We start from the raw sequence: 121,896 nt of genomic DNA, 5'->3' as shown, positions 1-121,896 counted from the left end.
CTGTCGGCAGGGACAATGGGATGGTCTTTGGCAAGGGAGTGTCTTGGGAATCTTGGTGTTCCCCACCTCCCCATCCCCACCAAGGCCCTGATTCCTTTGTCAGCGGGGAAGCTTGAGGGTCTTGCGACCCAACTTCCCGCTTTGTCCCGTCACTATGGGATAAGACAGCAGGGGGCGCTGCAGGATAGGCCGGATGCGCAGACTGGCCTGGTAGCCAGGGGGCGGGCCTTTAAAGCAGATTTCCAGGCAGATCTAAGTTATTGCCAAGAAACTGTGCCTGCCCAGCCCCACCCCCACCCCCACCCCTCCACTCCCCTCCACGCCCCCACCCACCCTCACCCCCACCCCCATCCCCATCACGTCCGCAGCCAGCAGGGAGCAGCTGGGCAGAAGGGCTCAACCGGTCCCCTAGTCGCTCTTCTCCACCCTGAGGCCACGGAGTCACGACCTTCCTCCAAGCCGGGAGGTGGCGGAGACGGGCGGGTGGCGGCGGTTTCCCCAGGTCCTCCTGGCGACTGGGAAGGCTGGCTGCGCGGGGCAGTGTGTGAAGGGCCCTGTCCTCGTCCATTCCGCCTGGTCCGGGCAGCCCCTCCCGCTGATCCCACATTGGCTGCCTGCCCTCCCCGCGGTGGGCACCGGCCTACCCGGACTCCGCAGCCGCAGGGCCTCGGTCAGTGCCTCTAGGGTCCCAGGCTCCCCCAGAAGCTCCTGCCCAGGGTACACTCCCCACTCAGGGAGTGTGAGCCTCGACTTCAGCCCCACACAGCCAGGATGGAGGGAGGGGGCGGGAAGGGGAGGGAGATGGGGCGGGGAGAAGCGGGCAGGGGAGAAGCCGACCCCACAGTGAGTCACCCTCCGAGCTGGGACCCGGGTAGGGTGCCGGGGCGGGGCTCCCGGGATGCTGCAGCCCTTCAGCCAGGGCCCCCGGGGGCTCCCCAGGCACCGAGGGGGCAGGAAGGCAGGCCTGGCTGAGGGGCGCCCTGCAGGGGAGGGAAGAAGGGAAGGGGGGTGTGGAGGCTCGTCCAGAGCCTCCTCCTGTCTGATCACACCTCCCCTCAAGGAACCGGGAAAGAGGACGCCCCTGGGGGAGCCGGTCTGCCACCTGGCCCTCCCTCACCTTCTCCTGGAAAGGAGAGCTCAGGCCACCGTCTAGGTGCCCCTGGAGAAAGTGGGTACGGGCCTGACTCTGCCTCGTGGCCAAAAGGGGTTTCCCACCCAGGGCCCCCACCTACCCTCCTTCTCGGGGTCCTCTAGGCAGGAGCGGGGATGGGGTGATGAGGACATGGTTGGTCCACTTCCCACAGTCACCCCTGACCTCTGACCTCAGGTCCCATGCCCCTGGCCATGGCTGGGGCCTCCCACCCCTCCAGCTGAGCCTGGGCAAGGGCTCCTCCAGTCTTGGGCACCCCTTCCACCCACTTGCCGGCCTGGCTTCGCCCCGCCACCCCAACTCTCCACGGCTGCTGGAAGTGAAACAGTTAACAAGGTCTGTGGCGTTTCCCTCCTAGACTCCTCCTAGATGTATATTTAGCAGACAGGGCAAAGCCAGGGAGAGGAATGCCCAGCTGCCCTGGCACTGGAGCCCCTGATGGCCACACTACTCCCGGGAGAGTGGGGGCGGCTCTAAATGGAAGGCTGTGGTCTCAGGCGGGACTTGGAGGCCTCTGTGGAGAAGGGCAGGGTGTTGCTCCTTTTCCAGAGAGAAGGACCGAATGACTGGGTCTCCCAGGGCCGCGGGAGGCAGGATTGTGGGAAGGGGGCTGGCATCAGAGGGCTCACTGCCAAGGGGCATTGGGGCACAGCTGGCTGGGAGGGTTCCTTCCACCTGCCAAACCCGGTGCTGGCCTGGGCGAGGGACCGTGAGAACTGAGGGTCTCAGGCCGGGTGCCCCAACCGGTTCAGGTGCCCGCCTGGCTGGCTGGACGTGGCCGGAGGGGAGATGGCTGGGGAGCCGTGTGCCAGCAGTCACCTGTTCACTTTGGGACAGCGGGCATTGCCAGCAGACGTCACGTGGGGTGGGCTAGAGCAGGAGTTTTTCTAAATTCTCCATCGAGAGTGCTTCCAGGGGCCCGACTTTTGAGAAGTGACTGACAGGTGGGATGATGGCACAGTATTTGGCTTTAATGGTGGGGAACCCACTGAGCTGGCACCAGGGCACCTGGGTTCTGGACCTTTCTCTGATACCAACACACTGCATGACCTTGGAAAAGTCATTTCTGGCCCCAGGGGTCTCACTTAGCTCGTCCGTAAAATGTGGAGGTTGGACAACACGGGACCCACGGTCAAGTCGATTGGCAAACTCCAGAGTCCTGGATGAACCTCAGTTCAGAGTAGAAGGGTGAGACACAGCCTGCTGGTTGGGAGGCATCTCACAGAATAAGCAGCAGCTTCTGAGACTCTCCCATGGACCTGTGTGTTTGTGGGGTGTGTGTGTGTGTGTGTGTGTGCGCGCGCACACATGCAAGCGCCTCCTGGCCTTCTGAGACCTCTGATCTCCCTCTTAGACCTGCTGCCTCACCTCCAGGGAGCTCCTCTGTGATGAAATAGAAGTGGGCTCCCATAGAGTGAAAGTGTTAGTTGCTCAGTCATGTCCAACCCTTTGCAACCCCATGGACTGTAGCCTGCCAGGCTCCTCTGTCCATGGAATTTTCCAGGCAAGAGTACTAGAGTGGGTTGTCATTTCCTCCTCCAGGGGACCTTCCTGACCCAGGGATCAAACCCGCATCTGCATTTCCTGCATTGGCAGGCAGATTCTTTACCGCTGAGCCACCTGGGGAGCCACAGGACCAGACACTAGGCTTAATATTTTGTTTGCACCATCTAATAGACTCTTCATAATAACCCTCAGGAGGTAAGAATTATTACCTTCGTTTTTCTAGATGGACATGAAAAAAGGGCAACAGTTAGTTGCTCAGTCATGTCTGACTCTATGCGACTCCATGGACCTTCACGACCTTCACCCAGAGAACCAGGGTCTCGATGAACGTTAGTCTCGATGAACCATGCATTGCTGGCAGATTCTTTACTGTCTGAGCCACCAGGGAAGCCCATAGATGGACATATACTGAGGGTCAAAGAGTTAAAGCAATTGGCCTGCAAAACATGCCTAGTTCGTGGTGAGGCAGGACTCAGATGCAGGCCTGTTTGTTCATCCCTGGGTTCGGTGCATCTCACAGTTGGGCAAGGTGCTTGAGTTAGCTGGGAGCACAGACCCAGGAGGGAGGCATAGAGCACGCATCGTTTTGCTTTCTTCTCACTCTTGGAGTCAGGTAAAAACAGAGAGGACTTTGCCAAAACCTGGTGGGTGGGTGACGGGCCATCCCCAGTGGGAAATGAATGAAGGTGGAAAAGTGAGTGGTGCCGGCTTGGAGGCCTCTCTTGGAGGCTGAGTTTCTTCCGATGGTTCTTAAGATCACATTCCAGTAGGATCCCTCCAACTGCATTATAGACGAGGGATTGATGAGGCTGGAGAGCCCTTAGGAGACCACTGGGAGGGTCCAGGCATCATAGAAAAGGTGAGTCCAGGATGGAGGGCCCAGATGCCCCTCAGGGTATGCTGAGTTTGGAGAAGACCCGGGGACACAGAGAGGGAATGCTCACCCCCTCTGTGGCCCCTGGAGCCCTTCTGGAGGGAAGGGAGATTGTGGAAGAGGCTGCACATGGAGACAGAGGAGGATGTTTGCCTGTGTTGTGACATAATTCCAGATAGGAGCGTCCCAGGAGTTCGCTGGTGGTCCGGTGGCTAAGACTCTGTGCTCCTGACTCAGGGGGCCCAGGTTCAATCCCTGGTCTGGAAACTAAGATCCTGTAAACCCCACGGTGTGGCAAAAAATTAATACTATCTATTAATATTGTTTAAATCAGTGTATGTTAATAAATATTAATATATTTAACAATATTAATATTAATAAAACGAAACGATTAATATTTAAATCGGTGTATATTAATAATTATTACTATATTTAACCATATTAATAATTGATATTAATAAATGAAAACAATAATAGAAGTAGAGCGTAGACTTCCCTGGTGGCCCAATGGGTTAAGACTGAACTTCCAAGGCAGGGGGCACAGGTTCGATCCCTGGTTGGAGAACTAAGATCCCACATGTCACATGACATGGCCAAGAATAAATAAATGTTTTTTAAAAAGTAGGGTGTCCTATGTGAGAGGTTAGAAGTGCATACCTGGTTTTCTCTGATTGGTCCTAAGCTGGAAGCCCAGATAAGAGTTAGGGCAGCTGTCAATCATTAATTAAGCCCTGCCGACGTGGGATGATTGCTGCCGGGGTAACTGTTTGACTTTCTGGACCACTTGTCCGGGATAGCGGTCTGATTTCCTACAAGTCTGACTTACGGCTAGCAGGCTGGCTTCCTGGCATGGTTGCCGCTGATTGCAGGTCAGAGATCTATTTTTATAGAAGCTCTGGCCATGATCCATCTGTATATTTAGTGTCTCAACAACAACCCATGAGTATCACCCGTTTTTCAGGCAAACAAACGAGGAAGTCATAGGGCCGAAGTCGTAGGGCCAGTACGTTTCAGAACCTGGACAGGAAGCCACTGGTTTTGAGCTTGTATTTCTTTGCCTTTCAGTCTTCTGGAGGCAAGGGTCCTGACCCCTAGCCTCCAACCCCTATGCCAGTACACTGAGCTTGCTCTCAATAAATATTTATTAAAGTTAAGGCGTAGTAAAGTTTGAGGGAACCAGGTAGAAATGCAAAATGAAAGTGTGTGTGTCCAGTGGGGGTGGGTAGTTCCCTGGTGGCCCAGTGGTTACGATTCTGGGCTTTCACTGCAGTGGCCCAGGTTCAGTACCTTGTCAGTAAACTGAGATCCCACAAGCCACCTGACATGGCCAAATAAAAGAATAGAGCAGAATGGGGTGCCGGGGGATCCTGGCTGGAAGGGCACCACCGTTAGAACTGTCAAGCGTTCGAACATCTTCCCTCTTGGCGTCCCACGGGCATCTCTGCACTCGAGGCTTGGACACCGAAACCACAGGCTGAGACACGCGGATCTGGGCCAGCTGGGTGGGAGGGAACTCGCTTCTGGGAGACAAAAGCCGTCCACCCACCGGCCTGTCCACCACCCTGTTCTAATCGATGTATTGGGAGGTCTGGTCCAACCTCGCTGAGTAATTAGGGGCAGTCAAGAGCTGAGAAGGACACTTCCTCCCAGGAGCTGGCCTGGGGGTCTGGCCAGGTGAGGGGGACGGGAGCCTCCAGCCCTGTTGGAGGCAGAATTCTCAGGTGGCCGCGTGATCTCTGCTCCTGTCCTCAGGAGTTACTCCGTGATTATATTATGTTACGCAGTAGAGAACCACACTGCAGGGGAGGGTGGTGACCTGAGGTCAGGTGATGGGGTGGTCAGACAACCCCCACCCTGGGGCGGGGGGAGGTCAGGTGATCTGGCTGCCAGCGTGTTCTGTATTCGCCCTGAGATTCCACAAGCCCTAGTTTGTGTATCTCTGAAGGGATCAGTTGGCCTGAGCAATCTAACCCCGCCAACTGTGATCTGGATTCCTCTGAGGCCAGGAGAGGCCAGGAGAGGCCAGGACGAAGGCCAGCTCCCCTGGGTGATGCTGGTCCGGTGGATGTCGGTGGCTGTTCGGTCCCGTGGACAGAAATAAGCAGAAGAATTCACTTCTGGATGTGGGTGTGGTGACCCTGGACCCGTGGGATTCCCGCCCCGCCCTCTGCAGCCTCAGTTCCTCTACGACCTCAGGTTGGAAGGGCTGCACCTGGAAGAACCACAAGCGTGGCTATTGATCTTTCCCAGGGCTTGGTTCTGCTTTCTCCCCGGGGCCTTACAGGAGGGTGTGGTCACAACTGATAGAGACCTAAGCAGCCAGCCAGCCCACTCAGTACACACAAAGGCTGGGCATCAGGAGCCTGAGCCAGGGCTGGGGAGGTGACTGGCCCCTCGCTACCGCCACTCACGGCCTTTCTGACACCGTGTGGACGAAACTCACTGCAAGAGAAAGGAAGTGGGCAGGGCCTGCACAGCGCCGGTAGACCTTTCAGTGGCTCTGCCTCCGTCAGCCTCTCTCTTTCTTCTTTTCCCCAGAAAGGCATCCACCAGAGGGCTTGGTTCCCTGAAAAACTAAGGGAAGAGAAAAGCAACTAGAGATGATCACACTAAGGGAAGTCAGTCAGAAAGACAAACACCACATGATATCACTTATATGTGGAATCTGAAATATGACACAAACGAGCTTATCTTCAAAACAGACTCATAGACGTAGGGAGCAGACTTGTGGTTGCCAAGGTGGGGCAGGTAGGGGAGGGATGAGGAGGGAGGCTGGGATTGGTAGATGCAAATTATTACATATAGAGTGGTTAAACAACAGGGTCCTCCTGTATATTCAATATCCTGGGATAAGCATGCTAAGTTGCTTCAGTCGTGCCTGACTCTTTGACGCTATGGACTGTAGCCCACCAGGCTCCTCTGTCCACGGGATTCTCCAGGCAAGAACGCTGGAGTGAATTGCCATGCCCTTCTCCAGGGGATCTTCCAGACCCAGGGATGGAACCCATGTCTCTTATATCTCCTGCACTGGCAGGCGGGCTCTTTACCACTAGTGCCATCTGGGAAGCCCATACAAAGCCCTCTGTTGGCTTCCTGTTGCCTGGGGTAAGATGCTGCCCTTTGAGGTACTAGCTGCCAGGCTCTCGGCCTGTCTCTCCCCATGTCCCCCTCCCAACCATGCTCCAGCCAAGCTGGCAGATTCCCGGCACCTGTTCAGTGCCTGACAAATGGATGTTATTCTCCATTAAATTGGTACCAAGTGCATGAGTGATAACAGGCAGTCTGGCCAATCGGAGACTTTCCTTTCGGCTTTGAGGTTCTGAGCAGAGCAGACAGCACCTACATGCACACCAGTCTTAGCGCCCTCGCTATGCAGTGCTGTGCAGCGGCTCTACGGAGACAGTCTGGGTCCCCTTGAACTGGGGTGACGACCTGGCCTTTATTGTCCCCCACCCCTTGCTGCCTGCCTGCCACTGGCTGCCCTCCGTGGGGCTCCCGGGGAAAGGAAGGGCTGCAGGCGGGGCAGAGGGCCCCTGGTGGGAGCTCTGGATCAGGTGGTTTTCTCAGCAGCACAGGGGCCCCTTCCAGTCCTCCAGGCCCTGAAACTCACCCACAGGAGCGGAGAGCAAGGTCGAAGCTGAGGTGGAGCTGAGATGCCAGCTCCTGGGCGAGAAGGAGGAGGAATCTGCACAAAGGGTCCTTCTGCATCGAGGGGCCCCAGTGGGTAGGCCTGCAGCTAAGAAAACATCTTTAGTGGTTTTTACTGCAGGCACCTACATTCCTGAATAGCTGAAGGGGAGAAGGCCCCAGAAGGGGGTGGAGGGAGGCTCCCCACCTGGCCTTGCTACAAGGAACAAGCATTGAAAGGAGCTAGAAATATGGTACAGAAAGTTCTGGGAGCTTATTAAGGGCAGATCCTCAAGGAAGCCAGGAGCCAACCAACAGACAGAGCCTGGCTTTCTTTCTCTCCAGGACAGGGCGCTCAGAGCAGTGTTGAGCTTCTTCTTAGGGGAGTCCTGTGTCCATGAGGCTTTCAGAGAAAGGAGTTTTCTCCGAGGGAGAGGAGTGCCTTTTCTTCTCTATTTGTAGATCTCCAGAGTGTATCTGGTAAGAGTTGGGGCCAGGCCTGTTGGTCACCCACCCACACGGGGTGGAACCAAGTGGTACAACTCTTCGGCCAGAAGACAAAAGAGTCTCTTTAGCTCCAAAGGACACCACTCTGGTTCTCAGACTCAATGTCCCAGGCATTGTGAAAGGCAGAATTCTAAGATGTGCCCTGAGAGTTGCCCCTGTGATTGCGTGCTCTGTTGCTCAGTCGTGTCTGACTCTTTGAGACCTCATGGACTGTAGCCCTCCTGTCTCCTCTGTCCATGGGATTCTCCAGGCAAGAATACTGGAGTGCCTTGCTGCTTCCTTTTCCAGGGGATCTTCCCAATCCAGGGATCAAGACATCCCGACTCAGGGATGTCTCCTGTGTCTCCTGCACTGGCAAGTGGATTCTTTACCACTGCACCACCTGAGACACCCCTAAGATTATTCTTTCATTAATGGCAAAAGGGATTCACAGTGGAATAAATTTACTAATCCACAGACCTTCAAATAGAGTGGTTACCTGGATGGGCCTGACCTAAACTAAAAGAGCCCTTTAAAAGCAGAGAGTTTCTCTGATGGCAAAAGGAGAATCAGAGATTCCAAGCACAAGAAGGATTTGATGCACCGTCAGTGGCTTTGAAGGAGGGGGCGGGGTCGCCAGGGGGTGGCAGCTGCAGGGAAAGGACTTGAGGGCTGCCTCCAGGAACGGAGACCAGCAAGCAGCCAGCAAGAGCACAGGGGCCTCTGTCCTACAGCCGCAGGGAACTGGTTCTGCCAACAACCTAAATAAACTTGGGAGTGAATTCTTCCCCAGAACCTTCAGTAAGCGCTCAGCCTGGCCACCTCCTTGATTTTGGCCTTCAGTTTTTAAGCAGGGACCCAGTCAAGTCCACCCCAGACCTCTGACCTACAAAGCAGGGAGCTAATAATAGATCAGGCCTCTAAGCTTGTGGTGACTTGTTACTTGGCAGTCGGGAACCATTGTGCCTACACATGAAGGGTTCAGGTCATCATGCATGTTGACCCAAGTGAGAAGGAAAACGAACGATTCTGACTCACCCATGAGCTGGAGGTGGCAGGCTCCTCCTACACTCTGTTTATGTCCTTACTCCACACCAAGGCATCCAAATCTTTGTCCATTAGCCTCTGCCAGAGGCCCCAGGCTTCCCAGCTGATGCAGTGGGTAAAGAATCCACTGGCAGTGCAGGAGACACAGGAGACCTGGGTTTGATCCCTGGGTCAGGAAGATCCCCTGGAGAAGGGAACGGCAACCCACTCCAGTAATTCTGTCTGGAGAACCCCATGGACAAAGGAGCCTGGCAGGCTACAGTCCATGGAGTCGAAAAGAGTCCGACACTGAGCTCAAGTACTCAGAGGCTCCAAGCTCCAATCACTGGACTAGGAAGTTTGGGCACAAACCACTTATCAATAGGCTAATTGCAGGTGAACAGGATGGCTTCTTGGGCCTAATTATCCGTGTTTCTTATCTGTTTTCTTCTCTGTTAACTTTTCCTGTATTTCTGCCGAAACTGTTGGATCACTCAGTTCAGTTCAGTTCAGTTCAGTCGCTCAGTCGTGTCCGACTCTTTGCAGCCCCATGGACTGCAGCACCCCAGGCCTCCCTGTCCATCACCAACTCCCGGAGTTTGCTCAAACTCCCGTCCATTGAGTTGGTGATGCCATCCAGCCATCTCATCCTCTGTCGTCCCCTTTTCCTCCTGCCCCCAATCCCTCCCAGCATCAGAGTCTTTTCCAGAGTCTTTACAGCATCGGACCTTGCTTCTATCACCAGTCACATCCACATCTGGGTATTGCTTTTGCTTTGGCTCCATCCCTTCATTCTTTCACTCAGTCCTTGACAAAAGCTAAATCCCTTCCAGCAAGTTATCTAAAACTCCCTGATCCAGGACCCAGACTGTTCTTCCAGAGAGTTCCTTAAAGCTCATAATGGATTGCTTTCTCTGTTGGTCCCACGATCTACCTGACTCGATTCATCCTTTGGCAGAGATGGTGAGCTGTCCATCAAAATCCTTGCTCCTCTTTCATAGTATAGAGCTGGTGCTAAGGCACTGAGACTACATTTCCCAGCTACCCTTGCAACCAGGTGTGGTCATGTGACTAGTTCCCACCAATAGTATGTGAGCCAAAGAGATGCGTGCCAACACCTTAGGAGGCAGGGAAAGAAGCAGGTGTGCCTCCCCCATCCACCTTCTCTTTGGCCAGCTGGATGGAGGTGACAGTGAGAACAGCAGAGCCTTGAGATGGAGAGAGCCTGGGTCCCTGGATCACCATATGGAGAAAAGCCACTGGCCAATCAAGAATCCCTGCCTTGGTGTGTTAAAAGAGTAAGAAATAAATTTCTATGATATTTAGACCATTATGCTTTTGGGGTCTATTTGTTACTGCTTTTTAGCCCACTTTTGATGATGTGTATCCCTCTACTTGGCCCCCGACCTGAATCGGATTGCACAAGGTGCTGACTAAACTCCTGGTATGAAAACCTCCAAATATTCCCTGCGTTTCACGGCCCTTAGCTGGCTGCGATCCTCGTCCTGGTTCACGCTGTCTGCTTGCTCCAGAGTCTGGCTGACTCAGCTGGCCTGGGCCACCGTCCACCCGCTGTCGATGAGTGCCTGGCTCACAGAAAAACGCACGTTTATTCGCCCAAAACATAGGGTTCTTTTTTTTCAGCAAAGGTGGTGCAGCAATATATTTGGAGAAGCAAGCACCCAGGCCTCTGGTTCCTTGGGACACAGCCAGGAAACACACGTCTTCAGGCTCAGCTCTCTGAGCCAAAGCTGCCAGCGCTGGGAGCAGAGGGGGCCCAGGCTGATGGGGGAAGAGAGGAGACCAGAGGTGACAACTCTCTCAGAAAGCAATTAAGCGCTTGTTGGTGGCCTCAGGGACAGCCTCCACCTTTTTGGACTTTCCCCCCAGGGAGGCTGAGGCATGGGGGAGGAGAGCCTCTGTAACTGCAGCTCTTGAAGGCTCTGCTTAGTGATGTGGCGTGCAGAAGACTCCAAGCAGTCTTGGCAGAAAGGCAGCCCCGCCCTGCCCGCTGCTGGGGGTGCCCTCTCCTGCGCCCGCGGCGGTCTTCGGTGTAAAGAACCCATCCTCTTGTCTGAAGCAGCCGTGTGGGGAGCCCGGGAAGGGACTGGAGTGAGGACCAAGATCAAGAGCGATCAAGAGCCCCACCTGGCTTGTCCACACCTGGAGTACAGCTCCGGGTTTCCAGCCTCAGCAGAGAGAGGACAGGCTTGACTGTGGATGGTCAGGCCGCCTGGAACAGGCCCAACAGGCCCCAGGCAGGCCCCGGTGGTGGCTCACGAATACCACAGCCCAGCTCCGACTGGAATCAGGATGCCCTGGAGGGCCTAGACTTACACGACAGCCCCATGTTCAGACGGCTCCATGAAGATGCCTCTGCCTCAGCAATTTCCAGGGCAAATTTGCTTTTGATTGAAGCCTGGAAGAAATAGTGGCAGACTCCCCAGGGCCCAGCAATCTAGCCACTGGCTCCTGCTGGCTTTTCCAGTCTGTGAGCAAAAATCCAACCAAATGCCTAGGCTGTCTTGGAGGTTGTGTGCTCAGTTGCTTGGTCGCTCAGTTGTGTCCGACTCTTTGTGACCTCATGGACTGCAGCCCGCCAGGCTCCTCTGTCCGTGGGGATTCTCCAGGCCAGAATACTGGAGTGGGTAGCCTGTCCCTTCTCCAGGGGATCTTCCGAACCCAGGATTCTCCTGCATTGCAGGAGGATTCTTTACCAGCTGAGCTAATGACAATAAGCTGACCTGGGCTGTCCCACAGATGCCCAGAACCCACTCAGAGAGGGTCAGTGAGGGTCCCTAGGCCTCCCCATACGTCTAGGTGGCCACACAAGAGCCTGAATCCTTCATGTGTAGCCAAGGGGGCACCCCTGCTTCCCATCTGGGCAGATCTCAGCACTAACCCTGCAGTGATGATGAGCGAGGAACCAGTGGTAAGCGCATCTCATTCAGGATGTATCTGTAGAGATTTTGTTTCTTTCTTCTTTTTTTTATTATTGGCCACACAGCATGCAAAATCTTAGTTTCTCGACCAGGGATCGAACCTGCACTCCCTGACACAGAAGCCTGGAGTCTTAACCACTGGACCACCAGGGAGGTCCCCATTTAGAGATTAAAGTGAGAATCTTTTCCCAACATCCCCAATTCCTTCACCGTGGCTCACCACCCTTTCTGCCCCAAATCCTTTCCAACAGTTTAAATCCTTTCTTCTCCACACCCAGCGTGGTTCCTCTCATTCTGTCACTTGTAACTTAAGACTTTGCTCACATTAGTTCCTTCCAAACGTCCCCTTTCTGAATCTAGCTGGGTCCTCTGCATGCCCAGTTGGCACGCACATCTGACCAGATCCCCATCTACAAACCCCATCTCTCCCAGGGGATCCAGGGGTCCGCAGTTTGACAGGTGTGATAATCCAGTGCACAGTGCTGGGCGCCCACAGGGGATACCAGAGCCCAAGGTCCTCCCAGGACTGGTAGCTCAGATGGCTCCCAGAGCAGAATAACCTGAGCCGGCTGCCCTTTCCTTCTCGTGAGTGACTCAGCAGGAAGCTGGCCAACAGAAAACAAACCAAGTCCTGGATCTTGCAGAAGGGTTAGCGAGCAAGGCCAGGGCCTTAGGCTGCGCGGGGAGAGGTACTGAGGCTGGCAGCACAGCTGGACGCCGAAAAGATGCTCAACCTCACTTAGAACAAGAGTCAAATGAAACTGTACCCAGGTGCCATTTTCCACCAAGCCGACTGGCAAACGTCAAAGGTTTGATCGCACTCTGAGTTGGCAAGGGTGGAGAAAGGCTTCCTCATGCTTTGCTAGCAGAACTGTAAACCCATACAATGTCCCTGGAGAGCAATTTGGCACTCTCTACTGAATGCACAAATTCCTTGACCCAGCAATTCCACTTCTGGACAAACAGCTTCTAGTTAGGCCTGCACGTTGGTGAAGCGACAGGTGGCGTTGTGTAAAGACAGAAATATAGATCAATGGAACAAAATAGAAAGCCCAGAGATAAATTCACGCACCTATGGACACCTTATCTTTGACAAAGGAGGCAAGAATATACAATGGATTAAAGACAATTTCTTTAACAAGTGGTGCTGGGAAAACTGGTCAACCACTTGTAAAAGAATGAAACTAGAACACTTTCTAACACCATACACAAAAATAAACTCAAAATGGATTAAAGATCTAAACGTAAGACCAGAAACTATAAAACTCCTAGAGGAGAACATAGGCAAAACACTCTCTGACATATATCACAGCAGGATCCTCTATGACCCACCTCCCAGAATATTGGAAATAAAAGCAAAAATAAACAAATGGAACCTAATGAAACTTAAAAGCTTCTGCACATCAAAGGAAACTATAAGCAAGGTGAAAAGACAGCCTTCAGAATGGGAGAAAATAATAGCAAATGAAGCAACTGACAAACAACTAATCTCAAAAATATACAAGCAACTCCTACAGCTCAATTCCAGAAAAATAAATGACCCAATCAAAAAATGTGCCAAAGAACTAAATAGACATTTCTCCAAAGAAGACATACAGATGGCTAACAAACACATGAAAAGATGCTCAGCATCACTCATTATCAGAGAAATGCAAATCAAAACCATGATGAGGCACCATTTCATGCCAGTCAGAATGGCTGCAATCCAAAAGTCTACAAGCAATAAATGCTGGAGAGGGTGTGGAGAAAAAGAGAACCTTCTTATACCGTTGATGGGAATGCAAACTAGTACAGCCACTATGGAGAACAGTGTGGAGATTCCTTAAAAAACTGGGAATAGAACTGCCTTATGACTCAGCAATCCCACTGCTGGGCATGCACACTGAGGAAACCAGAATTGAAAGAGACACATGTACCCCAATGTTCATCGCAGCACTGTTTATAATAGCCAGGACATGGAAGCAACCTAGATATCCATCAGCAGATGAATGGATAAGAAAGCTGTGGTACATATACACAATGGAGTATTACTCAGCCATTAAAAAGAATACATTTGAATCAGTTCTAATGAGGTGGATGAAACTGGAGCCTATTATACAGAGTGAAGTAAGCCAGAAAGAAAAACACCAATACAATATACTAACGCATATATATGGAATTTAGAAAGATGGTAACAATAACCCTGTATATGAGACAGCAAAAAAGACATTGATGTATAGAACAGTCTTTTGGACTCTGTGGGAGAGGGAGCAGGGGGATGATTTGGGAGAAAGGCATTGAAACATGTATAATATCATATATGAAACGAGTCGCCAGTCCAGGTTTGATGCCCGATACTGGATGCTTGGGGCTGGTGCACTGGGACGACCCAGAGAGATGGTACAGGGAGGGAGGAGGGTTCAGGATGGGGAACACGTGTATACCTGTGGCAGATTCATGTTGATATATGGCAAAACCAGTACGATATTGTAAAGTTAAAAAAAAAAAAAATGACAAGACTCTGAGGTGTTCTCCGTAGGTCCACCTTCACGGTATGCCCAGGTGATGGAATACAGCGCTCAGACAAAGAATCAGAACCATGGATGGTGGATGTGGAAACACAGCTCAGACGCATTGTCATGCGGGAAGACACAAGAAAAGCAAAGCAGAAGAACCAGTTACGGGGCTCACTGGTTTCCCGACTCGATGAATGAATCAAACAGCATGCTACCATTCAGGTGAAAAAGGCTGAGAAAAAACCATATATCTGCTTGTCTGGTTGAATGTGCCGAAGAATCTCTCTGGATGGATACCCAAGAAACTGGTTTCATTGGTATTTTTAGGAACAAGCATTTTCATTAGACACTGTTTTATAACTTTTACCTTGTGAACTGTGTGAATATATTACATATTGAGAAAGAAAATACAGTTTTTAGAATATGTGCTCCCCGCCTCCACAATGGAAAGGAATAACCCCCAGTGCTTGAGAGGCAAGTACTAGCTCCTGGATAACATGAAGTGATGGAGGTCTTACGTTCACATGGTATGTTACATTCTAGTTTTTAAAAAATCCTTTGTCCATGCTGCAGGGCCTGTGGAATCTTAGTTCCCTGGCTAGGGAACGAACCCACACCCCCTGCAGGGACAGCACAGCATCTCACCCACTGGGGCACCCAGGAAGCCCTGTATTCACTCTCTGACAGCAAAGTGATCACAGCACTTCTGACTTACCCTGCATAGTATTACCCCTTGCAAACATGTTTTTCATCAAGGTCAAATAAGCTTTGATGAAAGGTCATATCTTTTCTTCTATAGGTGGAGAGGGGATCTGTGTGGTCTTGTTCTGTGATTGTCAAGTCTGCACACACTGCCCTCCAATTCCCTGGTTTCTAGAACAGACAAAGCTGTGACTCAAACGGAAGCTAAGAGCAGAGTTGAAGTGGAAGTGGATTCTGCCGGCTCCCGCTGGTCCGTCCAGAGCCAGAAGTGGGGACCATCCTCTCCCCACGGCCTACCTGGACTGGAGACCGTCCTGGAACTGGAGACCTTGCTGTCCTTCAGCCAATCCACTCCCAGGCCCTCCGCTCTTGATGCTAGACCTGGGCCCCCACATTGCTCCCCGGTGAACTGGCAACTTCGCTCTCAGACCTGCCCATCTCATGGAATTGTGGCAAGGCTCCAATGAGCAAGCACAGAAAATATCTGGACAGATACAGCCCAGACTGGCTTCTGTGGGGTGTGGCATGGGGACAGTGGAGAAGAGGGCTCAGAGGACATGTCTTATCTTCAGCCAACTCTGATCTTATTTCGAATGTTTTAACAAGTATGAATTCCTTTTTGTGATGGAAAAAAGAAAGTTTGTAAAGGTTCACAGTAACTAAATATGGTAATACAATAATGTATTTTGGGGTCTTCAAAACATTTCCAGCCCTGTTAAGCTCTCCTATGCCTGTGTGTGGGTCACTTGTGGGCCCAGCTATGGATGCTTTTAGTCCGAGGATGCCAATGAAATTGGCTGGGATGGGGACCTGGGTTCCAGGGGAGGTGGGAGACAGGCATGGCGTGACTCCAGGTGGTTGCCTGGCTCCTCCCTTCCCCCGCCAAGCCCCCACGTATGAGACATATGCTTCTCCCTCGCTCTCTGGCCAGACCAGCTTGCAGGAAGGAGCCGTGGTGCCAGAGAGAAGGATGCTACAGAACAGAGCGGAGTCAGCACAGAGCACATTTTAAAAAAATCAATCCCCAGGGCAGCAGCCCACCGGAGTAAGAGGGCTGGGCGCCGGGGCCATCATCCCAAGAAGCCAGCTTGCAGCTGGGGGTTCTGGGCATTCTGATAGCTCAGCAGACACTGGGGCCAGCCTTGGCCAACTGTATTCAGTGCCCAAGGGCACAGCGTGGGCTGGCACACCTTTACCAGGCGGCGAGGAGGAATGGGGCTGTGTGCATTTGCACTTGTTCATTTGCTGTCTAGAGCTCCTTGCACATGGGTGGGGGTGCAGACTTCCCCACGGGGTTGGAGTCTGCCCAGGACAAGCCCTCCCTTGCTCACAGCCCCTCCCAGGTCTGGGAAAGCGGCTGGGGGCACAGTCCTTGGAGGAGAACCCAGGAGACGTCAGGAGCAAGAAAAAGGACCAAATAAGGAGACCGCTGTTGTTCCTAACAGGGGGTGTCCACACCCACTGTCGTTTTCCCATGGTGGGAGGGCGGGTCCCCAGGATGACTCTCAAGGAGGGGGAGGTGGGATGGCGGAGATCCGGTGCCCCTGAGTACAGCAGGTCACAGCTGAGCTCACGTTACAGCGGCTCTCACCCTTCTGGAATTTACCTCCTGCCCCCAGGCTCCGGCCACAGTTATTTTGGGGCAAGGGGCCGGAAATTCTTCATGTGCTGGGAACAAGTTCTGTCTTTTCCTCCTGAGCTGCCCAGGACTTGGTGGACCAAGGGAACCGGTGGTTCTCTGCCGGGGGCTGCAGTTGCCCAGTGGCCAATGACAGCCCGAGGGCAGGAGTGAAAAATGACCCGGGTCCTGAGTCAGCACCGCTGAGGCCTCGACCCACTCTCACCCTGAACAAGTCCAGCCCATCCGATTGGAGAGACACCCACACACCCCCTCCATCAGACAGTCTCCTGCTCAAAACATGAATCTCCTCTAGCAGCCCAAACAGAGATCATCATGCACAGGGCAGGGTGAGGCCTTCCCTAATTCAGAGGCCAATGGGTTTTTTTTTTTTTGTAAAGGGCCAAAGAGCACAGATTTTTGACTTAAAAAAAAATGATTAATTTCAATTGGCTGTGCCGTGTCTTAGTTTCAGCCCTCAGGACCTTTCTTGGCTGCAGCATGTGGGATCTAGTTCCTGACCAGGGATCGAACCCAGGCTCAGACTCTTAGCGTCTGGACCACCAGGGAAGTTCCAAAGGTTTTTGACTTTTTGGCTATATGGTCTCCATCACTGCCAATGCAGCATGAACATAGACAGACGATACACCAACACATGGCCGTGGCTGTGTTCCAATAAAACTTTATTTATAAAAACAGGCAGAGGACCAGCCTTTGGCCTGTATGGTTTACTGACCCCTGTTGTAATTCACCAGACTCCTGCCCAGGCAGGTCAGAGCAGCCTTTAGGACTAGCCATCCTCCCTAAACCCTGGACCTGCAGTAGCTATCCTGAATTCCCCAAAGGCCTGACTGTCCGTTATTGCAGACAGGACAGTTTGGGGTTTTTTTTAAACTTATTTACTCGACTGTGCCCAGTCTTAGTCGCAGCATGCAGGACCTTTAGTCATCCACAAACCCTTGGTTGCAGCGTGTGGGATCTGGTTCCCTGACTAGAGATCTAACCCAGGCCCCCTGCACTGCGTGCTGAGTCCTAGCCCCTGGACTACAAGGGACATCCCCAGGAAAGTGTGTGTGGGGGGAGAGGAAGCAGATTTTTGCTGAACTGAGCCCCCCACGCTGACCCTGGGAGATCACTTCCCCTTTGCTCAGTTTAATTCAACCTGATCAGATGCCTCCCCTGTGAACCCCTGTTTGTGGCTCCATAAATCTCCAAGGTAGGCCACTTAAAAAGATGAACATGGAGTGACCCATCTGCAGGGGGATGTGAGTCTAGAGAAAAAGCAGGAAGCCTGGGGAGAGGCCATAGGGCTTAGGATCAGTCTGCTCTGGGAAAAAAATGGGTTCAAGTCTCCAAGCTGCTGTCACTTACTAACCGAATGACCTTGGGCAAGTTACTTAATCTCTCTAAGCTTTATAGTTTCTTTGCTTTATAAAATAGAGATAAAAATAGTCCTTGGTTCCTGGAGCCCTGAGGTTTGGATCAAATTACCCATGTAAAGCACTTAACACCTAATATGTTTGGCGGGCAGGGCTGCGACTGTGGCTCTGACTGTTAGCTTCCTTCTTCCATGTATCAGACCTGTGCTAGGGACTGCCAGGTTAAATCTTTTCTTTTTTATTCTGGCTGCTCTAGGTCTTTGTTGCAGCACGCAGGCTTCCCTTGTTACGGAGCACAGGCCACAGAGCACAAGGGCTTATCTACCCCGCTGCGTGAGGGATGCCGGTTCCCCAACCAGGGATCGAACCCACGTCTCCTGCATTGGAGGGTGGATTCCTGACCTACTGGACCACCAGGGAAGCCCCTCTATGAGGTAGCTCTGATTATTTCCACGTTACAGGTGAGGAAACTGAGGTTCAGAAAAGCAATGTCTCCCCAGGGCATACAGAGTTAGTTACAGTCAAAAGAGAAAGGTGAAAAAAAAAATCTGAAAAAATAAAAGGTGTATATGTAGAATAACTGAGTCACTGGGCTGAACGCCTGAAGATAACACAACATTGTGAACGAACTCTCCTTTTCTGTGCGTGCTCAGTCGCTCAGTTGTGTCTGACTCTTTGCAACCCCATGGTCCATAGCCCGCCAGGCTCCTCTGTCCATGGGATTTCCCAGGCAAGAATACTGGAGTGGGTTGCCATTTCCTTCTCCAGGGGATCTTCCCGACCCAGGAATCGAACCTGTGTCTGCTACATTGGCAGGCAGATTCTTTACCACTGAGCCACCAGGGAAGCCCAAAGACCTTCATTACTTTGAGCCTCATCATTTACTCTAAGACCATGAGGCCCAGGCTATATAGTCTCTTGGTTCCCCTAGGAGTGCAGGGCACAGTTCTTGAGGCTGTTTTCTACCCTCTCCTGGCAGAGGATTAAAGCCATCTTCCTGTTTCTTCCAAACTCTGTCTCCGTATTTTTTATTTGCTGGGCAGAGAAAGCAGAGATTTTGGTGGCAACCAAAGGACGCAGGATGGGAGAAATCCATTGGTGGACGAACGTGGGTTTGGACAGCCAGGGGATGTCATAGAGTTTAACAGGAGCCACTGCAAGGACCAGGAATAGGGGTGGAGTCAGGAAATAAACGGGAGGACAGGCTGGCTGAGCAAGGCTCCATTGCCTGAGAAGTGCAAATACACGGGGCCTGGTGACAAGCTCTTTATTGAAGAGAGATCGGCCGCTCGATGACACATTGTTGGTCGGCCTCTCCCTTCCACTTCAAGCTGCCCTCCCCGCCCCCACACAGGGGCTTTGCCTGCACAGCTGTCCAGCGGACAATCAGAAGCCACCCCAGGAAGCCATTCGACTGCCAGGTCAGGGCTGTGGTCAGACGAGGGCGTGCGGCCAGGCTGGATGGTGGCCACATACAGGCCTCTGAACTGTGGCTCTGACCTTGGTGCCCCAGGGTCAAGCTCTACAGGATTCCCGTGGCCCAGGGCAAGCCAACAGCACCCGGGGAACAGGTGTAGGGGCCTAAGGCTCCCCAGTAGGTTCTTCATTGAGGGGTTTCTCCCTGTCCCCCCACACTCCTCCAAAGGAGGAGTCGTCATAGCAACAGCCGGTTGAAGCCAGGCAGCTCAGGAGTCTGAGTTGTGAGGACTGCCCCTTATTCTGGGTGGTAGCTTGTGTCAGAGACGCAGAGACGATGGCTCTCAATTCCCGCCCTCGTTGTACGTGCACACTGCTCCTCTCTCGAGAGCTAGAGTCCATTTCTCCACCCGCTTGTAGCCACGCTGCCCTGTGGCTGCTTTGACCTCATGAGAGGATATGGCGCAAGCGATGCTGAGCCAACTCTCGAGAGGACTGGCCACTTTTCTTTCTTTTTTTTAAATTTATTTATTTGGCCACACCTGGTCTTAGTTTCAAGGTCTTCAATCTTTGTTGCGGCATGCTGGATCTTTAGATGTGGGCATGTGGGATCTACTTCTCAGATCAAGGATGGGACCTGGGGCCCTGTGTTGGGAGCATAGAGTGGAACACTGGAACAGCACGAAGTTCCAAGACTGGGCATTTCCACCTGCTTTTGGAGTTGTAAAAGTGAAGTGAAAAGTGTAGTCGCTCAGTCGTGTCTGATTCTTTGCAACCCCATGGCCTATAGCCCCCCAGGCTCCTTTATCCATCTGATTCTCCAGGCAAGATACTTAAGTGGGTTGCTATGCCCTTCTCCAGGAGATCTTCCCACTCCAGGGATCGAACCTGGGTCTCCTGCTTTGCGGGCTGAGTCTTTACCATCTGAGCCACCAGGGAAGCTGCTTGGAGCTGTGAGCTGCCACTTAAGAAGCTGGGCTGTCGCCCTGGCCAGAGAGGCTACGTGGGGGTTGGCCCTGACCACCTTGGATATTCCGTCCAGTGGGGCCTTCAGATGACCGTGGCCCTGGCTGCTCCCTGATTACAGCTGCACAGAGGCCCCTAACCCGTGGCTGAGTGAGAATGGGCCAGCTGAACCCTGTCAAGCCACACAACATTGAGAGATCAAAAGACTGCTTTAAAGCTACTACATTTGGGGGTAGCTTGTTTACAAAGCTCTCAGTGGTAGGAATACCCTGAAAGAGTCACCCAGTCTTATTCACTGGCTACTTTGGGGCAAAAGAAAGCCCCTTTACAACACCCAGACTCCAAGTCCATGGTCCCTCACTGACGATTCGACCCAATGGGCTCCCTTGGTAACCATCCCTGAGGACGGGGCTGAGTTGCTGGGAGGCTCTGCTCTTTCTAGGGTTGGTAGGAAATCTTTACATTAAAATCAACAAATATTTGTCAAGCAGCTAGGAGGCTCATGGCACTCTGAGGAGCTCAGAGAGATGACATACGACACTTCTTGTTTGAAGAGCATTAAACAGCTTAGCAAGCATGCTACCTTATTGAACCTCGTTTCACCCGTGACGACCGTGAAAGGAGTGGGGCTGGCATGATTCATTTTGTTATTGAACAGGAAAGTACACACAAGACCACACAGATAGGAGCGGCAGAGCCAGGGCTGGGAGCCAGGGCACCTGACCATCCGTCCCCAGGCCTTCTTTACACAGCACGTTATTGTCCTTAAACCATCCAAATAGCAGTCGGGGGTGGGTCAGGCCCTTCCCAGGTCAAAAGAACAAAATACTGGAGAAGAGAAGGTGACCACAGGTTCTACGTTCATGTTATGATACAGGCCCTGAAGTCACTTTCCTGGGTTCTGCCCTTGGACTTCCCAGGCGGTGCTAGTGGTAAAGAACCCACCTCCCAAATGCAGGAGACATAAGAGATGTGGGTTCCATCCCTGGGTCAGGTAGGTCCCCTGGAGAAGGGAATGGCAACCCACGCCAGTATTCTTGCCTGGAGAATCCCATGGACAGAGGAGCCTGGAGGGCTACAGTCCACGGGGTTGCAAAGAGTCCGACACGACTGAAGCGACTGAGCAAGATCGCACGCCCTTGGTTGTAACAATGAAGCAGTTGCTCACTTTGCTCAGCCTGTCTCTCTGTTGGGGGATGCTCTCTCTGGTCTGCAAAGAGCTGCTGTGAACCCGGGGAGGGGGCGAGCTTTTGTGAATGGCAGAGCATGCGGAAGTGGCCCCCAGTAATACTGGAAACTAAGTCACAAACCGAAAGCTCTCTGCCTCACTCAGCGTGAATGGGCTGACCTCCCCTGGCGGCCATGCTGTGAGGAAGCCCAAACCGGCCCACAGAGGGGGAACTGCCCAGACAAGCCGTTCCTGAATTCCTAGCCCAGGAGAAACACGAGAGGTAAGGAGATGGTTGTTGCTTGAAGTCACTACATCTAGGGGTCATTTGCTGCATAGCAACAGATAACCAAAACCGGTGAGGTTGGGGCTGGGGGAGTTGGTGGGTTGAATGGCATCTATCTCTCCCCTTCTCCTCTACTGGGGAAAAAAGAAAAAAATGCGTTCACTTGGAATTTTTGGAGTAAGGGTCTTTGCAGATATAATTAAGATAAACATCTTGAGGGTGTCCCCTAGAGGTCCAGTGGCCCCGACTTGGTGCTTCACCCTGCCGTGACCAGAGTTCAATCCGTGGTTGGGGAACTGAGACCTCGGAAGCCCTGCCGAATGGGCAGGAAAAAAAGATAAAGATCTTGAAATGAGATCATCCTGAATTGGGCTGGGCCCTACATCCAGTGACAGTGTCCTTCTAAGAGACAGAAAAGAAGACACAGAGGCTCGGGTCACGTGAAGCCAGAGTCAGAGACTAGAATGAGGCCCTTCTAAGAGACAGAAAAGAAGACACAGAGGCTCGGGTCATGTGAAGCCAGAGTCAGAGACTAGAATGAGGCTGTCGCCAGCCAAGGAACGCCTGGAGACCCCGGAGCTATAAAAGGCAAGGGAAGAAAGAAAAATGAATAAAAATAAGAGGCAAGGAGGGATCCTCTCCCAGGAGCCGTCAGAGGGAGTCCCCTGGCATGAGCCACAAGGGGTTACTTGTTGCTTTCTGAACCCACCAAGACCCCACAGCCTCCAGGTCTCCTCTCATGCCTGGAATTCCTTTCCGTCCTGCCTTTGCATTCCTTTCATGGTTCCCAGTCCAGCTCAGATCTCACCTCTTTTCTTACCCTCTCCCGGATTCCCCCACCCTCTCCCCAGCATCCCTGGAGTCCCCCGTCTTCATCCCCAAGGTCTCGGTGCACTTCTGTGACTATCACCCCGAAACTCAGTGACTGTTGTCATTGATCTCATTGATTAGATTATGCATGTTTGAAGGCAGAGACTGACTCGGTTTCCTTTACACCCTGTCTCTTGCACACACTTATCCAGTGTGTAGCTGAAGACATGTGCCTGAGGAGTCAGGAGGCTAGGGTAGAAAAGGTCCTGAGGGATTTGCTGGAGGAGGACAATCAGAGGCAGAGCTGCGACGGGAAACCCCTTCCCTGCCAGCATTTTTCTTGCACGTTGACCAGCGGTGGGTTTGGCTTCAGAGTCGGTGAGCCCAGGCATGAGGGACTTAGCTGCATTTCTTGAGGGGTGCCGGGAGTCTGCCAGGAGACGATTTTTAGAGACACGGTGGCTTCAGAAACAGAGGGAGGAGACGTGGGCCATGGAGATGTGTGAGGAAGTCAGGAGAGGAGGTTCTGGAGTAGAAGGAGCCTCTGGGAAATGTTAGATACAAAGTCTGTGGCCAGAATCTAGAACCCACTGGAATCCATGAGGAAGTTCCAGTGACAGGACCTGGGAAAATGGCCAAGACATCAAGGACTTTTAAAGTGACCTTGAGACTTCCCTGGTAATACCGTGGTTAAAAATCTGAGCTTCCAATGCAGGAGATGTGAGTTTGATCCCTGCTCAGGGAACTAAGATCCCACATGCCACGTGGTGAAGCCAAAAAAATAAAATAAAAAATAAAGTGCCCTAAAGAATTGTCCCTGTGCTGCCGTCACCATGAGAAGACTGTTGACTAGGCTGACCATTCTACCCATCATCGTTATTCCCACCAGCACTGCTGTGATCTAAAACGACGCCTATTCCTGTGTACAGGGTTTCACACATTACATAGCATGTGTGAGGGTTGAATTAAGCCCCCCAAACACACCCCAAAAGGAGATATATTGAGGTTCTAACACCTGGTAGCTGTCAATGTGACCTTCTTTGGAAACAGAATTTTGCAGATGTTATCATGTTAAGATGAAGTTATATTGGATTAGGTCATCCTTCAATCCAATCTGGGCTGCCCTGATGGCTCAGTCAGTAAAGAATCCTCCTGCAATGCAGGACATCAGGTTCTATCTCTGGGTCAGGAGGATCCCCTGGAGAAGGAAATGGCAACCCACTTGAGTATTCTTGCCTGAGAAACCTCATGGACAGAGGAACCTGGCAAGCTATAGTCCATGGGGTCACAGAGTCAGACACGACTGAAGTAACTAGACCACTGCCATATGTCAATCCAATGTGACGGTGTCCTTATAAGAAAACCATGTGGGGACTTCCCTGGTGGTCTAATAGGTAAGACTCCACGTTCTCAACGCAGGGGCACAGGTCTGATCCCTGGTGGGGGAACTAAGATCCAGCATGCCATGGAGCAGCCAAAAAAAAAAAAAAAAAAAACTTCCGAAGATTGCCAGCAACCACCAGTTGCTGGAAGAGACACGGAAGACTTTGTCCCGGGAGCCATCAGAGAGCCCAGGGCTCACCCAACACCTCGACTTTGGACTTCCAGCCCCCACAACTGAGAGAGCCACTTCCCTGTGTTTGAAGCCACTGTCTCTGTGGTTCAGCAGCCCCGGGAAACTCACTCTGCTCGTTGACATCAGTCTCTTAATTTGATCCTCCCAACCACCCAGTTACTTCCTATATGTTACTGTGACAGCCAGCCTCCAAGATGGCCCCAGTGGTCCCTGCAAGGGGAACTCTTTCCAGGCCCCAAGAGTGGGCTCTTGTCTAACACTTGGAAATGAATTGTCTAAGGAGACACACGAGCTGACAAGCAAGAGCCTTCATTGGGAAGGGGCCCGGGGCAGACAGCAGCAGGGTAAAGGAACCCAGGAGAACTGCTCTGCCTCGTGGCTCACAGTTTCAGGTTTTATGGTGATGGGATTCGTCTCTGGCTTTTCTGTGGCCAATCATTCTGACTTAGAGTTCTTCCTGGTGGTGCACACCTTGCTCCACCAAGATGGATACCATCGAGAAGGATTCTGGGAGGTGGCAGGACATGTGGCAGATAGCACAGACGTAAAGAATCTGCCTGCAATGCAGGAGACCTGGGTTCGATCCCTGAGTCAGGAAGATCCCCTGGAGGAGGGGACGGCGACCCACTCCAGTATTCTTGCCCAGGAAATCCCATGGACAGAGGACCCTGGCGGGCTCCAGTCCATGGGGTTGCAAAGAGTCGGACGGGACTGAGCGACTAACACAGGACATGTGGTATCTCCTTTTGACCTTTCCTTAACTCTTCTGGTTGTTGGTGACTTATTAGTTCTGTGGTCCTTATCAGGACCTCCTGTGGTAAAATAACTCATGCAAATGGTTACTCTGGTGCCTGGCCAGGGTAAGCAGTTTCAGTCAATGTGTTTCCCCTAACACTCCCACCCCCTGACATTCACCTCTCTGTGCCGTTGTTCCCTTCCACACTGAATAAGGCTTACCTGCATACCTGTAAGCAGATAGGGTAAGTGTCCTTGGAGAAAGAGAACCAGGCCCAGCTTTCTTGATGAAAGTCTTTTTTTTTTTTTTTTTTGGCTATGCCGCCTGACGCGGGATGTGGGATCTTAATCCCCTGACCAGGGATCGAACCAAACCTGTGTCCCCTGCAGTGGAAACTCCGAATCTTAACCACTGGACCACCAGGGAAATCCCAAAAAGTCATTTTTGGCCTAACCCATTTTGTGATCTAAGCCTGCTCACAGTCCTTGCCTTTGAACAGGTTTCAGTAATTAATGGTCTTCAGGGAAAAAAAGAAAGCAGAAACAAAGGACTATTTTCAAGCAAGAGAATTAATAATAACAAAGATAATGCATCAGTTGTAAAGACTCCCAGTTCTGTTTCAACGGTAAAGATTAGTCTGAAGTACTCACAGATCAAGGGCACCTAAGGGGTGACAATGACTTTTTTCTGACCCTGGTGACTTAATCAACTAAAGCATGGACTCTGTCCTCTGCTGCCCAAGCCCCTTCATGAATATGCATGTACCCTTAGCTAAAAAAAAAAAAAAAAACCCTGTCACTAAGTCCTGTCTAACTCTTTGTGACCGCATGGACTGTAGCCCACCAGGCTCCTCTGTCCATGGGATTTCCCAGGCAAGAAAACTGGAGTGAGTTGCCATTTCCTTCTCCAGAGCCTTATGTCTCCTGCATTGCAGGCAGATTCTTTACCCACTGAGCCATCAGGGAAGCTCACTTAGCTTAAAACTTCTGCAAATTTGTTGTTCAGAAAGACACTGCTTTGGGAAAGATCCCAGGTATTCTCTTTACCTGTTGCAATCAATTCTTTCTTCTCCCCATCTTTGGCTTGGTTGTGTCTTTTGGCTCAAACACCCACTAAGAGGCGAACTCAGTTTTTGGATAACATAACCAGTAAGACCTTGTGGAAATAACAGTGCATACCTTCTCTGGATCAGTCACTGTGCTCAGTTTCTGCCTCGCCCTCTCTTGGAACCCTTGCACTAGGAAAAACCCAGAGCCCGAGGCCACTCAGTCTGTGGCGACTTCATGTGACAAGGAACTGAGGCCTCCAGCCAACAATCGGCCCCACATGAGGGTGCCATCTTGGAAGCAGATCCTGCAGCCCCAGTCCAGCTGTGATGAAATAGGAAGGAAGGGGGAAGGGCACAACCTTGAGAGAATGATAGAGCCTGAGGACACAACACGGTGCACAGGCTGCATACTGTCACCCTGCTTATTTAACTTGAATGCAGAGTACATCATGCGAAATGCTGGGCTGGATGAAGCACAAGCTGGAATCAAGCTTGCTGGGAGAAATATCAATAACCTCAGATATGCAGAGGACACCACCCTTATGGCAGAAGGCGAAGAGGAACTGAGGAGCCTCTTGATGAAAGTGAAAGAGGAGGGTGAAAAAGCCGGCTTAAAACTCAACATTCAAAAAGCTAAGATCATGGCATCCAGTCCCATCACTTCATGGCAAATAGGGGACACAGTGGAAACACTGACGGACTTTATTTTGTTGGGCTCCAAAGTCACTGAAGATGGTGACTGCAGCCATGAAATGAAAAGACACTTGCTCCTTGGAGGAAAAGCTGAAACTGTTTACCACAGATTGGCACTCGAACCCATGTGCTAGGACTCGAATCCACCCAAAACCCTGCTTGGGACTCGAATCCAGACAAAACCCATGGTACCTGGTTTCAGAACCTAACGAAGCTCAGGTTCTTGATGTCTCATCATAGAAAGAATTTAGTGAGAGACAAAGTGGTAGGTAAGAAATGGGTTTATTCAGATACAGAGAGAAACACACTCCACAGACAGAGTGTGGGCCATCGCAGAGCGGGAATGCAGCCGTGAAATTTGGCGTGGTTAGTTTTTATAGGCTGGGAAAGATTGAAGGCAGGAGAAGGGGACAACAGAGGATGAGATGGTTGGAGGGCATCACTGACTCAATGGGCATGAGTTTGAGTAAACTCCGGGAGTTGGTGATGGACAGGGAGGCCTGGTGTCCTGCAGGGAGACCCCCCTGCAGTCCATGGGGTTGCAAAGAGTCAGACAGGACTGAGCGACTGAACTGAACTGAATTCATATGCTAATGAGTGGGAGGATTATTCCAATTATTCTGGGGAAGGGGCAGAGATCTCCAGGATTTGGGCCACTGCCCATGCCTTGGTCTTGTAACAGTGCCTCGGAACTGTCCTGGCCCCTCTGGGCGTGTCATTCCACTTGCTGATTGAGGATCAAGATCTAGTCTTGTCTGCCATCCTGGTCCCATCTGATTCTAATCCTTTATGTTGTGTCCTGGGGTGATGTCAGTTTTCCAAAAGTTGTGCCCTGCCTCTTTCCCTACTGTTACAAAGCTATGACCAACCCAGACAGCATATTAAAAAGCAGAGACATTACTTTGTCAACAAAGGTCCGTCTAGTCGAAGCTATGGTTTCTTCAGTCGTCATGTATGGATGTGAGAGTTGGGCCATAAAGAAAGCTGAGTCCAGAAGAATTGATGCTTTTGAACTGTGGTGTTGGAGAAGACTCTTGAGAGTCCCTTGGACTGCAAGGAGATCCGACCAGTCCATCCTAAAGGAGATCAGTCCTGGGTGTTCATTGGAAGGACTGATGTTGAAGCTGAAACTCCAATACTTTGGCCACCTGATGAGAAGAGCTGACTCACTGGAAAGGTCGATGATGCTGGGAGGGATCGAAGGCAGGAAAAGGGGATGACAGAGGATGAGATGGTGGGATGGCATCACCAAGCTGATGGACGTGAGTTTGAGCAAACTCCGGGAGTTGGTGATGGACAGGGAAGCTTGGCGTGCTGCAGTCCATGGGGTTGCAAAGAGTCGGACATGACTGAGCGACTGAACTGAACTGAACCAAGGGCACAACAGACACTGATTAGAATCATGTGAGTCCAAGAAGGCAGACAGGTCAACTTCAACTAGACCTTGATCCTCAATATACGCTCATCATAACACATCAGCAAGCCAATGACACACCCAGGGTCGCCATGATAGTTCCAAGGCCAACCATCAAAGACCAAAAGGGGGGCAGTGGCGCAATTCCTGGAAATCTCCACTTCTTCCCAAAAATAGTTGGAATAATCCTCCCACTCATTAGCTTATAAGAATTACCCAGATCATAAAAGCTAACCACACCACATTTCAAGGCCACGCTAACTCTCTGCAATGGCCCACACTCTGGCTGCTTCTCACTAAATACATCCACTTCTTACCCTATCACGCTGTCTCTTACTGAATTCTTTCTGCAATGAGATATCAAGAATCTGAGCTTCGTTAGGTACCGAAATGTGGTCTGTGATCTCAGTCAGAAGACTGTAGGTTTTGGCTGGGTTCAGGTACCAGCCTCGTGGGTTTGAGCCCCAAACTAGGTTTTGGCTGAAATAGAGACCTGGCGCATGGGTTCAAGCCTTAATCTGACGTGAACGATTTCGACCAGATAAACTTGCCGCCCCAGCCAACATCTTGGCTGCAGTCTCATGAGAAACTCCCAACCAGATCTCCTAGGTAATCCATTCCTTGATCCCTGACTCCTAGAAACAGAGTCATAACAAATACTTGTTGCTTTTATGCCACTAGATTTCACAGGACAGCAAATACATTTTTTTCTATCTCAACTAAGATAGTGTGCACAGTAGTTAAGAACACAAGTTTGGAGTCAACCATCACTTACTAGTTATTGACTTTGAACCCCTCCTTTTGGCCTCTTTGAGTTTCCTCATTTTATAAGCATGTAGAATAATTGTATCAACTTTAGAGACTGTAGGCAGGAACAAAGAAGTTAATATGGAACTTATACCTGCCTGGCACAGAGTAAATATTGTTGTTTAATCACTAAGTCGTATCTGACTCTTTTGCGACCCCATGGACTGTAGCCCGCCAGGCTCCTCTATCCATGGGATTTCCCAGGAAAGAATACCGGAGTGGATTGTCATTTCCTTCTCCAGGAGATCTCCTGAACCCAGGGATCCAACCCACAGCTCCTTCATTGGCAGACAGGTTCTTTACCACGGAGCCCCCAGAGTAAGCACTAACTATATTGGGATTCCCTGGTGGCTTAGACGGTAAAAGCGTCTGCCTACAATGTGGGAGACCTGGGTTCGTTCCCCGGGTTGGGAAGATCCCCTGGAGAAGGAAATGGCAACCCACTCCAGTACTCTTGCCTAGAAAATTCCATGGATGGAGGAGCCTGTTGGGCTATACAGTCCATGGGGTTGCAAAGAGTCGGACACGACTGAGCAACTTCATTTTCTTTTCTTTATTGTTATTATAGAGAGTCTTCATGGCCGTACCACCAGCTACTCAGCAGTCAGGCTGAGTCCTGGACCCAGGTCTCCTGACTCCCTGCCTAGTGCTCATAGTTTAACTGAACGGCTGGGGAAGTCAGATGCTCTGTGAGTCTATAATTTCGATCCCTCTCTCCCCCTGCAGCCAGTTGTTTCAGCTGCAAAGCACCATCAACAGCTGGCTGCACATTGTGCTAGGGGTGGGGAGACAGCCAGTGGGGTTAAAATTGTAGCTCTTGTCCTGGGCCCTGGCAGCAGCAGGCTGGGCACCCTCTGAGTGGGCTGTGGATCACATTTCATTGCCAGAGTGGGTCTAAGAACAGGAACGAGTCTTTGTTTTCAGCCCTGACTAGGAATGGCCCAAGAGCGAGCAGGAATACTGTTTTGAAATGCAATACAGTATTAGGGCGAAAGGGTTGTCGGGAGTAAATCTCTGTGCCCGGCTGCTTTCGTTTAAGCAGATCAAAATGACCTTGGACAAGCAGAGGTCCAGGAGCCACGGGCTCCCTCTAGAAGTACCCACTCCCCTTCTTTCCCCTTAAGTTGGTAGCTCCTACCTCCACCTGATAGCAAACAGCAAATGCTCGTAGTGAAATGAGGCAATGGGGGAAAAAGGGAAATAAGCAAAAGCAGTGGCATTTGAAATTTCCTTTTGAATGAGCAGTATCATCTATGAAAATTGGATGCAAAGAATCTCTAGGTGTGCCTCCTCGTGGCAAGTGGAGCCCTTTGGAAAACATCAAGGGAGGTTACTGGGCGTGGCTTTCCCAAAACTTTCCCTAAAGAGTGGTGAAATATACCACCCCAAAATATGCCTCTTAGGCACAAGGACTATTTTGAGAAACAGCACACGCAGGAGAAACTCTGAAGGCAGAGCCACAATTACCCTTTGGCAAGGGAAATTCCTATTTATGAAAAAAATCTCCATTTGTAGAGGCGTCTCCCTCTCCATGCCAGGAAGAGGATGGCAACTCTAAATCCTGACAATCTTATTGATGGAGGAGGTGTCCACAGAAGTCTGCGTAACCTTCTTCTTGTGGATCATGCCTTTGTTGGTTACGTCCCCCTAAGCAGCGTCCCTCACACCTCTCTTTTGTCTTAAGTGGAAAACAGTAAGTCAGAATTCTGAGCTACCTCTTTGAGTTACTCACTTTCCCCTCTGGTTATCCCCACACGTGTGAGCTTCACCCATGGCTCAGTAGGTAAAGAACTGGCCTGCAAAGCAGGAGATTTAGGAGAAGACGCAGGAGATCAAGGTTTGATTCCTGGGTTGGGACGATCCCCTGGAGAAGGAAATGGAAACCCACTCTAGGATTCTTGCCTGGAGAAATCCTATAGACAGAGGAGCCTGATGGGCAACAGTCCATGGGGGTCCCAAAGAGTGGGACCCCACTGAGCATGCACACGTCCCCCATGTGTACACGAGGCATACATGTGAATAAACGTGTCTTGTGTGTGTGTCTTTCGTTACAGAGTTTCCAGCAGAACTTAGAAGAGTGGAGGGAAACTTACTCTTTCCTCCTGTCTGTCACTTTGACCTAAGATGCCCCATGACAGCATCCAAGGCCTTCACTTCAGCTGACTTGCTTTTTCTCTGAAGCTCTACCAGGTCCAAAAAGAGGAATCCAGGTGAGAATGTTACTGGATCCAAGCTCAGGGCAGGAGATGAGGTGTTGAGGCAAGAAATAGCGACTCCATTCGACTTTTTTCGGAAAGCCAGGCATCTGAGAAGATGGCAGACTCGTGTCCTAGAGTACCATCTTATCGGAGTCTTGATGCCAGTTTCTTTTATAAAACAGAGAGGGGGAGGAGATGAGGAAGTAAAAAGGCTGTAAGTCTTGCAGAATATCTGCTGGCGTGGTCAGCATCAGGGACAGGACGTGTAATTTCTTCTTTTCTGCAGTTACGCACAGGTGGGCAGGGTTCCCCAGGCAGGCCATTGTCGCAAAGGGTCGGACGCGACTGAGCGACCGAACTGAACAGCTATAGACAGCATCCTATCTAACAAAAGCCATCGAGAGCAAAAGTAAAGCGAAAGAAACAGATCCAACATGAAGTCAGATTCTGTTCTCCCCTGTTTACAAGAAGGAGCAAGACCAGACGCCAACAGAAAATAATTCAACGACGACTGCCCCTGATCTCCAGGGAAAGGAAGCCTACGAGGAATCAGCTCCTGAAAAGTATTTCTTTGGGGGCTGGCTCACATTTTCTTGCCTTCTGCTCCCTTCCCACCTCTGGGATCCTCATCTTTCAACAGGCAAGAGTCTGGGGGCTTCAGTTTATGGGTCCGGCCAATGCCTGTCACGGCAACATCATCCCCCCAAGGGCTCCACACCCTAACGCACTCTTCTTACTTCACTCCCCACGAAAACTCAGCTCCCAGGAGTGCGTTCATTTAATCCGCTTTGCAATCATTCACTCTCCAGTCAGCTGCCGCTCCACTCCTGAGCCCCACTTCTGCTCATCGCTATGTTCCTGGGAAGTATTTGCTTGTCTCTAAAACAAATTTGTATTTCAGTGGCTCTAAAATTCTATTAGACACAACAATCACTTGGAGGACTTCCTAAAATACAGAGTCTGAAAAAAAAAAAAACAACAGAAAAATAAAATACAGAGTCTGGGTGGATTCATGACTAACTGTTTTTTTTTTTAATTTTTATATTAGAATATAGTTGATTAATGTTGTGATAGTTTCAACTGCAGAGCAAAGCGATCCTATACATATACAAGTATCCATTCTTTTTCAAATTCTTTTCTCATTGGTTGTTGTCATTCAGTTATTAAGTCCCATCTGACACTCTGCGACCCTATGAACCACGGCACGCCTTCTGCCCTCCGTTATCTCCCAGAGTTTGCTGAAATTCTTGTCCATTGAGCCAGTGATGCTATCTAACCCTTACAGAATGTTAAGCGGAGTTCCCCGTGTTATAGAAAATGTATAGTCTTGATAATACACTTCAGGCTATGATCAACTCTAAGATAACTTTAGGTTATCTTAAACGCAGGAACCATGCCTCTAATTGGAATGACTTCAGACCTGGCTGGAAAATATTCGGGACAGGAGCACGAGACAAAGGGACAGAAACCTAACGGTGGGTTCCAGATCCTCAGTCATGCCTTCAGCACAGGAGAGCCAAAGCGTGGATGTGCCACAGTGGAACAGAAAAGTGCAAGGCTCTCCTTTCCTGGAACGCATCCCTCGTGGGTGCCCTCTGCTTCCCACTCTGGCTCCAGCCTTCTGTTGCAGGAGGGGGACTCCTTCCAGAGGTGGGCTCCTGTGTGACACTTGGAAATGACTTGCCCGGGGAGACCACATGCTGACAAAGCAAGAGGCGTTGTTGGAAAGGGGCGCCTGGGTGGAGAGCTGGCGGGTCAGGGAGCCCCGGGGAACTGCTCTGCCAGCTGGCTCGGAGCCTTGGGTTTTATGGTGATGGGATTAGTTTGGGGGCTGTCTCTGGCCAATCACTCTGACACAGGGGCCTCCCTGGTGGCGTGTGCATCGCTCAGCCAAGACGGACTCCATCCGGAAGGGCTCGGGAGGTTGGTAGGACATACAGACTGGTGTCTCTTCATTCCTTTTGACTTTTCCCGAATTCTTCCCGTGGTAGCTTGTGAGTTCCGCGTTGCTTACCAGGACCTCCTGTTTTAAGATAATTCATGCAAGTGATTCTACCTTGTCTGGCCAGCATGGGTGGTCTTGGTCAGTGGTTCCTCTAACACTTATGCTCATCTTCCAATGACCCTCATCCCCTGAAAGCAGGGAACCTGCCCCCCTGGCTGTAGCAACACAGAAGCCTCCACGGACCATCTGTGCTGTTTGCGTTTGGCCTCTATTCCACTTTCCTCCCCTCATAGCTGACTTGAACAATTCTTGACTTTTTTTTTAAATTCTTGACTTAACCTTGGTTCTCAAAGGCAGTGTGCATCATTAATCATATTTGGGGGTGGGGAGCAGAGATTTTTAAAAACAGGCACTTAGTCTTCTCTTTGGTTAGAGACCAAAATTCCAGAGTTCAGAATGGGGCCCAGAAATCTGCTTTTTAAACAAACACAACAAACTCTGAAGCTGTGCGCTTAAGTTTGGGAAAGCCTAAAGACCTTTGCCTCCATTTTCATGAGCTGTTTTCTCCTTACACAGACAGGCAGTGGAGGGAGATGAGCCTGGGACAGGAAGGTCCCAAATCACCGGGCACTCCAGCCAGGGGTGCTCAAATCTGTGGTTTCCTGTAATCTCTACAGCAATCAGCAGGGGAGTAGGGGCCGGAATTGTGACCTCATTTTACATACAAGCAAGTTCTTGCTCTTTGGACAAGTCTGACGGTAAAAATCTCCCTGCAATCCGGGAGACTCGGGTTCAATCTCTGGGTCAGGAAGATCTGGAGAAGGGAATGACAACCCACTCCAGTATTTTTGCCTGGAGAATCCCATGGCCAGAGGAACCTGGTGGGGTACAGTCCACAGGGTCACAAATAGTCAGACATAACTGAATGATTAACACACACACACTCAAATATACTGCTCCTTGCAGCTCTAAAACTCTATGATCCCACCACAGAAGTCGGAGTGCCAGGTTTAAGCTTTATGTCCATCACTTGTGACCTTAGGGAGGCTCTCTTCCCAGCCTGGCCTCCAGTTCCCACATGGAGGCTGGGCATTGTCTCAGCAGGCTTCTCCGAGGGCTCTCCCAGAACAGGTTAATCACGGGGGCTTAACTTTGTTGTAAATTGGTTTTGATTATGACTCTAATTTCTGTCACCCAAGCTCACTCGTCATACTTGATTGTTTTACGCTGCATAGGCAAGTCTTCCAGGGTCAATTTAAGAAAGAAGGAAGGAAGGGAAGGAGGGAGGAGGAAGGGGGCGGGAGGGAAGGAAGGAGGCTTTCAGAGACCCACCACTGGATTTAAATGAGTCACTGCATCAGAATGCAGTGATGGGTTAATGTCGAGGGGTGGGTATGCGGACGAGCTGTAAAACTAACAGACAATGACCACGGGTAGTGCGGTGCGAGTGACAGCGAGAATGAAGGCCGTCGCCTCAGAGGACTAAAGTATAGATTGTTTACGCCAGACCCCACTTTAGCAAAACCACAACTGCTATTAAGACCCTCAAATGCGCCATCAGTGGTTCTGAACTTGGCATCCTGACCGAACTCTGCCTTATCATCAGAGGGGAAGCGAAGAGCACACAGACCAAAGGGGCTGAAATTTCAGCCGCTGCCAGGCGTCCCGGAACCCCATCACCGTCCCAGAATAGCGCAGCGCGGTTCCCAGAAGCCTCGGTGCACCATGGCTGGGCTTCCGGCGAGGCAGCCGGAGTCAAGCCTCAAGCAGCGCCAGGAACAGCTGGGACCAAGCTCCACCCAGATGCCAGCTGGCGGGCCCTGCCCCAGCAGAGGCGCCGGCTCTGGTGAGTGCAGGCACGGCTGGCTGTCCCCTGGCACCCTGGTCCTCCACCCCCATCCCGTTCCCTCTGGGTCCTGGCTGACTTTAAGACTCAAGGGGCCCTCAAATCCCAGGCAAGGGGGTGCAGGCTGAGGCTGGGTCTTTGCAATGCTGGTAGGTGATCCAGGCTGGTGGCTGGGGAGGCTGGTGAACAAGGGCCCTGAAGGCGGGACAGGCGCAGCGCACGCAGAGAGGACGTGCCCACAGTGGGCTGGCAGCCTCATGAGAACAGGACCGAAGAAGGGAGAAGGGGTGGAGAGAGAAACACAGCGCCCTCCTGCAGGTCGGGCACTTGCCTAGGGCAGCGCCGTTACAGGGCTGGCTTCTCAAGGTGACAGTTTTGTTGGGAGATGGGAGGATGGCTAAGAAGGGAGGCTGCAGGCTAGAGAGCAGGTTGGCTCTGTTTCCAGCATCCTTCTCTCGTGATGGCCTGTGCAGGCGCTTCGCTTCGTCTGTTTATTCCCTCGCAAATACTGACCAAGGCCCTACGAGGGGCAAGGGACACAAGGATGCTTGGGCGCACATCTTTCAGGAGAAGAGCTTACATCCTGGTAGAGGAAGGAAGACATACAAGTCAATGAACGTTCAGAGCTCAGAAAACAAGCTACAGAGAGATACGACGAAATGCTTTGGGGCACAGAACAGTGAAGAGCCAGTTCAGTGGAGTTAAAACCAGTGGCTTCTACTCCAAGGCTAGTCACTTAGCCTGTATGAACCTCAGTTTTAAATCTATAATATGGAGATAACGTCTACCTTTTGAACTCCTAGTGTTGTTAAGATCAAATATATACAAAAGATTCTTGGGAAATTGTACAGGTGGAAGATCCCTTGGAGGAGGAAATGGCAACCCATTCCAGTACTGCCTGGGAAATCCCAAGGACAGAGGAGCGGGGCGGGCTACAGTCCATGGGATCCCAAAAGGGTTAGACACAACTTAGCGACTAAACAACAACACGAAGTAAACTATTATGGGTGTTGGGTTATTAGACCAGCTAGTGCTTCTCTGGACATGACTGAGCGACTTCACTTTCACTTTTCACTCTCATGCACCAGAGAAGGAAATGGCGGTCTCACAGAGCTGGACACGACTGAAGCAACTTAGCAGCAGCAGCAGTGTTTCTCTGAGTATCTTGGCCTGCGATTCTGGGAGCCAGAGGGAACCAGGGATCTGAGTGTGGGGCTCAGGACAGCAGCAAGTCCAAGCCTAGACTGGAGTCTGCCCCTTCCCCCGAGAGAAGGCCCCCAGCAACCCGCAGGTCTTGGCCAATCATTCCACCCAATCAGTGTATGTACAGAGCCTTATTCAGGGCCGCAGGGCAGCTAGGCATGAAATCTGTTCCCCACTGAGCCTATCACAGAATGAGGAAAGCCAGGTATCTATATATAAAACAATTAACTGTGCAAAGCAGGGCAAGATCGTTCAATTCATGCTAGAGAGGAAGCTTTGGGAGAGGGTGGGGTCGCCAGCCAAAGCTTCTGGGAGAAGCAGGGGGCTTTAAAGGGGGATTGGTTCAGAGAGGCCAGGCGCCAGTGTACTGGACTGAGAGTGGGGGACAGCGTGAGTGAAGCCACAGGAAGGTCTGTCCCGTGGCCAGACTCAGAGCTGACCTCAGGCTGGGGTCGCCACTTCCTGTGGGGAACAGGAGGGATGGGACGTTGCAAGGGCCTTGAATGCCTCTGAGCAAAGGAATTTGGTCTTAGTTTAGGGGCAGTGGGAGCCAATGAAGTCTTTTCAGGTGGCCCCAGTGGTAAAGAACCCACCTGCCAATGTAGGAGACATAAGAGACATAGGTTCGATCCTTGGGTCTCCCCTCGAGGAGGGCATGACAACCCACTCCAGTATTCTTGCCTCGAGAATCCCAAGGACAGAGGAGCCTGGTGGGCTACAGTCCACAGGGTTGCAAAAGTCGGACATGACTGAAGCGACTTAGCACGCATGCACGGGAGTCAAGGAGGGTCTTAGGAGCCAAGAACGCCAGGGAGATGTCAGTGACTGTCCCACAGCAGATGGGGGTTTGCAGGTGACTGGAGGTGTCAGGGAGTGGAAGGCAGGCTGCAAGCGGGGTGATCAGGTTGGGTGCGTGTAATCCCAATGGGAGGGTTGCTCCCACCCTGAAATATTCTCACAACAGTGACGGGATGGGGGTGTGGAATGGGGGACAATGGGAGACTCTTTCTGGGAGCAAGGAGAGGTCAAATACAATATCTGTTTACCAGCCAGCTGCGGGGCACCAGTCGCCAAGCACAAGATTCCAGGCACCTACCTGTCAGGGAGCCCGGGGCCCCACACTCAGCTCAGTGGGGGACTAGGGGATGTTGGAGAAGCAGCTTCTGCAAGTTTGACTTAAGCACTGTTGTGCTGTGCTGTGCTTAGGTGCTCAGTCATGTCCAGTTCTTTGCGACCCCATGGACTGCAGCCCACCAGGCTCCTCTGTCCATGGGGATTCTCCAGGCAAGAATACTGGAAAGGATTGCCATGCCCTTCTCCAGGGGATCTTCCCAAGCCAGGGATCTAACCCAGGTCTCCCGCGTTGCAGGCGGATTCTTTACCATCCGAGCCACCAGGAAACCCTAAACCCTGTTAGGCCTCTTTGTTTTTTTGGTCGAAATGCAAGGCTTGTGGGATCTTAATTCCCCGACTAGGGTTGAATCCAGACCCTCGGCAGTGGAAGCACAGAGTCCTAACCAATGGACTGCTGAGGAATTTCCACCGCTAGGCTTCTTTAACCGGTAGGGCTGAGATTGAAAGAGGATGGACCACGAATGGAGAGGCTGACCACTGAGCACCTGTGAGTGCCTGGCTTGTGCGAGGAACATTCTAGACGTGGCTTTATCTGGATGTGACAGTAAGATGGGGGAGGGTGGCAGTATCATGCCCCCTTTACAGTAAAGCGGGGCTCAGAGAGGCGAAGTGATTTGTCCACGTCATATAATTGGCAGGTGGCAAAGCTGTACCCCACCCTGGGCCTTGTCGGTAGCTTAGACTCATATGGCTCGAAAAGGAACTATTCCAGTGAATAAACGTAGTCTCAGTCGGCCAGTGGCCAGCAGGAATTTGTGAACCATACTGAGAGGGAGGGATTACAGACACCATCCAGACAACCCATTCATCCAAGATCTCTTGGAACAGCCAGTGGGTAGTATCCTTATGGGCTGTGGTTGTTCAGTTGCCCAGTCGTGTCCGACTCTTTGTGACCCCATGGACTGCAGCACACCTGGCCTCCCTGTCCCTCACCATCTCCTGGAGTTTGCCCAACTTCATGGTCATTGCATTGGTGATGCCATCCAGCCATCTCATCCTCTGATGCCCTCTGCTCCTTCTGCCCTCAAACTTTCCCAGCATCAGGGACTTTTCCAATGAGCTATCTCTTTGCATCAGATGACCAAAATACTAGATATATGGGACCACTTCTCCGAGTGTTATCTCTTGGTGAAGGCGGGTGTCCATAAAGGCTTACATACCTGAAAGTGAATTCATTAGTCACTCAGTTGTGTTGGGCTCTTTTTTAAAATTTATTTATTTTCTGTCAGACTCTTTGGACTCCATGGATTGTAGCCCACCAGGCTCCTCTGTCCATGGAATTCTCCAGACAAGAATCCTGAAGTGGGTTGCCATTTCCTCCTCCAGGGGCTCTTCCCAACCCAGGGATCAAACCCAGGCCTCCTGCCTTGCAGGCAGATTCTTTACCACTGAGCCACCAGGGAAGCTGCTATGGGTTGTTAAATTGGGTAAAGTGTATTTGGGGGCGCCGATGGGCCTGTGGTCGGGGTCTCTGAGGCCATGGCACCTCCCTTAGCGGAAGGTCTCTTCTGCTCACTGGCTGCGTCCAGCAGTGCCCACGTGGTCTGGCTCCCAGGGCTGGGGTGGAGCTCTCAGGATTTCCACTCCTGAGTTCTGTCCAAGACAGGCCCTCAGGCCCTGGGGAACTAAAGCCAAGGGCATCAGGGACCCAGCAGCCTCAGAAGCCCCAGGACGTCTGCCTCCGGGGCCTTGCTTTGTTCTGAATGCAGATCCCGTTCAAGATGAGACGGGGTAGGAAGAACCGGAACAAACCGTTCTCAGAAAACCGCCCCGAGGCTCCACCACGATGGCAGGACTGGCTGAGGGCGGGGTTCAGCCGCTGGGTGTCCGGCTGGTTTCCAGACTACCATCAGTGGGTGGTCAGGCACCATCTACCCCAACCTGACCCCTCCCTGTGCCCACAGAGAGCGAAGTAGATTTGCTTCATGGGAGAGGTCTCTGGAGGGTGAAGGGGTTCCCCAAATTCGGAAGCAGTTGAGACGAATCTAGAATTCACCTGTGTCTCCCTGAAGTCACTTGTCTCCCAATCTCCCTACTACTCCCCCCACCCCACCCACCCCTTTCCCAGACTCCCTAGACTGGCTTTTTAAAAAAATTTATTTTTTGGCCACCCCTCACAGCATGCAGAATCTTATTCCCCCAATCAGGATCAAACCTGCTCTGCCTGCAGCAGAAACACATGGATTCTTAATCACCCGAAGCCCCAGTAGTATATATATTATTTATATAAGACCCCGATGCTGGGAAAGATTGAAGGCAGGAGAAGGGGATGACAGAGGATGAGATGGTTGGATGGCATCACCGACTCGATGGACATGAGTTTGAGCAAGCTCCGGGAGTTGGTGAAGGACAGGGAAGCCTGGCGTGCAGCAGTCCATGGGGTCACAAAGAGTAGGACATGACTGAGGGACTGAACTATTTATGTATATATACATATATATGGTACGGTATTTTTGGGGGGGGCTCCAAAATCACTGCAGATGGTGACTGCAGCCATGAAATTTAAAGATGCTTACTCCTTGGAAGAAAAGTTATGACCAACCTAGACAGCATATTCAAAAGCAGAGACATTACTTTGCCAACAAAGGTCCATCTAGTCAAGGCTATGGTTTTTCCAGTGGTCATGTATGGATGTGAGAGTTGGACTGTGAAGAAGGCTGAGCGCCGAAGAATTGATGCTTTTGAACTGTGGTGTTGGAGAAGACTCTTGAGAGTCCCTTGGACTGCAAGGAGATCCAACCAGTCCATTCTGAAGGAGCTCAGCCCTGGGATTTCTTTGGAAGGAATGATGCTAAAGCTGAAACTCCAGTACTTTGTCCACCTCATGCGAAGAGTTGACTCATTGGAAAAGACTCTGATGCTGGGAGGGATTGGGAGCAGGAAGAGAAGGGGACGACAGAGGATGAAATGGCTGGATGGCATCACTGACTCAATGGACGTGAGTCTGAGTGAGCTCCGGGAGTTGGTGATGGATAGGGAGGCCTGGAGTGCTGCGATTCATGGGGTCGCAAAGAGTTGGATACGACTGAGTGACTGAACCGAATGGAACCGAAGTATGGTATGCTGCTGCTAAGTCACTTCAGTTGTGTCCAACTCTGTGCGACCCCAGAGACGGCAGCCCATCGGGCTCCCCTGTCCCTGGGATTCTCCAGGCAAGAACACTGGAGTGGGTTGCCATTTCCTTCTCCAGCGCATGAAAGTGAAAAGTAAAAGTGAAGTTGCTCAGACGTGTCCAACTCCTAACGACCCCATGGACTGCAGCCTACCAGGCTCCTCCGTCCATGGGATTTTCCAGGCAAGAGTACTGGAGTGGGGTGCCATTGCCTTGTGAAGTATGGTATATATTGGTATTAATATAATGGTATACGGTATATAATATATATATATATATATATACACACATATTTGACTGCATCATGTGACATGTGGTATCTTTGTTCCTCCACCAGGGTTGAAATCTGTGCCCCCTGAATATTAAGAGCCAAATCTTAACTACTCAACTGCCAGAGGAGTCCTGAACTGGCTTTATTGTTCAGCTGTTAAGTCCTGTTGAACTCTTTGTAACCCCATGGACTATAGCCAGACTCCTTGATACATGGGATTTTCTAGGCAAGAATACTGGAGTGGGTTCCATTTCCTTCTCTGAACTGGCTTTAAACAGATGCTAATGCAAAGGGGTTTCAGCATTGGTTGCCTAGTTAATGAAAACTAGCCAGAGCAAAAGGAGGAGGGGACCACGGAGGATGAGACCGTTAGATAGCATCACCAACTCAATAGACAGGAATCTAAGCAAAGTCCAGGAGAGAGTGAAGGACCGACAAGCCTGGTGGGCTACAGCCCATCGGGTCACAGAGTCCAACTGAACAACAACGAAGTCAGAGGCCAGAGTGACTGGTCGGCTTCAGGGAGCTCTGACTTTCAGTTCCCTCTTTCAGTGTGGTCCCCACTGTCTGGCCCTTACAAGCGGCTGCACACCCTCACTGTTGGGGGTCTCTGAAAGGTGGCATGGGAGAGGGAGTTGGGGGAAGGAGACTCAAGTCACAACTCTGCAACCCAAACCCCTCTTCCTCTTCATACTGGAAAGAACTGAAACAATTCAGTGTTTACCCCATTCCCCAGGCCGGCCAGGCGCAGAAAGAGAATGAGTTCTAGAAAACCAGGGCCCCAGCCCAGGCGGCAGGGCAAACCTGGGCTTTATCACTCCGGCAGCGCTGGGTGTTTCAGGGAGTTTGACTTCTGGTTGTCATAGATTGAGGCAGGAAAACAAACAGCCCGAGAGGTACCTCCCTTCTCCCTGCGCCCTCCCCTATCTTGCTACCCCCTGGCCCGCGACCAGCCGCCTCCCCTTCCCTCCCCGCCCCCCTTCCCGGGCGCTCCGGGCAGAATCCACACGCCCAGCCGCCCGCCCTGCCACCGGCTGGCTCCGACCGCGCTCTGCTGGCGATCCCCCAAGCAACTCGGCGTCAGGAGAACTAGCACCCCGGAGACCCGGCGCTCAGCCCTGCCTCCGCGTCCCCTGGGCCCCTGCCAGGCCCAACAACCACTCCTTTCTCGGTGCGCCGTGGCCCCTCTGGGCCTCCCGCGCTTGCCAACTGGGCCCCGCTGCGGCAGCCCACCTCCCGCGCCGCCCGCAGCCCCAGCGGGAAGGTGGCCGAGAAATCTCTTGTTTACTGGGCCGTGGCGATCCCAGGTTGGATTCACTTCCCCATTTCTACAGTTCCTTTCTGCCGATCCCTGACGCCCGAGGGGAAAGGGAGGCCACCAGCTGATCGGTAGATTGGGAGTCGGGTGGGGTACGGGGAGGGGAGGCGCTCGAACTTTCGGAAAAGTCCCCGGGCGGAGGGAGGGGCAGGACTCCGCGGTCAGGCTGGCGTGTCCCGGAGCGCAGAGGCCGCGGGGGCCGGGTGAAACACTGTACCTCGGGGAACTGAGCCGTGAAGACTAATGGGGACAGGTCGGGACAGGAAACCGGGACGCGGGGAGGGGAGTGCGCGCTAAGGTGGACCGTGTCCGGGACGATCCCAGGACACCCAGGCGCGGGGCAGTCGGACCCAGCGATACTTCTGCCCGCGGTCCCCAGTGGTTCTGGGCCCTGCCCACCGCGCTTAGGGGCGCGCGGGGTGGAGCTCCCACGTACAGTAGGTGACCCAGGTGCGGGGGAAGGATCGCGCGTGCAAGACACTCGGTGTGTGTTGTGTCCACGTGGGCAAGCTCGGATAGGGCAGGGGGCGCAGAAGGCGTGACAAAGACATCGACTTTGCGTCTGAGGGTGCCCCTCGCTCTAGTCCGGAGCAGCGAACTGCCCCGCGCGCGTCTCGCGGGAGAGCCAGGACGAAGGTGACAAAGGCTAGGTGTCCGCCCCAGAGAGACGCACCAAGGTGGCCCCCGCGCGTTGCTCGTGTGTGCGCGCGCTGGGACTCGCAGAGACCGAGAGCCCTCCGGCGAACTGTGTGGGGCAGCTCCCCAAGCCGCTTTCCGAAGGAGCGAAAGCCGAGTCCTCCAAGTGTGTGCGCGTGAGTGTGCGCGCGCCCGCGTGCGGGGGCGTGGCAGTAAACAGCAACAACCCACCCTCCAGCCGGGCCAGAAACTCTGATCTCCCTCCGCAGCCGGAAAGGGCGTCTAGTCGGAGCCGGGAGGTGAGTCCGGGATGGGCTGGGGGGAGGGCCGGCCGGGCTTTGTTACCTTGTGAGCGGATTGCCTGCACCTGGAGCCCCGCGGGCGCCCGATAAGCGCCTGAATGGAGGTGATGTCACGGCGATGCAGGCGTCGGCCCACCCTCGCCAAGAGAAAGGAGTCGAGCGCCCGGAGAGGCCAGCGCGACAGCGAGCTCAGGAGCGCAGCCAGCGCCTGGTCCCGCTGAGAGGCAGGCCCTGCGCCCCGATCCCCCGCCGGGGCCCCGCCACCTCAGGCCAGGGTTGGGCCTGGCCCCGCGCCCTGCGCCGAGTCCCTCCCAGCCGCGCTCGCGCCCCGCCTGGAGTTGGCCCCAAACGCCGCGCCGGAGCTGGGCCGGCGGCGCGTCCCAGGTAAGGGGTTCAGCCCGCTCGCTCCGCCCTCCCGCCGGCCGCTGGGAAGAGTAGGGTCGGGTCGGGCTGGCGGGGAGTGGGCGAGGGTAGAGGCCCAGGGTTGGGAGAACCGGGGGACGGAGGGCGCCGCTCCGACTCCGCTCGATCGCAGAAACTTTACAAACCGAGTCGGCTGGGGACTGGGGGGTGCGAGAAGCCCGGCGCCGCGGCTCCGAGTTGGCGGCGAGGGCGAAATGCACCGTCGGGGTCTCGCAGGACCGCCCCCTCCGCCCTCGCAGCCTCGCTGCGCGGGTCCGCGGGCAACAGTGACCTGCGGGCCGGCGTCCTCTCCGCTGCCCGCGACCGTGGATCGGGAGGGCAGGTTTCTGGGGCCGGAGGGAACGGGAGAGAGGCTGCAGCCTGCTCTTTCTGCTCCGCCATCCCGGGGAGCGTGGGTGTAGACCCCGGGGCCGGGGAAGACGGGGAGGGGAGCGCTCGGAGTCTTCCTGCGCCAAGTTCGGGATTTCGGTCCGTCGTTAAACTCGCGGCTTTTGGCATCGTGGCTTCTAGAACCTTTCCCTTGGCCCGCCCCTCCCCCACCCAGGGGCTTTCCTGCGCCCTTCCCCGCCGCGGAGGTGGCGCTCCTGCCGGGATCCACAGTTTTAAACCCCGCCAAAAGCGATCATTTGAAAACTCCACGCTGTCGATCCTAAAACTCTGGGACCGGACTGTGTTGAATTTGGGTTTTGTGCTCCTGGAAGGTCCCTCCCGGAGCTTTTTTGTGTGGCTGGGGGAGGGCGTGCCCCTGGGGGTGGGGCGCATTCCGGAGTGGATTTCTAGAGCGGACCCTTGGGTTGAGGACTCACGTGTTTCTGAACGCTCAGGCAGTTGGGGGCCAGATGCTCACCCTCGGGTGTGGGGGTGTAGGCTGGGATTCCCGGAAGCCCTCTAAACTCCCCCTCTTCACCCCCCGCAGCAACTTGGGCGCAGAGGTAGCTCCGTACAGGCCTCTCTGACTCCTCCTATTGGTTGGTTTAAAACAGATCCCCCCAGAGCAGAGGACGGAGATGGCAGGACCTAACCCGGGGCGGGGAGGCGGTGGGAGGCTGTCAGCGGGTCCACCCGTCTCTCTCCATGGGCTGCTGAGTGGTGGCAGAGCAGGAGGAGGGAGGCTGCTCAGTGGCAGTCTGCGCGGAACCTCTACCTGGCCATGGTAGCGTTGACGGTAACCACTGACCGTGGGTCTGTATCTTCCTCTGCCCCCTTGAGCTGGGGGAGACAGACCAGGCCGGCAAGGTCGCGAGAGGCTCCAGTGCCTCTTTTCAGGATGTTTCTCAGGCTTGCGTGTGGCTGGCTGCCTCATCCTTGCGCAGTGAAGCCCACTCGGGGCTGGCTGGGCCTCGGAGCCCACCACTGTGCGGAGGGAACGAGGGAGGAGAGGGTTCTGGAACCGGATTGGGCCGACTCAATGGGGGCAGAGATGGGGGCAGATTGACTGAGCCTGGGGAAAGGCCGATTTCAGAGGTGATTAAAAATATTTGTATAACTGATTCCAGGGAGGTGAAGCAGAAGGGCTCCTTTGTCCTGAAAATAATCTGCAGTGTGATTATGGGCTGCAGCCATGGTCTGGGGGACACTCATAGGGTGGAAGGAGGTCCCCCTCCTTGGTCCTAGAGAACCTTCGAGCAGAAGCAGTCACTCCAAAGGAAGAGGCAGGGCTGGGATGGAGGAGAAATGAGCACCCAGTCTGTTTAGTGAGCGATTTTCCAGTGCCTCCTGTGTTCAGTGCAAGACTAGATGTTTCAGCGGATGCGGAGATAAACACATCTTGCTCACCTGGTAGACCTTAAAGCCAGGTAAAGGAGACACTGCACACACACGATTCTAACCATCGAGGCTCAGAAGACAGCCTGGAAATGCAGGCTCTAGCGACCCGCAGGGTGGAGAGTCTGGAGACCAAGCTGGTTCGTTTCCTCCAAGTCCTTTCCCCCTCGCCACCATCTTCAAAAATGGCATCCCTTGACTGGCTGAATCTGCATTCCTGGATGTGAAAGGACCTTGGGCCGAGCTCTTGAAGTCTCCCACTGGCCTCCAGGGGTCGCTGTCCTAGGTAGTGGACAAGAACCAGGCCCACCTGGCCCAGTATTCCCACTTGAGCTGCTGTGTGCCTCTCTCCCCACTCTCCCACATCGAGGTTCCCATGTTGGTGGGTCCAACAGGCTTAAAGCATAAGATTGGAACCAACAACAAAGTGAGAAGGACTCTGGGGTGAGGGCTGTGAGCGGCTCTGGCCCTGGCCCAAGTTCCTTTGAGGTGCTGGATTCTGGTGGGGTACCAGCAGGTATGGCTCTAAGAGCAAGACAGACCAAGAAGGATTTACGTCGGAGTCCCAGGACTAAATGGGAGCTGGCTTGGTTTTTGGTAATGAAATGGCCGTTAGGAGATTTGAACTTACAGCATGGGCTTAGTATCCTTTCCCCCTAATCCAACCAGGCTTTAGATTTTTTTTTTAATCTTTATTTATATGGCTGTGTCCGGTCTTAGTATCATGAGGCATCTTCCGTTGCGGTGCACAACTCTCCACTTATGGCTCATGGGCTCAGTAGTGGTGACGCCCGAGCACCCGAGGGCAGGCTTAGTTGCTCTGTGGCATGTGGGATCTTAGTTCCCTGACCAGGGATCAGACTTGCACCCTGCATTGCAAGGCGAAGTCTCAACCACTGGCCCACTAGTGAAGTCCCCAGACCTTAGATTTTATGTGGGTAAGAACCTCCATCAGGCCTTACCTTTGGCCTCCGTCTTTAACCAGGGATGAACGTGTCCTCAGCAAATGGATTGCCGATGCTTTTTTTGCCAGACTCAGATCTTAAAGCACAACCCTGGTAATGCCCTCACTGTGCAAAAAAACAGCCTTCAGTGGCCCCCACTGCCTTTAGCGTCATGCCCCAAACCCCTTCCCCGGAGCGTCTCTAATCTGTCGCCAGCCAGCTGCAACCTCCCTTTACAAACTCGGTTCATACGCACATATTGGTGAATTTGGTTAGAAGCTGAATAAAGTGCTGTTGAGAGGTCTTCTGCACCCTGGATCCTCCTCTGTGTTCCTGTATCACTTTTCTCTCTCCAGAGGTCAATACTTCTGTGTGGCTCTTTACCTGATTCTTCCTTGGGTGGTTTTCTTATGGACCTATCTTTTCTCTCTTTTCGATTTGAAATAACATTATCGGCAGCGATTGTGTTTGTTCATCTTTGTATTTTCCACTGCGTCTCAGAGAACTACTGTGCTTGGTCCCCGCGAGACGCACAGTGAATCACTGATTTAGAATAATTGTTGTAAACTGCAGCCTGGAGGAGGGAGGTGGGATGAGCAGTTCTCGAAGATGCACAGATTGCTGGAGGCAACGTCTGAGTGACCATTCTCAGGGTTCACTGCCACAGCTTCACCCCAAGTTCTAGCTGCTTGGCTGTGAAGCAGACGCACCCAAGATGGGCTTGAGTGCTTAGAATCCCTTAGCATGTCATCCATAAATTATCTCCTGGAACGGTTCAATACACCTTATCCATTAGCCCACTCCAATACCTTTTTTCTCTTCTTAGTCATTGTAAATAAAGTACAGTGTGTGCCTTATTGATTTATGATTACGCAAAGTCCCCTACAAAGCTTATTTAAGTCATGATGTAGGGAAAACAAGCTTTTGTGTTGAAGTTGAGCGAAACTAGCTGCGTTATGGTACCATTTATTTAGGAAAACAATACAGTAAATTCACATAAGATTGTTAATTTATTAAAAGCTAATGATCAGGGTTTGGGGAAAAGCAGACTTTAATTGACAAATGAGGTGGTAGCCAGGAACGCTGAGAGACCTAAAATATTTTCAAGGGGCATGTAGGAGATCTTAAAGGACTTTGAAAGTTGATGGTCTTTTTATTATGTTAGTCTCAATTTGTGAGTTTTATTTTCCCTGACTTAGTAGCAGTGTCCTTCCTCTTATCAATTATGGAGAGTCAGTTTTCTTTGCCTGTTAGACATTAATTAGCCAGGAATAGTGGAAACATTAAAGGGTTTTGTTGTCGTTTAGTCAATAAGTCATGTCTGACTCCTTTTCGACCCCATGGACTGTAACCTGCTAGGCTCCTCTGTCCGTGGGTTTTCCCAGGCAAGAATACTGGAGGAGGTTGCCATTTCCTTTTCCAAAGGCTTGTGGTGTGTTAGTTGCTCAGGCATGTCCAATTCTTTGCAACCTTGTGGACTGTAGCCTGCCAGGCTCCTCTGTCCGTGGGTTTTCCCAGGCAAGAACACTGGAGCAGGTTGCCATTTCCTTTTCCAAAGGCTTGTGGTGTGTTAGTTGCTCAGTTATGTCCAATTCTTTGCAACCTTGTGGACTGTAACCTGCCAGGCTCCTCCATCCATGAAATTCTCCAGGCAAGAATACTGGAGTGGGTTGCCATTCCCTTCTCCAGGGGATCTTCAAGACCCAGGGTTTGAACCCAGGTCTCCTGCATTGCAGGCAGATTCTATACCGTCTGAGCCACCAGGAAAACTCCAAAGGAAGGGTTCAGCTCAGTTCAGTCTCTCAGTAGTGTCTGACTCTTTGCGACCCCATGGACTGCAGGCCTCCCAGTCCATCACCAACTCCCGGAGTTTATGCAGACTCATGTCCATTGAGTCGGTGATGCCATCCAACCATCTCATCCTCTGTCGTCCCCTTCTCCTCCTGCCCCCAATCCAAAGGGTTGCTGCTGCTGCTAAGTCGATCAGTTGTGTCCGACTCTGTGCAACCCCAGAGATGGCAGCCCACCAGGCTCCGCCGTCCCTGGGATTCTCCAGGCAAGAACACTGGAGTGGGTTGCCATTTCCTTCTCCAGTGCCTGAAAGTGAAAAGTGAAAGGGAAGTCGCTCAATCGTGTCCGACTCCTAGCGACCCCATGGACTGCAGCCCACCAGGCTCCTCCATCCATGGGATTTTCCAGGCAAGAGTACTGGAGTGGGGTGCCATTGCCTTCTCCATCCAAAGGGTTAGTGGTACACAAATCCACCCTCCACCTTCAAAGCAGAAGAAAGATAGGGAGGAGGATCATGCCATTCCCCTCCCAGCCACTAGTAGTCACTATAGCCCAGGAAAGCTTGTTCAGATTGCTGTCCTAGAAAGTGCCTGGGTCCAAGAGGTAAGAGAGGAAGAGGCAGGTTTACCAACCATTTACTTGACCACAGTGCAAATAAAAGACCGCCTTCTTGCCTTCTAGCTACAGGGTCTTGACGTCTTCCATTACAGATGAATTCCTTTGGGTTTTGCTTTGCCCTTGCCTTGTTCTTGCTTTTAAAATGCTAATGCCTCATAGGAGGATTTTTGCGTTAAGTCATTAACTCCCTAGCTGGGAAATATGTTAAATTTTATCCTTGACTCTTTAACAACTTGAGCTTCCAAGGAACTTGGATTCCGAAGAGAAGTGTTGAAGAGAAGAGTTGGGACTAAGAGTGGGAAAATGAAGGGCAGAAAGGGTCAGTGGTAGGAAGACATCAGGGAAAAATGTTGATACATACAACTTTTCGGTCATCTCTTCACTGTCTGGTAGCAGTTTGTACCTGTTCCTGGTGCTTCTTAAATACTCACTGAATGGATGAATGCATGGCTGATTCTCTGTGGACTTGGGCATCACAGGGACAGACTGGAGGGTCAAGCGGCTGGCCATCTGAACTCTGGGAGTCCCGGGGCAGAGAGGAGCTGAGCGCTTGGTGAACTTGCTTGTAAACCTCACCCCCATCCTAGCTGCAAGAGCTCAGGGAATATTTGGGTCCAGGTTACGATTGGTGGAGGGAGGTGAAAATTTAGCACAGTTTCCTCCTCTTCCATGCCTGGGAAGAGGAATGACAACTGGGCTTCATCTCGTTTGTCTCTCTGGTTAGTTGGCAAGAGTCCCGGGAGTTCTGTGTTAAGAAGGATTCTGGGAACTTCTTGGCAGTCCAGTGGCTAAGATTCTGTGCTCCCCATGCAGGGAGCCCAGGCTTGATCCCTGGTGTGGGAACTAGATCCCACACGCTACAATTAAGAGCTCACATGCCACAAAGAAGATCCAAGACCCCCACGTGCCCCAACTAGTGCAGTCAAATGAATACATACATGAATAAATAAGAATAAAATAAAGTAGGATTCTGGGAACTTGCGTGGTAGTCCAGGGGTGAAGACTCCACACTTCCACTGCAGGGGGCATGAGTTCAATCCTTAGCCAGGGAGCTAAGATTTCACATGGCACTCGGCGCGGCCATAAAAGAGAGAGGGAAAAAGGATTCAGTAGCTCAGAGGGCTAGAGCCAAGATGAATGCGCCCTGGTCCAGGACTGGGGGGGAGCAGCACCCTGTGTGTCGGGGTCTGGCCCGAGGGACTGATTTAGCCTTTTCTCCCCTCCTTCTCTAGGGACCCAGCTGGAGCCTGGCCTGGCATCCAGGATGGCCATCCACAGAACCGTGCTGATGTGTCTGGGACTGCCTCTCTTCCTGCTCCCAGGGGCCCGGGCCCAGGAGCAGGCCCCGCCTGGCTGCAGCCCGGACCTCAACCCCCTCTATTACAACCTGTGTGACCGCTCTGAGGCTTGGGGCATCATCTTGGAAGCCGTGGCGGGGGCAGGCGTCGTCACCACCTTCGTCCTCACCATCATCCTGGTGGCCAGCCTCCCCTTCGTGCAGGACACCAAGAAGCGGAGCCTGCTGGGGACCCAGGTGTTCTTCCTGCTGGGGACCCTGGGCCTCTTCTGCCTCGTCTTCGCCTGCGTGGTGAAGCCCAGCTTCTCCACCTGTGCCTCCCGGCGCTTCCTCTTCGGGGTCCTGTTCGCCATCTGCTTCTCCTGCCTGGTGGCCCACGTCTTGGCCCTCCACTTCCTGGTCCGGAAGAACCACGGGCCCCGGGGTTGGGTGATCTTCCTCGTGGCCCTGCTGCTGAGCCTCGTGGAGGTGATCATCAACACGGAGTGGCTGATCATCACACTGGTGCGGGGAGCCGGCACAGAGGGCGACGCTCTGGGCAACGGCAGTGCGGGCTGGGTGGCCGTCTCCCCCTGCGCCATCGCCAACGCGGACTTCGTCATGGCGCTCATCTACGTGATGCTGCTGCTGCTCTGCGCCTTCTCAGGGGCCTGGTCGGCCCTGTGCGGCCGCTTCAAGCGCTGGCGGAAGCACGGGGTCTTCATATTGCTCACCACGACCGCCTCCATCGCCATCTGGGTGGTGTGGATTGTCATGTACACCTACGGCAACCGGCAGCACAACAGCCCCACGTGGGACGACCCCACGCTGGCCATCGCCCTCGCCACCAATGCCTGGGCCTTTGTCCTCTTCTACGTCATCCCAGAGGTCTCCCAGGTGACCAGGTCCAGCCCGGAGCAGAGCTACCAGGGGGATCTGTACCCCACCCGAGGCGTGGGCTACGAGACCATTCTGAAAGAGCAAAAGGGCCAGAGCATGTTTGTGGAAAACAAGGCGTTTTCCATGGACGAGCCAGCCTCAGGTGGGTCACGGGACACCCTCCTTGGGTCCCCTCTTGGTGGTGGCTTAGTTGCTTAGTCGTATTCGACTCTTGTGACCTTATGTACTGTAGCCCGCCAGGCTCCTCTGTCCGTGGGATTTCCCAGGCAAGAATATGGGAGTGGGTTGCCATTTCCTTCTCCAGGAAGGTCCCCTTTATTTAAAAAAAAAATTTTTTTGGAAACTTTTTATTTTATATTGCGGGATATTCGATTAAGTGTTGTGATATTAATAGTTTCAGGGGAACAGCAAAGGGACTCAACCATGCCTATACATGAATCTTAATTTTTTTAAAATTGTTTTAATTATTAATATTTGGCCACGCCAGGTGGCTTGTGGGATCTTAGTTCCCCAACCAGGGATTGAACCCCAGGCCACGGTAGTGAAAGCACCAAGTCCTAACCACTGGGCTGCCAGGAAATCCCTGCAAGGTCTTCTTTTATTCCGGGTGACTTATTGCAGGACTGGGGACTAGTCTCCTGAGCAGAATGGGAGGTGCCTGAGAATATCCAGGGTTCTCTGCCATCAAGTTCCTAAACTCCATTTTTAAAAAAGATTTTTTTCTCTATACTCATGCAATTCATTAGTGTATTTTCATTGTAAAATCTGACACATTAGGGATAAAATTACCCTCCACTGTCTCCCTAATTCTACCCTGTTCCTTCCTCTTCTGTCCATAGAACTGATCCCTGTGGACTGGTATTTTCCCACCAGGTGCCTCAGTTTCCTCATCTGTAAAATGGGGATAATAGTGCCTCCTGTTTCATAGGATTCAGTTAATGCATCTTTTTTTTTTTTTTTTTTTGAGCCATGCTTCATGGCATGGGAGATCTTAGTTCCCCAACCAGGCATCGAACCCATGCCCTGTGCAGTGAAAACACAAAGTTCTAACCACTGGAACTCCAGGGAATTCCCCAATTACTGCATCTGCCTGGCCCTTGGAAAATAATCCAGAAGTGTTAGCTATCTGCTCTGAATTACTATTATTTTTCTGTCATTATTATCCCTCCAGAGCTTGTTCTTCTATTACATACATATCCATAGTCTTAACTTCCTTTAAAAGCTTTTCCAGTTAAAAATTTTCCCTTTCTCATGAAAATGTGTGTGCCACATGCTGACCTAAGCAGCACCCACTATTCAATATCCAGCTTGTCTCCAAGCTCCTGCCCTGGCTCTTTGTTAATGGGATGGGGTTCTCCTCCGGAACCAGCACTCGGGATGCCAGGCAGGAACAAAGCCTCGAGTTTTGGAATTAAGGGCACCCCGGAGGTGGAAGTGGCAGGAAGTGGGGGAGAGAAGCCCCCTCAGCCTGTGGCCAGGCCCCCCTCGGGAGCTCCTGGGAGGCAGGAGCGGGTGGCCATTCTCTGAGAGACTTGTCCGGACACACTCCCAGCTCCCTAAGGAAGGAGCCTTCTGCAGTTCCTCGTCAGGACCACTAGCGTTTACAGAGCACGAACCGAGTGCCAGGGCCTGAGCCTCCCGGACTTGCCCTACAGCCTGCATCTCGAATGCTCTCTTAGCCGGCTGGCTGCAGCCCCTTTATCCGCCGTGACCCGGAAAGCCTGGACTCTGACCCCGGCCTGTGCTTTTGGGGGCTTAAGACTTGACCTGCCTGATTGTGGAGCACAGACCAGCTCTGGGGCTTCTGCCAGGGGTCAGAGGCCAGGGAGGTTGCAGAGTCAGAGCTCTCGGCCTTTTCTCTGTAAGCTGAGGTCCCCGTGATCCCAGCTTTGGGGAAAGGCTCAATCCTCACGCTGCCAAGCGCTGATCTTTGACCTGCCCCCCGGGGTGGCCCTGGCACATGCACAGCCTGGGGCCACTCGGGGAACAGGGCAGGGGGCGGTGGGTGAGCCTCACAGACGAGTGTTGGGAGGAGCCTCGGCCGCCCCCACCTCGGCTTCCACCCGCTGCCTGTTTGTCAGGCCCAGGCGTTCTCAGCCTTTGTCCTCAAGGCAAACACTTCTGGGGCTGTGAGAGGTTTTTTTCCTTTTATTTTTTTCTAAATGGAAAAATCAATTGAGTGAGCCCGGCACTTAGGAGGCCCTATAGAATTGTGGTCCCTCCGAGCCTCGGGGCCATCAGCCGGCCGGAGACCAGCATCTGCTGCCCCGGCCCCCAGGGCTCAGCCCGCTCCCCGGACCCCAGGAATGGTCAGCAGTTCTCCACAGCTGCAGCGCCCAGCAGGGCAGGACAGGTCCGGAAATCGACAGCCCCAAAGACACAGGGGAGTGTTTCTGAAGCTGAAAATAGTTCTGGAAACTTGCCAAGGGGCCACAGGGTTGGATGTGCCTTCAGTGCCCTGGGGGGGTTGAGGGGGACAGGTAGTGATTCTGGGTCCTGGGCGGTCAGCACCCACTCTGCCCCATGGAGACTCTCGGGCGGTGGGCTCCCTGCTGTATTTACCCCGGCGCCTGGCAACTGGCCCGCAGCAGGAGAGGCCAGAGCTGTAGGCTGGCCATCTTGGAAGGCCGCCGAAGGTCCATGTGCCCGTCTTGGCCTCTGGCCCCGGAGGGCGGACGGGGATGTGAAGGTTGCTGACGGAGCGTTTTTTGGTAGGAAGGGGTCTTGCGCTGCAGGAAAACCCAAGGGGAAGGCAAACATGCTTTCCATGCCTCCAAACAAAGGGATGCTGGGCTCCAGTGGGGGGGGGGGGGCGCCCAACACCTACGGCCTCACCCCCAGGGCTGCCCCAGCCCCCCTGTCCCTCTCCCTGCTCCCTGGGGAGCCTCCCTTGAGAGCAGGAAAGGGAGCTGAGAGCCCAGCTGGAGAGCCTCCCTTGAGGGCAGGAAAGGATGCTGAGAGCCCAGCCCTGGAACAGCACCTATGTCTCCTTGCAGCTAAGAGACCGGTGTCACCATACAGCGGGTACAACGGGCAGCTGCTGACCAGTATGTACCAGCCCACCGAGATGACCCTGATGCACAAAGCCCCGGTGAGTGGGGTCCCCAGGTCCCCGTGACCCTGCTGGAGCCGGGGGCCCAGTGCCCGCAGGGTGGGTGGAGGCGGTAGGGAGAAGGCTGACTCTGCGTCCAGTGGGTCAGCCTTGGGGAACCCAGGACCCACAGTGCCGTTTTCCTGGGAGTGACAATCCCTGCGGCAGGGCAGGCCCTGCCTGCCCGTGTCATCAGGATATCACACAACCCCCTGAGGCCAGATGCTCAGAACGGTCTCTCTCTCTGCTGGTGGGAGCCGCCAGCTGTCCCCCACACAGGGACAAGGGGGCCACAGCCAGGTATGTGCGTTCCTGGTGGACAGAGGCGCACAGGGCGGGTCTGGGTAGATCCTGACTCCGCAACCACAGCTGTCCCAGGAGGGGCCCCAGCTCCCCTCCCCCTGCCAGCAGGCAGCCACTCTGAGCTTCACACCTCCCCTGGGTTCTGGAAACCAGATGCTCCCTTAGCCAAGGGATGGGGGTGGGAACAGGAAGCCGGAGGGTTAGAGTCTTACTCAGTCCAGTTGTGTTCCTCCTCCCGGCCGCCTGGCAGGCAGTCACTGTGCGGAGAGGTCAGTGACCCCACCTTGGCAGGAGGCTGGGAACAGGAAGCAGGGAGGTCAGTGGGGTGGCGTTCTCATCCTCTCCCCGCCTGGAGCCCCGGGGGCTGGGTGAAGCCAGTGCGCCCCACACTTCCAGTCCTGGGCTCTCCCCGGGCCTGAACCTGTGGCCTGCGAGAGCGGGGGGCCGTGGCCAGGAGCTGGGAGGGCAGAGGAATCTCAGAAGGGTGGGAGCAGGGTTTGCCAGCCCCCAGCCGCCTAGGGTCCCCTGCCTGGCCACCCCACTGTACCCGTGTGCATTGAGTACCGCTCCTTCAGGAAGGCTCCGGATGAACAGATATTTTATCTAGAAGCGGCTCCAAAACCGTGGTCCCTCGACCCCCACCACTCCCATCACCTGTGTGTGTGCTCAGTTGGGTCCCACTCTTTGCAACCCAATGAACTGTAACCCACCAGGCTCCTTTGTACGTCACCTGGAACACTAAAAATACAAGGGCCGGTGGTGTGATGGAGCCAAGGATTAGCATCGCTTCGATGACGTCACCTTGATTACGTGGAGTTATCCAAGTCACAGTGGGAGTGACCGTGGAAATCTGCTGGCGTCACAGATCAGGGTCATTGAATAGTTACCAGCTCGCCTCGGGGTGCGGCTCCCTAGGTGTGGTTGTGGCTCAGCAGTCCAGGTGATTGTGACGCACAGCCAGGCTTGAGAACCGAGAACCGAGGGTGTTAATGTTCCAGGAGCTACAAGGGGCGGGGGAGAGCAGATAGTAAAGGGGGTGGGAGGACCCCCCCCACCCCATCCCCACCCCCCCGCCCCCAGGTTTGAGTATGTGGAAAAGCTTCCGCCCCCCGAGCTACAGGGCTTTGGTCGAGGCTCTGCCTGGGGATGAGGCTGGTGGGGCTCACATTCCCTGCAGGGTGGGCCCTGGGACCAACGCCTCAGCCTCGCCTACCCAGGAACAATCACTGCGGCTCTGACCAGGATCCAGGCAACGAATTTGGATTTTTAAGTCTCCAAAACTTAAAACTTGCCAGCCCCAAACCATCCGGGTTTTCAGTCTCTAAATGAGACTGCTAAACGTCCCAGAAGACTGCACTGGGCCCTGCACACCAGCTGCGATGCTGTGGGGATGTGGCCTCATTGGTGGGGCTCGGGAAAGACCCCCAGAGAAAGGGAGCCTGGGAGCAGAGCCCGTCGGGTCATAGGAGCTCAGCCTGGCCCACCCTCTGGGCCCCACGGTCTAGGGAGTGGGATAGGGCTTGAGAGGAGGAACCTCCCTCTGAGCGAAGCCCCCAGACCATTGGAGGCCACCGGAGCCTCATTTCCACGCCCAGAGGCATGGGGCGGCCCTCTGCAGGGTGAGATAAGGGGCTAGAGGTCAGAGGGCAGCCCCTTCGGCTCCAGACTTAGAGTCACCATCCCAGGCCCAGCTCGGCGTGGGGGCAGGCGGTGATGGGGAGGGGCGGGGGAGCTGGCAGGCACGGGCCCGCAGGAAGCGGACTGTTTGCACATCCGCCCCGGCGGAACCCGGCTGTGAGACCGCCTGTTCTTCCTTCCAGTCCGATGGAGCGTACGACGTCATCCTCCCGCGGGCCACCGCCAACAGCCAGGTGACGGGCAGTGCCAATTCCACCCTGCGGGCCGAGGACATCTACGCGGCCCAGGGCCGCCAGGAGGCCACGCTGCCCAAGGAAGGCAAGAACTCTCAGGTGTTTAGAAACCCCTACGTGTGGGACTGAGCCGGCCCCCGGAAGAGGTGGGCAGATTGGAGGACCTGGCCCCTGGAGAGGGTCTTCTCCCGCCGGGAGCCTGCGCTCTCCGCAGCCCCTTCCCTCCTCGCTGGCCCAGGGCGGGGGCGTGGGCCTCAGCCGGGAGACCCTCCCCGTCTGCCAGTGTTCGGATGGGCGTCCCGGTGCCCCTGCCCGCTCCTCAGTGTTTGCGGAGTCCAGGAGCCAGCTCTAGCTTCCTGCCAGGGTCACCTCCGGTGGCCACGCTCCAGCCAAATAGTGTTGTTCTTCTTGGGGTGGCGGCCGGCCAGCACCTACGTTCTCTGGAGTCTTGAGAGAGATTCCTGCAACCTCGGGAGACGTCGCAGGCGCTTCTGTCCTGGGCCTTGTTCCTCTGTGAGGAGCACGGGTACCTAATAAACACGTTTCTGCTTTATTAACCCTTCCTCTGGGAATGTCATGTCTGATCTGAGCTCTCGGTCGCGGGTGATCCGCCCCTCTGCTCTGGCCTGTGTGTGTCTCCTCTTTCTCCTCCTCCCTCTGAGTCCAGGTCCCGGGAAAGCCACTGCTGAGCTCTCCTTCTGTGTGGTGAAGGAGCCGACGCTTCCCTTCAGGGAATGGGTCTTCAGCTGAGCCTGGGTCCGTGTCCTGTGTGACCAGGATGGCTCTCCGGGCCCGGCTCCCGTCTCGGGTCTCATCCGACATCTGGGCTTGTCTGAAATCAGGCCTCTTTCCTCCGGGACCCCATCTACTGGATGGGGGGCAGGGAAGGCCAGCCCAGCAGCAGGCGGTTCTGTGCAGTGTACGTGTAGGGGAAGGCTTCAGCCCCTTTGTGGAGAGTGGTGAGGACCTGTCAGGGGATACGGTGGAGGACCACTGCTCCATCTCAGATCACTCGGCGTGTGTGCTGGGGAGTGACTCAGAGAGGACCAGCCCTTGTTTACTGAGGTGGAGGGGGCGGGCCAGGTTCTGGTTGGTTTCACTCCTGGGCGGGAACTTAAATCCCCATTTGCTCAGTCCTTTATAGTAAAGCCTGTCCACAGCAGCACGTTTTAATCCTTGGAGCTGACCCTGAGAGATGGGTAGGACGGTACTTTCCCTTTTCCAGAGTCAAATCCCAGAGCCAGACCATTTTAGGGTTAGACAGGGTCTTGGGCCTGAGTGATCCTTGTAGCTCCCCGCCCCCTCCCCCTGACAGGTATGCGGACTGGCCCAGAGAGACCACAGAGTCTCTAGAAGCGGCCATGCTTTCAGATCTCAAGACTTTTAGCGGGTCCCAGTGGCTCTGACTCTTGGACACCAGTTCAAGGCTTTGCAAGGGGTCTGCTAAGTGAATAGGGGTCTGCTTGGGAATATTTCTCCCCAACTCCCCAGAAGCTATTTTCTGACACCAACTACAGGGGAAAAAACGTTTCTGTTGGAAGGGGGAGAAAGGTTTCCAGAAGAAAAAATAAATCGGACTTCTCCGATGTCAGATTACACCATTCCCCCTGGGGATGTGCTCTTGTTCTTTAGTTGTGCAAACACGTGTTCTTTCTGGTCACTTTAGGCTCAGTCCCCGCAAAATAACACGAGATGGTAGACGCCCTCTTCCGTGGACCACACGGCGTTCAGATGTCCTCTTTCCTGTATGTCCAGGCTGGGCAGGGCCTTTCTCATTGGCGCTGGGAGGGCCCTGAGGTCACCCATCTGGAGCTGTGGAGTCGGGGGCCGTGTGAAACTCTGAGGATGTGGCTGGGGCTCAGGGTACCCCCTCCCCACCCTGCCCCGATTCCTGCCCAGCCCAGCCTCTCCTGGCCCCTGGGAGACTTGAGACTGCAGGAGCGGTCTGCAGACAGCCAGCCTGCCTCTGGATACCTCCCCCCACACACAGCTCCTGTGTCCAGATGACCATCCTGCAGGGCCACCCTTCAGTGTCTGTCCCGCTCTGCTCCAAGGTGAAGCCAAACCATGGCGAAGCTGGCCATAGTCCTCACCAGGACCTCCTGCCACTGCCTGGCCTATGGAAGGCCACTGAGCTGGGCACAGCTCCCTCAAGGCCTGGACAGACTGTGCCTCTCTGAATGGCCTCCGAGCCCCTCAGCATCACCACCCTACACCTTCCGTGAACTGGGTCCCGTTGAGACATGAGGTGGGGGTGGGGCTGAATTCTCAGGGATGAATGGAGAGTCCTGGGCCTCTCCCAAGACAGACTTGTGGGACTTGGGACAGTCACTTAGATAAGTGACGTCCATGACCGAAGATTGTGCCACTTCCTGATGGCAGATGGCGGGGTGTCTACCTCACCTTGGGTACCTGGAAGGGCTGGTGCTGCCATCCTCACCTACGACTTGCTCCATCAGGGCCTGACGGCCACCAAGGGGAGCGGGAGCATCCTTGGGACCTGAAAGAGGCTGGCACCAACAACAAGGATGTGCACACAGCTTCAGACTCGGGGGAAGGAGATCTCTGTCGTGTCATCTCCGTGGTTTCCTCCTGCCCTTGGGTACCGCCGCTGGCTCATCCAAGGAGCCCAAGCCAGGTGTACCTGTGGAGCTCACCTCTGTGTGCGGAGATGGAGGGTGAGCCCGAGGCAGGTGCTGACTCCGAGGGCAATCCCACAGCCCCCTGGTGCCACCCTCCCATCCCTAGCATCTCTGCTTTTGTCACTGGGGTATTTCTCCAGGGCTAAGTTGAGTGAACAGACCCTGCAGAGAGTAGGTCTGTACCCCACGTGTGACAACCCCCTTGCCATCCACTGATCCTTGTACTGGGCTGCCCGGTTCCAGGAACGGAGTATAACTTACTCTGATGGAAAGGAAGAGGGGAGCTCTGTGCACCTGACTCCTCGAGATCTGGGTTAGTGGCCCCAAAACCTCGCCATGAATAAAGGCTCTGTCTTGCATTTCGAGCTGATAGTCTTGTGTGTGAGTTCTGGCAGTGCCAAGCGGCCACGGGAGCCGCTGGCAGTGAATGTGGGTTTGTTCAGAGTCTGAGTCCCCTGGGGGCTTGCGGTGGGTGAGGCTCGAGCAGGGATGGGCTCCTGACCGATGCAGACCTGCCCGGATGTGAGAATACCCCGTGGCCCTGCTTCTTCCAGTCTTGGGCCAGGTGATCCAGCTGCGTCACACACAAACCTCAAATGGGAAAAACCAGCATAGGCCCGAACTGGGTGCAGGGGACACCTATGTAAATTGCACACCCATCTCTATCAAACCGTGTGGAGCAGTTATGGCTTCATCACTGTTCAGGATTAAATGAACTTATTCTCCGTTTGGGGACCAAACCCAGGTCTCCCACATTGCAGGCGGATTCTTTACCAGCTGAGCCACCAGGGAAGCCCAATACTGCACAATCCCTGTGTGTTCATTAGGACTTCCCTAGCAGTCCAGTGGTTAGAACTCTGTGCTCCCATTGCAGGGGGCGTGGGTTTGAACCCGGTCAGGGAACTAGGATCCTACATACCTTGAGACGGGCCAAAAAAAAAAAATAATTTTTTCTGGAATTTGTTAATATTTTGAATTTGACTCCTTGCCTTCTAGACTAACAAAGACTGCTTGATTCTAACTGAATTTTTTTCTTGGTTGGGGATTTATTCTAAGGAGAGACCAGGCCTCCCAAACCAGCTAGGCCCAAGATCACTGCCTCCCTGCTCTCCCCTTCTCCCCCTGAACACCACAGGCAAGGCCTGGTGATGCAACGATGGGCCAAGAGAGGGCACCACCTTTGTCTTAATTCCTGCTGCTGCTTGGTGAGCTGCGGGGAGGGGGCATCACTGGGTGAAATTCTGGGCTCGTGGAAAAATGAGCTGGAGCCAGGGACGAGCAAAACCTCCCCTGAGTCAGGAGGACCTGCCAAGCACAACCGTCCACATTCAGTGCACACACACGTGGTCCCCGAACTCGTTCAGGGCATCTCACGGTTTCTGTACGATCAAGGCACAGGTTAAGTGACTCGCCCGTGGTCACGCAGCCAGGAAGGGTCCATCAGCCCTCCAATCCATTCTCACCCAGCCTGGCACTTTCAGCCCCAGGGGGACCCGGATGCTCAGCCAGAGATGAGAGTGACCAGACTTTGTTTCCGGCCTGCCATCTGCACTCTGGGCCTCCCGGAAGCTGCAGGCCCGGCTCACAGCAGTGCATGAATTATTTAGCACCTGCATCAGCCCGGTAATGCTCTGACCTCATCCTCCCCAGGCTCAGGGCGGGGCTCTGACCTCGGTCTCCTTGAGAGAAGGCGGATGATGGGCAGAGGCTGGGGCGGTGGGTCCCTTTGGGATGTGGGTGACAGACAGGGGCAACCGTATCCTCTGGGAAGGGATGGGGGCCAGGGGCCAGTTGCTTGCTTGTAGCAGGAGACGACTGCAGAGGAGAGAAGTGTCCCAGGAATCAGACGGCCATGGGCTCAGATCCGGGATCTTGCTCACTAACTGTGTGATGCTGGGCAGCTCTCCTGACCCTCCCTCGGTCTCCTCATCTGTAAAATGGAAGTGTAACACTCTGCGTCCATATTTAGTATTGAGTTCCTCAAGGTCATTCCGTGGAAGTCATGGCCATATACGCTGCTCTAGTGTTCCCTGCCCAAACAGGCGGCTCTCTAGGCCAGTTTTTACCATCTTCTACCCTTAGGAGGTGGCACATATTTCCTCTGCTGTCTCATGGGTGCCCAGTGGGTGCTGAGAGTGGAGAGGGCCAGACCCGGGCAGGCCTCTGATGGCAGGGGCTGGCTACCACAGTGTTAAGAGGGTCCCCTGGGCACAGGAAGTCAAGAAGTCAGGTTGAAAAACTAGGACTGAACAGCTTTCAGTCCGTAAGCAAATTCTTATTAAGCTCCTGGGAACCTCAAAGGAAATATCTGGTCCCTGACCGCTGGGGACTCTCAGCCTCACTCCTCTGTCCCCAGGTCAGACCCTGAGGCTCCCGCTCTGCCTAAGCCCTGGCCGAGGGGACGCCAGCTGTTGAATAAGAGGACCCGGAAACCACAAGACTGCACTGAAGGTGAGCCCTGGGGCCCCGACTCAAGTCTGGAAACTGAAACTGAAGTCGCTCAGTAGTATTCGACTGTTTGTGACCCTATGGACTGCAGCCCCCAGGCTCCTTAGTCCATGGGGATTCTCCAGGCAAGAACACTGGAGTGGGTTGCCATGCCCTCCTCTAGGGTAACTTCCTGATGCAGGGATCGAACCCTGGTCTCCCGCATTGCAGGCAGCAGCTTTACCATCTGAGCCACCAGGGAAGCCCTCAAGGTCTGGAGGACTGTTCAGATTCAGGGCCACCACTGCCTGGCCGTGCCTGGAGCGGAGGCCCCGGGTGCAGGAGGCGGGGGCGCTGTTGGAGGGTGCCCCTGGAATTCCACCCGGCTCTCTGCCCCCTTGCCCCGCCCTTCCGGCCCTGCCCCCCTGGGGGAGGTGCTGGGAGGCGCTGGGAGGCGGGCTCCCGATTCCGAATTCCGAAGAAGACGCCCCGCTGTCTCCCACGCACCTGGGGCGGCAGGCGGAGGGGGTGGGGACGAGCCTCGGGCGTGCGGACGTCACTCTCCCTGCGGGCCCGCCCCCCCACCCCCAGCCAACCCGGGGCGCCTCCGGTTCCCCACCCCCAGCCCCACCCCGACACCTCCGCAAAGCAATCGCCGCCGCGGGGGCAGCAGGCCCGGACCCGCTGTTTCCACCGGTGTCGTCGGCTGGGCGGATGGCCAGCCCGTCTGGGGCCGGCGGGTCCTGCCCTTCTCAGCCTTCAGGGCCCGGCCCGGGCCAAGATCCGGGCGTTCCACTCGGCCTCCCGCTGGGGACCTTTTCTCCGTCCCCTCCCTGGCTGCGAGCCCATCACCCAGCCCGGCATCTGGAGATACAGCGTTCATGCCTGTGTCTTCGGGCCCAGCGCGACGCGGGGGCTTGTTCCCTAGAGAAGTCGCCTTCCTGGGCTCAGGAAGCTCGGACGGGTGGGTGTGATGACCCGGGGAGCCTCGCCTCGCTCCCGCCTTGCCTTTGGGGCAGGATTTCTCAGACTGCCAGGCCAGATCATTCTCCGCGGTGGAGGCCCTGCTATCCAGGGAGGACTCGGGCGCATCCCTGGCCTCCACGTCTAGATACCCGCCTTTCCACCCCCATCCCCCACCCCTCCCCCACCCCCATCCCCGACCTCCACTAATGTCTCCAGACATTGCTCAGTGTCCCCTGGAGGCAGACTCCTGGGTTGAGAGCCGCTTCTCTGGGGTGCTTCAGTGGGCATCCAGCCAGGCTCCCGGGCCCTGGCTTTGAAGCTGGGGGTCTTCTCTCCCCACCCCACCAGCCCCGCCCCGCCCCCCCCCCCACCCCCGCCAAGTCCAGGACTCTGACTTTGCTGGGCTTCCCCTCCCCCAGCTGGTTTACAGGTGCTTCAGGCCAGCCTGGGGACCGTGACCCTCAGCTGACAGCATTCAGGCAGCATGTGACCAGCCAGCCCTTCTCGCTGTGGGAGCCCTTCTCCGCTCCTCCCCTGAGGCGGTGCTGAGCAGAAGGCCCTGGGACCCGAGTTGTGGGAGACCCAGCTGTTTTTCAGTCATTAGCAGTCAGTGTAGTCCGGGCACCAGAAGGAGACTCACAGGACACGTCCATCCATCCGGCAGCTTCCGGCTCAGAGAGGAGCTGGGGAGGGGGCTTGGAGGGCTGAGCCTGGGCTGTCAGGAGGGGGCGCCCTGTCGGCAGGGGCTTTGCTATGGACCCCAGTCTTTGGGGTCAACCAGACGTGGCTGGGCTCAGCCTCTGTTCCCCTTCCTCGTGTGTGTGTGTGTACTCAGTTGCTCAGTCGTGTCTGACTCTTGGCGACCTGGTGCCCACCAGGCTCCTCTGTCCATGGAATTTTCCAGGCAGGTACACTGAAAAAGATTGCCATTTCCTCCTCCAGGGGATCTTCCCCACCCAGGGATCAAACCCGTACCTCCTGAGTTGACAGGCGGGTTCTTTACCACTGTGCCACCTGGGGAGCCCCTCTCTCCACAGGCAAAAAGTCAGGCAACCTCTTATGCACTCCTGTGCGCGTGCGCACACACACACACACACACACACACACACACGGACACACGTGGAGGTAGAGGGTAGGAGAAAGCGGTTTTCAGGGGACAAAAAGTGACTCGGTCCCTGTTGGGCCCCTTAAGCAGGCCCGTTTGGGGCTGGTGGGCACAGAGGAAGGACAGGGAAGGGCGGGGACGGCGCTCCTGGCCCGTCCCCCCTTTTCCCCCCCACCCCCGGCCACATGCAAAGTAGAATTTTCAAAAGGCTCCAGCCCCGGCCCGGAGAGGGGAGTTTTACTGGCCCCTGGGCCTCCCTGGTGGCTCATCTGGTAAAGAATCGGCCTGCAATGCGGGAGACCTCTCTCTAGTATAGGCTACCCTCTCCAGTGTTCTGGTCTGGAGAATTCCATGGACTTCTCCGTGGGGTTGCAAAGAATCAGACACGACTGAGCGACTTTCACTTTTTTTCTTTCCCTGTGTCCATATTTTCCTGTATTTGCATAAAGAGAAGAAAGTCATCATAGCAGATTAAAGAGGAGTTGGGTCTCTGGGACCAGGGAGATGAAGGACAGGAAGACTTTTCACTGTTTTTCTCTCTCCTTCTTGTCCTTCCTTTCCTCCTTCTTCTCATTCTTTCCTTCCCCATGAAAATAAATTACACATTTTTATTTTTTAAATTAAAAATATTTATTATTTTATTTATTAGACTTCGTTGCAGCATGTGGCATCTTGTTCCCTGACCAGGGATCCAACCCGGGCCCCCTGCATTGGGAGCACAGAGTCCTAGCCACTGGACCTCCTGGGAAGTTCCAAAAATAAATTACATATTTAAAAAAAAATGATCTGAAAGAAAGAAAAGATGCCCCAAAGTGAACTTCCCCTGCAGTTGCCTCTGTTCCCACGGGCCTGTGTGGTCCCTGCCCTGCCCTCACGGAGGCCAGACTCTGCGAAGTCACAGAGAAAGATAAGCTTCCCTCACCCTGCCTACTTTTTCCATTACATTCTTCCCTGGGGAGTTTTTTTTGAGAAGGCTGAGGCTGAGACCCTGGGGAAGACTGTGTGTGTTCTTCGCATGTAGGGGCATGGGACCCACCCCCTACACACACCCACCCCACCCCTCCTTGCTAAATAATTGCAATTCGGAGAACTCAGGATGTGATATTCACGGCACGCTTTGGTGTGCTCTTTGCAGTTTTTCTGTGTGTAGCTAGCTCATCGTTATAAAACATGCCGTGTCCAGACAGCATGGGAACAGACTTGGGAGCAACATTTAGCTGGTTCATTCATTCATTCATTTTTTAAGAAAATATTGTCATCGATTCATTTGGCTGCTCCAGGTCTTAGCTGCGGCATGCAGGATTTTTAGCTGTGGCCTGTGAACTCTTAGTTAGGGCACGTGGGATCTAGTTCCCCGCCCAGGGATCCAACCCGGGCCCCCTGCATTGGGAGCGTGGAGTCTTGTCCCTCGACCACCGGGTAGTCCCTCATCCATTCTTTAGTTCTTCATCAGTATTTGTGAAAGGCTGTCCCCTGCCATCAGGCTCACTGCCGTCAGTTTCCGAACTGAACTCCGTCATGTACATGATCCTCCTAACACCTCAGACCTGTGAACTCCGTCTCCGGGTGTCACTTGAGCTCCGAATCAGATGTCTCTGGGAGTTACGCTACCGCCCACCACCCGTGTGATTTCTGCAGCCGCCTTACCGTTTCCGTAAGGTGCTGCCAAACTTTCGGCTGCAAGGACGGCTACCTGTGAGTGTGCAGGTGTCCGGGTACCTGTGTTGGGGCTGAGGGCTTCCCTGGGGGAGGTGGTCAGACCGGAAAGTGGAGCCCAGGGGACCAGCAAGAGGGGGTCTCTTCCTTGGTCAGAATCACCAAGGCCAACAGGGGAGTTTGTGAGTCATCGGAAGGTCCCTTCTCCACTGGGACCAGTGAGTAGGGAATCTGATACATTTGGTGCTTCACCATCTGCTAAAGTACCACAGACTGGGCAATGTAACGGAAATGTATCATCTCATGGTTCTGGAGCCCGGAAGTCCCAAAATCACAGCGACAAGGGACTTCCCTGGTGGTCCAGTGGTTAAGACTTCGAGACTCCACTGCAGGGAGTGCAAGTTCCATCCCTGGTCGAGGAATTAAAATCCCACGTGCTGTGTGTGTGTGCATGCGTGCTAAGTCGCTTCAGTTGTGTCCTACTCTTTGCGACCCCATGGACTGCAGCCCACCAGGCTCCTCTGCTCAGGTGATTGTCCCGGCAAGAACACTGGAGTGGGCAGCCATTCCCTTCTCCAGGGGATCTTCCCGACCCAGGGATCAAACCTGTGTCTCCCGCGGCGCCTGCATTGCAGACAGATTCGTTACCCCTGAGCCACCAGCAAAGGCCACGCTGTGCAGGGCAACCAAAGGAAAATGAAGGAAGTCAGGAGGCCCAGGCCCACCTGACGCTGAGGGAGGGGCCTGCTCCAGGCTCCCCTTGGCGGGCTGACGGCCGTCTCCTCTCTGTCCCATCACGTGTTCCTTCTGTGCGTATCTGTAAGTCCGAATGTCCCCTCTTCAAGGGGGCGCCAGTCATATTGGGCCAGGGGTCACCCTCACGACTTCATGTTAACTTGACCGCTCCTGTAAGGAGCATCTCTCCAAATCACATCTCCTTCTAGGACTTCCTTCACCATATGGATTCAGGGGGTGGGGAGATGCAAGCCTTCCCATACCCTCCTGGACCAGTCTCAGGTGAGATTGAGGAGGGGTGGGCTGTACGCTGGGGCGGCTTGACAAGAAGGACCCCAGAAAGGGACTGGGTGCATAATGAAGCCTTTTTGGTTTTGGATTCTAGTAGGTTTTATTTGTAATCAATCATATGCAAATCAGATCAGATTAGTCGCTCAGTTGTGTCTGACTCTTTGCGACCCCATGAATCCCAGCACGCCAGGCCTCCCTATCCATCACCAACTCCCGGAGTTCACTCAGACTCACGTCCATCGAGTCAGTGATGCCATCCAGCCATCTCATCCTCTGTCGTCCCCTTCTCCTCTTGCCCCTAATCACTCCCAGCATCAGTCTTTTCCAGTGAGTCAACTCTTCGCATGAGGTGGCCAAAGTCCTGGAGTTTCAACCTTAGCATCATTCCTTCCAAAGAAATCCCAGGGCTGATCTCCTTCAGAATGGACTGGTTGGATCTCCTTGCAGTCCAAGGGACTCTCAAGAGTCTTCTCCAACACCACAGTTCAAAAGCATCAATTCTTCAGCGCTCAGCCTTCTTCATAGTCCAACTTTCACATCCATACATAACCACAGGAAAAGCCATAGCCTTGACTAGACGAACCTTTGTTGGCAAAGTAACGTCTCTGCTTTTGAATACGCTATCTAGGTTGGTCATAACTTTCCTTCCAAGGAGTAAGCGTCTTTTAATTTCATGGCTGCAGTTACCATCTGTAGTGATTTTGGAGCCCAAAAAAATAAAGTCTGACACTGTTTCCACTGTTTCCCCATCTATTTCCCATGAAGTGATGGGACCAGATGCCATGATCTTCGTTTTCTGAATGTTGAGCTTTAAGCCAACTTTTTCACTCTCCACTTTCACTTTCATCAAGAGGCTTTTTAGTTCCTCTTCACTTTCTGCCAAATCAGTTATCCATAAAATAATGACTAACAGCTATTCTCTAATTCACAAATATAGCACAAAACCAAAATTCTTCCCAAGAAAACCTCTTCGTAAACCAAGATATTACCACTATTTAGCTTAGGCTTTAACTCAGAGGTTGAAAGTGAAAATCAGAGAACGTGTCTTTTATCAGTCATCGTGGTCATGCAGACACGGCTATTGTTCTGTTTCAAGCACGTCCATGCGTACTTCACTTGGTTCTCTCTGGGATGGGTACCGCTGCCCGGAGGTTGAGACTCCCTGGCACCACCCCGCTGAGATTTTTTTTCCCTCCTCCAGGAAAGCAGATGGCATTAATAAATAAAGAAAGACAATTATCTCTCTTGTCCGTAAGCCAAGAATGTTGAGATCCATGTGCCTCTTCCCAGATATGGGCTACAGATCTGGGTCAAGGGAGGGCAGGCACTGAGCACATATCACATGGAAAGTCTCTGTTTAGGAAGCTGCATCCTTGCCCTTCATGTGTCAATAGAAGAACAGGGAAGGGGCTGTCTACCTGCCACCTCCCCCCCCCCCCACAGCATCCCAAGTGAGGTAAGAGAGCTGTGATTGGATACACCAGTGACCCACCGTTGCCTACAAGGAAAGCCGTAAAAGCCACGGGCATCTCCCCATTCGGAGCCCAGCGGTCAAGTGTCAGCCACACCAGGAGGGAGCATCAGTCACCAGCTGTCAGCCCGAGACCACCTGGGTGGGTAGTTAAAGACCCCGTCCTCCAAGGAGGTGAAACCTGTCCACGGGGTCATATTCCAACCGGAGGCCACAAGGGACCGTGGTCCTTGACCAGTTTCGGGCTCACTGAGATTATGAAGGAAGTTCAACCTTGCCTGGCAGGAGGGAGAGCCCCCCCGCCCCCGGCATTTCCAGGGTGCAAGGCACCGGGGGAGGGGGGGTTCTTTTCAGACGAGATTGGGCATGCTCAGTGCGGTATGGCTGCAGACAGAGGAGGGATCTTTTCAGATGATCATCCTGCCCTCATGTCCTAGCGGTGACCAGGGGAAGGTTTTCTGGCCACTCCTGGACATCTCAGCAGGGAAGAGGGGCTCTGGGGACCGAGTCAGGACCTGCTGGAAGAATGTTGTTTATTTTGCTGCTGACCTTGGAAGTTCCAGGTTTTATCTTCCTAAGGGTCCTGGGTTTCTTTATGGACTCCCTCCTCTTCCAAGTTTCAAATCCTGAAATCGTTTCCACTGCCATACGCTCCCTCCCTTCCCCCTTCCCTCCCACCTCCTCTTGGGACTGACTTTCCTCCCCCTGGGGTCTTCCATTTCCAGCCCCCTCCTCCTCTCAGTCCAGCAGGACCCAGTTCTCCAAGTGCCCCTGGGCAAGCCCATCCCAGGCTGTATTTTTATCTTCAGGTTGGAATGCATTTTTGATAAACTAATTATATGAGTTTCTTTGCCTTTAAGTGATTTATATTTGATTTTGAGATCTCTGGTTACTTTGATTAAGGAATAAGTATTGTCCAATTGTCTTTATCAATTTATCAGATATTTAACCATGACTTTTAAGTCTTTTGTTATTTATAGATACTTTTATACTGTGGCACTCTTACAAAAAAGGACTTTACAAGTTTCTGACTTTCAGAAGATAATACTGAACTGAGTAAAAAAGATTGAAGAATTCTATTGAGAAACTGGAGAAGGAAATGGCAACTCACTCCAGTATTCTTGCCTGGAGAACTTCATGAACAGAGGAGCCTGACGGGCTACGGTCCATGGGATCGCAAAGAGTCAGACAGGACTGAGTGACTAACCTTACTTACCCCTCCCCGTCTTTGGACCCAGCGCTTGGCACAATGTAGGTCTCCGTTGAACGGTTGTCAAAAGACCGATTAATAGTGCCTGGGCATAGAGCGCCCCCTGGTGGAGACAGATAGTACGGCAGGATCTTGGATCTCGCCTGGAATACTTAACCTGGAGCGACATGTCCTGGCGCTCGGGTTCAGGGCAGCCTGTCCAAGTGTGAGGTCATGTGGCTAGGGAGGGAGTTGGGGTCCCTGGACAAAGTCTGAGGGGAAGGAATGGGCTGGGTCTTTGAAAGGCATGGCTCTCCTAGGATAGGCAGGGTTAGCCTGGTAGTGGGACCCAGAATCTAAGCTCTTAAGCGCTTTCAGTGTCTGTCTGTCCATCCATGCTTTCATCCGTCCATTCACTTTCAGCACCACCACTGTGGATCTGACCTCGTGGAAGGATTGCGGTGGGACGCCAAATCCCCCGGTCATAGGTTTCACTGTCATGTTGGGTGCCCCTGTTTGAGTCCTCTCCTTCCCAGGAGAGCTGTTGGGTGCTGGTCCAGGGGTCAGAGAGTGGCTCCTTGAAGTGAGTCCCTGGCGGACTTCTGTGCTGCCCGCACTGGCTCCAGGGTGCATCCAGGGTCTGCCCAGAACATCTTCTCTCCCTTGGCGGTATGCTCCCTCCTCCCGCTTCCTTGGGGGCATGAATGCCCTGCCAGGACTCCACGCAGATCAACTGAGTCAGGATCTCAGGGCCCAGCTGGCTAGGGAAAACAGGGAGGGAGGTGAAGGAGGTGGCTTAGGCATGGGTGTTTTCTTGAAAGCTCCCTGGAAGAGAGTAATATGCATCCAGGGTGGAGACCCCCGCCAGCTTCTGTGCCCACTCAGGTTTATGCTTCTTTCTGCTTCTCCCCTCGCCCCAGGCCCCACAGTGCTCTGCCGGTTCTTCTACCCTCTCCCCTCCCTACCCGAGCCATACGTACATGCACTCTGACCCCTGAAACTGCCCATGAGGAGCTGAGCCGCCTGTTCTCTAGAGCTAGAAACCTCAGCAGTGTTTAAGGTCTCATGCTCTGGTCCTTGTGGCCAAAACACATGCTCAGAAAGGGGTTGCTGTCAGCAGGGAGCCCTGCAAGGCTGCAACACCCAGGACTCCCTGCTGACAGCAACCGAGCAGAGCCTGGTGGTGGAGGACATTACCAGGAGGGCAGGGCGTGTGTGTGTCGGGGGGTGAGACCTGATTCTGTCTCTGCTTCCCAACCTGCTACCCTCTACCACCTGCAGCCTCAGCCCCGTCCCTCTTCTAGAACAGTCCATAGGTAGCCGAAGTGAAGCACCAGCCTGCCCACCTTAATGGGGCAGCTGGACCATCCCTGGCTGGCCTCAGAGGTGAGGGTCTAGTTGGGAGTCTGAGTCGCTCCTGGTCTCACTGGCTGCAGACCAAAAGCCCAAGAGACCCCAGAGCCTGAGCTCCAGTGTCTGCCATCCCTCCTGGTCTGAGAGCCGGGCACTGTTCTCTTTCCAGCTCCATCCCTTCTGCTTTCATCTCCTATTCCTCCACCACCTTTCTGAAGCCCCCACATCCTCTCTTCAAGGGCCTCGAGACTTCCCCTTGTTCCTGGGCTCCTGGCTGGGGGATCTGGAAGCATCAGTGCCACACCCCTGCATACCTGGACAGAAGCCTCTGTACTTCCTGACTTGCAGAGAGGGAAACAAAGTTCAGTTCAGTTCAGTCGCTCAGTCATGTCCGACTCTCTGCGACCCCATGGACTGCAGGACACCAGGCCTCCCTGTCCATCACCAACTCCCGGAGCTTACTCAAACTCATCTCCATTGAGTCGTTGATGCATCCTCTGTCGTCCCCTTCTCCAGCCTTCAGTCTTTCCCAGTATCAGGGTCTTTTCCAATGAGTCAGTTCTTTGCATCAGGTGGCCCAAGTATTGGAGTTTCAGCTTCAGCATCCGTCCTTCCAATGAACATTCAGGACTGAGTTCCTTTAGGATTGACTGGGTTTGATCTCCTTACAGTCCGAGAGACTCTCAAGAGTCTTCTCTAACACCACAGATCAAAAGCATCAAGAAAGTTACCTGCCCCAGAAAGCCGGCAGTTCTGGCGATCACCGCCAGATGGCAACAGGGACCGCTCACAGCTGGCCCGTTGCATCCTTGCAAGGGTGCTAAGGAAGCCTCTTCACTTGTCCCTGTGTGGGCCAGGCGTGCTCAGCACTCAGTCGTGTCGTCTCTTTGCGACCCTCGGAACTGTAGCCCACCAGGCTCCTCTGTCTCTAGTCCCTGCTGCACCGCTTCTCTGCTGCCTGACTAGCATTCCCTGGCTCTGGCCACCTTGGGAATTAGGCCCAGGCCTGTGGGACCTCCCAGCACTGCCCCAAGACCTGCCTGGGCCAAGGCTAGGCTTGGCCATCTGGTCCACCCCAACTCGCCTGTCCAGCCCCTGCTCACTCCTCTCCCTGTCACCCTGAATCCCTGAGAACCCTGGTAGAAGCCAGGGGTCTGGAGCCAGGTGGGCATTCAGGAGCTGAAGCACAGAAGGTGCTGGAATTCAGAGCATGATGGAGCAGGATGGGCATGCTTTGGGCACACGGAGTGGACACCAGGCTAGGGCAGCAAGCTGTCTTGCTTTCAGCTCTGCTGACAAGCGGCACCCACACCGCAGCCCTTAATTCCCCGCTCCCCAGGGAGAGACAGGTAGACACCCATCCCCTCTGCTGAAAGTTTCTGATGACTTTGTCCCGGCCTGTTGACAGCCTCCCCTGTTTTCCTCCCCCTTTGTAGGAAGGAGGCAATCAGCCCTCTGGTGTAGTGACATTTGATCAGGAAGGGTCTGGTGGCGAGGGGCAGATGAGGGGACAAAACCCAAGAAGAAAGACCTGCAGGGCCCAGCATGATGGACGGGGTGCGGTTGGGTGGAGAGACCAACTTCAACTCCAGTTTTTCTTTTTTTTCTCCTTCCAGCAATCCACATGTCCAGAGCATGAGGCAGGCAAGCGTGCGTGCTCAGTTGTGTCTGACTCTTTGCGGCCCCATGGACTGTAACCCACCAGGCTCCTCTGTCCACAGGATTTCCTGGGCAAGAATATTGGAGTGGGTTACCATGTCCTTCTGCAGGGAATCTTCCTGACCCAGAAGACTGAACCCACATTTCCTGCTTGGCAGGTGGATTCTTTACCTCTGAAGCTCCAGAAGTATCAGTATAATTCAATAATACCTAGTCCATTTACAGAGTTGTACAACCATCACCAGAACTCAATCTCAGAACATTTCCTCAAAATAAGTATTGACATTATTTTCAGTGACTTTCTCCTTAAAGGCTCAGAAATTATGGGACTTGCCGGAAGAGAGAGGATGAGGGAGCCTTTCCAATAACTCTACACCTGGGGCCCATGACCAGCCTGTACCATGAATTAATATTTTTATAAATCTTGCAGAAGTCTAAAGAATTGTCCAATTCCTTGCTCTGTGTGTTTTGCAAAAACTCTGATTTGTTAAATACGTAATTTTCACTAGTTCTTTTTTGTGTCTCCTCATTTTGTAACGTGCTAAGAGGCTCAGAAAACAGAAGTGGGCTAGACTTCTCTGGGTATCACGGTGGTGCAGGAAACCAGAAAGAGATAAAGGGAAGACAAAAGACACAGGCCAGGTAAGTCAGCACAGCTGGCTCTTGCCTAACCGGCAGGGCGTATAATCCTCGACACAATGCCTTGGAACGTGAATGGAGACACATCCTTGTCTACAATTGCTTCTTCTTGTTTTTCCTAAGTCGCTTCGGTCGTGTCCGACTCTCTGGGACCCCATGGACTATAGCCTGCCAGGTTCCTCTGTCCAGGGCAAGAATACTGGAGTGGGTTGCCATGCCCTCCTCCAGGGGATCTTTCTGACCCGGGGACTGAACCCACGTATCTTAGGTCTCTTACACTGGCAGGCGGCTGTTTTACCACTTGCGCCACCTGGGAAGCTCTTGTCTATAGTTCAGTTTAGTTCAGTTCAGTCACTCAGTCGACTCTGCGACCCCATGGACTGCAGCACGCCAGGCCTCCCTGTCCATCACCAACTCCCGGAGTTTACTCAAGCTCATGTCCATGGAGTTGGTGATGCGTCTATCTCTATAGTTAGCGCTCTCTTATTACAAAGCCCTGTAGTCTGCACTGGCCCTTTGAATCATACACATTCTATCAGCTTCTGAAAAATGTCTGCAGGAAGGCTGCTGTGGTTGAGACAGATGAGCAGTGGGATCAGGATGTATTTTTTAAAATAAGTATTTACTTATTTTTAATTAATTACTTTGGCTGTGCTGGGTCTGAGTTGCGTCATGCAGGATCTTTAGCTGTGGCTTGTGGGATCTAGCTCCCTGACCAGGAATCAAACATGGGCCCCTGGCATTGGGAGCACAGAGTCTTAGCCACTGGAGCATCAGGGAAGGCCCAGGATCAGGATGCTTAGAGGAGTGCTGGGGGTGGGGAGAAAGCTTCTGACCTTCCCGAGGTCGGGAAGGGAGCTAGGGTCACCCTCAGCATGAAACTCACACATTCAAGCTCAAGGAGAAGTGTGCCTCTCAAAGTCAAAGAATAGAAATTTGTAAGTGGACCGCTTCCTGGTTGATCCCCCACTAGCACAGGGGAAGGTGTCCCTGGTCTGGCACCCAGGCCTTCCCCTGCAGGAGCAGGTATGCCTTTACCTGGGGTGGCCCGAGAAAGAGAAGGAGACAGAGGGAGGTGGTGATGATGATGGGGGCGGGGGGTGGTGGGGGCGGGGCGGGGATGCCCTGGCAAAGCCGTCAGTTTGGTTCCCGAGGCCGCAACACCCTCTTCCTCACCCTGCTCCTGAGTCAGCAGTGTGGGCGCCCTCCACGCCTTCCGGAAGCAGCCTCTCCCTGCCGGCCCTGTGTGCTCACTGCCCTTTGAGTCACGGGCTGGTGGGCAGAAGTTTCAGGTTTCCCACAGACAGATGTGGGTTCTCATAAGTGTGTTATCTCAACTTCCTGCCCGGAGTAGAAATGAACACAGGTACACGGCGGATGTTGAGGAAGATGGATTCACACCTCTGATCTCATTTTATGCCTTCCCGCCAAGGAGGCAGGGTGAGGAGTAGGGTTCCCCTTTCACAGAAGGAGAAGCTGACTGAACAAGGACGCACAAAAAGCCGGAAAGCCGCTCAGGTCCCCAACACAAAGGCTGGACCCTCCCCATTGTGCCGCCCCCTGTCGTCACAATCCAGGGCCCTGGGGAAGCCAGCTCCCCTCTCCCACCCCTCACCCTCAGCCCGGCTCCCTGCAGAGATCTTAGGTGATTCGGCAGAGATGCTGGAGGCCAGAGAGGCTGCCCACTTAGACACCAGCCGCTCGGTGGTCCTGGGTGCTTGGGAGGGGCTGGTGGTCAGTCTGGAGCCTGCTGCTTCCCCCTCCCTGGCGTCAGGCCGCTGGCCTCTGCTTGAACCTCGTTTGCGATGTAACCTAGGTGACACGCACAGGCCTACGAGCTCGGTTGGACAGATTTAACGGGCTCTCATCATTTTAAGTTCTGTCCCTTTCTTCTTCCTGGCGGTGCTTGTTTGGCAAGAAGACAAGAGAGACCTTGGTGGCCTGGCCTTCTCTGGACACATCTCCAATCTGGTTTTCCTTCCCAGGAAGTGCAGAGGAGGGGCACGGGTGTGTGTAAGCCTGGAGCTGCTGGTGGTCTCTGCTTTTGTGAGATCTTCAGCCTTTCCATAAAACAGAGGGCATGCGGTGACACCTGGGCAGAGGTGATCTCATCGGAAAGAGGCATTGCGGGGTTCAGAGGGGTGGGGAGAAGGAGGGGGTCTTCTGAGAAGGTGGCTGAGCCTGGCTCGGGGAGAGTGAGTGACAGGCATGGTGGGGAGGGGGGTCTGAGGATGAAGCAACGTCTGTGAAGAGCCAGCCACAGCCCTCCCGCTCGAGGAGCCCCATCCCTGGGTTCAACCCTGGGGAGCGCTCGACCACCTTCGCAGAGGGGCCGGAGAGGCCGCAGGTGGATGCCCCCCTGCTGACCACCCCCACCCCAACCGTGGGTGCCAGGTAAATTCCCCAGGCCCCCGCTGGACCAGGTGCCAGCCCCAGCTCCCTCCCCGGGGTGGAGAGAGTGTCCCTGGGGGCAGGCCCCATGAGCGGTGGCTCTGCACATGACAGAGAGCCTGGAGGACCCCTCGGGGGCCGTGAGGGCTCTCAGGCCTCAGCTGGCACGGTCACCTGCCTGTCTGCCCACCCGCAGCTTCCTCTTTCTCTCAGTCTGGACCACAGCGCATCCAGACCCAGACAGGACAGCATGTTGTTGGCCCTCATGTTGGTCGTGGTCGTTGGCCCCGGAACACGGGCTGGTTAAGCTGCCTGGGCCCTCAGAGGGTCAGGTCACTTGGAGGGAGTTTCCTTAGGGAGGGGCAGGAAGGCGAGGTGTGGCGGCCCCAGGGACGCTGGCTGGGCCAGGCAGAAACCGTGGAGTCAGCAGACACTGGTCTCACCCAGGCTCTGGCTGAAGGGAAACCAGATGCTTCCAGCCCCCTGTCTGTCCCCTTGGTCCCCCGCCTGTCTGTCCCCCTGGTACCCCGTCCATCCCCTTGGTCCCCAGTCTGTCCCTCCCAGCCCTCCGTCCGTCCTCACGGCCCTCCATCCGTCCTCCTGGCCCCTGTGCATCCGTCCTCCCGGTCCCCATCCATCCTCCCAGCCCCTGCCCATCCGTCCTCCCTGTCCCCTGTCTCTCCTCCTGGTCCTCCGTCCATCCTCCTGGTCTTCCGTCTGTCCTCCGGGTCCTCCAGACGGAAGCTGTGGAGTCAGCAAACGCTGATCTCACCCAGGCTCTGGCCGAAGGGAAACCAGATGCTCCCAGCCAGCGGTCTGTCCCTTCCTGCTGCCCCTCTCCTGGCTGTTCCTCATTCGGAGTCCCTCCCCTTGCCCTGTGGATCCTGTGGTGATGAACTCCCTGGGTGGTGCATCCCACCACCACACACACCTCCAAGAGCATAGTAGGTGCTCAGTGGCCGTCAGAGGCATCGCCCCCAGCCCCGCCCCCCACTGCCAGCTCCCCCAGATGTCAAGCTCTCCTTCTCAGCTGCTTCCTGCTTCTCAGTTCAGCCTCTCGGCCACACCTGACCCACTGTGGGTGAGACACGCCCTCCCTGAGGGACCCTTGGCTTTCCTTCCTGCGCAGGAGGAAGAAGAAGCAGGGCTGAGGGAGCCTCATCTCCCTGGGACGAGGGTGGCGGCTCTGAGATTGCGATGCCCCAGGGAGGGAAGTTCTGCAGGGCCCCACCCCCAAATCTGGGTTCTCAGAGCTCAACGGGCAGCTGCAGGTCTGGAACCCCCTACCCATCACCACCATGTCATCCCTGCCCACTGGCCTCCGAGCACTGGCGTCCACACTGGGAAGAAGATCCAAGAGCCTGGGAAGAGACCACCAGAGCCTATGATGAGGGGCTCTCTGGTTGCAAGACCCCCCGCTCCAAGGAAGGGGGTTCAGGCCTGGAGCTGCGGGTTTCATTTTCCCCTACATCTCATGCACTGATAATCTTTGAAGGCCAGTGGGGAAAGTACCTCTTTCTTAATTTTCTGACATCATGGGTTAATTTTGCATCAATCTGTTTCTTTCTTAGGGTTTGTGGGCAGGTTAGGATGAACAGGATGGGGTTGGCGGGGATCAATTGCCCTGGCCTTTCTTCTTTGCTGGCAGGAGGAGAAGGGGACGACAGAGGATGAGACGGTTGGATGGCATCACTGACTCAATGGACATGAGTTTGGGCAAGCTCCAGGAGTTGGTGATGGACAGAGAAGCCTGGTGTGCTGCAGTCCATGGGGTTACAAAGAGTCGGACATGATTGAGCAACTGGACTGAACTTCCTCTTTGCTATAGTTTAAGTGTTTCTCTAGGTTTCTAAGGACAGGCGCATCTGGCAGACTATTTGTAAAGCATATGTCTTCCTATCAAATCCTATTTTCTGGGACGCCCCTGGTTCTCCAGTGGTGAAGACGCCATGCTTCCACTGCAGGGGACTTGAGTTTGATCCTTAGTCAGGGAACAAAGACCCCACATGTGCATGGCAGGGGCCAAAAAATAAATTTAAAAAAATCCTATTTTCCTATTGCCTTTCATTAGAGGAAAGATATATTTCCTTGGGGAAAAAACTGGCTTGAGGACACTATTATCTCATCTTCAAGTGTTTGTATAATTATGATACTATTCTATTCCCTCCGATTAGCTATTGTTATTGACATTTTACAGGAGCTTCGGGTTTTGGTCAAGGTCACACCAGTGGTACAAAGCGTGGTTGTGGATGAGCCACAACCCAGCCTCCTGCTTCTTATCCAGCTGGTGCCTCCCCGCTCTTGACCTTGACATTCAAGACCTTGACTTTTGGTGGTTGATAAATATACATTTCTGGAAATGTTATAGGCAGAGCAGGAAGGGAAGGGCATTCAGGGGACTCCAGATGGGGGCATTTAGAGTTAATTATCTGCAAGCTCTCAGGTGGCATGTTAGGACTGGTTTCCGATGCTCGTGAGGCTGTTCTGCGCAACCTAGGGGCACGTGTCACAAGGAACGTGTGTGTGTGTATTTGGAGCCTGAGCTCCACGTGGATTGGGGAAGAGGGGTCCATGCAGGCTTGCTGAGTCCCGCTCTGTGCTCAGCCCTGAGCTGGGTCCGGTGGGGGCTGCCTGGGAAGGAAGGTCACCGCCCGAGGACCTTCAGGCCAAGTGGAAGACAGGTTTCCACGATGAGAAATCACTCAGGGACTCTGGGGTCATGGTGCCACCTTGGGGGTGCGGGCCTTGAGCCAGGGGGCTTGTAGAAGGGCTGCTGCCCGGGGCAGTCACACTGTGGGACACACCCAGGGCCCTTGCTCCTCCCCGGGGCTCTCACCCCGACCACAGGGAAACCAAGGAGCCACTGGCTGGGTTAGACGGGAACTTCAGCCTGTGGTTTGGGGGTGGGAGGGAAGGGGAGGTGAGCTGGGGGCTTGGGAGGGCTTCTCACCGGAAGTACCTACAGAACGTGGCCGGGGGGTCTCCGGCACCACCGGTAGGCTTGCTCCTCGGCGACCCCCATCTTCTCAGCAGCTCCAGGAACAGAACCGAAAAGAAGCTGAACAAGGAAGCAGCAAGGCTTGAAGAAAAGCAGAAGTGGGAGCCTGCAGGCCTGACTGTCCTCCTGGAGGGGGACTGAGACCTCAGGACCGGCTGGGCTGGCGCTGCGGCAGGCGACATCTGTGCTGGAGCAATGGCCCAGCCGCACCGGGCTATGTGGCTGCCCCCGGCTCTGCTGCTTCTCTGGGTCCCAGGTGGGGGCTGCCAGGGGATGGGGGGTGGGAGGGGGAGGGGGGAGGGTGGGGATGGAAGTGGGGAGGGCGACTCAGACTGGGGCATGGTCTGTCCACCGCTTAAGATGGACCCCATCCTCGGAGGGCATGGCTGAGGGCCCATCTCCCCTTCTGCATCCGTCTGGCCTTGCAGGAGCCACAGTGGGACACGGAGGAGGGGCTTTCCCGAAGGTTTGGGGATGAATTATTAGAGGAAGGAGGGCAAAAGGCAGGGCGTGCCAGAGTGGGTGGCAGGGTGACCGCCGGGCACACCCAGAACGTGCTCGTTGACAGGAGGTGCCCTCTGGGTCACGGGTCCAGGGGGTGGAGGAAGTGTGGGGACCAGGCAGGGGCTGGCCCTGGTCTCAGGGTCACGGAGGTGAATGAACAACCAGGGTGGCTCGAGGGGCCGGGACCTAAAGACCAGGGGGCTGGTGGTCTCCAAGGAAGGGAGATGGGGATTCCCATCCAATCGGGGAAGGCGAGGGGGACAGGGCAGGGAGGGGGAGGGCAGAGCAGCTTCAGGGAAGGGAGGAGGAGGCTTGCTCCCTGGAGGAGAGGGCTTCCTTGTGATGATTCCTCTCCTGGGCCTCTAGGAGTGTTCACGGCTCTCAGACAGCTCCTGCAGCCCTGCCAGTGTCATCCTTGTGTGGTCAGTGACTCAGGCATCCTGACTCTGGATCCCAAGGACTGTAGCCTGCCAGGCTCCTCTGTCCTTGGGGATTCTCAGGCATGCCTGACTCTGGATCCCAAGGACTGTAGCCTGCCAGGCTCCTCTGTCCTTGGGGATTCTCCAGACAAGAATACTGGAGTCAGTCGTTGCCATTTCCTCCTCCAGGGGATCTTCCCGACCCAGGGACTGAACCCCTGTCTGCTGCGTCTCCTGCTTTGCAGGCAGGTTCATTACCGCTGAGAAACCGGTCACCTTCTCATGACTTATGTTTCTACTGTCCCTCTAGGGGGTTCTTGTGTGTTCGCAGGATCTGCCTGGGTGGAGGGTCCACTTTTTCTCTGGTTTCCTCTCTCATTGGTCATGGGTGGAGGGTCCACTTTTTCTCTGGTTTCCTCTCTCATTGGTCATGGGCTCGTCCCACGATGCCCAGGACTGAGATGACGGTGGTCATGCCTGCCTGGCCCCTGACCAGGCAGGTGTGCAGTGTTTCCATTTAGTGTAAAGGAGGCACTGCCTGTGTTTTTAAAAACAGCAGCATCAGGAGTCAGGTGCTTTTTCATGATCTATTGAGATGATTCTTTACTGTCTGAGCCTCCAGGGAAAGAATCCGCCTGCAATGTGGGCGACCTGGGTTCGATCCCTAGGTTGGGAAGATCCACTGGAGGAGGGCATGGCAACCCACTCCAGTATTCTTGCCTGGAGAATCCCACAGACAGAGGAGCCTGGGGTCCTACAGTCCACAGGGTCGCAGAGAGTCGGACACGACCGAGCGACTGAGCTCACACGATGCAGCACTGAGACGATCACACCTCGCTTTGCGCTTTTCTTTGCTGAGTTTCACAGACGTTGCTTTTCTCCAATTGAATGTCTGCGGTAGCCCTACTTTGAGCAAGTCTATTGGCTCCATTTTTCCAACAGCATTTTCTCCCCTCGTGTCTCTGTCACATTTTGGCAATTCCTGCAAAATTTCAGACTCTCCACCAGAAAAAGATTAGGACTCACTGAAGGCTCAGATGACGCATAGCATTTTTTAGCAATAGAGTATGATATTTTTAAATTAAGGTATGTAAATTGTTTGTAAGACATAATGCTAATTGTTGCACACTTCATAGACTGGAGTATAATAACGTAAGCATCGCTTTTTTCTTTTGGCTGTGCAGCATGTGGGATCTCAGTTCCCCAACCATGGATCAAACCCACACCCCATGCATTAAAACATGGAGTCTTCACTGTTAACCACCAGGGGAGTCCCAAACATAGCTTTTATATGTGCTGGGAAACTAAAAACTTCTTGTGACTTTCTTTATTGCAATATTTGCTTCACTATGGTTGTCTGGATGGAGGAAGAAATGGCAACCCGCTCCAGGATTCTTGCCTGGAGAATCCCACGGACAGAGGAGCCTGGTGGGCTCCAGTCCAGGGGGTCGCAGAGTCAGACATGACTGAAGTGACTGAGCACGCACAGTTCTCTGGAACAAAATCCCCAATCCTGGCACGGTACACCTATAGTTTTTTTCCTTTGAACTATTCAAGTGGTGATTATAGCAAGATATTTGGCCGGATTTTAGTCTTTGATATACATTATACTGACTTTGGGAGAAAGCGATGGCACCCTACTCCAGTACTCTTGCCTGGAAAATCCCATGGATGGAGGAGCCTGGTAGGCTGCAGTCCATGGGGTCGCTAAGAGTCGGACACGACTGAGCGACTTCACTTTCACTTTTCACTTTTCACTTTCATGCATTGGAGGAGGAAATGGCAATCCACTCCAGTGTTCTTGCCTGAAGAATCCCAGGGACGGCGGGACCTGGTGGGCTGCCATCTATGGGGTCGCACAGAGTCGGACACGACTGAAGCGACTTAGCAGCAGTAGCAGCAGCAGCAGCATACTTACTTCATAACAAGAATTGGGCTTCCCTGAAGACTCAGATGGTAAAGAATTTGTCTGCAACGCAGGAGACCTGGGTTTGATCCCTGAGAGAAGGGAATGGCTACCCACTCCAGTATTCTTGCCTGGAAAATCCCATTGACAGAGGAGCCTGGCAGGCTATAGTCCATAGGGTCACAAAGAGTCGGATACAGCTGAGTGACTAAGCACGTATGATAAGAATTAGGAAGTTTTTCCTGTTTCCTTATTCTCTGCAGATGTTTAAATAAAATTGGGATTGTCTGGTCTTTGAAAGTTTTGAGAGAATTAACTTGTGAAACTGAGTTTTTCTCCTCAATTTTTGGAATGGAAAGAAAAAGGAACTTCTTTCTTCTCTTTTCTCTCCAGTTTTACTGAGGCATAATTAACAAGTAAAAACTGTGTGTATATATATATGGTGTACAATTACAGTGATATTTTGATACATGTATACACCATGAAATAATTACCATATCACTTCACATAGTTATCTTTGGGAAAGGACTCCTTGCTAACACTTGTAGGTACTGGTCTACATTTTTAAAAAATCTATTCTGGATTAATATCGGTAATATATACTTTCCTAGAAAATCACCAGTTTGGGGGACTTCCTTGGTAGTCTGGTGGCTAAGACTCTGTGCTCCCAACGCCGGAGGCCCAGGTTTGATTCCTGGTCAGGGAACTAGATCCCATATGCCACAGCTAAAGATCCCAAGTGTGGCAACTAAGACCAAGCTCAACTAAACAAATAAATACATGTTTTTTAAAAAATGAGAAAATCACTAGTTTTGTCCAAGTGTGCAGACGTTTTTGTAGAGGCCTGCAGTTTACCTATTTTTCTTTTTAATGGTTTACGTGTGTCTTCTTTTTATTTTTTCTTGATCTGGTTACACACAAGAATGTCTATTTTGTTGTTTGTTTCTCCCAGTTGAAAAATCAGCTTTTCAGCGTATACACTAGTTGAAGTGTTTTTTGTTTCCTGATTCACTAACTTCTGCTCTGGCTCTACTCTGTCTCCTGGGTGGGGTGTGAACGGCCGGTTCCTCTCCACTTCTTGTGCTGGATGGTTCACACGTTTATCTGGGATTTAGTGGGATGAGATTTTGTGATTCTGAAGTAAAACATTAGGAAAACAGAGGAACACCCTGTTAGAAGAGACAGAGACAGATAAAGAGGCAGACAGAGATAGGCACGCAGAGACAGGGGCAGAGAGAGATGATGAGACCCAGAGAGACAGAGAGACAGAAAGTGAGAGACAGAAGGAGAGAGAGGACAGACAGACAGACAGAGAGAGAGAGATAAGGAGAGACAAAGACACAGAGACAGTGACACAGAGAGACAGACAGACACAGGGAGAGAGACAGACGGAGACGGTGCAAGGGGAAGGCAGGCCCCGGACGCAGAGGGCTGGGTCCCGTGGGTGGAGGTGAAGGGGGCCCAGCCCAGACAGGGGAGCCGGGAGCCAGGCTGGAAAGACGACAGTTCACAGTCGAGGGGACACAGGGCATGGAGTCTGGATGTGGGCAGCAGAAGCAACGTCATAAACGAAGGAAGGGCTGGGACGTTTATCTGTTAAGCACTCGGGATGTGTCGATTTTACTGATTTGTTATTTTCTAGAAAATCATACATTCATCCAGATTTACACACTTACCTGTATAGAAAGTCTTTTTTTCTATTTTTGGCTATACTGCACGGCTTGTGGGATCTTAGTTCTCAGAGGGTTATCTATGTTCATTAGACTGAATTTTCTGAAATGTCGGCTTTCTTGGCCAGACACAGAGGGATACCGGCAGCTTCGTGTGGTTCAACCTGATATCATTCTCCAGGCATTTGGCACCCATTATCTCATCCAATTGGAGAAGGCAATGGCAACCCACTCCAGTCTCTTGCCTGGAAAATCCCATGGATGGAGGAGCCTGGTAGGCTGCCGTCCATGGGGTCGCAAAGAGTCGGACATGACTGAGTGACTTCACTTTCACTTTTCACTTTTCACTGAAGCGACTTAGCAGCAGCAGCAGCAGCAGCATCTCATCCAATACTCCCAAATGTCTGCGAGGCTTACCAGTCATCACCACGTTACCAGTGAGGCCTCTGAAGCTCAGAGAGGTTAAGTAACTTGTCCCAGAACACACAGAAGACTTGTCATAGAACTGAGACTAAAACTCAGATTCTTCTGATGCCCTTTCCACGCCACAGTAGCACTGGCCACGGAGCATCTCAGGAAACATCACACCCACCATGGGGCTGGAGAAGGCGTCTCTGCGGGGCGTCTGCCACCCAGGCCAGAATAGGACCCCCTGACGGGCTCCCAGGAGTGGGAGGATGGGAGCTTGTGGTCAGCTTTGGGCAGCTTTGAATGGAGAACCGTGTGGGCTGGGGGAGGTGCTCACACCCAAGTGTTTGCTGAGGGCCTACTATGTGCCAGACACGTGTAGACCTTTAAGATACAAGAAGGCCCCAGAGGCTTACGTTCAAGTGTCTTCAAGTGATTTAAGAGCCTGAAAAGCCAAGTCAAATTAAAGACACCTAACTCTAGCTAAAGACAGCAAGCCACACCCTCCACCACTGTGGGGGCCCCGTCACAGAATTACAGGGCTGGTGAGGAGCCGTATCCACAGGGGCCAGGGCGGGGGGGCATGTCCTCGGCTTGGAGGCCAGCATTAATGTCACACACGTCACCTTAGTCCCCGGCTCTGTAGCAGAGGACTGTCTGGGACAATGGCAGACGCCAATCTTAGAAATAAAGCATAAGCTTCCCTGAAAATTAAGTCAACAGGAGCTGGGCAAACTGAAGTAAGACCCAGGGTGAGATGAAGACTGTCAGTAAACTGTGTGTGCGGGTGACTTTTCATCCGCAAAATTTGCCAGGTATGTCCGGTGCTTCTGTGAACCATCTGGCAGCCCTCTCTCTGCCTCGGGGCACAGCCCCTTGGTGGGAACACATCAGCTGCGAGCGGTTCTTCAGGTGACTGAGCTGCTCTGGGCTGGGGGCATCCTGACAATCTGGGAGGTGGGAGGTCCCTGGTGGGTGAGAGGTGGGAAGGGCAGAGGAAAGAAAGTTGGGGTCTAGAGGAAAGGGCAGCTGTGGTCTTAGGCCTGACAGATTGGAAGGGGCAGAGTCTCAAGGTGTATTCAGGCTGATGCGGGGCAGCTAGCAAGAGATGCGGGAACTTTTGGGGGTGACCCCAGGGCATCCTGACCCAGGCCCACCTAATGGAGCTGGACCCGGTTGTGTTTTCCAGGCTGTTTGTCCCTGAGTGGCCCCCACAGAGTGAGGGGCATCGTGGGGGGATCCCTGAGCGTGGAGTGTCGGTACCAGGAGAAATTCAGGAACAATAACAAATACTGGTGCAAAAACTCATGTTTGTTATCACCGAATATTGTGGCGACCACAGAGTCAAAGACAGAAGTGACGCAGGGCCACGTGTCCATCAGAGACCATCCTGCAAACCTCACCTTCACAGTGACCTTGGAGAGCCTCAGAGAGGAGGATGCGGGAACGTACCGGTGTGGGATCGATGTGTCATATAAATTTGACCCCACCTTCGAGGTGGAGGTGTCTGTGACTCCAGGTGAGCCATGCACACCCCTACCTCCCCCTGTACCAGCAACAAAGTCACCTGAACAGTCTCAGGTTGGGATAGCCAAGGCACAAATCACATCAGAGAGCAAACTCTGTGTGTGTGTGCACACACACGTGTGTGTGTAGGTGTATGCATATTGTGTGTATGTGTGTGTGTGCTCACATGTGTGTGTGTATGTGTAGGTGTTTGTGTATGTGTGTGTGTGCACACACATGAGTGTGTGTGTGTGACAGAGAGACAGTCAGGGCTCTGGCACATCCCCTCGGTCTTGAGCGATGAGAAGGTGCTTGTCGGGGAAGGGGTGGCAGAGAGGTGGGGTGTGCAGCTGAGAGAGGAGGGTGCCGTGGGCCTCCCTGCCGAAACCCGGGGAGCTGTGTGGGGAAGGTGGGGAGCTGAGTGGAGAGAAGGCAGGCGGGGCGAAGATGCTGAACACAGTGGGAGCGCTAACACGATCTGCAGTCCAGGCAGCCATCTCTGGCAGGCTCACGAGGCTGTGACTTGGTGTGGGGGGGGCAAGACTGGGGGTGGGGGTGACTCTGGGGCCTCCAGAGGACCCTGACCTCATCATGGGGATGGGATCAGGGCTGTTGAGGGCAGTATCTGTGTTCCATTTGGAAATGCTCACTTGGCCCTGGGAGGGTCCTGGCCATGGGGTCCTCCATCCTGCCCTCTTCCTGAGTGATTATTTTGTGTGAAAGGTATTGGGGGGGTGGTGGTAGAGTGGTGGTAGTACCACTCTACCACCACTCTATTGGGGGTAGGGTGGTGGTAGAGTCAGAGTCTGATTTGTATTTCAGCACCAAGGCCAACCCGACCGACTGTCACAGTCAAGACCTCGACAATCACAACCAAAGTTTCAACTGTGTCCTTCACCACCCTGGCCACAGAGGGCACCACCCACAGCACCAGCAGCCAGGAGGAATACGACCCCACGCAGACCTGGAGGTAAGGTGCCCTAGGCCTCTGTCCTGGAAGCGGGCCTCCTCTGCCTTGGGGTCTATTTGGTCAGGAGCCCTGTCCCCGTTGACTGGGGCCTCTGGCTCCCTTTGCACCCAGGCTGGAAGCTGGTCTGTGTCTCCTAGCTTGGCTTGTAGGGGCCACACTGGACCTGCCCTGGGCTCTGAGAGAGGGCTTAGGCCGGGCAGAAGCTGGGGGTGGAGGGAGGGAAAGCGACATTTAATGAGAGCTGGTGAGATGATATCCTGCCAGGCGCACGCTCAGTGCCCCACCTGGGCGTCATCATCTGCTCCTTACAATCCTTCACCACCATCACTCTCAGTTTATGGATGAGTAAACTGAGGCTCCGAGAGGTTAAGTGACTGAGTGGGTAATACAGTCACAGAGGCAGACTGCCTCCCAGGCTGAGTTTTTATGATTCCGAAGTTTTAGGTTCTTTCTTCCAAATTTGTGATTCTCGACCTTTTTTTTGGCAGGGGGAGGTAAAAAAAAAAAAAAAACCCAGGAGAATCTGACAACATTTATAGTTTCTCTCCCTGGAAATATGCATATTGTCTGAAATCATTTCTGGGATTCACAGACTCCCTTTTTAAAAAATTAATCAATGAATTTTTATTTTTGGCTGCACAGGGTCTTTGTGGCTGCACTGGGGCTTTCTCTAGTTGCAGTAAGTGGAGGCTACTCTCTAGTTCTGGCACAAGGGCTTCTCATTGTGGTGGCTTCTCTTGCTGCAGAGCATGGGCTCATGCTCATGAGCATGAGCTCAGTAGCTGTGGTGTGTGTTAGTTGCCCAGTCATGTCCAACTCTTTTCAATCCCATGGACTCTGGCCCACCAGGCTCCTCTGTCCATGGGATTCTCCAGGCAAGAATACTGGAGTGGGTTGCCATGCCCTTCTCCAGGGAATTTTCCCTACCCAGGGATTGAACCTGCGTCTCTCGTGTCTTCTGGGTTGGCAGGCAGGTTCTTTACCACTAGCGCAACCTGAGTTGCGGTGCACGGGCTTAGTTGCCCCGCGGCATGTGGGATCTTCCTGGACCAGGGATCGAGCCTGTGTCCCCTGCATTGTCAAGCAGATTTTAACCACTGGACCACCAGGGAAGCCCAAGACTCCCTATTCTGACACCACCTGGCGCCCTGCAAGTCGATCCAGAACTGGCCACCTGGGAGTCAGCACAGACTCCAGCATCCTGTGAGGCTCGTGAGGCTCAGTCTTGTAAGATGGCCTGACTTCAGATGCCAGAGCTCTTTGGGGATGCTCAGATCATCACATTTCTGATCAGCTGGATACACAACCCACTTGGGTTTGGTAATTGCATAGGTAATTCACAGAATGCAGAGAAGTGTTATATTATAGTTTTATCATAAAGTATAAAGGTCAGGGTGCTTCCCAGGAGGCGTTAGTGGTAAAGAACCTACCTGCCAATGCAGGAGACATAAGAGACCTGGGTTTGTTCCCTGGGTTGGGAAGATCCCCTGGAGGAGGGCAAGAATATTCCAGTATTCTTGCCTGGAGAATCCCCATGGGCAGATGAGCCTAACCATGAAGGCTACAGTCAACGGGGTCCAGCCTACGGCTGCAGGCTACAGTCCGTGGGGTTGCAGAGTCAGACACGACTGAAATGACTCAGCACACACGCATAAAGGTCAGGACCAGTCAATGAAGAGACATGTAGGGCAAGGTCTGGGAGGGTCCTGACTGCAAAATTTCTGTGCCCTTTTCCAGTGGAGCTGGGGGGCATCACCCTCCCGGGACTTTGATGTCTTTACCAACCAGGAAGTTCCTTCAAGTCTTGATGCCCTTAGTTTTTCCTTGGGTTTCATGGCACGGACATGACTAACTGAATCATTGCCCACACGACTGACCTCAACCCCCAACACCCTTTCCACTTCCCTGAAGGTCAGGCTGGCCAGAGCCCCAAATCTCTCATCACATGGCTGGCCCTTCTGGTGACCAGCTCTCATCCTGAGTCAGGGAAAATCTCGGGCAGATCCAAGGGGCTTGTGAATCACAAAGTTGCTCCTATTACTAGGAAAACCTCAAGGATTTAGAGCCTCCCTTCCAGGAGCCAGAGGCAAAGGCCAGTCAGATTCTTTATTATAGGACACCCCACGACCCCTCCACTGGCTTCCTGACAATCCAGGTGACAAGCTTTATATCAGGCAAGGTGAGATTCAGGCCCCAAACATGCCGCCTTCAGAAATGATCTGCAGATGCACACCTGGGGAATGGAGCTGGGTTTTTTAAACAATAATTTTATTTGTCTATTTGTCTTTTTTTTTTTCCTGTGCTGGGTCTTTGTTGCTGCACAGGCTTTCTCTAGCTGCAGAGACTGGCGCTTACTCTCTAGTTTCTGTGCTCGGGCTTCTCACTGCAGCGGCTTCTCTAGTCATGGAGCACAGGCCTGGTAGTTGTGGAGCCCGGGCTTACTCCCTCCGCAGCTTGTGGGATCTTCCTGGACCACGGACCAAACCTGTTTGTGTCTCCTGCATTGGCAGGTGGATTCTTCACCACTGAGCTGCTAGGGAAGCCCCGGAGCTGGGTTTTGTATAGCTGAAGCTTGTACAGGTCTCAGGGGTGGGGGGGGTGCATCTTTAAGAAAAAAAGACTAGAACATTATGGATGCCAGTTAGGCATAAAAGAAGGGGCCCAAGCAAGGGAGGGGCAGAGCCCAAGTTTCGTCAGTTCCCCAGGAAAGCAACTGCTGCTGTCTGAGTGTGAAGTGGTAGAGTTTCAAGGTGATGCTTTTGCAGCCAGGTTTGTAATTGCAAAAGACCGGGCAAAAGAAATGCCCATGGAAAGGGAAGAGTCAAATAATTTGTGGTCTGTGCATGCAATGGAATACTATGCAGCTGTAAAAAAAAACAAACCCACAGGGAACTTCTGAATGTAGTGACATGGAGAGATCTTCAAGATGCATTGTGAAGTAAAAAACTAGTGTTTATCACTGACTCAATGGACGTGAGTTTGAGCAAGCTCCAGGAGATGGTGAAAGACAGGGAAGCCTGGCATGCTGCAGTGCATGGGGTCGCAAAGAATCGGACACGGCCGAGCAGCTGAACAACAGCATTTACACCAGCGGCCCCCAACCTTTTTGGCACCAGGGACCAGTTTTGTGGAAGACAGCTTTTCCACAGACGGGGGTGGGAGTGGATAGTTCAGGCAGTACTAAGAGAGATTTGGGGGGTGGGGGGTGAATGGGGAGGTGCTCACCTCCTGCTGTGTGGCCAGGTTCCTAACAGTCCCCTGGTGGGTACTGGTCCACGGCCCGGCGGTTGGGGACCCATGGTATATACTATGCCTCTTATATGTGAAAAAAGGACATATACAAAAATAATGTATATTCGTATTTTCTTGTGTTGAATAAAGAGGCTCTGGAAGGCTCTTAGGTGTACCGTGTGTGTCTGTAGGGGGATTTAGGTAGACGGGGGTTGCAAAGGAGGCTTTACGCTGTCTGCCTTTTTTTCAGTGGGCGCTTATCTACTGAACAAGAGAGGGAAGGTGGGACCCCCTGCCCCACCCAGCCCACCCTGTCTCCCTTCAGGCTCCACGCGCTGCTGATCTCCTTGGCGCTCCTGCTGCTCCTGCTGGGGGGCATCTCACTGCTCGCCTGGAGGATGGTTCAGAGATGGGTTAAAGGTGAGTGAGCCCCCCACACCCGCCTGCACCCTACCCCGAGGGTGGGCCGGCCCCGCCCACACCCTCCGGTCCTAGAGGAAATGCGTCTGGGTTTCCAGAAGGGTCATCAGCTGTATCTCCCCTGGGACCACATGGCCCTGGGTGACCCTAGAGGGCAGGCCCGGGAGGGAGTGTCCGTGGTATGGCTGAGAGGAGGTGACTTTAAGGCAAGAGGCCTTTCCCACGGCAGGGCTGGGCTCGTGAAGCAACGTCCCTCTTCCGTCTAAACCCTTCCGTGACCTCCTACAGCCTCCAAAGTCCAGGCCTGCCCAGCATGGTCAAGGCCCTTGGCAATCTGTCCATCCTCACACGCTGGAAGGCAGTGGTTTCTCAACTTCCTCTGCGTTTGCTCTAGGCACCTGGGGGGCCTGCCCTGCCCTCCACCAGCTCACTCCTGATCCCCTGAGTGCTGCTCTCCACTTCCTTTCCTCTGGGACCTCTTCCTGGCCCCCAAAGGGCAGGTCAGGGGCCCCTTCAGGGGGAGCCTCTGTTCTCCCGCCATCAAAGCCCTTGTCCCACCAGTTTGTCCCACCTGCTTCGTAGGCTGCCTCCCCACCAGCCCATGCAGCTCCTTAAGATCAGAGACCCTTACCCAAGAAGGCACGGGAGCAGTATGTGTTGAGTGAAAGTATTATTTAATATTATTTAATATTGTCACAGTGGCACCCAGGGAGCCTGTGGTCCAGCCACTCTCCTCTGAGCTCAGATTAAAAGAGAAAATAGGACGCCCCCAGCATCCTGTCTGGTGCTCAGTAAGTAGGGGCTCAACAAACGCTTGAGCAAATTAAATACATAGAAGAGCAGAGGAACCAGTGCGCTGTGACCTTCTTGCTGGTGGGTGGCCCAAGTGTTACCTGTGTCTGCTTAAAAAAAACTGCACAGCGTGAGAGTTGCGAGCTAGGTTTTATCTGGGGCAGAATGAGGACTGTGGCCTGGGAGAGAACACCTTACATAGGTCTGAGAAACTGCTCCAGAGATTCAGGGGGCGGGGAAAGGTCAGCGTATCTGTGATTTTGGTGAATGGGGAGGAACACAGGCAATCAAGCACATATTTTCCCAGGAGGTTTCTTTTAGTCTTGGGAAGCTTCTGCTACTCACAGCGAACAGTCGTCACCGTGAAGGATGTTCGTTCTTTTCTAGATACGGGGAGATGCAAGGATTGGGCTCGTAAAAATCAGCCCCTGAGACTATCTGACTATCTGAAGACCTGTCCCTCCCATTTACCTGGCGCGCAGATGCCTCATTCCTGCTCTCCACCCTGAGCTCCTTTCAGGGGGTGTTGAAGCAGCTGCATCAGCACCTGATTTGATCCTTGCAGAGGCAGATGGCAGGCACCCAGGGCAAGTGCCGGTGCGTACTTGACTCCTGTAGGACAGCAGCTTTCTGCCTGAGATGGGTGTGAGCCTTAAGGTTCCTTCCTGGACTAAGAGTTCTTAATTCCATGTGCACCGAGTACCTGGGCAGAGGGGATATTTGTTCAGAATGACCGATGCTGAGCCTTTTGGGGCTGCAGTGAAACTCTGGTGGCTCTGCCCCACACCTGCAGTGCTAAACTGGGAGCTGGTTCTTACTGGGAGCAAAAGGGGAGACCCCGCCTTACTCTCTCACCTCCAGCATCCCCGTGGGGTCCAGCCCCTCCCTCTAGCACATCTCAGGCCTTTAGCAGCGAAATCGGCCTCAACATACGTATGCTTGATGGATGGAAAGAAAACCACTTCCTCTTCCCCATCTGCTCTTCCCGTATCACTTCTGGGAACCATATTCTAAAACTTCAGCCCGTACTTCTTTACCACATGGGGGTTTTCCCAGCCTGGGTTGCCTCAGATCTGTGGGTCCCAGAGATCTCCAGGGTGCCCTTCCACCTAAAAAGCGTCCCTCCCCTTTAAAAACGGGGTGTGTGATTGCTGTAGAAAATTGGAAAAAGACATAAAACACAGAGAGAGAAAGAAATTCACCCTAATAAATAAAAAGAAGAACTTGCACCACCCAGAGAAAACCAACCACAGACGGTTGAGTCACATCCTTACGGTCTCTTGCAAATCTGACTTTTTAAAACGTTTGCTCCGTATGTAATTCCACTTTCATTTTTTTAATTAAAAAATTTATCGTGTTGACTTGTTTTTGTTTGTGCTGGGTCTTCGTTGCTGCGTGCAGGCTTTCTCTAGTGGTGGTGTGTGGGCTTCTCGCTGTGGTGGTTTCTCTTGTTGGAGAACACAGGCTCAGTAGTTGTGGCACGTCAGCTAAGTTGCCCAGCAACATGTGGGATCCTCCAGGACCAGGGATCGAACCCGTCTGTGTCCCCTGCATTGGCAGGTGGATTCCTAACCACTGGACCACCAGGGAAGTCCTGTAATTCCACTGTTCAACTTTAACACACTGTATGATTTTCCCTGCTAATAATCTCCTCCAAATCCCTGAGTGCAGAGTTGACTTGTGTGAGTGGATCACACCTCGTCAAGGGATCTTTGCTAACGGGAGAAAGGCTTTGTGTTCATGTAGCCTCTGTCTCTCCCCTGCTTGGCATCTCGGCGCCTATCTCCCAGCTGCCTCTGGGGTTAAGGTTAGGGTTAGTGAACCCTGTGGCCCTGCTGGCCCCAGCCTGACGCCTGCCTTGTGCTCACTTGTGGTTCCTTCCCTGAGCCCACTCTTGTCATTCACTTATTCATTCACTCGATCATCCTGCCTCATTCTAGGATTCAGTCTCCTTCCTCTTCTTTTGCCTCTTTAGCTGGAGAGAAACCAGAGCCGCCCCAGAGCCGCAGTCAGGTAAGGAGGGTTCCCGCAGGAGGCGAGTCAGGGTGGCTGGGAGGCACGCAGGGGATGCTGGGGACCCGATCTGTCTCGTTAGCTGGTGGAGGTCCACGTGGATCCCACATGGATAGAGCGAGGTGCTCACCTAGAGCTGGAAGAACAACGCCCGGGAGGTCTGGTCGCTAGGTCACCGTGAGCTCTGGCCAGCCTGTTCCCTCCCAAGGGAAGGGGAGGGATGGAGGGTCCTCCAGCCCAGTTGTTGACCTGAACATTCAAACACTCCCCAGAGAAGACCTGAGTGGGGGAGGGGGAAGGCAGGATGGGAAGGCTGGGGCACCCGGAGCGTAGAGGGGAAGGGGAGATGCTTGCAGGGACACGGGCCTCTCTAGGCTGGACTGCAGGGGGGCCTGTGGACACCCATCCAAACCCGCACTCCTGTCCACCCCAGGCTGCTGAGCAGACTGAGCTCTGCTATGCGAATCTGGAGCTGCAGACGTGGCCCCTTTCAGGAAAGCCCGTTCAACCCACGCAGGCGGAGGTAGAATACAGCACAGTGGTGAGTGCAAGGGCCCAGCTCCCGTCCTGGGGACCGCGGGCCGCGGCAGAGGCATCGCCATGTGGGGTCCGGCAGGCAGGGAGGGGAGAGAGGATCAATTGGTCACCTTGTGCTTCTGTAGGACGAGGATACACAGAAAACCAGTCAAGTGTTGGGGACGTCTCTGGCGGTCCAGTGGCTAAGACTTAGCCTTCCAATGCAGGGGGTGCAAGTTTGATCCTGGTTGGGGAGGTGAGATCCCACATGCCTCTTGACCAGAAAACCAAAATATGAAACAGAAGCAATATTGTAATAAATTCAATAAGGACTGTAAAAAAGGTCCACATCAAAAAAATCTTAGAAAAGAAAAGAAAATGAAGAAAGTGTAGATTTCGCCAGACCTTGCTGTCTTTGTGGCTGAGGGGTCGGGTGGGAGATGAAGGGGCTTTTGGAATGGCCAGTGGATAATCAAGAGTCAATAAAGTACAGCACTTATTAAGCACCTACTATGTACCATATGGACTTCCCCGGTGGCTCAGACGATAAAAGAATCTGCCTACAATGCGGGAGACCAGGATTTGATCCCTGGGTCGGGAAGATCCCCGGAGAAGGAAATGGCAACCCATCCCAGTACTCTTGCCTGGAAAATCCCATGGATGGACAGAGGAGCCTGGTAGGCTGCAGTCCATGGGGTCGCAAAGAGTTGGACACGACTGAGCGACTTCACTTTCACTTTCATGGACCACATGGGCTTTCCTGGTGGCGCTGGTGGTAAAGAACCCGCCTGCCAATGCTGTAGACATAAGAGACATGGGTTCCATCCCTGGGGTGGGAAGATCCCCTGGAGGAGGGCATGGCAACCCACTCCAGTATTCTTGCCTGGAGAATCCCATGGATAGAGAAGCCTGGCGGGCTACAGTCCATGGGGTCGCACAGAGTTGGACACGACTGAAGCAGCTTAGCAGGCATGCACACTCACGTACCGTACACTCAATGTTAAAGCCAGTGGTTTTGCACTGTTTTGGTCCCATCATCTCTTTGGCATGAACTCTACTTTTTAGATTTTTACCAATGAGCCCCTGTGGGTCAAGCCGTAGGCACAGCATTGAAAAGTGGAATAATGGAAGACGTTGCCTCCCATCCCCACCCTGTGCAGGGTCATAACTCACCCTTGAGTGGAAAGAGTTTAGGCAGAGGTTGAGGGATTAGTTGTTAGAGAAGACGAGATGGAGGTTTGAGCATCAGACACGTGGCCGGGGACTAGCAACATCCTAGCTTTTCTAACTTGGTGACTAATGACCCCAAAGCAGATCCCAGGCGCTCCCCCAGCTCTGATGCTTGGACTTTGCGCTGTGTCTTTGATAGTGATCAGGGCTCCTGGCCTTTCCCAATCAATAGAAATTGATCAGAGGCCAGACAAGAAATTCAGGCAAGGCTCTGTGGGGCCCCTGCTGCAGCAGGAGGGAGCAAGAACAAACAACAGTTTTCCTTGCTTGGGGGCCGGTGAGGGGAGGGGTGTGTCCAGGGGTGGGGCTAGAGAGGCGGCTTAGGTGTTTTGCCCCGTCTTGGGTGTTGTTCTATGCAGGGGGCATGCGCAGCACACTGCTTTTGCTCCAGGCTCCTCCAAAGTGGCAGGTGGGTTTTTGGTCTCTTTGTCTCTCTAGTCCAGGATTTGCCCCAGCTATGCCTGCATGCAGTTATGTTTAGTCCCTTAGAGTTTCTTTGGATTTTGTTGCTCGAGGAGATGTTTGTCCAGGTGCAAGCCCTGCAGCAAAGGGTCCCAGGTCTGGCATGTCTCATCTTGACCAGGTGGGGGCAGAGCAGGTGGGTGGATGGGATTTTGGAGACCCGCCTTTGCGAGAGAAAGTGGCCAGGACGGTGAGGACCAGTGGAGCCTCCACCATCCCCCGCCAGTGGAACCTGCCTCAGGTGGCCCCTCTGATGTCTCCTCCCTAATCTGGGATTCCCACTTCCCCGGCCTCTCCTGAGCCTCTGGCCTCTGTCTCTGCAGGGCCCGCCCAGCGGCGATCTTCACTACAGCTCGATAGTGTTTGACCCCCGGAGCCAGGATTCCAAGGCCGACAGGATTCCCTCCGAGATGCCAGTGTACAGCATGGTTAAGAAGACATAAGCTCGTGTTTCCAGCCTTACCAACTGGAGGACTCTGCGGGTCACAGGAGGCCCAGGGATCGGCCTTCACCCCCGAGCCTCCCTCCACCTGCTCCTCTTGATGGTGACTGGCAAGGCAGCTGTGCTCCCCAAGGCTGCCCGTCTTGCGCCATCAGCCAGGCTGGCTTCCCTGAGGACGTCCGGGAATGCGGTTCTGGACGGTCCGGTGGGAAACCTTCCATCCCAGTGGCTCTCGAGGTCTCTCTCCTCTCTTCTCTGCTTCATCCCAGCTCCAGGTGGCTCCAGGCAAAGGTGGGACTCCTGTAGTATGGTACCTACGAATAGCTTTGTAAACCACAGCCCCATGGAAGTGTCTGGGGTTGCTGGAGAGTGGGGAGAACCGGCGAAGAGCCAGGAGAACTCAAAGGCATTGAAGACTGGGCCCCTGTCTTCTTATGGATAAGCAGACCAAGACTCAGGGAGAGGAGAGCCTTGCCCACAGCGCCAGAATGAGTGGCACACTTCTCTGGACTCTTGGGATTATTGTTAATCTAAGAGATATTAATAACATTGAAAGTATCTTAAGAGAGAAGAAAAAAGTTATTTAAACGTTGCAGCTGTATGTCTGCAATATTGTATTAAAAGTCCTTTCTTTTGAAGCCGATTAATATTTCATTGATGTATATATCACTTCGTGCTTATCCATCCATCTGTCTGTCAACAGAATGCTTCTATATTTTAGCTCTTGTGAAAAATCCAAGTTATGAGCTTGGTGTACAAGTATCTCTTGGAGACTCTGCTTTCAATTCTTTTGGGCATACACCCAGAAGAGGAATTGCCGAATCATATGATAACCTATTTTTAATCTTTGAGGAACTGCGATACTGTTATCGGCAGTAGCTGTACCATGTTATGTTCCCACCATGAGTCTCCAGTTTCTTCACATCCTTTCCAGCACTTTTTTTTTTTAAATAGCAGCGAACCTAATGCATGTGAGGTGGTTTCTCGTTGCACTTTTGATTTGCATTTCCCCAGTGATTAGTGAGGTCGAGCACTTTTCAAGTGCTTATTGGCTATCTGTGTATCTTCATTGAAGACATGTCTATTCAGTCCTGTTGCCCATTTTCAGATTGATTTCTTTGTTGTTATTGAGTTGTCTGTGTATTCTGGATATTCAGTCTTATCAGATATATAATTTGCAAATATTTTCTCTCATTTTGTGGGCCAAATTTTTACTCTGTTGAAGGTGTCTTTTGAGGACAAAAAGCTTGATGTTTCACGAAGTTTAATTTGTCCATTTTGTTGCTGCTACTGCCTGTGCTGTTTAGGTCATATTCAGGAAATCATTGTCAAATCTGAGGTTCTGAAGATTTTGTCCTTTGCTTTATTCTAAGAGTTCAATAGTTTTAGGTCTGACTAGCTAACTTTTTAGACTAGCTTTGGCTTTATCCTTTTTATAGCTCCTAAAGTTATAAAGGTAGGTCTTTTTATTTGAGATCTTTGCCCTTCTTTTTAATGTAAGCATTTAAATTTCCCACATAGCACTGCTCTCATTGTCTTCCATAAGTTTTGTAGATTGTGTTTATGCTTCCGTTCATCTTTAAGTGTTTTCTAATTCCCTTTATGATTTCTTCTTTGATCCATTGGTTGTATGAGTGTGCTGTTTCATTTCCACAAGTTTGTGAATTTTCCAGTTTTAATTTTTTCCCTTTTCAAGTATTTATTGAAAGATGAATAAACATAAATTGACTGGTTACATAGTCAGTGTCAATTAGTTTTTTTAATTCCATCTTATAATACCATGTAATGTCTTGTAAGAAAAAAAACTTTTTAAGCCTTGAGTAATGCCTTTACAGTATGAACTGGACCAACCATCAGACGTGGCTCCTCCCCGTCTCAATGTGAATAAAATGCTATTAAAAAACAATGAAGAGAATCCAGTTTAACTTTTGTTATTTATTTCTAACATCAACCTGTTCATGAACAGAGAAGAAACTGTATGATGTCTATCTTTTTAAATCTATTAAGACCTAATTTGTGGCCTCATGTTTGGTCTATCCTGGAGAATGTCCCGTGTGTACTTGTGAAGAATGTGTGTGTTGGGCTGGAGTGTTCTGTTTATGTCTGTGAGATCTAGTTAATTTACTGCGTTGTTTAGCTCTCTATTTCCTAACTTCTCTTCCGTCTGATCATTACTGCGAGTGGCGTATTGAAGGCTCCAACTATCATAGTAGATCACTATGCCTCCCTTCGATTCCATCTGCTTTTGCTTTGTGTATTTTGATGGTCTGTTGTGAGGTGCCAATGATGTATAGGTGCTGTATCTTCTTGCTGTTACAACATACCCACGTTTATGTTATATGAGACAGACAAAACTGAAGGTCTTTAGGTGGCAGTTTGTTGGAGTTTCTGCTACTTACAGGAAGCTACATTTCAAACTTACATAATGCTCTAGCTCACAATCTTTCCCTCTTTTGCCAGGGATGTTTGCTAAAACTTCACCACTCACCCAGATGGAGGGGACGTTGGTTTGGAAGTCCTCCAATATGTTCTGATCAGGTCCTTATACATCCACCTAGTCACTGGCTCAACAAAAGTTATCTGAACACTCATGAAAGTCAGTGTTAGTCGCTCAGTTATGCCCAACTCTTTGCAACCCCATGGACTGTAATCCATCAGGCTTCTCTGTCCATGGGATTCTACAGGCAAGAATATTGGAGTGGGTCGCCATTCCCTTCTCCAGGCAATCTTCCCAACCCAGGGATAGAACCTGGGTCTCCTGCATGACAGGCAGATTCTTTACCGTCTGGGCCACCAGGGAAGCGCTTGACTACTCACTGGCACTCCTAAACGCAGCGGTGAAACCATAGCAGCGAACACAGTAGTGAAAAAGGTACATCAGACCTGTTCTCCGAGAGCTTGCAGTCTAGCAGGAGTGATATTAAACTGTGAAACGATCAGAGGACTAGCCAGACGGCCTCATGGAGCTGTGAAGCCTGGGCACGGCGCACGGTAGGTGGAACCCTTCACGTACAACATGGTGTTGAGTGTGTTCCCTGAAGCTGTTCGACGTGGAGTCCTGGCAACGAGACTTGAAAGGTGGACGTGAAGGAAGCTGTACCAGTCCTCAAGCGCCCAGTCGCTCAGTCGTGTCCGACTCTTTGCAACCCGTGGACTGTACCTGCCAGGCTCCTCTGTCCACAGGGCTTCCCGGGCAAGAGTACTGGAGCGGGCTGCCATGCCCTCCTCTGAAAGATCGTCTCAACCCAGGGATGGAAGCCGAGTCTCCTGCATCTCCCGCGTCGGCAGGTGGATTCTTTACCACTGAGGCACCTGGGAAGCCCCGAAGGGTATTGAGAGACCCCGTAATGTGAACAGGGGCTCAGTCGTGGACTGTGCAGAGTAAGCACTCAGAAGCATTTGTTGACATGAACTGAATTTAGTCCAGTCGTATTCCAAGCTGGACCTAAAGTAACCCTTAGAGACATTCCGTTTCTAATCACAGAGTGACCCCTGCAGGGTGGTTTAAGACACAGAAGGACAGGGTAGAAGATACAATCAAAGATCCAAGGGATTATCTGCAGGACTCTTTCTCCCCAAGTGGGCTTCCCTGGTGGCTCAGACGGCAAAGAATCTGTCTGTAGTGCACGAGACCTGGGTTCGACCCCTGGGTTGGGAAGATCCCCAGGAAAAGGAAATGGCTACCCACTCCAGTATTCTTACCTGGAGAACTCCATGGACAGAGGAACCTGGTGGACTACAGTCCATGGATCACAAAAAGTTGTACACGACTGAGTGACTTTCACTTCTCCTCAAGTGGAGTGAATTTAAAATATTTATTTAGTCTGAGTTTTCACCAATTAGAAGTCTTCTGTAGGAGGCAAATTGAGCATCAGTCAAAAGATGTGCTGCTGGTTGCTGTAACAGCCACAGAAGTGAAAGTCGCTCAGTCATGTCCGACTTTTTGCGACCCCATGGACTATACAGTCTTTATCCATCGGAGGGTAGACAGAATGACAACCACAATCACAGAAAACTAGCCAAACTGATCACATGGATCACAGCCTTGTCTAACTCAATGAAACCATGAGCCATGCCATGTAGGGCCACCCAAGATGCACGGGTCATGGTGGAGAGTTCTGACAAAGCATAGTCCACTGGAGAAGTGAATGGCAAACCACTTCAGATTCTTGCCTTGAGAACCCCATGAACAGTATGAAAAGGCAAAAAGATAGGACACTGAAAGATGAACTCCCCAGGTTGGTAGGTGCCCAATGAGATAGTTGGATGGCATCACTGACTCAATTTGAGCAAGCTCGAGGAGTTGGTGATGGACAATGAATCCTGGCATGCTGCAGCCCACGGGGTTGTAAAGATTTGGACACAACTGAGTGACTGAACTGAACTGGACTATACAATCCATGGAATTCTCCAGGCCAGGACACTGGAGTGGGTAGCCGTTCCCTTCTCCAGGGCATCTTTCCAACCCAGGGATCGAACTCAGGTCTCCAACATTGCAGGCAGATTCTTTTACCAGCTGAGCCACCAGAGAATCCCAAGAATACTGGAGTGGGTAGCCTATCCCTTTTCTAGGGGATCTTCCCGACCCAGGAATAGAACTGGGGTCTTCTGAATTGCCAGTGGATTCTTTTCCAGCTGAGCTACCAACCACAACCACAACAGTAAAACTGTGGCTTGGCCATGGGGGCCAGATCAAGATGGCATCTGTCATAGCCACACGCTGTCCCCCCTCCCTGCCCCCACCCTGTGAATCTCTAAGGGATGCTTTTCCCAGTGTAGACTGCTCATGGGGATGGCGACCCCTTGGGAGCCCTTAATATCACTTCCTGACAGTGGGTATCAGCCAAGACCATCCAAGAAGGCCTAACAGCATCAGGGAAGGGGCGGGCTCTCCACCTCTTTCCCCAGGAGTCTCGTTGATCTACACACATTTGCCCAACTTCCTTCCAGGAAGCTCTGCATACCAAAGGACATTGGGAAAGGCAATCTCTGCAAGACAGATATGTTTCTAATTTCTTTTATAGCTTTCCTCCAGGGACCCCGCGGGTATACGCCTCATAATTGCATCAGGAGGAGTGGCAACCTGGTGACTCTTCACTGAACAAAGATCTGCTTGAGGGTGATGTGTTCAGAAATGCCTCAACCTACATTTGACTAGACTTCATATTTTAAGTTGTATTAATCAAAAATTAAGCAACATATTATACAATCAAAAAACTCAAAATTTACAGGAGAATATACAGTGAAAATCAGGGTCCTTATTCTTCCTGTCTCTAGTCATGTAGAAGTAACGTTAGTATTTCTTATATTTCTTCCCTTCTGATTATATAACACATATCCGAAGTGGTAAAGAATCCGCCTGCAGTGCAGAGACACGGGTTCGATCCCTGGGTAGGGAAGATCCCCTGGAGAAGGAAATGCAACCCACTCCAGGATTCTTGCCTGGGAAATCCCATGGACAGAGGAGCCTGGTGGGCTGTAGTCCATGAGGTCACAGAAGAGTCGGATAAAGCTGAGCAAGTGAACAGCAACAATATGTATGTAGATGACATAGACGATGATGTATGACATATATACATATGCGTATATATGACATGATCATGTGTGTCTGACCTTCAGTTCAGTTTTCTTTTCTGTAAAATGGAAAATAGCCCTGGAAATCTTTGTTTGTGGTGGAGATAAAATGAAATAGCAGGGTACCTAAGTGACATAACACAGTAGCAATCAATGCAGCTGATATAAAACCCCACCCCTGCCCCTAGAGAGTTAGTTTCCTGTCACTTTTTCTCCCCAGTCCTCCAAGACAAACCGTCATCTGCTAAACCAGCCTCTGCTCATCCTTCTTACCTTCAAGCAAGTGATGCAGAGCCTTGACCTGAGAGGAGGACTCTGTTGACGTCATCGCCTCCTGGGGGAACTGGAGGAGTCTGGGGGGAATCCTTTATCCATAAGGGAACCAATCACTGCTCTTGCCTCCGCCTCCAAGACACAGAAAAAACAAAATTAAAGGAAAAAAAAAATAGTTTGCTGTGGGAAAATAGTTTTGAAATGCTAATTGATGTGGTCTTGTCCTTCCAGGCAGTTCCTTCTAATCCATTAGATCCACCGGGTCTCCTGCCCTTAGGGAAGCCGGGGCACCGCAAAAAGAGCAGAGGGTAAAGGTTGCTTGCCTTTGTGGTTCCAGAACCATCAAGGCTTTATTTAAAGAGGAAGAAATGTGCCCAGACCATAAATCTGAGGGAGAGAGAGGAGGGAGGGAAAGCTTTCCAGCCTCAGACCAGAAAAGGGAGGCCTGGATGGGGGTGGGAGAAGGAGGATTTGGCCGCGGCGAGGGCGGGACCCCTATTTGGGGTTGTGCAAAGAACCTGCAGCTCTGCTGTTCAAATTGAGGCAGCCGTGGACCCACTGAGGCAGGGAGGTACGAGCTCTTGAAACGTGCTCATTCTACATTGAGACGGGCTGTGAGTCTAAGAAGACTTGATACAAATAAGAGGATGTATTTAGAATATCTCATTAATGACACAATGATTACATTTTGAAATGATAGTATTAGGGGGTAGGTATACTGTGTTTAAACATATTGCTAAAATCAATTTCACTTGCTTCTTTTCCTTCTAGAGGAACGGGTGAGCTGAGGATTACTCACACAGTGGAACGTTTTACAGAAGTGAAAGCAAATTGGTTTCTTTGTTTTAGAGAAGAGGAGCCACAGGCCAGAGAGGTGAACCCGAAATGACAAATGCCACTACGATAGGTAACGGAAAATCTGAATCTTGCGTCCAGGACTCCTGGGCTCTTAGTGCTTAGAAAAAAAAAAAAGAAAAACCTTTATTATTTAAAAACAATTTCAAATTTACAGGAAAATTCTGAAAATGGCACATAGCACCCCTATATACCCTTTATCTGGATTCACTCTTTAAAAAACCATTTGCCACATTCGCTTTGTTCTTCCATTTACGTAACTTTTTCCTGAATCCTCTGTGTGTAGATTGCTTATATGATCTCTTTTGGACTAACTCAGTGCTCTCGCCTGGAAATCCCATGGATGGAGGAGCCTGGTGGGCTGCAATCCATGGGGTCGCTAAGAGTCGGACACGACTGAGCGACTTCACTTTCACTTTTCACTTTCATGCATTGGAGGAGGAAATGGCAACCCACTCCAGTGTTCTTGCCTGGAGAATCCCAGGGACAGGGGAGCCTGGTGGGCTGCCGTCTACGGGGTCGCACAGAGTCGGACACAACTGAGCGACTTACCAGCAGCAGCAGCAGCAAGCCGGCTGCAGCCAGATGCCCTTCTCGTGTCTCGGGATCCCAGTGGTGTCCAATAAAGTCCTTCCCCAGTTGTGTCTTGCCTTTGTTTTACAATTCAGATTCCCCTTCAACATACAGCACTGTGTTTGGCACGGATTACCCGAATGGTAAGTATTCGCAGTATTAAATGTGAGTGAAAGTGTTCAGGTATGTCTGATTTTTTGCGACTCTATGGGCCGTAGCCTGCCAGGCTCCTCTGTCCATGGAATTCTTCAGGCAAGAAAACTGCAGTGGGTTACCATTCCCCTCTCCAGAGGATGTTCCTGACCCAGGGATCGAACCCGGGTCTCCTGCATTGCAGGCAGATTCTTTACCGTTTGAGCCAGCAGGGAAGGAGAAAGGAAGCAGTATTAAATAATGTTAGGTTAATCATATATTCAGGCTTCCCAAGTGGCACCAGTGGTAAAGGGCCCACCTGCCAATGCAGGAAACATAAGAGACCAATCCCTGTTCTTGCCTGGAGAATCCCTTGGACAGAGGAGCCTGGCGGGCTGCAGTCCAGAGGGTCACAAACAATCAGACATGACTGAAGGCACTTAGCACATGCCGCACACAATCGTATATTCACAACTGGTCTAAGGGGTTGAAAGGTATTTCTAAATTAGCCAGAGTCCTTTAGAAAGATGACCCAGGGCTGACTCACTCAAGGTTAAGAAAATGACTTTAAAACTGTTTCCCTGCCCCCGCCCCCTCCCCCAAACCACGTGTTTTTAAATGTGGCTTGGCAGCAAGTTGGTTGCATAAACCCTCCCCCGGAGCAAGGAAGGACTGGACAGCTGTCTCCACCTTGTGGCCGTATTTGGAATCACACATTCTGCACACCAAGCCCGTTTTCATTGCTCCAGCCAGTCTGTCAAGGCAGAAGAAATTCTGTTATTTTCCGGATCCTTGCAGCTGAGAAGGGGCAGGGCTTGAAGGAGGAGAAAGGACAAGACAACTCCCACTCAGCTTTGCAATGCCTCCATTGCCACTCCCATCCCTTGGGTATCACTGTGCTGAAAGCAAAGTCGATTCCTCCTCAACTTTGGCTTCTCTTGTTTGGTACCCAGCTGCCTTTTCCCAGTCCCTGGACTGTCCCCAGCCTGACTTCAGCAGGTCACAGGGAAGGGCAGTCACACCTCCTGTGGCTGATACAATGGGTCTGGGTCAGACAGAGCAGGTCTTAGGTCTCACCTCTGCCCAGACCCACTCCAGGATCTGGGACTGTCCCTCAAGGTCACTGAGACTCTGTTTTCTCATCCAGCGACGGCCCAGTGGCCCTTTAGGGCTCTCAGCCTCACCAGGCTCAGAAGCAAGCTCTTCTTTCTTTTTTCTTTTTAAGTAATAACTATTTATTTATTCTGAAAGAAATGGGAATACCAGACCACCTGATCTGCCTCTTGAGAAATTTGTATGCAGGTCAGGAAGCAACAGTTAGAACTGGACATGGAACAACAGACTGGTTCCAAATAGGAAAAGGAGTTCGTCAAGGCTGTATATTGTCACCCTGCTTATTTAACTTCTATGCAGAGTACATCATGAGAAACGCTGGACTGGAAGAAACACAAGCTGGAATCAAGATTGCCAGGAGAAAAATCAATAACCTCAGATATGCAGATGACACCACCCTTATGGCAGAAAGTGAAGAGGAACTAAAAAGCCTCTTGATGAAAGTGAAAGTGGAGAGTGAAAAAGTTGGCTTAAACTCAACATTCAGAAAACGAAGATCATGGCATCTGGTCCCATCACTTGATGGGAAATAGATGGGGAAATTGTGGAAACAGTGTCAGACTTTATTTTTCTGGGCTCCAAAATCACTACAGATGGTGACTGCAGCCATGAAATTAAAAGACGCTTACTCCTTGGAAGGAAAGTTATGACCAACCTAGATAGCATATTCAAAAGCAGAGACATTACTTTGCCAACAAAGGTCCATCTAGTCAAGGCTATGGTTTTTCTTGTGGTCATGTATGGATGTGAGAGTTGGACTGTGAAGAAGGCTGAGCGCCGAAGAACTGATGCTTTTGAACTGTGGTGTTGGAGGAGACTCTTGAGAGTCCCTTGGACTGCAAGGAGATCCAACCAGTCCATTCTGAAGGAGATCAGTCCTGGGATTTCTTTGGAAGGAATGATGTTAAAGCTGAAAAGAGGCTGAAATAAGGATAGCTCAGCCCCGGCTGATCCAGGGTATTCGAAGGAGAGACGGCGTAGGCGAAGATCAGGAAACAATTGCTTAATTAAATGTTAATTAAGGATATAAAGAGTAATAGAATGAGGATAGCTCAGTAAAATTCAGTGAAGAAAAGAGGCTGAAATAAGGATAGCTCAGTGAGGAAATTCAGTGGAGAAAAGAGGCTGAATAATTCAGCCAGAAGGTAAGAGAAAGAACGACGTGGTGAGACCAAGTTTCGGTGAACAAGGCCCGCACTTTATTTTTCAAAGTAGTTTTTATACCTTAAGTTATGCATAGAGGATAATGGGGGAAGGGGTAGAGTCTTGCAGCAAACCAGGCTTTCTTCCTGCAAACTTATCATATGCAAAAGCTTAGGTGATTTGCATCATCTTCTGGCTCGGAGGCCTGTTAACATTTTAAGACCTTTTCTTCAGAAAACTTATTTTTCTCTAAAGGTGATTGGTCAGGAGCCACCCTCCAAAAGCATTAGATAAAGCTGCATTCCTACAGAGCAAAGGTGTGGTGGGCTATAACAAGAAAAAGAATTAACTCAAGGGTCCCAGGTTACAAACATTAAAGCTACTACTTACACCAATTATATTAATCAATACACTGCCAGGGACACAGCAGGCAAGGGATATGGAGACTTAGCAGCAAACATTGGCCCAACAAGTGAAAATCCCTTCACCAATACAATTTCTAATCGATCTTTTAACTACTCAAAAGAATCTGTGTTTAGACAGTTTAGAACATCTCCTGCCTCTCACAGTTGGGAGGCTCTGAACAATCACATGTGGCCGGAAAAACCTATTCAGGCAGACTAGAGGATTTCCAAAGGAGTTTGTAGGTTAAACACTGTCACACCCAGGAATTATTAACTGGAGCTGTAAGCTAACTCTTTTTTCAGAGAGGTAGTGGGGGACAGCCCCCCCGTAAAGTCAGAGGTGTAGGTGAAAGCACAAAGCAGAAAGTAGGCAGACTCTGGTTTTGGGGGTATATGCTCGAGAATTTCCAGGGGGACTCCTGAAGCTCGATCCCGCCTTTGCGTATGCCGAGCCTCCTTCCTCATGACCTTTGTCATGGGCGGAGTTCCTCATGCTGGCTACCGGCAGTGATAGAATTCCAGTTGAGCTATTCCAGATCCTGAAAAGTGCTGCACTCAATATGCAATATGCACTCAATATGCAATATGCCGGCTCCCGGCACTTTTGAACTGTGGTGTTGGAGAAGACTCTTGAGAGTCCCTTGGACTGCAAGGAGATCCAACCAGTCCATTCTAAAGGAGATCAGCCCTGGGATTTCTTTGGAAGGAATGATGCTAAAGCTGAAACTCCAGTACTTTGGCCACCTCATGTGAAGAGTTGACTAATTGGAAAAGACTCTGATGCTGGGAGGGATTGGGGGTAAGAGGAGAAGGGGACGACAGAAGATGAGATGGTTGGATGGCATCACTGACTCAATGGACGTGAGTCTGAGTGAACTCCGGGAGTTGATGATGGACAGGGAGGCCTGGAGTGCTGCGATTCATGGGGTCGCAAAGAGTTGGACACGATTGAGCAACTGATCTGATCTGATTTATTTATGGCTGGGTCCAGTCTTCACTGCAGCATGCGGGATTTTAGTCCCCAGACCAGAGATTGATCCTGCATCTCCAGTATTGGAAGATGGCATCTTAGCCACTGGATGGCCGGGAAGTCCCAGGAAGTTCTTCTTAAAGGCTCCTTCTGCCCTGCCCATCTGCCATCCACTTTGTTTGGTTGCCTCTGGGACTCCCTCCAGGCGGCCTTGACCTGGATTCTCAGTGTCTGAATTGTTGTCGTTGCTGTTCAGTTGCCTGGTCATGTCTGACTCTTTGCCACCCCAGGGACTGCAGCACGCCAGGCCTCCCTGTCCCTCACCATCTCCTGGAGTTTGCCCAGGTTCATTTCCATTGCATCGGGGATGCCACCCAACCATCTCATCCTCAGACGCCCTCTTCTCCTTCCGCCCTCAATCTTTTCCAGCATCAGAGACTTTCAAATCAGTCATCTTTTCACATCAGATGCCCAAAATACTGGAGCTTCAGCTTCAGCATCAGTCCTTCCAGTGAGTATTCAGGGTTGATCTCCCTTAAGATTGACTGGTTTGATCTCCTTGCTGTGCAAGGGACTTTCAGGAGTCTTCTCCAGCACCACAGTTCGAAGGCATCAATTCTTTGGCGTTCTGTCTTCTTTCCGGTCCAGCTCTCACAACCAAACGTGACCACTGGGAGGACCATAGCCTTGCCTAAGTTACTTGTCTGAAAGTTACTTGCTGCCATTTCTTTGCTATAACACTCTTCCCAGAACCTTTGAATTTGACCCTCAGGACTCTTGCCCTCCCCTTACAGGCTGCGAATCTGGGCCACCTGGAGCAAATGAGTCCATAACACACCCTAAAGCCCAGGCCATGGGCAGACCCTGGGTTCCCATGTGACTGGAGGAAAAGTGTAAAAAGCAAATGACAGCGTTCTCAGAACTGTTTAGAGTCGTCACGTGGACCCACCGAATAGAGGCCTTGAAGCAAAGAACATTCTCCCTGTAAGAGACTTACCTTCCTCCCTCTCCCTTTCCTCCCTTCCTTTCTTTCCTTCTGTCTTCCTTTCTCTCTCTTTCTTCCTCCTTCCCTCCCTGCCTTCCTTTCCTTTCTCTTTATCAGTAATTGTTAAGCAAATCTGCAAGGCACCAAGACCTTTATTTAATAGTTACAGGTGGGAGCATAGCTAGTCACCCTTAAAAGGTAAAACCCAACAGCCCAGGTTGGTTGATTTCTATGATGAAACAGCCCAGTCAACCTCAGCTGCCTTATGCAAGCTGTAATAACGTGTATTTACAAGTAATACATTAAAACAAGTGTAAGGATGCTGGCTGCACCAGCCAGGCAACTAACTGTTTAATAAGTGAAGTGAAGTGAAGTGAAGTGAAGTTGGCATCGGTTCATTTGTGTGTCAGTTGTTCAGTTCAGTTGCTCAGTCGTGTCCAACTCTGCAACCCCACAGACTGCAGCACGCCAGGCCTCCCTGACCATCACCAACTCCCGGAGTCTACTCAAACTCACGTGCATTGCGTTGGTGATGCCATCCAACCATCTCATCTTCTGTCGTCCGCTTCTCCTTCCACCGTCAATCTTTCCCAGCATCAGGGTCTTTTCCAATGAGTCAGTTCTTCTCATCAGGTGGCCAGAGTATTGGAGCTTCAGCTTCAGAATCAGTCCTTCCAATGAATATTCAGGAATGATTTCCTTTAGGATGGACTGGTTGGATCTCCTTGCAGTCTAAGGGACTCTCAAGAGTCTTCTCCAACACCACAATTCAAAATCGTCAATTCTCTGGGGCTCAGCTTTCTTTATAGTCCAACTCTCACATCCATACACGACTCCTAGAAAAGCCATAGCTTTGACTGCATGGACCTTTGTCAGCAAAGTAATACCTCTGCTTTTTAATGTGCTGTCTAAGTTGGTCATAGCTTTTCTTTAAAGGAGCAAGCGTCTTTTAATTTCATGGCTTTAATCACCATCTGCAGTGATTTTTGGAGCCCCCCAAAATAAAATCCCTCACTGTTTCCATTGTTTCCCCATCTATTTGTCATCCTTAGTGTGTTCAGCTCAGTTTAGTCGCTCAGTCGTGTCCGACTCTTTGCGACCCCATGAATCGCAGCACGCCAGGCCTCCCTGTCCATCATCAACTCCCGGAGTTCACTCAAACTCACGTCCATTGAGTCAATGATGCCATTCAGCCATCTCATCCTCTGTCGTCCCCTTCTCCTCCTGCCCCCAATCCCTCCCAGCATCAGAGTCTTTTCCAATGAGTCAACTCTTCACATGAGGTGGCCAAAGTACTGGAGTTTCAGCTTTAGCATCATTCCTTCCAAAGAAATCCCAGGGCTGATCTCCTTTAGGATGGACTGGTTGGATCTCCTTGCAGTCCAAGGGACTCTCAAGAGTCTCCTCCAACACCACAGTTCAAAAGCATCAGTTCTTTGGCGCTCAGCCTTCTTCACAGTCCAACTCTCACATCCATACATGGCCACAGGAAAAACCATAGCCTTCACTAGACAGACCTTTGCTGGCAAAGTAATGTCTCTGCTTTTGAATACGCTATCTAGGTTGGTCATAACTTTCCTTCCAAGGAGTAAACGTCTTTTAATTTCATGGCTGCAGTCACCATCTGCAGTGATTTTGGAGCCCCCCAAAATAAAGTCTGACACTGTTTCCACAATTTCCCCATCTATTTCCCATCAAGTGATGGGACCAGATGTCATGATCTTCGTTTTCTGAATGTTGAGCTTTAAGCCAACTTTTTCACTCTCCACTTTCACTTTCATCAAGAGGCTTTTTAGTTCCTCTTCACTTTCTGCCATAAGGGTGGTGTCATCTGCATATCTGAGGTTATTGATATTTCTCCTGGCAATCTTGATTCCAGCTTGTGCTTCTTCCAGTCCAGCGTTTCTCATGATGTTCTTGGCATAGAAGTTAAATAAGCAGGGTGACAATATACAGCCTTGACGTACTCCTTTTCCTATTGTCTGTGCAGGTGGCTAAATCTGGAAGGCAAGTGAAGAGGAGAAATGATGGTTATAAAGGAGCAGGGAGCTTGGATTGACGAGGGTCTCTAAGCACGTAACACTCAATAAACTGAATTCAAGGTGAAAGTCACCATCAAGACTCATAGATGCAGAGAACAAAAAAGTGGTTACCAGTGGGGAGAGGGAGGGGCAAGATAAGGGCAGGGGATTAAGAGATACAAACTTCTATGTGTAAAATAAATAAGCTACAAAGATATTGTAGCACAGAGAACAGAGCCACCATTCTATGATAACTATAAACGGAGTATAACCTTTAACACTGGTGAGTCACAGGTCTCCCTCGTGGCTCGGTGGTGAAGAATCTGCCTGCCGATGCAGGAGACACGGGTTTGATCCCTCATCCGGGAAGATGCCGCACACCGCAGAGCAACTAAGCCCGTTATAGCACAACTATTGAGCCTGTGCTCTGCAGCAAGAGCAGGCCACTACAATGAGAAGCCCAGAAACCACAAGTACAGGGTAGCCCCCGCTTGCCACAACTAGAGAAAAAAGCCCGCACAGCAACGAAGACCCAGCACAGCCAAAATAAATAAATAATTTTTGAAAAAAAACTTGTGAATCACTATATTACACACCCATAGCATATAATATTGCCCATCAACTATACTCCTATCATCCTCACTAAGACCAGAGCTGGACACTCAGCATCTTAGGAGCAATTTGGTGGATGTGTGTGTGTGTGTGTGTGAGAGAGAGAGAGAGAGACAGACAGAGAGACAGAGAGAGAGACACACACGCATAGAGGTTGAAGATGGGAGAGATCAAAATTCCATCCATCCATCCTTGGCCATCACAGGCCATGTTTTTATACATGTGTATAAAATATATCTGTGATTATAGCTGTTGAAAAAAACCCCATCAGTGGAACTTTCTTTTTTTTAAAGTCTTTACTGAATGTGCTACAATATTGTCTCTGTTTTATACTTTGGTTTTTTGGCCTTGAGGTACATGGGGTCTTAGCCCCCCGACCAGGGATCCAACCTGCACGCCCTGCATCGGAAGGCCAAGCCTTAATTATTGGACCAGCGCAGAAGTCCCTGGGAACCGTTTATTTCGATAGATACTGACAGGTTGCCCTTCAAAAGGCCTTGCCCTCTGACTTTCCCATTAAGAATACCCAGCAGAGCCCATTTCCCTTCACTCTTGCCCATCTTGGATATTTTCACACCTCTATTTTAATTTTCGTGTGATTGGAGACAATACTATCAATCTGCATTCCCTTACTTGGGAGTGACGTCAAACCCATTTTCCCGTGTGGTGACCGTTTTAATTTCTTTTCCTGTAGCCTTCGCACTCTGCTCCAGGGTGGCAGACCCATGCATGCAGGGAGCACAGCCCAAGTTCACGTGCCCGAGGAAGCAGTCCACAGTCTCCATCGGGAGCTCCGGATGGCACCTGGCCAGGAAAGTGCCGATCACAGGACTTCCTGCCTTCCTGGGGCTCCGGCTTAGAGAGCTACATCCACCCCAACCCTTTTCACTGAAGCATCTTTCTTCCTGGGTACAGAGCTCCAGGGGGTCGAGCTCAGAAGGAACCACTCTCTACCCATAGATGTTTGAGGTACTAAGTCCTCCAACTCCAAATTCTCACCTGGCAGAGGCAACACAGCCTGGTCAGTGATTAGAGAGGCCCAGACCAGGTGTCAGGAAACGGGCCTCCTCTCCTGGCTTGGCGTCATGTGAGAAGTCGGGGCTGGCCGGGGTGGGATAGATCACGCGTCATCCATTTCACGGATGTTAAAACTGAGGCCCAAGGAGGTGAAGGGATGCACCCAAGCCTGCACTATTTGCACGGAGCCTGGATTCTGGCTCTAAAGAGACCTGAGTCTATTCTTTTTTTTTTCCTTTAATTGAAATACGGTTGATTTACAATGTTGTGTTCATTTCGGGTGGACAGTAAACTGAATTCCTTCACATGTGAAGTGGGGTGGAGACTGGCCTTGCCCAGCAGCCAGAGTTATTGAGAAAAACAGGGCGGTGGATGTTGTGAAATGGGGTTTGCTCTCTTTGCACACGCAGTGCGTGTGTGTGCGTGTGGGTGTGTGACAATACGCTGTCACTGACCTGTGATGCAAGTTCCCTTCCCACCCCTAATCAGCGGGGTGGATGCTCTCTGACCTCCCTCCATGAACTTTTCTCCTTGTTGCTGAATTTTAGGCTCAGCACAGCAATTTAGGTCCATTTAGTCAAAGGTCTGTCTGGTCAAAGCTATGGTTTTTCCAGTGGTCATGTATGGATGTGGGAGTTGGGCCTATAAAGAAATTTGAGCACCAAAGAATTGATGCTTTTGAACTGTGGTGTTGAAGACCCTTGAGAGTCCTTTGGACTGCAAGGAGACCCAACCAGTCCATCCTAAAGGAGATCACTCCTGAATATTCATTGGAAGGACTGATGCTGAAGCTGAAACTCCAATACTTTGGCCACCTGATGCAAAGAACTCACTGGAAAAGACCCTGATGCTGGGAAAAACTGAAGGCAGGAGGAGAAGATGGTTGTCACGTCTCATGTCATGTCTCATCCTCTGTCAAGAGGATGAGATGGTTGGATGGCATCACCAACGTGATGGACATGAGTTTGAGTAAGCTCCGGGAGTTGGTAATGGACAGGGAAGCCTGGTGTGCTGCAGTCCATGGGGTTGCAAAGAGTCGGACATGAGTGAGCGACTGAACTGAACTGACAGCAATTTAAGTGGGGAGAGTGGGAGTGATGCTGAGATGAGATCAAGGAGAATGCATGTGAGCAGCTTGAGGGCCAGACCCAGCATACAGAAGGATGCACCAGTCCCCTTGGGATCACTCTGCCTCATGAAGTGGGCCACGGAGACCCTAGGGTTTCGTCTGGCTGGACCAATCTCCCCACGTGCACCTGAAGAGGATGGATGTAGAAGACGGTGCAGAGGCCTCCTGGTGTTACATTCCTTGTGTGAATTTACCCGGGCCTGGTCCTCATCCTTGCAAATCTAGAACCCAGACTCCAGCCAAACAGGCAGAAATGCTCAGACTCTACCACGGCTCAGCTCAAAGGATTCATTTGGGGGACAGTCCCTTCCGGAACCTGAATGTCTTGACCTCATGCCTCCAGGCAGGCTTCAGGGCCCCTCTCCAGTTTTCTGGTCTCAGTTATATGAGGAGTTGCCTAAATCATGAAATAGGCAGAAGGTAGTTCATAAGCCTGGGTTAGAACTGGCGTCACTCCGCTGGGGCATCTCCTTCTGCAGCCAGGCTGGCCTCAAGTGGCCCTCATCGTCTCTATCTGTCTTTGTGTTCCAAATATTCTGCAGTTGGCATCATGTTCTTTGTTCAAATAGAGTTTCTCAACCTTGGCTCTGTTTGTCTCCTTGGAGTGATTCATTTTTTATCTGTCTCCCAGGGTTAGCCTTTCTTAGCTAGACTTTTATTATTTTTCTTTTGTTTTTTTCCTACTTTTATTATAATGAGTTCTTTCTTCTTCTTCACCTTCTTCTTCATATTCTCCCATCTCTTCCCCCCACCCTTTCTTTTCTTCCCCCCCCTTTTTTTTTTGGCCACACCATGCAATATGCGGGATCTTAGTTCCCTGACCAGGGATTGAACCCTCGCTCCTTTCATGGGAGGTGTGGATTCTTAACCACTGGACCTGTCGTGATAACCAAAAGCATCTTGGACATTGACAGATGTCACCTCATTGTCTCCGGTTGAAAACTTCTGGCTTAAAGGGTTTGCTTGACTTATTAAAGTTTGAAGTTGAGACTTCCCTGGCAGTCCAATGGTTAAGACTCCATGCTTCCACTGCAGGGGGCCTGGGTTCAATCCCTGGTCAGGGAACTAAGAGCCCCACAAGCCGTGAGGTTTGTTCAGAAAAAAAGAAAAGTGAAGTCAGATCATGACATTGGTCCTTTGAGCCTGGCAAATATTCCATGTGTCTTTCTAAACTCCCCCTCCCTACTGCCCAACACTGAGTTTTATTTTAAATGAACTCCTCCTCACAGGGCAGGCACCCACTCATGTACTGACACCCCCACATTGTCTGTCATTTCCTCATTCCTGTATTTATTAACTATTTACTAGGTACCAGGTGGTGTCCACACCGGGGATGGAGAAATAGACGAGATAAGCACGGTTCCTGCTTCCTGGCTTTCCTCTTCCTCATTCTGCTCATCAGCACGGAGAACGAGCATATGCGGGTGCCTGCCGTGCAGAGAGAGGTCTCAAGCTTTCTCGAAGTTTAATATGAAAAAGCCATCAGGAGACACTGTGTCTATATCTTCACCGCACACAGGACATTAGGAGGAGGGGGGCAGGGAAACCAGAGACAGAAGGTCACGCAGCGAAAGGACCACAGTCCACACATCCTGATCCCGCTGCAACGCTCTCTCTTTTTAAAAATATTTATTCGTTTTTGACTGTGTCAAGCCTTGCTTGCCACACGCGGGATCTCTGTTTCAGCGCTTGGGCTTCTCTCTAGTTGTGACTCGTGGACTCAGCAGTTGTGGCGAGCGGGTTTAGTTGCCCCGAGGCGTGTGGGATCTTAGCTTCCTGACCAGGGATCGAACACGTCTCCCCTGCGTTGGCAGGCAGATTCTTAACCACTGGACCGCCAGGGAAATCCCTACCATGTTTTTGGCACTCATTATTCAGGATTGGATGTGTTTGTCCCTATAAGATCAACCCCCAGGCTTTCTCAGGGCACCTTAGGAACCCAGGCTTAGCAAACGATGTGCAAATCCAAGGTGTGTTTTTTTTTTTTTTAGTCTAAAATCTTTATTTTTTAATCTGAAAGGGCCAAAAAGAGTTACCCAGGAGAGGAGAGACTAGAAAATCCTTACAGGATCCATCCTGATTTATCCTCAGAAATTCTTGGCTTCTCAGTATGATGTTTGATCATCTTAACTCTCTGACCCAACCCTGTCCCTAGTCTCATGTCCCCTCTTCCCACCATCCTGAGAAGCCCACCCCTCTCCATTTCCCCAAGCAGGGCTGGGGGCAGCCTCAGAATACTCCCTTTCCAGCTCTTGCGTGTCTTGATATAAAAACAGCAGCAAATCTCAATCTTATGTGGATTTTACCCCGGTGCCATTAAAATTTTTCTATTGGCCACCTTAAAAGGACTTTTAAAAAGTTGAAATTAATTTTAGTAGTATTACTCGATACACTGGAGAAGACTCTTGAGAGTCCCTTGGACTGCAAGGAGAGCCAACTAGTCCATCCTAAAAGAGATCAGTCCTGGGTGTATTGAAGCTGAAACTCCAATACTTTGGCCACCTGATACAAAGAGCTGACTCATTTGAAAAGACCCTGATGCTGGGAAAGATTGAGGGCAGGAGGAGAAGGGGACGACAGAGGATGAGATGGATGGATGGCATCACCGACTCAATGGACATGGGTTTGGGTAAACTCCAGGAGTTGGTGATGGACGGGGAGGCCTGGCGTGCTGCAGTCCGTGGGGTTGCAGAGTCAGACACGACTGAGCGACTGAACTGAACTGAACTGACTCGATACACTCAAAATACTATCATTTCAGTGATACTGGAGATATTTTAAATTCTTTTTTCCATAGCAAGTCTTCAACACCCAGTGTGCACTTGGCACTTGCAGCACACCTCAGGGCTGGCCAGCCACGACGTCACATGCTCCGTAGCCACAGGCATCCTGTGGCTGCCACATTGGTCTGGATGCTGGTTACCTGGCTCCCAAACCTCCAGCCCAGATCTCCTTGGTGTTTCTCTTTCCTCTAGTTTCTTCTCCCACCTCTTCCAGCTGTGTCTTAATTTCACTGATGCAGCAGTGACAGAAAACTCCTCGTACAGGGTTAAGAGCCTGATGCAAACCAGACTATGAGCTTTTGTCTTGGTAATGGAATAAGCAGAATGCATGCAAAGTTGTGTTTAAACTACAGAAAGTGTCCGTCCTCCTGACGCCCCATCACAGCCCCGTCCTGCCTCTGGCCAGCTGCCCTTCCCCTCCAAGGTTCCCACTTTTTCTCTTCGTAGTCAGGGTAATGCCCTAAATAAAAGTCTCCAAAGTGAAGAGTCTACCCATCTTTCTGGTTTGATGACTAGGGTATGATTAGCGCTGGATTTTTTTTCCTTCCCACATTTCCTTTATTGAGATTAGTTTGGGACTTCCCTGGTGGTCCAGTGGTTAAGAATGGCCTTGTATTGCAAGGGTATGCAGGTTCGATCTCTGGTCTGGGAACTAAGAGCCCACATGTTGTGGAGCAACAGAGATGACTGGCAGAGGAAGAGTGGGGGGAAGGGTAGTGCGCAGCAGCAAGGGGATGGGAGAGGGTTGCCCAGAGGGACCCAGGTTCCAGGGCCCCTCCCTGCTAACTCTCCCAGTTGAGTGTTAGGGGGAACTCAGGAAAGCCCCCAGAGGTGCATCTGGACTCCCCTTCTGGGAGGAACCTTGACTCCCAGCTTCACAGGAGGCAGGGTCCCCAGATAAGGACGGAAACAAAGCCAGCCATGAGGATCTGGGAAGTTGTGGGCAGGTGGAACAAAGCCAGGCAGACAAGCCAGTTGTGGGGAACGGAATTTCAGAGAATAGGTGAGCGAAGTGCTGAAAACTTATTCCTTTCGCCTCATTTATTAAGAAAACAGGGCTTCCCTAGTGGCTCAGATGGTAAAGAATCTGCCTGCAATGCAGGATACCCGAGTTCCATCCCTGGATCAGGAAGATCCCCTGGAGACGGGCATGGCTACCCACTCCAGTATTCTTGCCTAGAGAATCCCATGGACAGAGGAGCCTGGTGGGCTACAGTCCATAGGGTCGCAGAGTCGGACACAACTGAAGCGACTTAGCACACACTCATTAGGAAAACATCATTCAGGACGCATCCGTCATCAAGAAGAAAGCTCCCCAAGTCCTGGCTTGGGCTCCTGTTGCTTCTCCCGCCCCTGACTCGCTTCTCTCTGCTCTGGGTGAACTTCCTCTGTGGTTGCACAGATGCTCAGAAGTAAAGGCCCATGGAGAGGAGCTCACAGGGAAGGAGAAGTTGTGCTTTCCTCTAAAGAGCAATCCGCATCCGCTCTCTCTACCTCGGCCAACACTTGGTTACAGAACCCGTTAAAACCACACACGAGGAACCATTGGCGTCTCCAGCTATTGGAGGGCATGAGGGCTTGGGTACCAGGCTCTTGCTAGAAACACACTGGCTGGAAAATATCATCCCAGCTGTAGTGCTGACCTGCTTCATTTCTGTCTCTCTCCCTGCCCTGGAGAGTGGGCGTATTAGTCAAGTGTTGCCTGACAGCTTTCATTGGAACCCAAGAGGCAATTCCCAGAAGCATGAGTGTGTGTGTGATTGTATGTGTGTGTTTGTGTGTGCATGAGTGGGTGAGTGTGTGTGTGTGGCAGAGATGGGGTTCAGGACAGATAGGTGATGCCTACTTCAGTGGATTTTCTTTGATGACATTGTGTGAGTAACAACTCACCCACAGTTTCTCATAGAGATCAGGGGCTAAGTGAATATCAGCTGCAAAGCACTGTGGGGAAGTCACTGTCACCAGGTTTGCAACCACCAACGGCCCCTCAGCCACCTGAGCCGAGGAGGCAGCTGGACTCTGGCTCTGCCTCCTGCAGAGCAGAGCTGCTATGTCACCTGAATCTGTCTGGTTGGATCTTCGGAAGGCTGGATCCAGGACGTATTCACAGAGGAGGGGACTCGGGAGCTGGAAGACTGTGGGTTCCCAACGGGGTGACTTGGAGTCTTCAGTCAGCTCAGCTCAGTCTCTCAGTCGTGTCCGACTCTTTGCGACCCCATGGACTGCAGCATGCCAGGCCTCCCTGTCCATCACCAACTCTGGCTCAAATTCTGTTCTTTCTGGGAACTTGCAAGCCCATCACTGACCAGAACCCTAAACCAAGTGCAAAGAGGGAGAAGGTTTCTCATTGGCCAAAGGACAAAGAGAGGGGACTAGAGAACCCCTGCGGAGGTGGGAGAGGGGAGGCCCCAGCCACCTTACTGGGGATGGGGAAGATTCCCTTCTCCTTTACCCTCAGTTGAGGCATCTTCTGGTGGCCTCTCAGGGCTGAGAACCAGGGCCCGCCTATTAGGACAAAGGGCAGGATTGATGGGTCTTCACAGGCGTTCAAAAACATTCCACATAGAACTAGGGAATGGAATGTGGTTGGCGGTGGGGAGGGGCTGGAGGGGGTGGGGAGGAATAGGAGAGGCTGGTCAAAGGGCACAGACTTCCAGGTCTGAGATGAGTAAATCTGGGCTCTAAGAGTATGGGGACTTCAGCTCATCAGACTGTGCTGTATCCTGGGGATTTGTAAGAGGGTAGATCTCATGTTCTCATTGCACAAAAAATATTAAAACTGATTTAAAAAAATAAGTGTGTAAAGTGGTGACTGTGTTAACTTGATTGGGATACTCATTTCACAATGTGTATGTATCTTAAATTAGCACATTTTAAAAAATCACATTTACACCTTAAATATAGTTGCTGTTGAGTCACTTGGTTGCGTCCACCTCTTTGGGACCCCATGGACTGTAACCCACCAGGCTCCTCTGTCCATGGGATTTTTCAGGTAAGGATACTGGAGTGGGTTGCCATTTCCTTCCCCAGGGGATCTTCCCGAACCAGGGATCGAACCTGCGTCTCCTGCATTGGCAGGCGGGTTCTTTACCACTGAGCCCCCAGGGAAGCCCGGTAACGCTGGGGGAACAGCCAAAGGGAAACGTTCCAAACGTGTGTCTGTCCGCGTGCTTGCCTGCCTAGGTGTGGAGGGACTCGTCTCAGGCGGAGGTGTTTCTCCTCAGTGAAGTGCGGCTGCCGCTGGTGTGAGGACCGTGGCCCGTGACGCAGAGAGCCCGAATCCCAGAGCGTCCTTGACGCAAGTGAGGCGCTTCAAAGAGGCCGCTGTCCCTCAGACATTTTAAATTATTATGATGATTTTAAAGAACATAACTTTTTTTTTAACTGTTGAGCCGCACAGCATGTGGGATCCTAGTTTCCCAACCAGGGATGGAACCCGCGGCCCCTGCAATGGAAGCTCAGAGTTCTAACCACTGAGCCAGCAGGGAAGTCCCCGAGGACATCACTTCAGAGAGGCAACGAGATTTCCCTCAGACAACTTTAATTAACCAGATGCACACGTTATTTAGAAGACACACCACCCCTTCCCTCAGACAGCTTTTATATCACCTTCCCTGACCTTGAGGTGGTTTCTGAGGCCCCGGGGCCCCACGGAGACTCTGCAGTCCTGCTGAGGGGGGAAGTGAAGGCCGGGGTCCTGAGTCTCAGCCCCCGGGGAGCCCAGCCCCTGAGAGGTGGGGAGCAGGGGGCTTGGAGAGCCAGAGCTGAGCGGGGAGGGGGAGGATGAAGGGGGAGAGTGAGGGGAAGGGGAGGGGGAGGAAGGGGAGGGGAGGGGGAGGAAAGGGAGGGGAGGATGAAGGAGGAGAATGAGGGGGAGGGGAGGGGGAGGAAGGGGAGGGGAGGATGAAGGAGGAGAATGAGGAGAATGAGGGGGACGGGAGGGGGAGGAAGGGGAGGGGAGGGGAAGGATGAAGGGGGAAGAGAAAGACCAGCCCCAGGGCCCCTCCTCAGCCCCCTGGACACAGAGCTGTGTCCTCACTGGGCAGAGGGGACATCAACCTGTGAGGGTCCAGAACCAGGACTCTCCCCAGAATCACCCTCCTTAGGATGTGTGTGTGTGTGTGTGTGGGGTGTGTGTGTGGGGGGGGTGTGTGTGTGTGCCTGCGAGTGCATCAAGTCAAGTGACGGTCATGAGCCATCAAAACCCAGCTTGAGATTCATGTTGATGTGTGACAGAAAACAACAAAATTCTGTAAAGCAATTATCCTTCAATTAAAAAATAAGTTAAAAAAAAACCCAGCTCAACTAGCTTAAGGAAAAAAGACTACAAAATCCCATATGTCAGGGAGCGCACTGAGCTGGTCTGAGGAAGGAGGGCCCCCTCCCCTCTCCTGTATCCCTGTGGCTTCCCCCTGGACTTTGGTCCCTGGCCCTGCGCCCCAGTTCTTCCAGCAGTGGGGGCACAGTGGTCTGAACTTGGGCTCTAGCCCAGCAGCTCCCAACTGTGAACCGTGAACCCCAAGTGTGGGTCCAGGCAGGGCACTTGCAACCCAGAGAAGCAGGAACAAGATGCTGGCCCTCCAGGTGGGGACCGCACATCAGGAGCAGTGGCCCTGAGCTGGGCGGGGCAGGGCGGGGTGGGCGCATCCTGTGACTCCAGGGTGTTTCTTCCACAGCTGACTTTCCTCTGGAAATGGGGTGCGGTGTTGGAAGGCTCCGCTCATCTGTCTGTCTAAACGGGGGTGTCCTTGGTCAGAAGCCCAGAGGACAAGTTCGCATAGATGGGCTGTCCCCGCTGCTCCGCAGGGTCCCTCTGACGTTCCTCCAACCAGAGCACAGCACCAACCAAGCCGAGCAAGAAGGGCACCTTCAGGAACACCAGGAGCACGTAGTGGGTCCTGGGAGGGGGCGCAGAGCAGTCAGAGCCCCGGGCTCCTCCATGCCCACCCCCCCAGAACTTGGACACCGGGGAGCCTTACAGGGAGCAAAGCCTGTGACCCTGCGCTCGGCAGCCCCGTCTGAAGACTCCCAGGGACTGCTTAATGGCTCAGTCCTGAGGACTCCTTGGAATAGCTCAGCTTTGCAGCTTTGCCCTGTTCTGTGCCCACTTTCCTCTCCAATTTCACCTTTGCCTGAAGCACATCTCAGCGCAGGAGATGCACCTGCCGGTCACCCACGGCAGGCTGGCTCTGTGTTCTCACCGCTCCCACGACTGCCAGCTCCAGGTTGCTAAACCTGGAGGTTTGTATCTCGTCTCCCTCCGCATCCAAAAGTCATCTGCGCTCTTTTGTTGAATGGGCAGAGGACCCGCGACCTCCCCTCCAGCAGGGATGCTAATAGAGGAGGAGTCTGCAGAGCAGACGGGGCTCAAATGGGAAGATAGAGGATGAGGAGGGGCCTGGGCGGAGGGGCACGGGGGGTGGGCTTGGGGCCTTGGCTCTGACTGAGGTGGGCTCCAGGATAAGGTGACTGACTGCATGAGGGTTGATGGCCCCATAGGAGAGGCCGCAGAAGAAAGGACCACAGCTACTCACCTTCTGTAGGGGCGGGAGGACGAGGCTAGATGGCTAGTGTTCGTCTTCCTGGAGACCTGGCTTCCTACTACGGCCAGAGCAGCTTCCCCTACACACAGGCAAAGTCGCCCCAGGTCATCAGCACAGACCCGGGGTGCGTCCTCCCCTCACCATGCCCCACTGCACTCAGCCCTCACAGGAGACCCCCTTCCCCTGGTCCAGGGGGCTTCCTCTCTCTGGCTGCAGTCCCTCTGGCTTCTCCCCTTTCTACCAGGTCATCTGAACCACAATACACAGTCATGTCCGCCCTCGTTTCCAGGTGTGGCCGAAAGGAATAGAATTAAATATGTCATTCCCAGTCTCCCAGTTCATCCCATCCTCCACGTGTAGTGGGAAGCTGCTCTGTAGCCCCAGGAGCTCAGCTGGGTGCTCTGTGATGACCTAGCAGGTGGGAAGAGGCGGTGATGGGTGCTCTGTGATGACCTAGTGGGTGGGAAGAGGCGGTGATGGGAAGGAGGTTCAGAAGGGACGGGAAATTGTATGCATATGGTTGATTTACTTCACTGTACAGAAGAAACCAATGCAACATTGTAAAGCAAGTATCCTCCAATTAGAAATTTAAAAGAAGAAAAAGGATGTATATAGTAATATATGACTAACTGAATCCCTTTGCTGTACAGTGGAAATTAACACAGCATTGTAAATCAACTATGGAGTTGGATCCCTGGGTTGGGAAGATCCCCTGGCGGAGGGCACTGCTAACCACTCCCGTATTCTTGCTTGGAGAATCCCAAGGGCAGAGGAGCCTGGTGGGCTACAGTCCGTGGGGTTGCAGAATTGGGCATGACTGAACAACTAACGCTTCCACAAATCAACTGTACTTCAAAAAAAATAAATTTTTAAGATGAAAAAAAATTACATTCTGATTAAAAAAGAATTCAAAAGAAAATGAAATAAAAGTAAGCACTGCGTTTTATTCTGGAGAGAGAGAAAAATCACACCGCAAGTTGAACTTTTTGGTTGAAGGTGGTGGGAATCCCTGGTCCTTTCTGCTCAATAATGCCCAAGCAAACGGGGCTCAAGAACAGATAGTTCTGGAAACAGGGCATGTAGTTACTGGCATGGAAATGAGCGAGGGGGATTCCAGAAGACTGGTGGATGAGAGGACCCCTTCCGGTGAAATAAATAGTGAACAATCGACAGTGATGAAGGAGATATATATCTCATTATGAGAAACTATGGAGATGATTTACTGTGAGCAGCCTGGTCTCCAGAGACCAGAGGCCCCAGAGCACCCTGGGTGGCCGGGTTCCTGGGGTTCAGCACTGGGACGCACTGGGTTACCCCAGATGTCCCTCTGTGCCCCTCTGCGTAATGACAGGTCCCGGGTGTGATGACCACAGGTTGGCCACTTCCTAGAGTGATGCTCTGGGACATCACTGCAGGGGCCTCAGAGAGACCTCGGGGATGCGGTGGGCAGCTGGGCTGGGAAGTGATGCTCTGCCTTGGTCTCTTCCCCTTCCTCCCCATCCGTCTGTCCCTTGGTCTTGCTCACACTCACTCTCAGACACCATCCTTTCTCTCCTGCCCTCGGGGAGGGGTGGGGAGGGGACTTCATTCTTCCAATCCTGAGCACCAGGGCCCCGGAGCGTAGACAGGAGGCTCTTACTTGGACCAACAGTCACTTTAATTTGTGTGCCCAGGTTGGCTCCAGGGTTCTCAATCCCGCACCAGTAAGTGTCTGCATCATCCGGCCTGAGCTCCTGCATGGTCACTGTGAACGAGCGGTTTCTCTGATTGTCCTTGATGGACACGCGGGCTCCTTTCTCTTCTCGCTCTAATCCCTGGGTTTCCACAAGGATCCGGCATGAGGCCCACCATGCTCCTCGGCACCACCACTTCTTACTGGTTTCCCATCCGGAGTCGTAGTGACATTGCACGCTCAACGACTCCCTCTCCCGGCCCCAAACGGACTCTGGGCCTCGGATGGACAAACAGCCTGGAAAACAGAACCCAGAATCCAGCTCATGCCAGAGCTAGGCCAGACTGATGTCCGAGCTTGCACCAGGGTGCCTGGCCTTCCCAGAAGCCCCCAGCTGATGCCTCAAGTCCACCTTCCTCCTCCCCACCAGCTGCCTGGGTCTCTTTGGTCCCCGTGTCCCTACACCTGCTCACCACATCTGCTTTTCTGGCACTTTCTTTCCGTGTACTCTCAACACTGTTCTCAACCGGCTCCTCCTCTTCTCCAGCCACCAGGTCCCCAAGGCCTCTGCGGGTTCTCTTCTCTCCCTTCCTCTTTAAATCTTGGTGTCAACAGTGGTGCTGTGTTGATAAATGCCTAACAACCTGTCTTCGGGGGTAAAAATAGTCTCCGGTTTGGAGTGCTTTCCAATTTCCGGAGCGTAAATATTCCCACGGCTGACGTCAGGCTATCCACGTGACATCACTGGGCACCGAGGTGGGAAGAGGTGTCCCCAGTCTGAGCCAGCTCTCCCGAGGAGGAGCCAGAGGAGGACCCGGGGTCCCCCCTCCAGCCTTTATCTTGTCTCACTGTATTACGCCCCCAAAGAGTGACTCTCCATTCCTTTGGTTTCAGTTCTTGCCTATATGCTGATGATTCCCAAATCCACATGTGTATCCCCGACTCTCCCCTTGGCCCCAGCCTGCCTGTGCACATGCTGAGTCGCTTCAGTCGTGTCCGACTCTTTGTGACCCCATGGACTGTAGCCCGCCAAGCTCCTCTGTCCGTGGGATTCTCCAGACAAGAATACTGGAGTGGGTTGCCATGCCCTCCTCCAGGGGATCGTCCCGACCCAGGGATGGAAGCTACATCTCTCACGTCTCCTGCACTGCAGGCAGATTCTTTACCACTAGTGCCACCTGGGAAGCCCTGGCCCCAGCCTACTGCTTGCAAATCCACACCGGACGTCTCTTTCCCAGAGTCAGTAGTTACAGAGCTATGACGCTTTTGAGGGGAGCTGCGTCGCACAGCTTTGGGGATCTCAGTTCCCCGACCAGGGCCTGAACCTGGGCCACAGTAGTGAAAGTGCAGAGTCCCAACGCCTGGACCACAGGGGACGTCCCGACAGTCACAGAACTGAACGCATCGCTCCTTCC

At 52.5% G+C, this 121,896-nt stretch overlaps 3 protein-coding genes and 2 long non-coding RNA genes across 5 annotated transcripts in view; 2 read left to right on the top strand and 3 right to left on the bottom strand.

Moving 5' to 3' along the window:
- Positions 1-789: 789 nt before the first annotated feature.
- LOC101906311 (uncharacterized) lies at positions 790-42,930 on the bottom strand. Its single transcript, XR_001494399.3, has 4 exons — positions 42,734-42,930; positions 7,141-7,266; positions 4,188-6,104; positions 790-3,805 (listed from the first exon to the last, which is right to left on the bottom strand). It is a non-coding gene; the product is annotated as an uncharacterized lncRNA (long non-coding RNA).
- GPRC5C (G protein-coupled receptor class C group 5 member C) lies at positions 42,632-56,233 on the top strand. Its single transcript, NM_001272010.1, is given in 5 exon segments — positions 42,632-42,687; positions 42,815-43,074; positions 49,463-50,548; positions 53,403-53,497; positions 55,621-56,233. Coding segments are annotated over 3 exon segments (1,329 nt in total). The 5' UTR covers positions 42,632-42,687; positions 42,815-43,074; positions 49,463-49,494; the 3' UTR covers positions 55,801-56,233.
- Positions 56,234-73,588: 17,355 nt separating this feature from the next.
- LOC132343123 (uncharacterized) lies at positions 73,589-77,249 on the bottom strand. The gene is made up of 2 exons (XR_009491813.1): positions 77,146-77,249; positions 73,589-73,864 (listed from the first exon to the last, which is right to left on the bottom strand). It is a non-coding gene; the product is annotated as an uncharacterized lncRNA (long non-coding RNA).
- On the top strand, positions 77,165-93,683 carry CD300A (CD300a molecule). The gene is made up of 7 exons (NM_001192456.3): positions 77,165-77,449; positions 83,290-83,619; positions 84,429-84,576; positions 88,133-88,227; positions 90,995-91,032; positions 91,466-91,573; positions 93,564-93,683. Exons 1-7 carry the CDS (start codon positions 77,389-77,391, stop codon positions 93,681-93,683), a joined length of 900 nt encoding a protein of 299 aa, NP_001179385.1. The 5' UTR covers positions 77,165-77,388.
- A 26,322-nt stretch (positions 93,684-120,005) lies between these two features.
- CD300LB (CD300 molecule-like family member b) overlaps positions 120,006-121,896 on the bottom strand; it is a 10,336-nt gene continuing 8,445 nt past the window's right edge. Inside the window, 1 exon segment of the mRNA NM_001105023.2 lies at positions 120,006-120,778. Coding sequence (NP_001098493.1) covers positions 120,216-120,778 — 563 coding nt within the window. The 3' untranslated portion in view covers positions 120,006-120,215.

This window comes from Bos taurus, chromosome 19 (assembly GCF_002263795.3).
Source record: "Bos taurus isolate L1 Dominette 01449 registration number 42190680 breed Hereford chromosome 19, ARS-UCD2.0, whole genome shotgun sequence".
NCBI classification, from domain to species: Eukaryota; Metazoa; Chordata; class Mammalia; order Artiodactyla; family Bovidae; genus Bos; species Bos taurus.
Note: the sequence above shows the minus strand (reverse complement) of the source record. Positions and strands in the feature narration are given on the sequence as shown.

Excerpts from the sequence above, each read along its gene's own strand:
- CD300A (NM_001192456.3), top strand. The coding sequence starts at position 77,389 with ATGGCCCAGCCGCACCGGGCTATGTGGCTGCCCCCGGCTCTGCTGCTT. Across the intron at positions 83,620-84,428 it reads GGAGGTGTCTGTGACTCCAG|CACCAAGGCCAACCCGACCG; the intron begins GTGAGCCATGCA and ends TTTGTATTTCAG. Across the intron at positions 88,228-90,994 it reads GGTTCAGAGATGGGTTAAAG|CTGGAGAGAAACCAGAGCCG; the intron begins GTGAGTGAGCCC and ends TTGCCTCTTTAG.